A 144,179-nucleotide genomic window follows, 5' to 3' on the forward strand; every position below is an offset into this window, starting at 1 on the left:
CACCACCTATGCTGCAGCCACTGGGGAAGCACCTCCTGAGCATATGGCTGAAGGGCCTCCTGACTCCCTGCAGGTACAGGATGTTTCTCCTTCTTTCCATGTCTTGCCAAAGGCACATGGAAGACAGGCACTAAGGGAATGCAGGAAACTTTTTTTTATTTGGCACGGTCGGGACCGACGTGGTGCCGGTTCATCAAAAATTCCGGATAACCGAAAGCTATAGTAAAAGATACGGAGAGCTGACAGCTCTGTATAAAGCAACAAACCCTGTCTGCAGAACAATGGCCACAAGTTCCAAGCATCTCTGTAGCTTAGCAACAGCTGCAGCCACACCCTTGCACAGCAACAGATGGAGGAACGTAAGTAGAATATGAAGTAAAACCTACTTCTGAATTTTGCCGGTTAACCGAGATTTCTGGTTATTAGGTGCCAGTAAATCGAAAGTTTCCTGTAGTTTATTTTTGTATGCATTACGTAATGATTGAATTTATAAAATTGGATTAGAATGTGCATTTTCTGGTGGGTTTTATTTTTGTGTTGTCAGAAAGAGGACGGTGTGATGGTCACTGATAGAGGAAAGGTAAGAAGCGTGGGACTGTCGGGGAATACGGAGGTGTGGTTGAGGTTACTGGTATCGCACATGAATTATTTGATCACTTAGAGCCCGGGAAGGGGCTGTCTACATTGTAACCTCCCTTCTTCTTCTTCCACTTCTTGTTGCACTTCCTCTTCCACTTCATTCTTTTCCTCGTGCTCCTGCTCCTCAGCTTCTCGCCTGATAGGTGGTGGCAAAGGCTGTTCCCTCATAATGGCGAAGTTGTGCAGCATGCAGCATACTACCACAAATCTAGACAGTCATGAGTGGATAACCCTCGTCGCCCAGTAGCCAGCCTTTGCTTTGTTGTGCTGGGTCAAATACAGGTGGCACAGAGGACTGCCGCGAAATGAAGGAATCGTTACTGTTGCCAGGATAACGGGCATTCACCTGCATGACGTGTTGCCTATGGTCATATACTAGCTGCACATTGAGGGAGTGGAATCACTTTCGATCGTGAAAATGGCCAAATTCACATGAGGCACACGTAAGGCACTGTGCGTGCAGTCAATGGCACCCTGCAACATGGGGAAGTCTGAAATCCATGCAAACTCTTGTGCTCGCTCCGCTTGCTTGTCTGTGGCAAGAGGGAATGAGATGAAACTGTCCCTCTGTGTAGAAAGAGCCTCAGTGACGTCCCTTATACAGCAGTGCACTGCAAACTGCAAGACGTTGCTTATATCTCCAGCAGCAGCCTGGAAAGAGCCAGACACATAAAAGTTAAGAGTCACGTCACCTTAACAGCCACAGGCAATGCTGTCTTTGCCCTGCTTTGAGGTTGCAGTTGTGTCTGCAGCTTTTGGCAGATTTCAGTCACAAGCTCATTTGTGAAACGACGACGTCTCATGCATTGGTCCTCGCTGAAGTTGAGGTAAGAGAATTGCTCCCTAAAGACAATTCTAAATGGGGTGCATGAACAGAGAGACCTGGAGGTATATGTGCACAAATCATTAAAGGTAGCAGGGCAGGTTGAGAAAGTGGTTAAAAAAGCATACGGAATCCTGGGCTTCATAGATAGAGGCATAGGGCTAGATTTTGCCAGCCAAGACGAGTTGGGGACGGGACTTCTACCTTCCGGGTTCTAGTCCCGCCCCCAGCGACGTCTGACGAACAGACGCTATTTTCCCTTGATTGGTCTTGTTAAGCCCAACCTGCAGGCTTGCCGGCCAATTAAGGGAAAGCCAATGTCAGATGACGTCAGTGCATGACGCTTCATCTGCCGGTTTCCTTAAAGGGACAGGCCCCATAATCTTTTGACAGATGAATTGTCAGTGTTTGACAGCATTGAGGTGCTGTCAAACACTGACAATCACTGTCCAAAGGTGAGCACTTGCCCCCAGGCTCACCAATGACTCTCTCCTTAGGAGAAAACAGATGGCAGCTGCATGTGAGATTGCAGAAGCCATCTGTCAATTCTCCTGATCAGATTAGGCTTCACAGAAACATCAAATCTTGTCACCTGCAGATACATATATACAGAATAAAAATATTTCTCACTACATTCTCTCACCTGTCATACTTACCCATGCACAATTACACCCATCACACTACCTCTACAGCTGTCATTTGCACACTTACACTGCAGCAGACCCACAGCTCACCTCGCTGACCCTGGTGGGGTTTCCCACCGTCGGGAAGCCTGCATCAGCAGGCTGAAAATGGGGAAAAGCCTGTTAACTACCTGGTAACAGGCAATTAATTGGCTCTAATCCCCTTCCCACCACTAGGAGACGGGTCCCTGCGCGAGTCGGGGAACCGCCTCCCAGGAAGATGGTTCGGAGGCAGGTTGGGACCCGCTCCCAATTTTTCCCATTTTCCCAGCAGTCCCACCTCCTCAGGGCTGGGAAAATCGAACCCAAAGAGTACAAAAGCAAGGAAGTCATGATGAACCGTTATAAGACATTGGTTCAGCCTCAACTGGAGTGTTGTGTCCAATTCTGGGCACCGCACTTTAGGAAGGATGTGAAGGCCTTAGAGAGGGAGCAGAAAAGATTTACAAGAATGATTCCAGGGATGAGGGACTTCAGTTACATGGATAGACTGGAGAAGCTGGGGTTGTTCTCCTTAGAGCAGAGAAGGTTGAGAGGAGATTTGATAGAGGTGCTCAAAATAATGAGGGGTCTGGACAGAGTAGATGGAGAGAAACTGTTCCCATTGGCGGAAGGGTGGAGAACCAGAGGACACAGATTTAAGGTGATTGGCAGAAGAACCAAAGGTGACATGAGGAAAAACTTTTTTACACAGCGAGTGGTTATGGTCTGGAATGCACTGCCTGAAAGGGTGGTGGAGGAGGATTCAATCGTTGCTTTCAAAAGGGAATTGGATAAGTACCTGAAGAAAAAACATTTGCAGGGCTACGGGGAAAGGGTGGAGTTTGGGACCAGCTGACGTGCTCTTGCAGAGAGTTGGTACAGGCTCGACGGGCCGAATGGCTTCCATCTGTGCTGTAACCATTCTATGATTCTATTATCCTCAGCGGATATGGCCTCCTGCTGAGAGCCCTTCTCCCCCTCCTCCTCCTTCCTCTTCTAGCAGCTTGTCCTGCTCTGTGTGGCCTCTCTTCATTCTCCCAATCATGATCAATTTCCAGAGGAAGCCCTACCAGGCCACCCACGTCTAGAAGCAACTTATTTCAGCACAAGCTTTTAAATGAACAGTAAGATACTTCAGTACCAGTCAGGCCACTCCCTGTAGACTATTCAAACTTTAGCCAAGTATAGGAAAGCTCCAAAAACATGTACAATTGCACCAGCAGCCAGAAGAAATAATCCAACAAGTAACCTGTAAATAGTTCCTGATTCCTTTAAATAGCACTGGTGGGACATCCTTCATACGGTTTAACATCATGTTCAGCTGTGAGTGTGGTGTTCAAAAATGGCAGCGCTGGTGCAAAATCAGCGTTGCACACTGGTTGACGTCATGATCTGCCTGCTGTGCAAGCTGGGGGTATCATTAGGTACGCGCATGCAAACCCCTTTACCAAGATGGCGTCCTGCGCACTTCTCGTCGGACGTGTACGCGTGCATCTCAGACCCTATTTTCTGAGTGTTATGTGGCCGCACAGCGCCTAAAATACTGGCACTACACAGCCGAACTTAGACTCCATGGTCTCTTGAGCCATATTGAAAATGAAGATTTACTGCTATGAAGGAGCTGTTGTATGGGTTATTGGCCTTGTGGGTTGTCGTAGCCTCTCTTCTGGTACAGAACAGGAAATGGTTTAATGGCCTGCTGACTCTGATGGAATTTTCACAGAGATTGTATCATTACCTAACAGAGATTAGGAAATTCCATAAGCAACATGGCAATAATCACACCAACGTTGGATCTGAATACAAGTTGCATTATATTACTCTGGTGTATAAATTGTTATTCTCTACTGTGAGTTTCAAAGAAACAGGGAATAAATGGGCATGTGCCATTGAAACATATATTTTATAGTATTACCAAATCTTTAAAAACAATTTAATATAATTCGAGCTAAAGCTACAGATATCTCAAGTACCATTCTTTTGTGGCAGCATAGGAGCACTGAGGGAGCGCTGCACTGTCGGAGGTAGATATATATACTCTCGGACTAGAGCCCCATAATTCAGGCTAACATTCCCGGTGCCAGGACTGAGGGAGCGCTGCACTATCGAAGGTGCTGTCTTTTGGGATGAGACGTTAAACCGAAGCCCCTTCCGCCCTCTCGGTTGGATGTAAAAGATCCCACGGCCACTACTGGAAGAAGTGCAGTCGTGAGTTCTTCCCGGTGTGCAGCGCTCCCTCAGTACTCCTATGCTGCCAAAAACACGCACATCCCCCAATGGGGCAGTTTGTATATGTACTGCCTGGTGCGGACCAGGAACGTCCCATGTTAGTTGATATCAGCTGTGTTGGCAGTCGGTGTGCTAAAACTGGCTTCAAGGCATGAGGCTGGGGGTGGGGGGGGGGGGGTGGGGATAAAATCAGCCAGTGTTTCGCTCTTGATCATTACTGATGGCAGGACTGCAGGAAAAAAAATTGAGGCCATGTGCCATTCATTGTAGGGAGAATACCTTCAAAAATAAGCTGTAATTCTTCCATATGCAGGACCTTGAATTAACTTACTTCATTTTTGCTTGTGATTAGAAGACAATGAGAAAGTATTTGTTTAATGCCTGCACTGAGATGGATTTGACAGCAGCTGCTAATAGTTTACTGCTAGCTGCAAGGCAAATCATGAACAAAGGCACACACATTTTACAGATTTGAGATATACTGAAAAACATCTCTGATGAAGCCAGCCTGACGGTGTGCCATAGGTCAGGCTATGCAACATTGATTTCTGTAAAGCACAAGCAAATCACATTTTGCTGCTTCTCAACTATTCTGATTTCTTCAAGGATCCTCTTAAAGTTTTGAAAAGCTCTGGCATTCAGCCATGAAAAAAAATTCACTGATGTACTTTTTAAAAACAGAACTGATCAGGGAACTGACAAATTCTCAAAGCTTTATAGCTTTGGTATCTCAGGAGACTTATGAAACCCTATGATGTGGCTAAACATAGAATAGTGAACTATATATCCTCAATGAAAGATGTCAGATTATACATTTTGTAACTTTTCATACATTTGTACCATTTTACATTTAAAAATGTGCCTGAAACCAATGGACATTAAAAATGATTTCAAAGTGATGATATAAGGTGCACCATTTTACACTATAGAGTAGATAGGCTACATAGTTTGGATTGGATTTTCCCTCCCATTGGCGGGTTAGCAGCTTGCCCATGTGACCACCACTGAACTGCTTAAGTTTCCTCCTAGGGTCCCAGTATATCTGTAGGAGGGATAGGAGGCGCAATACCATGGATGGAGGCTCCTCCTAGGGTCCCAGTTATATCTGTGGGTGGGATAGGAGGCGCAATACCATGGATGGAGGCTCCTCCTAGGGTCCCAGTTATATCTGTGGGAGGGATAGGAGGCGCAATACCATGGATGGAGGCTCCTCCTAGGGTCCCAGTTATATCTGTGGGTGGGATAGGAGGCGCAATACCATGGATGGAGGCTCCTTAACTCTCATGCTCTTGGGTTTTAGGGAAACGGGCTTATGCAAAGGGAAATCTCGACAAACACTCAAGCACCATCTTAACTCACAACCACTTTGTCAACTCCACAAGGTGTTGTGCTGGTCTTGAAGGACAGTTCATTTAAAAGGGACAATGCTGCTGCATTTCTCATCATGGGATGCAAGCATTCACATGGGGGAAAACAAGTGTTCATGTCACTTAGCTTTGTGTTTGCTCCCTGCATAGGAAAAGGTCATGCATAACCAACAATGGAGGGGAACTGGGGGAGGAACAACAGTATTGGAAACCCTGAGTTCCCAGGAAGAGGTAGCTCTGCAGATAACAGGCAGGCAAACAAGAGAAGTTGTGAAAGACAGAGAGATTTGAGGCGAGTTGGCAAGAAAGGGTTGGTAAAGCTGAGCAAGATTCATCATATGTAGTATCAGCTTTGTGTGCTTTCAGCGGCTATTGCTTCAAGGGAAAATGTCACTGTCTGTGAAGCTTAAACAAGCTTTTCTGTGTTTTACATCATAGGGGTTACATGGAGATAGAGATCAGCCACTCCTGCCCATGTCCATCCCAGCCCTGTCATGGTATTGATGTGCCATCAATAACTCAAAGACAAGAAGTTAAAGGATTCAACTGAAGGCTTTTAATCACTAAGAACATTGCACGTCATTCCACATCGGATTCGTCTGGCAGAATGACTCACACAGCTCTTGAGACCTTTATATGACAAAAGACAGGGGCGGAGCCAATACACACAATAGGGGAAAAGGGGGCGGTGCACACAATACAATGCAGGTAAAACACAGGGGCTGATGAAGACATATATTTCATCACAGGTATCTCACCTACACTGCAACCAGGCTAGAGAAACTCACTCGGGAGGAAGTATTTAGTGAGTCAAAAGGGTTTCAACTGGGTGAAGTACTGAGCACTAGTGAACATGAGGACCTGGGAATGCAAAAGCAGGAGAACGCTGTTTTACCACAAAGGGTGGAGAAACAATTGTCCTCGGTTGAGGAGTCTAGGGGTTCGATCTGAAGGGCCCAGTTTTCAAAAGAGCAATGATTAGGGAGCATAGATTTTGTATGCAGGCAGTAGTGACAGTTTCCATACATATGGTTGAGATGATAGAGAACTGGGATGACTCCAATAGGTGCATCTGCAACACGTTGCAAGGTTTCTCATGACATGCCAAATACCCCGGAGAGAGTGACAGACTAGGTTTCTGCAGCAATAAGGTCCCAGAAGGAGATGCTAAGAACATTGGTGGCTTCCAGAGTGGCAGGTATCACTGCTTCAATAGATGCCTTGAAGGTCAGCCTGAACACCACACATGCTCAGGGTTTCCAAGACCTGAATGAGACTATTCAGTCTGTAATGACACCGAGCATTAGCACTTCTGAGCATGTGCCAGTGGGATGCAAGGTGTGTTCACCGATGTTGCTGTCTTTCTGGAGAGTGGCACTGAGCCTGCTTCCTTAAGGTGCCCTCCAATGGCTGCACACCAGGGAGCTTCAGACTTGATCCTGGCACTCCTTGACACTGCAAGGTAAAGCTCCCTGGAGCTGGTACCTCTGGGACAGCAACTTCATGAGACAAGAGTCACCTCAGATACCAGGGGAACCATCCCCGCCACCCACTGCTGAACTTGGTCTCACTGAGGGAGCACCTCGTAGAAGTAACAGACTAGGATCTCAAACAAGTACACTAGCTGGCACAAAGGGTAGATACAGTGCTAAGAAGTGGTTGTAGGTAGGATGGGTAGATTTTTGGGCACATTTTGGTAAGTGTTATGGAAAGTAAACACAATTTGCCTCCAATCTATCCTCTGCCATATCCTTATCCTCTGCCATATCCTTATCCTCCTCCTCCTCTTCAAAACATGGGAATAGAGGGATTCCCACTGAGAAATCCATGTCCACAGTCCAAACCTGTACTTTCTGCAGGGTTGACTAAAATTACCAGCAAGAGTTCTGACAAAACCTGCAAAATACCAAACAGTTCAAAGTAATACCAACCTTCAGCCCCAGCAAACAGAATGGATTCCTTAATGTGATATCTGCCTCAGTTTACACTCAGCTACTCATATTGCAACTTACATAGTGTGGTAAACCACTTTTATCGTTCACTATCGTTACACTATAGTTATCACTGTTATATCGTTATCACTGTTCACACTGTTGTATCACTATACGAGGTCGCCTCTTGTCACGCTGTTATACCTGGGCTGACCACTGCTGACTCCGCCCATGGCTCCACCTACCTGCCCAGGTATAAAGGTGGTCGACTGGCTGGTATTCCTCCTTGTTGGATCCGATCACCCACGAGGGTGGGCTCTGTTATTTAGCCAATAAAAACCTATAGTTACTTTCTTGACTCGTCGCTTTTCATTGGATGAATTGATAGGTATATCAATTTTATTGGCTAAATTTTAAAATGTCGACACCTGGACAGTCAAACGACCAGCCAAGCGACCAACCAGACGCCCAGCTACAACAGCCACAGCAGCCTGCCTGGCTGCGAGCCCTCAGACCACCGTACCTGGATCTAAATCCACAGGCAGCAAACTCAGCCCTCGACTTTGAACACTGGCTGAGCTGCTTCGAAGCCTACCTGGGAGAATCCGGCGTGCCTCAGAAATCCATGCTAAGAGTTCTGAACGCCCAAGTGAGCCCTAAAGTATTCGCACTCATCCGGGACCTCAAAACATACGAGGACGCCATCAACCGGCTGAAAAGACAGTACCAAACCCCGGTAAATTCCATGTATGCCAGACACCTCCTAAGATCCCGCCCGCAACAGCCAGGAGAGCCCGTGGAGGAATTTTTACGGGTGCTACAAGTACTCGGCAGAGACTGTAACTTTAAAGCGGTAACGGCGGCAGAAAATACTGAAGACAATGTCCGCGATGCCTTCGTGAAAGGCCTGCGGTCCGACTACTCACGGCAAAGACTACTGGAAGCAAGGGACCTCGACCTGGACAAAGCTGCAGCCCTCGCTCTCTCTCTAGAAGTGGCCCATCGGGACCTCGAGGCCTACTCAAGGTACTGTAACTCGCGACCCTGGGACTTGGGACCGACCCCGACCGCGATACCCCCCGCAGCACCCCCCCTGGGACCTACCTCAGCGTCGGCGTCCCGGACCCGATCGAGACCGCCACCCCCGGTACCGGCTCCGACACCGGACCCCCGCGATCGGGCCGCCGGCTGCTTCTTCTGTGGCCAGGCGAAACACCCGAGGTCGCGCTGCCCAGCCAGGAACTCTACCTGCTCAAACTGTATGAAGAAAGGCCACTTCGCTAAGGCCTGCAGAGGTGGATCATCAGAGGCCAGCAGTGCCTCATGCGAGCTGTGGGGGCGGCCATCTTCCTTCAAGGCAACAGAGGCCAGCATCCCCACATGTGAGTCATGGGGGCGGCCATCTGTGATACAGGCAACCGACACCAGCAGTGCCTCATGTGAGTTACGGGAGCAGCCATCTTCTCCGCCATTTTGTCCAACCTCGTGGGAGACGCCATTTTACCCACCACGCTCGACCGCCACCGTGCCTCTAGACCCGACTACCGCCTCACCCGCAGACTACAACGACTCGCTCAGCTATACACTAGCCTCCGTCTCACTGGACCAAGCCCGCCCGCATCACCTGTCCAAGTCAATGATGGACATCAGAGTAAACGGCCACGCCACGACCTGCCTGTTCGACAGCGGAAGCACGGAGAGTTTCATCCACCCAGACATGGTGAGCCACTACTCCCTCCCTGTCCTGCCAACGCGCAACCGGATCTCGATGGCATCGAGATCCCACGCCACAGACATCAGCGGCTACTGTGTTGTGACCCTATCGGTTAAGGGTACGGAGTATAAAAATTTTAAACTCCTCGTCCTTCCCCAGCTATGCGCCGCCGTCCTACTAGGGCTAGACTTCCAATCCCACCTCCAAAGCGTCACGCTAGCATACGGCGGACCCCTCCCCCCACTCACAGTCGACAACCAACAGATTTTAAACCGCCCACCGTGTAACACCTGCGGCCTATCCACCCTCAAGGTCCCGCCACCTTCCCTGTTCGCTAACCTCACCCCCGACTGCAAACCCGTCGCGACCAAGAGCAGGCGGTACAGCGCCGGGGACAGAGCTTTCATTAGCTCTGAGGTGCAGTGTCTCCTGAAGGAGGGCATCATCGAGGGGAGCACCAGCCCCTGGCGTGCCCAGGTCGTGGTCGTTAAGACCGGCAATAAAAACCGCCTGGTCATCGACTACAGCCAGACCATAAACAGGTACACCCAGCTGGACGCATACCCCCTTCCCCGCATATCTGATATGGTCAATCAGATTGCGCAGTACCGGGTATTCTCCACCATCGACCTTAAGTCAGCCTATCACCAACTCCCTATCCGCCCTGAGGACCGCCAGTATACAGCCTTCGAGGCGAACGGCCGCCTCTACCACTTCCTTAGGGTTCCCTTCGGCGTCACCAATGGGGTTTCGGTCTTCCAAAGGGAGATGGACCGGATGGTTGACCAGAACGGGCTGCACGCCACGTTCCCCTACCTAGATAATGTCACCATCTGCGGCCGCGACCGGCAGGACCATGACGTTAATCTGGAGAGATTCCTCCGTACGGCCCAATGGCTGAACCTCACCTACAATAAGGAGAAATGTGTGTTTAACACCTCGCGCCTTGCCATCCTCGGCTGTGTAGTAGAGAACGGAGTCATCGGCCCCGACCCCGAAAGAATGCGTCCCCTCATGGAGCTACCCCTCCCCCACTGTCCAAAGGCTCTGAAGAGAACCCTGGGGCTCTTCGCCTACTATGCCCAATGGGTGCCCAATTATGCAGACAAAGCCAGACCCCTCATGAAGTCCACATCCTTCCCCCTTACGGAGGAAGCGTGCGCAGCCTTCTCCCTCATTAAGGGAGACATCGCCAAGGCCACAATGCACGCAGTGGACGAGTCCATCCCCTTCCAAGTGGAGAGCGATGCATCCGACTTCGCCCTAGCCGCTACCCTTAACCAGGAGGGGAGACCAGTGGCCTTCTTCTCAAGGACCCTACAGGGCCCTGAGATCCGACACTCGTCGGTCGAGAAGGAGGCCCAAGCGATTGTGGAGGCGGTACGATGCTGGAGGCATTACCTGGCAGGCAAACGATTTACCCTCCTCACCGACCAGCGTTCGGTCGCTTTTATGTTTAATAACAAGCTGAGGGGCAAAATCAAGAATGACAAGATATTGAGGTGGAGAATCGAACTATCCACCTATGATTATGATATCTTGTACCGGCCAGGTAAGCTGAACGATCCCCCTGATGCTCTGTCACGAATTACATGCGCCAGCGCGCAAAGTGATAGACTTCAGACCCTCCACAACGACCTCTGCCACCCCGGGGTCACCAGACTTTACCACTTCATTAAGGCCTGCAACCTGCCATACTCCATCGAGGAGGTCAGGACCATGACCAGGAACTGCCAGACCTGTGCCGAGTGCAAACCGCACTTCTTTAGGCCGGACAGAGCAAGCCTGATCAAGGCCACCCGCCCCTTCGAGCGCCTGAGCATCGACTTTAAGGGGCCCCTCCCGTCCTCTGACCGTAATGTGTACTTCCTCAACATCGTTGATGAGTACTCCCGTTTCCCCTTTGCCTTCCCCTGCCCAGACATGACCAGTACCACGGTCATCAAATGCCTGAACGACCTCTTCGCCTTGTTCGGGTTCCCAAACTATATACATAGTGACCGGGGCTCCTCCTTCATGAGCGAGGAACTCCGTCAGTTCCTACTAGCGAGAGGTATTGCTGCAAGCAGGACCACCAGCTACAACCCCCGAGGGAACGGCCAGGTAGAAAGAGAGAACGCGACGGTATGGAAGGCCGTCCTCTTAGCCTTAAAGTCTAAGGGCCTCCCAACCTCCCGCTGGCAGGAAGTCCTCCCGGCAGCCCTGCACTCCATCCGGTCACTACTTTGCACTGCCATTAACGCCACCCCCCATGAACGAATGTTTGTTTTCCCCAGGAAGTCGACTACGGGAACCACACTACCAACCTGGCTGACCTCCCCGGGGCCCGTCCTGCTGCGAAAGCACGTGAGGACCCATAAAACGGACCCCCTGGTCGAGAAGGTGAACCTCCTGCACGCCAACCCCCAGTACGCCTATGTGGCTTACCCGGACGGGCGGGAGGACACAGTCTCCTACCTCGCACCCTCGGGCATTCCGGAGACACCACCTTTACCCCCCCCCAATTCCAGCTCAGGTAGACGGCATGCCGGAACCCCACGAGCTTTCGCCGACCACGCAGACACCAGCATCAACACCGGAGAATGCAACACCGCCGCTGCGACGATCAGAAAGGCTTACGAGGCCTTCGGACAGACTGACTTACCAGAACTGGTAGTACACTTCACCCCGCCGGACTCAAATCTAAACAAGGGGTGAATGTGGTAAACCACTTTTATCGTTCACTATCGTTACACTATAGTTATCACTGTTATATCGTTATCACTGTTCACACTGTTGTATCACTATACGAGGTCGCCTCTTGTCACGCTGTTATACCTGGGCTGACCACTGCTGACTCCGCCCATGGCTCCACCTACCTGCCCAGGTATAAAGGTGGTCGATTTGGGACGTATATTGGGGAAATTGAGCAGTAAGGTTAGCCACGCTCACCTGGCTCCAGTTAAATGCAGGGAATCAAGTTCCAGGCAGGGGTCATTACAGGGGAATGGCCATATTAATGGAGAATTCAGGAGCTGTTTTTAAAATCGGTGCTGTTGAAGCGGTAGGCTTTAACGCCTCATTTTACTGAGATTAATGCCCCAAAACTGACTGAAAATCCAGCCCTTTGTACTGATGCAAAACTATTTTTGCCTTTGCACTGATGCAGCACAATTCAGGTAATTTTGAAGTCACCCAAATCAAATTTTAGGCAAATGGCACAGAGCCACCTTGAGGAGGTAGGCACACATTACTTGAGCTTTACACACATTACAATCCTACACTTAACACAAAGTTCAAAGAGTTGCTTTATGACTGATTCATGCTGTTATACTGGCGATAGTTTATTTCCTTCTGGCAAGAAGGAATACTTTATGAGACTCAAACAATCTGGTCACAAGACTTATCCACAATAAATCTTCTTTAATCAAAGAGAAATATCGCAGACTTCCATGTTGTATAATAAGAAGCATCCTAGGCTAATTAAAATGTGAGCAGATCCAGAGGAGAATGTAAATACAGTATGCACGCTCTCTTGGTTTCACAGTTTCTCAATCTTTATATTTGTCGGAATTGTTAGATAATGATAAAGAAAGAAAGACTTGCATTTTATGTAGCACCTGGCAAGACCATAGGATTTCCCAAAGCGCTTTACAGCCAATGAAGTGTTTTTCAAGTATAATCACTGTTGTACAGTAATGTAGGAAACACAGCAGTTAATTTGCACACATCCAGGTCCCACAAATAGAAATGTGATAATGATCAGATAATCTGTTTATGGGGTTAATATTGGCCAGGAAGAAAAAGTGAGGGGAGAACTACTCCGGTCTTCAAAATAATGCCATAGGATCTTTTACATCTACCTGAGAGAGCAGTCGGAGCCTTGGTTTAATGTCTCATCTGAAAGACGGCACCTCCAACACTCCCTCAGTAGTGCACTGAAATGTCAGCCTGCATTATGTGCTCAAGTCTCTGGAGTTGGACTTAAACACACAACCTTTTTTTAAATTCGTTCCTAGGATGTGGGCATTGCTGGCAAGGCCAGCATTTATTGCCCATTCCTAATTGCCCTCGAGAAGGTGGTGGTGAGCCGCCTTCTTGAACCAATACAGTCAATGTGGTGAAGGTACACCCACAGTGCTGTTGGGGAGGGAGTTCCAGGATTTTGACCCAGTGACGATGAAGGAACAGCAATATATTTCCAAATCAGGATGGTGTGTGACTTGGAGGGGAACTTGCAGGTGGTGTTCCCATGTGCCTGCTGCCCTTGTCCTTCTAGGTGGTAGAGGTGACGGATTTGGGAGGTGCTGCCGAAGAAGCCTTGGTGAGTTGCTGCAGTGCATCTTGTAGATGGTACACACTGCAGCCACAGTGCGCCGGTGGTGGAGGGAGTGAATGTTTAAGGTGGTGGATGGGGTGCCAGTCAAGTGGGCTGCTTTGTCCTGGATGGTGTCGAGCTTCTTGAGTGTTGTTGGAGCTACACTCATCCAGGCAAGTAGAGAGTATTCAATTGCACTTCTGACTTGTGCCTTGTAGATGGTGGAAAGGCTTTGGTGAGTCAGGAGGTGAGACACTTGCCACAGAATACCTAGCCTCTGACCTGCTCTTGTTGCCACAGTATATATGTGGCTGGTCCAGTGCTCTACAGAAGCCTGAAGGCCGAAGTCCAACAAAAAACTCGCGACCTAAAGAACAGATGGTGGGTGGAGAAAGTGCAGGAGATCCAGCAGCTAGCCGACAACCACGACATGCGTGGATTCTTTAGCGCAGTCAAGACCATCTACGGCCCAAGCATCCAAAGCCCTACCCCACTGCAGGCCAAGAACGGAGAGGTACTCATCAAGGACAAAGAGGCAGTCAATGCCCGCTGGAAGGAGCACTTCGAAGATCTCCTTAACCGCGACTCTGTCTTCGACATGAGTGTCCTCAACTCCATCCCACAGCATGCTACCCACCACCATCTCAGCACAACCCCAGCCCGGCATGAGGTTGAAAAGGCCATCCGACAACTGAAGAACTCAGGAGCAGATGGAATCCCCGCCGAGGCACTAAAGCATGGTGGAAAAGCACTACTGCCGCGAATTCATGAACTAATTTCTCTTATCTGGGAGGAGAGCATGCCAGGGGATCTCAGAGATGCCGTAATTGTGACCATCTTCAAGAAAGGTGCCAAGTCCGATTGCGGTAATTACAGAGGAGTTTCCCTGCTGTCTGCCACAGGAAAAGTCATCGCAAGAATCCTCCTCAATCGCCTTCTCCCAGTGGCCAAAGAGCTCCTCCCAGAGTCGCAATGCAGATTCTGCCCACTAAGGGGCACAATGGACATGATCTTCACCGCACGTCAATTACAAGAGAAATGCAGGAAACAGCACCAACCGCGATACATGGCCTTCTTTGATCTCACAAAGGCCTTCGACTCTGTCAACCGTGAGGGATTATGGAGTGTCCTCCTCAAATTCGGCTGCCCTCAAAGGTTTGTCACCATCCTCCGCCTGCTTCACGATGACATGCAAGCCGTGATCCTGACCACCGGTTCCACCACAGACCCAATTCACGTACGAACTGGGGTCAAGCAAGGCTGTGTCATCGCACCAACGCTCTTCTCGATCTTCCTTGCTGCAATGCTTCATCTCACCCTCAGTCAGCTCCCCACTGGAGTGGAGCTAATTTACAGAACAAACGGGAAACTGTTCAACCACCGTCACCTCCAGTCCACATCCAAGGTCGTCCCATCCTCTGTCGTCGAATTACAGTATGTAGACGACGCTTGCGTCTGCGCTCACTCGGAAGTCGGAATCCAAACCATCGTCAATACCTTCACCGAAGTGTACGAGAGCATGGGCCTGACACTAAACATCCGTAAGACAAAGGTCCTCTACCAACCTGCCCCCGCCACACAGTACTGCCCCCCGATTATCAAAATCCACGACAAGGCCTTGGACAACGTGGGCCACTTTCCATATCTCAGGAGCCTACTGTCAAACAAGGGCAGATGTCGACGATGAAGTCCAACACCGCCTTCAGTGAGCCAGTGCAGCCTTCGGTCGCCTGAGGAAGAGAGTGTTTGAAGACCGGGACCTCAAAGCCGGCACTAAGCTCATGGTCTACAGAGCAGCAGTGATACCCGCCCTGCTGTATGCCTCAGAGACATGGACCATGTACAGCAGGCACCTCAAAGCACTGGAGAGGTACCACCAATGCTGCATCCGCAAGATCCTGCAAATCCATTGGCAGGATAGGCGCAACAATGTCAGTGTTCTTGCTCAGGCCAACATCCCCAGCATCGAAGCTTTGACCACGCTCAATCAGCTCCGATGGACGGGTCACATTGTCCGCATGCCAGATACGAGACTCCCGAAACAAGCGCTCTACTCGGAGCTCCGGCACGGCAAGAGAGCCTCAGGTGGGCAGAGGAAATGCTTCAAGGACACCTTCAAAGCCTCCTTGAAAAAGTGCAACACCCCCACCGACACCTGGGAATCCCTGGCCCAAGACCGCACAAAGTGGAGGAGAAGCAGCCGGGAAGGCGCCGAACACCTCGAGTCTCTTCGCCGGGAGCAAGCAGAAGCCAAGCGCAGGCAGCGCACGTCAACCCAAGCACCCCACCCACCCGCCCCTTCAACCACCGTCTGCCCCACCTGTGACAGAGCCTGTAGGTCCCGCATTGGACTCATCAGTCACCTGCGAACTCATTTTTAATGTGGAAGCAAGTCATCCTCGTTTCCGAGGGACTGCCTAAGAAGAAGAAGGAGAAGGCTGGTCCAGTTAAGTTTCTGGTCAATGGTGACCCCCAGGATGTCGATGGTAGCGGATTCGGCAATGGTAATGCCATTGAATGTCAAGGGGTAGTGGTTACACTCTTGCTTGTTGGAGATAGTCATTACCTGGAACTTGTGTAGCGCGAATGTTACTTGCCACTTATCAGCCCAAGTCTGAATGTTGTCCAGGTCTTGCTGCATGCGGGCATGGACTGCTTCATTATCTGAGGAGTTGCGAATGGAATGGAACACTGTGCAGTCATCAGCGAACATTCCCATTTCTGGCCTTCTGAATCAGAGGTGAGAATCCTACAACTGAGTGATTAAATAAAAATGATCTGTCGTGTGGCGGGACTGTGTGGTGCACTCAGTTAGAATACTGTCCTGTCATGGTTGGAATCTGAATTGAAACACAGCCCAGACTAATAGTAAGACAGTCTCACTCTCTGCTGCCTCTGAAGTGCAATGAGCTTGGGCAATCTCAACCAAGGTCCAATGCACAAAACTACCTTCAAATTGACAAGCTGACAATGTCACTCAGAGAAGCAACAAGGAAGACTGGTATAAGAAATGAAAATGCTACATTCATACAATTGGGTGTGTTCTTCTGGGGTTGAAACTATGATATTCACACATGCCAATCTACAAACCTCAGAAAAGTTGACAACTCAAAAGACAAAGTACAAGTGACTATGAGCCCTGAAAAAGGCTTATGACCAAGGCCACTGCTGCAAGGCAACTGATTAAATTAAACTCCTGTTTACTCCATTGGATTTTAGGCTGTTTATGCTTTGGGATCAAGTTGTGCAATTAAGTTTGTTTTTCTGTGAAAACTGAAACCCAAAGGCCTTGGATATGACATACTGGAATATCTGGCCACCATATTTCCTGTTTTCAATGAGTGGTCTAGAAGCGGAGAGAATTGGTGGACTAATATAATGAGCCAAAGAGTTGCGGACACTAGTTTCTGCATATGAGTCCCTGAATTTGTCAATCAGTCATGGCGCGAGGTATTGTACTATTGAAGTAAGGAAATCAGAGGTGAGGTTCATCTATACTGCTCCCACACATGAATTTATATTAGTTTATTTTGAAGTCAGTTGAAACCAGTTGCAAAGCGGCATCAATAGGGGCGAAGGAACTTGGCAAAATCTCATTGAAACTGAAGGAAAAAACTGACAATTATGGCATGAGCTCAGACTGCAAACTCACCAATTCCACTGATGCCAGTGATGACCAGAGAAGCTTTGCAAACATTATCACAGTGCACAAAAGGTCAGCGACCTGAAACCTGAACTCTGTTTCTCTCTCCACAGATGCTGCCTGACCCACTGAGTATTTCCAGCATTTTCTCTTTTTATTTAAGGTTTCGTGCATATGCAGTGTTTTGCTTTTGAGAAACTTATGGTGCTTGAACAGCTGGTGGAAAGCAGTTTGCCTATGAACTCCTGTGAAGACTGTACAATCTGACAAGCACCGATAGTAGTCAGGAGCCAACCAAGTACAGACCAGGAAAAAAGATATTGGTAATTAGAAGTCATACTGCTGCTCTAGGTGTGTGGGCGGGAGGGGAATGGGGTCTGCACAGAATGACCCAAACTAGCAGAAATTACAATTTTCGGTCTCTGATTTTCTCACTTTTGACACACACATACGCACACAGATCTTGTAATTAGACAGAGAGATGATGAAGTCTGCTATTTTCCGGTTGGATCATACGAACATATGACAATGATGGTCAGGGAAAAACCCACTGATCCAGCCAACCTGTCTCACACAACTGCAATGCAGTGCATCACAATACATACACCCCATCCCAAAGCCATGTCCTGGGAGAGGCGAAAACCCACAATCACGTTGCGTTTGATACACACCAGGGATTAGGAATAAGTCTTTTTACATCACTTTTGGTGTTGGTGCCTGTAAAATTTGGCTATTCCCAAAATTAAAGCTGAAGATCTAATCCTGACCCTTGATGAATGCTTACTGCATGCAGGCATCTCTCTCCCACATGCACAGTCGCAATTTATTTCTCCAGTTCATACCCAGTGACCGCTTCCAGCCACCATATGCGCTGATTGCGCAGGGGCTACAAAGTGAGTTGATTTGTGGACCAGTTAACTTGCCCCATCATGCAACATGGATTGCCTCCTCAGCACGTGTGCAGAAGCAGCCATCTGTGACCGGCCAGGGGCCTTTAACGAATCCCCCGACGCCCTCTGACCGAGGTAGACAGGCTCCTGAAGGAGCGCATTATCGAACGCAGCAACAGCCCGTGGTGCGCCCAAGTGGTGGTGGTGAGGGGTAGCGAGAAGAAGCGGATGGTGATAGATTATAGCCAGACGGTTAATCTATACACCCAGCTAGACGCCTACCCGCTACCCCGCATATCCGAGATGGTGAACCAAATCGCCCAATACCGGGTGTTCTCCACCATCGACCTCAAGTCAGCGTACCACCAGCTCCCTATCAGACCAGAGGACCGCCCGTACACCGCCTTCGAGGCGAACGGACGCCTCTACCAATTCCTCAGAGTCCCCTTTGGGGTGACGAATGGGGTCTCGGTCTTCCAGAGGGAGATGGACCGCATGGTCGATGACCACCACTTGCAGGCAACCTTCCCCTACCTCGACAACGTCACCATCTGCGGTCACAACCAGCAGGATCACGACTCGAATCTCGAGAGGTTCCTGAAAACCGCACAAAAACTCAACCTCACTTACAACGAGGACAAGTGCATTTTCAACACCACGCGCCTCTGCATACTAGGCAGCGTGGTGGAGAATGGGGAAATCGGACCAGACCCCGACCGATTGCGCCCCCTACGGGAGCTCCCCCTGCCCAACACTCCCAAAGCCCTGAAAAGGTGCCTGGGGTTATTTTCTTATTATGCCCAATGGGTCCCCAACTACTCTGACAAAGCCCGCCCCCTCTTGAAAGCATCCTCTTTTCCGCTCTCTGCTGAGGCCCACGCCGCCTTCAAAAGCATTAAGCGGGATATTGAGCGGGCCACGCTACAGGCAGTTGTCGAGAACACTCCCTTTCAAGTGGAAAGTGATGCGTCTGACTTTGCCTTGGCGGCCACCCTCAACCAGGCGGGGCGGCCCGTAGCTTTCTTCTCGAGGACCCTCCAAGGGCCCGAGATCAGACACTCCTCCGTGGAAAAGGAGGCCCAAGCCATCGTGGAGGCAGTGCGCCACTGCCTAGCCGGCAAACGCTTCACCCTACTTACCGACCAGCGGTCGGTAGCGTTTATGTTCAATAATAAACAGAGGGGGAAGATTAAAAATGATAAGATTCTTAGGTGGCGGATCGAGCTCTCCACCTTCGAGTATGACATCATTTACCGGCCAGGGGCCCTTAACGAATCCCCCGACGCCCTCTCACGAGGGATGTGTGCCAGCGCCACCGGGGATCGGCTACAGACCCTCCACAACGACCTCTGCCACCCAGGGGTCACACGGCTGGTCCACTTCATAAAGTCCCGCAACTTACCCTACTTGATTGAGGAAGTTCGGTCTCTGACCAGGAACTGCCGCACTTGCGCTGAGTGCAAGCCTCGGTTCCACCGCCCAGATAGAGCCCACTTAATCAAAGCTACACGGCCCTTTGAGCGGCTCAGCTTAGATTTCAAGGGCCCCCTCCCGTCAGTCGACCGCAATGTTTACTTCCTGAACATTGTGGATGAATACTCCCGTTTCCCATTCGCCTTCCCCTGCCCAGACATGACCAGCGCCACGGTCATTAAATGCCTCAACAGCCTGTTCTGCCTGTTCGGTATGCCGAGCTACATCCATACGGATAGGGGGGCGTCCTTCATGAGTGAAGAGCTACGCCAGTACATGCTGTCCAGGGAGATCGCCACGAGCCGTACCACCAGCTACAACCCCCAGGGTAACGGCCAGGTGGAGCGAGAGAACGGGACAGTATGGAAAGCAGTCACTCTAGCTCTAAGGACCAAGGGCCTCCCTATCTCCCGCTGGCAGGAAGTCCTCCCAGATGTGCTCCATTCGATACGGTCGCTATTGTGTACTGCCACTAATGCCACGCCTCATGAACGAATGTTTGTCTTTCCCCGGAAATCCACCTCAGGCGTATCCATGCCGCCATGGCTCTCCACCCCAGGTCCGGTATTTGTACGAAGGCATGTGAGGGGCCACATGACGGACCCCCTCGTGGAGTCAGTGCACCTACTCCACGCCAACCCCCAATACGCGTATGTCCGGCACGCCAACGGAAGGGAGGACACCGTGTCCATAAAAGACGTCGCCCCAGCCGGTAACGACAACAACAGCAACAACGATCACAGCAATTCTTACCCACCCACTATCCTTTCACCACCCCCGGAAGAACATCGACCAACGGTGCCCCCACCAACTACCCCTTCAACAACCCTGGCGGTGCCCCCGGCAGAGACCCAGGAGGCCACCGGGGACACCCAGCCGACACCCGCGGCACCACAACAGCTACGTCAGTCACAGAGGACTATCAAACCCCCGAACAGACTAAATCTGTCGAAGGGGTGAATGTGATGAAATATGCCATTCATCAGGCACTGTATTCCCTGTGTTTAGTTTAGTTTCAGTTTCATTTCCTTACCTGTATTGTATTGTGTGTAGGGCTCCGCCCATACCTGGCCCCTACTTAAGCAAGCCCCAGCGTGTCTCACAGCAGTACAGCAGATCTCTGGATGAGAGACACTTCTCCAATGTGTATTACTTTCTGAGTTAATAAAAGCCTTGCTTTGTTCAGTTAACGTCGAGTCTCGGATTCATTGAGGCACATCACCATCCAAAATGTATTATGTCGTGAGTTCAACGGTCTCCAAGCCTGCTAATTTTCCAATCCTGGTATGAATAGTACAAACCAGGATAAGAAAGGCTGATATCCACTCCAAAAGCAGGCAAATCGGCAATCATGGATACATCATGGAAAGAATGAAATAATTCCTCCGTGCTATGAGTAAAAACATTTTTTTTATTTTTATTTTTTTTAAAAGGCCACTGTGCTTAAAGGCCCTGAAAGTTTGTGGCTGTTCTGGTGTACTCCCACCATGACTTCAGTGGGAGTCTGCTGTAACAGGTGGAAACTAAGCTGGGGCCCAGATACACTGGGTTCACACCTTGCTGTAAAGTTTTCTCACTGACTTGTTGAGGGCGGAGCCTCTGCCCACCCCAAACATGGCCATTGCCATTAAGGGAAGTGAGGCCAGGGAAAGGGACTCCCTACATTGGGGGTTCCATTGCTCCGGGCCTTCAATGGGACCTGGCACAGGGTTGGCAAAGGAATTGTAATGTATGTAATGTATATATACCTTAAGGGAGAGAACTACTTTTTACAGCTCCTGTATACTGTAGTACCGGCAGTGACCACACCTGTATATAATATATAAACCCCGAGTAGTGATCTGTACAGTTAGTTCTAGAATAACCCTCATTCAGTAAACACCTGTTGAATCGTTCCCTGCAGTCTGTTGTCTGTGATTATCGAAGGACACAACATTAAGATACACGGACATAACATTGGCGACGAGGCAGATTCGAACCTACCTGCAACTCTGCATCACCTCCCAGGGATTCGCTCCTGGAGAATGGGCGTCGACCACGGGCAACCGCCCAGTCATCCAGCGGAGATTTGAGCATCGCAGGGGAGGCTGTCGAGAGCCAGGCTTGGCTTTTCAGTCACGGTGATCCAGCGAAACGAGCTGGCAACAGGTACTGCGCAGACCCTTCCCGGACAGCAGCGGGCTAGAGCCCGACCGAGCGGCACAGAAAAAGGCCGAGCAACGTCGACGGGGGAGAGAGAGAGGGCAGAGCACACAGGGCGCAGCCAGTGTTCAGGACCGAGCGGCATCAATGGGAGAGAGAGATGAGAGAGAGCAGAGCGCAGCCGGTGTTCAAGGGCCGAGCAGCATCAACGGGGGAGAGAGGCGCGCAGGAAAACGCGAGGTACTGCCATTGCCACGAGGACCGCAGAGAGCGGCGTTGGCAGCAGTGCAGGAGCAGCGCGCGAAACCCACAGGGCGTCGCCATTTGCCACGAGGACCGCCGAGAGCGGCATTGGCAGCAGCGCGGGAGACGCCATTTTAAGCCGCAGCGAGGAAGAAAGGAAAGCGCGGGAGACGCCATTTTAAGCCAGTCTAACCACACCCAAAAATGCCGAAGAGTGGCAGTATCACAGCATTCGACAATGAAGTCGAAGATTGGACGACATATGTCGAACGCATAGAAGTATACTGCAAGGCGAATGAAGTGCCAGATGACAAGCGCTGGTATTGTTGAATTCAATGGGTGCAAAAACATATGGCTTACTGCGAAACCTAGTAACCCCAGAGAAGCCAGTGGATAAGGATTTTGAAAGCATAGTGGCAATCCTACAGGACCACTTAAACCCCACACCGCTGCTGATAGCAGAAAGATTTAAGTTTCACAAAAGGAACCAGCATAAAGATGAAAGTAATGCTGAGTATTTAACGGAACTGCGCAAGCTATCGAAACACTGCCAGTTTGGAACGGGACTAGCAGATACTTTAAGGGACAAGTTTGTGTTTGGGCTTCAAAGTGAAGGAACCCAGAAACGGCTTCTATCAGAAAAGGATCTTACGCTGGACAAGGCTTTCAGCATTGCAGTATCACACAAAGCAGCATGGGGCGCTGCAGAGATACAACGGAGACCGCAAGAATATGGCACAAATGAAATGTCATACGGAACAGTGAAGTGCTATCGCTGCAGCAGAACAACACACGACCATAATGATTGCTGGTTCAAGGACAAAGTGTGCAGACAATGTGGAAAAGTAGGACACATAGCAAGAGTCTGCAGGTCGGGAAAGAAAACCAGCAGCAAGAAATCTCCACAGGAGAAGTACAAGAAGGTACACAAGGTGACGGAGAGTAGTTCAGACGAACAGAAGAGTGATACAGACTCCGGAAGCAAGGAGCTGGGTTGTCTGAAACTACATAATGTGATCAAAACGGAGGATCACCAAACTATCTGGGTAACGCTCAAGATAGCAGGAGTCCAAGTGAAAATGGAATTGGACACAGGATCAGCCCTAACAGTCATAAACCGAAGGGACTACAAGCGGCTATTCTCACATATACCCTTGAGAGATACAAAGATTGTCTTGAAGATGTACAAGGGGCAAAAAAGTCTACCCGAAAGGAAAAATAAGGATGAACGTTATATATAACGGCAAGGAAACACCAAAAATTGACCTATATGTATTGCCAGATGGAGGACCACCACTAGCAGGACGTGAATGGATCCGGAAGATACAGCTAGATTGGCATTCCATACAAGCACTGACGTAGATGCCAAAAAGGATGATGACGTCACACCTGGACGACTGTCAAAAATGCTAACTGACGCACAAGAAGTGTTCCAGCAGGGACTCGAAACACTGAACGGCATAACAGCGATGATCAAAATAGAGGAAAATGCAAGCCCAATGTTTTTTAAGGCCAGACCGGTACCTTATGCGATCCGCTCAGCCGTCGAAGCAGAGCTGGAAGGTTTGGAACGTTCAGGAGTACTGTAGAGGTCGTTGAGTAATACACCTGGGGAACCAAAGAAGGTTCGCATCTGTGGGGACTTTAAGGTGACAGTGAACCCAGTCCTTCACACTGTACAATATCCGCTTCCGCGGATTGAAGATATTTTCGCCTCGCTATCTGGAGGGAAACGCTTCACTAAGATTGATCTGGCCCAGGCGTACCTGCAAATGGAGGTAGAAGAAGCCTCGAAACAGTACCTCACGGTCAACACTCATAAAGGTCTCTACCAATACAACTGGCTGGTGTTCGGGGTAGCATCAGCTCCGGCTATTTGGCAAAGGGCAATGGAACAAGTCCTGCAAGGGATTCCAGGGACCCAGTGTTATTTGGACGACATCCTGGTCACGGGCGAAAATGACAGTGATCACCTCGCCAACCTGGAGCAGGTGCTCACTAGATTGAAGGAGTATGGGCTCCGAGCTAATCGCCACAAATGCGAGTTTCTCCAGAAGCAGATCTCGTATTGTGGCCACGTTATTGATAAAGAGGGGTTACATAAGTCCCCTGAAAAGATTGAGGCAGTAGTCCAGGCTCCAGCACCGGAAAATGTGTCACAACTGAGGTCGTTCCTCGGGCTGGTGAACTACTACCATAAGTTCTTGCCGAATTTGTCTACCGTACTACACCCACTGAACACCCTACTGCAAATGGGAGTACCATGGAAGGGGAGTGATGAATATAAACGAGCTTTCCAGAAGAGCAAAGCATTGATCACATCAAAAGAGGTGTTGGCTCATTTCAACCCAGCACTACCAATTCGGTTGGCGTGTGATGCATCACCCTATGGCATTGGAGCGGTGCTGTCGCACAAATTCCCGGATGGCTCGGAGAGGCCAGTAGCCTTTGCGTCTCGGTCACTAACCTCAGCCGAGCGTAACTACACCCAGATTGACAAGGAGGCCCTCAGCCTAGTGTGGGGAGTGAAAAAGTTCAATCACTATCTGCAGGGGCAGAAGTTCACCTTGCTGACTGACCACCAACCACTTGTCTCCATCTTTAATCCAAAGAAGGGCGTTCCGGTGATGACTGCGCAACGGCTACAAAGATGGTCCCTTTTTCTAGGGGCGCACCAATATGAAATCGAGTATAAGGGCGCGAAACAGCATGGAAACGCTGATGGGCTATCACGCCTGCCACTGCCTACTGCGGAGGAAGCACCAGCAGTGGATCCTGTCGAAATATTTCATTCGACTATAATTGAATGCTTGCCAGTAACTAACGCTGGTATAGAGAAGGAGACCCGAAATGACCCGACACTGTCTCGGGTATATGATTTGACAGTGAAAGGATGGCCAGCACATGGCGACTCACTGTTACCAGCATTCTCATCCAGAAGAGAACAGCTGTCAGTATGCCAGGGGACCTTGATGTGTGGATCCCGAGTGGTAATTCCACCCAAGTTAAGGGAGAGAGTGCTCAATGAGCTTCACAAAGGTCATCTGGGAGGAGTGAAAATGAAAAGCCTTGCTAGGGCTTATGTGTGATGGCCGGGGATCGATCAGCAAATCGAGGACCTGACAAAGAGCTGCTCAGGATGCCAGAAGGTCCAAAATGCACCACCACATGCTCCTCTACACCCATGGGAGTGGTCCTCATCTCCATGGCAACGGGTGCATATTGATTTTGCTGGTTCATTCATGGACTCAATGCCGTGGATGCGCACTCGAAATGGCCTGAGGTGATCAAAATGTCCTCCACCACCACGGAGAAAACGATTGCAGTCCTACGGACCATTTTTGCCAGGAACGGCTTGCCAGAGCAGATTTGCTCTGATAACGGACCACAGTTTGTGTCCGAAGAGTTTCGAAGATTTATGAAAAGGAATGGGGTAAGGCATTACACATCCGCCCCGTATCATCCAGCCACAAATGGATTGGCTGAGAGGTTCATACAAACCTTTAAAAAAGCAGTAAAGGCCATGTGCGATGACGACATTCCACTGCAGCATAAGGTGGACAATTTCCTCTTAGCCTACAGAAATGCGACACATGAAGTCACCAACCAGACCCCGGCCATGATGTTCTTTAACCAAAGGTTGAGATCTCGTCTGGATTTGCTCAGACCAAATGTACGAAGAGATGTTGAGAGTAAGCAATTCCAGCACATCAATGAGAAGCCAACAAGGAGCTTCAATGTAGGGCAACCAGTCTTGGCCCGCGACTACCGAACAGAGAAATGGCAACCAGGAACGATATGCACACGGCAGGGGCCACTAATGTACACAGTGGATGTTGGGGAGAACATTGTGAGACGCCATGCTGACCAGATCCTAGAGTCGCAGGAACGAGTCAACCCCATGTCTCGGCCATATGTACCTGGTGAGGAACCCGACGTACAGGTCACATCTACCTCAGAAACAATAGCATTGGAAGCTGATGAATCAACTGACGACAGGGTGCTAGAATCGCCTCCGCACCAAGAGCGAGACACTCGGGAAAGGCGTTATCCAGAAAGAATCAGGAAGCCTCCCCAGAGACTGAATATATGAATGGACTATTTTCATATAACATTGTATATTAAAAATGTTAATTGTTAAATGAGTATTATGGTACTGTTAATCTAAAAGGGGAGGAATTGTAATGTATGTAATGTATATATACCTTAAGGGAGAGAACTACTTTTTACAGCTCCTGTATACTGTAGTACCGGCAGTGACCACACCTGTATATAAACCCTGAGTAGTGATCTGTACAGTTAGTTCTAGAGTAACCCTCATTCAGTAAACACCTGTTGAATCGTTCCCTGCAGTCTGTAGTCTGATCATTGAAGGACACAACATTAAGATACATGGACATAACAGGTATGTCTGGTCAAACCAGGCTTACATCCCCGACTACTGGCAGCTGTGGTTAACCACCTGGAAGTCCTGGCCTGGAGCGCCAAAGGGTGAAACGAATTATTTAAATGCGGGCATTTACAAAGAAGGGTGTTGGGGATCAGCTGTTACTTGTTTAAATTTGGGGGGGATGGGGGGGCCTATACCACTCCCTGGAATAGGCACCTTCCCAAATTGCACCCCCAGTGGTGCAGTCATCTGTTGTTGGCAGGCTAATTCAGGAAGGTTGTCCAGACTCTGGAAGTCCAGCAGGGTCAGTGGCAGACGATCCTGGCATGATTGCTGGTTCAAGGAGTTTTGGGGTCACAATAACTGTTATAACATCAATCAGCTTTTTTTGGACTCGAGGCAGGTAGTTTCAAAGCAACACAGTTGCTTTAGTTGCTTTAATAATATTCATAGCACTTGCATAAAATTTAGTGTTACAAAAAAATCTAATTTTACATAAATTCACGATGAATATGAATAATATGGATTATTGTTATCGCTGAAACAAAATGTTGACAAACTAGAATTGTTTTAGATGAAAAATTACAACAAATATGTCTCCGGATTTAGGGGGCAACTTCGGCAGACATTTGGTGGAAACACTGTTTATACGTGTAAATGGAAAGGAAGGAGTTTGACAATTGGGAAAACATGAATTGGAACAGGAGACGGTGTGATTAGTCTTTGTTTCAATGCATGGAGGATGCAGAAGGTGCAAGTCTGTAGGATTCACATATTTAGAAATTATAAGGCACAGGAAAGCTCAGAGGAGCAATGAACATCGCAATATCAATAAAACAAGGATGCTGGAGGTGCGAAAAAGTTTTGCCTATTTGACAGACATTTACAACAGTAAACTACATAAATCAACACAACTGTTTCGATCTCAGCACCAACTCTGCAGAACTCAACTGCCTAGAAATTGGATAAGGCCTGAAAATGGGCGGTGGCACCAGCCAGTGCGATTTGCCTGCGCCTCGTCTAAGTGGAGCAGGCAGCACGCAAAATTCGTGATTGGAGTGCTGATCTCACCGCTAAACACGCTACTGAATCAACGGAGGTGGGGGGCAATATCAGGTGCAGTCTAATGGACAATAAAGTTTGGCCAAGGCTGTCTCCACTACTTAAAAGGGGAGGTGCTTTGTTGCAGAAGCAAAGCAAGAAAGAAAGACTTGCATTTATATAGCACCTTTCATGACCACTGGACATCCCAAAGCGCTTTACAGCCAATGAAGTACTTTTGAAGTGAAGTAACTGTTGTAATGTAGGAAATGCAGCAGCCAATTTGCGCACAGCAAGCTCCCACAATATCACAGAATCACAGAAATCACAGAAACCCCACAGTGCAGATAGAGGCCATTTCGGCCCATCGAGCCTGCACCGACACATATCCCACCCGATCCCCGTAACCCCTACACCAACACATAGCCCACCTTATCCCTGTAACCCCACGTATTTAATCCCCCTAACACTAAGGGTCAATTTATCATAGCCAATTGACCTAACCCGCACATCTTTGGACTGTGGGAGGAAACCGGAGCACCCGGAGAAAACCCACGCAAACACGGGGAGAATGTGCAAACTCCACACAGACAGTCGCCCGAGGCCGGATTCGAACCCGGGTCTCTGGCGCTGTGAGGCAACAGCGCTAACCACTATGCCACAGTGCTAACCAATATGACCAGATAATGTTTTTGTTATGTTGATTGAGGGATAAATACTGGCTAGGACACCGGGGATAACTCCGCTGCTCTTTTTCAAAATAGTGCCATGGAATCTTTTACGTCCACCTGAGAGAGAGAGAGCAGATGTTTAACGTCTCATCCGAAAGACGGCACCTCCAACAGTGCAGCATTCCCTCAGTACTGTGTCAGCTTAGATTTTTGTGCTCAAGTCTCAAGTGGGACTTGAACCCACGACCTTCTGACTCAGAGGCAACAGTGCTACCCACTGAGCCACTGGCTGACACACAAAGCACCTCATTCTCACTCTGGAGAAAGTCATGGCACAACCTAGAAGATTTGGAGATGCTGCACTGGAGGCTTTGGTCTTGGGGGTCCAATGAAGGAGGGCTGTCCTTTACCCACAGGGAGCAGGAAGCCATCCAAGGTCATTTTCAGAAGGCTATGGGAAGAGATTGCTGAATCCGTCACAGCCACCAGGACCTGGATCCAGTGCAGCAAAAGGTTTAATGATCTCACATGGCTGGTCAAGGTGAGTGAAGCTTCAGCAAATGCCATATTCCACCATCTGCACCACAAGCCTCACACACTGCTCAGTACACCACACACCCATCACTCATCTACCAACAATCTCTAGCTATCACCACTCATCCCTCACTATCATAGCTTCACTTCACCCTCACACACTTATCACTGCTGCAACACTCACACCTTGCACACACTGTCAGCAGGAACATCACCCAACCACATTGCTCCACACTCACTGAAACACTTCCCTTTCTCTTGCAGGCCAAGGTGGCATATAACAGGAGGGAGCAACAACAGACGAGTGGCGGCCAAGCCACAACCGAGAACCTGATGGACCTGGAGGAATCCATCCTTGAAATCATTGGAGGGGCAGTGTCAGAGTCTGTGGCCAGTGGAGAAGTTGAAACTATTGCTGACGATGACTGTATGGTCATACTTAATCCTTCTTCTTACATCCCACCTCCCTTTGTCCCACAATCTCTTCTCACTTACAAGCTGCTGATGGTGTATGCATGGATTTCGTGCTTTCCCCCGCCCCCCTCACCACAATCCAACCCTTGTGCCTTTCTGCTTTCAGATACCCAAGAACTGCCAGCAGCCCAGCCTATCCCTCAATCATCAGCAAACTGATGGAGGAGGCAAAGAAGAAGAGGCACCGGTACTGCATTTGACACTCGCAGACACCAGCTTAGAAAATGGCACTGCATGGACTTTAGAGGGTATAGAGGCAGGATCTGAACGTGGTGTGTCACCAGGCATGAATAGGCTGCAGTCAGGCCAGGGGGAAAGAGTAGCTCATGTGCCAGCTCCCTGGAGGGCGAGTTCGCGCACGAGTTCTGCTCCATAGGACTCAGATGATGACATCGATGGGGTAGCCTTCAGAAGAAGGACGATAGGCATGCACACGGAATTGCTTGGTGCAATGGTAAGCCTGCCAGAGAGCCTTTTGTCAGTGTCAAGGAACATGGAAGAGTCCAGCTCCAACATTGCACGGGGCATTGTGCAGAGCTTCGAGCCCATGATTTCCAGGATGGAAAAGGTGGACAACTCCAGGAGAGACCTTGTGGACTCACAGATGTTGCTGGGTGTGATGGGCAATCTTGCAGCTTCCATTACAGCACAGGCGGAAGTGACCCAACATCTCAGTGCTGCCGTGGAAGCGCAGACTGCTCTCCTGCAGTCTCAGCTTGAAGCCACCCAAGCTCAGACTGCTGCCATCATTGCTGGGTTTACGAGTGTCAAAAGGGGCTTTCACGGTGTCACAGTAGGCTAGCAATCTGTCCAACAGATTGCTAGGAATGCTGAGGCGCCGCCCCAGGGGAGTGGCGGTGGGTCTGCTGAGCAAGAACCTGCTGCCCTCTCTCAGGATGACTGCATTCCTATGCCCACCTCTGCCACTCCACCATTGCCCTTGCCGCTGCCTATCAGCCAGCCAACCCAGACTGCTGCTGCCCATGCCGAGGTGGTGCAGTCTAGGTCCACAGCTGGTCGAGGTCGTCCTGCAAGGCTATCTGAAGTCTCCCCCACTGAAAGTCAGCAACCTTCCACCAGCCATGCAGCAGCCACTGCATAGGAGCACTAGAATAGACAAAAGCACATGAAAGACAAACACAAAGGGAATGCACACGGGTGAATAGTTGAATGTTATTTTGATTGGATTTGGATAAATTTATGATTTTTGTTTTGTTTTGTGGTGGCTCTCATTTCAGCTTTGTGCCCAGGAGGACGCGGTGATGTTCCGCGACAGAGGGAAGGTATGATGGGGAAGTGGTGAACAACGGAGATCTGGGGTTTCATTCACTCGAACTGAAGTCTGATGAGGTGTTCACGGACAGCCCATCGAGAACGGGGATGTGCTGCCTGCCTCCTCCTCCTCCCCTCCTCCTCCTCCTCCTCCTCCTGAGGTGGTCTGCAATCCCTGGCGGTAAGGGCTGCATCTTCATGATGGTCAAGTTGTGGAGCATGCAGTAGACCACCACGAAATGGGACACCTGCTCCAGCAAGTACTGGACGGCTCCTCCTGATCGTTAAGGCAGCGGAAGCACCCCGATGGTCTGCTTGATGATGTTCCTAGGAGAGGAAAGGGAAGCAAGGATAGAAGCAAAAGACAAGAAGGAGAAAAGCAAAAGTAGAAGGCAGAGAAATGAAGGGTGTAAATCAAACAGGGCCACAGTAAATAATAATTCTAAAAGGACTAAGAGTGTTAAAAAAAAGAAGCTTGAAGGCTTTGTGTCTTAATGCGAGGAGCATTCGTAATAAGGTGGATGAATTAGCTGCGCAAATAGATGTAAACGGATATGATATAATTGGGATTACGGAGACATGGCTCCAGGGTGACCAAGGCTGGGAATTCAACATCCAGGGATATTCAATATTCAGGATGGACAGGCAAAAAGGAAAAGGAGGTGGGGTAGCATTGCTGGTTAAAGAGGAGATTAACACAATAGTAAGGAAGGATATAAGCTCTGATGATGTGGAATATGTATGGGTAGAGCTGAGAAATACCAAGGGGCAGAAAACGTTAGTGGGAGTTGTATACAGACCCTCAAACAGTAATGCTGAGGTTGGGGATGGCATTAAACGGGAAATTAGAGATGTGTGCAATAAGGGCACAGCAGTCATCATGGGTGACTTTAATCTACATATAGATTGGGCTAACCAAATTAGTGACAATACTGTGGAGGAGGAATTCCTAGAGTGTATACGGGATGGTTTCCTGGACCAATATGTCGAGGAACCAATGAGAGATCAGGCCATCTTAGACTGGGTATTATGGAATGAGAAAGGATTGATTAGCAATCTTGTTGTGCGAGGCCCCTTGGGGAAGAGCGATCATAATATAATAGAATTCTTCATTAAGATGGAAAGATGGAGAGTGAAGTAGTTGACTCAGAGACTAGGGTCCTGAATTTAAATAAAGGAAGCTACAATGGTATGAGGTGTGAGTTGGCTAGGAGGGATTGGGGAACGTTACTTAAAGGGTTGACGGTGGATAGGCAATGGCAAACATTTAAAGATCACATGGATGAACTACAGAATTTGTGCATCCCTGTCTGGCATAAAAATAAAACAAGAAAGGTGGCTCAACCGTGGCTAACAAGGGAAATTAGGGATAGCATAAGACCCAAGGGGAGGACATATAAATTGGCCAGAAAAAGCAGCAAACTTGAGGATTGGGAGCAGCTTAGGATTCAGCAAAGGAGGACAAAGGAATTAATTAAGAGGGGGAAAATAGAGTATGAGAGTAAGCTTGCAGGGAACATAAAAACTGACTGTAAAAGCTTCTATAGATATGTGAAGAGAAAAAGATGGGTGAAGTCAAGCGTAGGTCCCTTGCCGTCAGAATCAGGGGAATTTATAATGGGGAACAAAGAAATGGTAGGCCAATTAAATACATATTTTGGTTCCGTCTTCACAAAGGAGGACACAAATAATCTCCCAGAGATGTCGGGGAACATAGGGTCTAATGAGAGGGAGGAACTGAATGAAATCAGTATTTGTAGGGAAATGGTGTTAGGGAAATTGATGCGATTGAAGGCCGATAAATCCCCAAGGCCTGATAATCTACATCCCAGGGTACTTAAGGAAGTGGCCCTAGAAATAGTAGATGCATTGCTGGTCATCTTCCAAAATTCTATAGACTCTGGAACAGTTCCCATGGATTGGAGAGTAGCTAATGTAACCCCACTATTTTAAAAAGGTGGTAGAGAGAAAACGGGTAATTATAGACCGGTAAGCCTGACATTGGTAGTGGGGAAAATGCTAGAGTCCATTATAAAAGATGTAATAGCAGAGCACTTGGTAAACAGTGACAGGATCGGACAAAGTCAATATGGATTTACAAAAGGTAAATCATGCTTGACTAATCTACTGGAATTTTTTGAGGATGTAACTGGTAGAATAGATAAAGGAGAACCAGTGGATGTGGTGTATTTGGACTTTTAGAAGGCTTTCGATAAGGTCCCGCATAAGAGATTAGCGTGCAAAGTTAAAGCACATGGGATTGGGGGTAAGGTACTGACTTGGATAGAGAACTGGTTGGCAGACAGGAAGCAAAGAGTTGAGATAAACGGGTCTTTTTCCGAGTGGCAGGCAGTGACTAGTGGGGTACCGCAGGGATCGGTGCTTGGACCCCAGCTATTCACAATATATATTAATGATCTAGACGAGGGAACTAGATGTAATATCTCCAAGTTTGCAGACGACACAAAGCTGGGTGGGCGTGTGTGCTGTGAGGAGGATGCCAAGAAACTCCAGTATGATTTGGACAGGTTGGGTGATTATACTGCATCTGCCATGCATCTGCCTAATGTGGATAAATGCAAGGTTATCCACTTTGGTGGCAAAAAGAGGAAGGCAGATTATTATCTGAACGGCAATAGATTGGGAAAAGGGGAAGTGCAACGAGACCTGGGTGTCCTTGTGCACCAGTCACTGAAGGTAAGCATGCAGGTGCAGCAGGCGGTTAAGAAAGCAAATGGTATGTTGGCCTTCATAGCGAGAGGATTCGAGTACAGGAACAAGGATGTCTTGCTGCAGTTGTACAGGGCATTGGTGAGACAACACCTTGAGTATTGTGTGCAGTTTTGGTCGCCTTATCGGAGGAAGGATGTTCTTGCCATGGAGGGAGTGCAGCGAAGATTCACCAGACTGATACCTGGGATGGCAGGAATTACGTATGAAGAGAGATTGGATCGATTAGGCTTATATTCGCTAGAGTTTAGAAGAATGAGAGGGGATCTCATTGAAACTTATAAAATTCTAACAGGGCTAGACAGACTAGATGCAGGAAGGATGTTCCAGATGGCGGGGGAGTCCAGGACCAGGGGTCACAGTCTAAGGATATGGGGTAAGCCATTTAGGACTGAGCTGAGGAATTTCTTCACCCAGAGAGTGGTGAACCTGTGGAATTCTCTACCACAGAAGGCAGTTGAGGCCAATTCATTAAATATATTCAAGGAGTTAGATATATTTCTCAAGGCTAAAGGGATCAAGGGATATGGGGAGAAAGCAGGGTGATCAGATGAATTTGGATGATCAGCCATGATCTCATTAAATGGCAGAGCAGGCTCGAGGGGACGAATGTCCTACTCCCGCTCCTATCTTCTATGTTTCCTGGTGGCAGCATGGCTGTCATTATATGAGTGCTGGCCATGAGTGGTGGGGTTGCGGAGGGGCGTCATAAGCCAGGTGTATGAGCTGATAACTCTTGTCTCCAAGCAGCCACCCTTGGCTTTGACAATGTGGCTGGAAGATTGCTGGCACACCAGACTAGTGCAGGATGAAGGCATCATGACTGCTGCCAGGGTACCGGGCATTCACCATCTTGATGCACTGGGTGTGGTTGTACAAGAACTGCACATTAAGTGAGTGGTAGCTTTTGTGGTTACAGAACATCTCAGGATTGGTATATGGTGCCAACAAAGCCACATGTGTGCAGTCGATGGTGCCCTGCACCATGGGGAAGCCCGCTATCCTGGCCAAGCCACATGCATGCTTGTCCTGCTTCTCTCTGGTCGGAGAGAAGACAATGAAGTCCCTGCTCCTCCTGGATGCAGCGATGGACAGCGAACTGGGAAATATTAGCAGACTGGAAGGATCCGCTGGCGAAGAAATTGAGGGCTATGGTGACCTTAAGGGCCACTGGGAGAGCCGTGGTCACAGTGCTCTGAAGCTGCAGGTCCGGTTGCAGGAGGTTGCAGAGTTCTGTGACCACCTCCATGGTGAAGCAGAGCCTCCTAATACACTGTTCCTTGCTTAAGTGGAGGTAGGAGAAGTGCTCTCAGAAGACCTTAGGTGGGTAAGGCCTCCTTCTGAGAGCCCTCCTCCTCCTCCCTCTGCGAGCATCTTTTCCTCTTCTTCACTGCCTCTGCTCCCTCTCCCGAAGATACTTGATTGCAAGGGGACTACCAGTACAACTCCCATGACGGTGAGCAAGTGGTGTGAGCAGAAGCATCTAAATGAGAATCAAGGCATTCTCCACTTGCCGCAACACTCCCTGTCACCTCAGCAACTTTAACTTTAGAGAACTGCAGGAGTTGCAGAAACTTAGACAGAGCCAGTAAAACTCAAAAATCATTTCAGCTGCAAGTTGTTGCTGATGACCCCTTTAAATAGAATTGCTGGGGGATCCTTCCTGCTGCTGAACACTTGGTCAGTTGGTCAGTAAGAGGGCGGTAAGTGGAGCGGCAAAATCCAAAATGGCAGCTCGTGTATTAAATCAGCGTTGCTCACTCATTGCCATCATGATCTGCCTCATTTCCATCACGATCTGCCTTATTTCCATTTCTGCAGTGAGTGCTGGCAACAGCAGCACTGCTGACCTACCCAAAATGGCGGCCACCGCGGGAAACAGGTGGAAGCGAGGCAGCTGGCATTTTTTCTTCAAAACGGGCCTTAACGGCCGGCGCTAAACCCTCAAATTTCTAGGCCAGAGCTTCCATATAATAGTCAAATTTCCCACTGGCTGTAGGTGAGTGTTAATATTTCTTCCTATATGATGCAGTTAGCAAATAAATAATTCTTGTAAATGCACCTGTATACCCATAGGTCAATAGTTTATTTTTCCAGCACTCGTATTTTAAATATTACCATTTACATAAAATTAATTAAGTTTCCATTGTTCTGTGTTTTATAAAATGAAAGGCTTATTCTCAATGCCACTACTCTGCCAGTGTCGCAACAACTACTCTATTTGCAAAATGAACCTCAACATTTCAAGACTTCTCAACAACAAATCAGCTATTGTGAGAGGTTATTCAAAAAATGGGTTAGTAGGCTGTTGAAAATAGTTTTAAATGCGAGGCATGCTGGCCGAGGAGCATCACAGCTCTCTTTTCAAAGAAAACTGCAGAAGTCGCCTTTGTTGACCTGTGTGGTTGTTTGGTATTTAATACTTTAACTCGTTGGGGACTGTAGTATTAAATCTGAAGACTGTGATGTTTTAGCTTACTCCAATGACAGAGTGAATTAGGAAATGGTCTTTGTATGAGGTTATCTGGTGCACTGGAAATGCTGTAGCATGTATCCTGGGCGTGGCCTTGTGTCCATAATCCTGTCCATACTGCCACGGGATGGTGCGAAGCACTGGCCAAGTGCGGACAAAAGGGACGATTTGAAAAAGAGAAAGAACCATCCAGGGCTAATCTCATGCCCCTCCAAACGGCCTGTTACACACCTAAATGCCCTCTTGGCTGGTGACATTGCATGCCATGGGTTCGATGCAAGAATGGGGAAATGGGAGAAAACACCTTATAAAGAAAAAGTTTCACTTTTAAGAAAAACTAGAAAAAGTAGTCTTTTTTTTTTACATTCCTCCCACATATATTTCACATCTGTTTGGGAGGCAACGGATGCAGCTGAGGAGTTAGATGAAGGCTCTAATTCTCCAAGTGATAAAAAAATACAGTTCTAAAGCTAAATAATCTTTCCAAATGCCACCCACCATTCTGGGAACACTGTATTTTGAAATGATTTCAAAGTTGACCAAAAATTGTCAGCAGCAACTCCCGATTAACAAAATGACACTAAAGATGAGCTGATGCTCGAATCTGGTAACTTTTCAAAGTTAAATTTCACAGATAACAACCTCCCACAGGCAACCAATGTTATCTGGTGCCATATTATCCAGACTGAAAAAGCGAGAGAGAAGTCAAATGTTAAGCAGCTTATACAGGACTGATTCAGAAGAAAAGCTGGTGACAGCATAGGCAGGAAATGGATGATATGAGAAATTTACCCAGAAACAATGATGATCTGCAAAACTACTATAAAACATCTGGATCCCCCCTTAAGGATTGAAGGAACTGAAGAAGTTTCTACTGAGTTAGAAACTACTGGTTTAGATCTAAATGTGAAGATGTCACCAGTTGAAATTCAGGCAGTGCTGCAGTCCCTAAATCTTCTCACCAGGTCTAAACAACAACCCCAAATCAGAACCAGACCAAAATTTGGATATTTTCAAGGGGTGTGGGGGGGGGGGGGGGGGAGGGGTAGGAGGCAATACATTTGGAACTCAGTGCAGAGCATTCTAATTCAGATGCAACCTAAATTTGATGAAATAAGAGAACTAAAGTAAATGAATTGTGAGAGGTTGTTCAACACATCTCAGTAGAAAAGACAATTGGAACACCTTTAAAGGTAGAATGCTGAGCATGCAGGATAAATCCATTCCTAAAACCAACAAGATCAGATAAAGAAACATGACCTTAAATGGATTCAAAGTGATATAAAGAGAGGAAAAAGCCTGCGTAAATCTTTCAGGGAGACAGGAGAAGTGACTCACTGCAATGAATATAAGAACATTCAGAAACATGTTAAAAGGATGATCAGAGCAGCAAAGAGAGATCTGGAAATAAGCGTAACAACCAAAGATTCTTTCAGTGTCAGCATAGACAGAGTATGGCCAGAGAAGAAATGGAAATAATAAAAGATCCAAATGGTCTCAAAATGGAGGCTGAGCACAAAATATCAGATGATGATAACAAACTAGGAGGGGCAGTGGAACTGGAAGAGCCAGCTCAGAAATTATAGATTGAGTTGAACAAGATATGTAAATGGACAGAACAATGGCAGTAGAAATTTAATACAACCAAGTGTAAAGTGCTACAGATAGGAAGGGAAAATAGACAACACCCATACTCCATTAATGGTGTTGAAATAGCTACGGAGGAAGCTGAAAGAGACATAGGAGTCATGTAGACTCGATGCTACACATTTCCAACAAATGCAGAGTAGCAGTCAACAAAGGCAATAGGTCACAGGGCATAATGATCAAATTTTATTGTGCTCTAGTCAGCCCACACCTTAAATACTGCATCCAAGTTTTGTTGCTAAAAAACAATACAGCCATTCAAGCACTGGAGAAGTGCCACAAGGCTGATCTCTACTGTCAGGGGTCTGAGTTATGAGGAAAGACTGGGGAAATTTGATTTTTTTCAGCCTTGAAAGGAGACCAATGAGAGGTGATCTTAGAGGTTTATAAGATTGTTAAGGATATAGTAGAATTTAACTTGGAATATGAGTTTAACTTGGAATATGAGTTTAATGAGTATAGAAGTAGGGGACACACATTTAAACTAACTTAAGGTAATATCAGTCTTCTTCACATAAAGATTGATCAACATGTAGCATAAATTTCTAGATTGAGTAGTTGAGGCAGAGAAACAGGAATCGTTTAATAAACAAGTGTTAGCACTTCTCTGTATGGATGAATTAAAATGGTCTTTCTCATCATAATCATAATTATCTTGTCATTCACTAAGAAAATGAATGCAACATGCCACTTTACATCTATTCTGCTCATGTCTGATGCCATTTTGTAAGTCACACCAAAAACCTCAGCTTCATAGGTGCTGGATGTTGACAGCCAAAAGGGAGTGATTCAAAGAGCTTTAAAAAGTATTTTTTGCTTTTGTCTTGCTCTGTTTGATGGAATGGTGATGGTATCTAGTAACATCCTGGGCATGCCTACTTGTGCATGTAGAGAGCATGTCCAGTGAGGGTATGTACCCGATATTTACTTGGAGCCAGGAAGAGCAGCAGGGGAGAGGATTTTCGGATGGGAAACCCGGAAGTAAGGGTTTCCCGCATGCCCGGCCAAATGTAATATCAGGATGTCATTAAAATTTTTTCAACAGGTTTGAAAGCCATGGGAAAGCAGCCGGGGATCGGATGTCAGGTAAGTCTGACATCGTGGGGGTGGATACGGACATTGCGGGAGTGGGGGGCGGGGGGGGGGCGTGGGGATGGTTAAAGGGGGGGATGATTTGGGGGGGAATGGGGTGTATCAGACATCGCTAGGGGTTGGCCGGCTGCAAGGGTACAATTGGGTGGGGGTAAGCTTGTTGGGCCTGGGGGACACATTCCTGCTCCTTCTGCCCCACAAGCAATGCAATTAAGGCACTTACCTCATGGAACCGGCCCTTTTTGCCTTCTTTTATTCTGCCGGGATATTTATTCTTTCACCTGCTTTTTAACACAATACCAGTTAGTTGGGCCCAGAATGCCTGCTGCTGCACCATTGTAACTTTGCTGGAAACCAAACGTACAACAACAACTTGTATTTATATAGTGCCTTAACGTAGTAAAACGTCCCAAGGCACTGCACAGGAACATTTTAAGACAAAAAATTTGACACCGATCTACATGAGGATAAATTAGGGCAAGTGACCCAAAGCTGGGTCCAAGAGGTAGGTTTTAAGGAGCACCTTAAAGGAGGAAAGAGGTAGCGAGGCGGAGAGGTTTAGGCAGGGAATTCCAGAGCTTAGGGTTTAGGCAACAGAAGGCACGGCCACCAAAGGTTGAGCGATTATAATCAGGGATCCTCAAGAGGGCAGAATTAGAGGAGCGCAGATATCTCGGGGGTTGTGGGGCTAGAGGAGATTACAGAGATAGGGAGGGGCAAGGCCATGAAGGGATTTGAAAACAAGGATGAGAATTTTGAAATCGAGGTGCTACTTAACCAGGAGCCAATGTAGGTCAGCGAGCACAGGGGTGATAGGCGAACGGGACTTGGTGCGAGTTAGGGCACAGGCAGCCGAGTTTTGGATGACCTCAAGTTTACTTAGGGTGGAATGTGGGAGGCCAGCCAGGAGTGCATTGGAATAGTCCAGTCTAGAAGTAACAAAGGCATGGATGAGGGTTTCAGCAGCGGATGAGCTGAGGCAAGGGCGGAGACGGGCGATGTTACGGAGGTGGAAGTAGGCGGTCTTTGTTATGCTGCGGATATGTGGCCGGAAGCTCATTTCAGGGTCAAATATGACACCAAGGTTGCGAACGCGTGTAAATGGGCCTTCCGCCGCACTTGCAATATAGGTATGGCAGCACAGTGGCAGAAAGTCTGAGTAAATTTGGGGCACGGATCTCAACCAGAGCAGGTGTAGGGCCTCAGTGCTCTGGGGCTCCCGGAGGGGGTAAAAAAATTCAGCTGGGTTTGTGTTCCCAATTATTATTCAGTGTCCTCTGCCTGGAAAAAGCTTGTGTGTGAATATCGAGTGAGGACAGTATCAGGCTTGGCTGTGATGTCCCCAACCATGCTGCGGAGTTTTTCTGGCTGGATTCGCACTGGAAGGATTAGACTGCCAGTATCTGTGGGACTGCAGCCAGCACGAGTCAGCAATTTCAGGAAACAAAGAGAAGAAAGTAATGAAAAAAAATAAATAGATCCTGGACTCAAAAGGCAACACCTTTCTTTTGACAAAAAATAAATAAATTTCCGGAAGGTCGAAGAGACAGTTGGGAGAGAAGTGAGCAGCCTCCAGATTCAGCCACATAGTCAAACCAAAATACCATTAACCTTTTTGCCTGCAGCACTAGTTGTGAGAAAACCCATGGGATGATTCTGAAAAGCGTTTAGCAATAATGGGAGGAAACCATCACAGTTCTTTTGGCATGGAAACCAATTCCAAGTGTTACTTCTTAAATTTTTAATAGTCCACAGTCCCATAGGCTGCAATATCCCATTGCAGTCGTTCATCGGGTGGAATTAAGTTATTGTTCCAGTACCAAGCTAGAGAAGAGGTAGCACACAACCAAGAATCAGCACACAATTTACCAGAAATACAGCATTTTAACAATACTGTAAGAGCAGCACTGGGATCAGACTAAGTTTGGTTTACCTGTCAAGAAGGAACATATTAATCACCGGATGTTAATATCACAGTTGTTCTTGTCTGGCACTGTTTTCAGTTACTAAATCCAGTTACTGGGGCAACCGTACCCTGGGGATCCCGTGGCTTACACTTAACACAGCAGCAACTCTGCAATAATGAAGCGAAGTTGGATTTCTGTCAGAACTTGTTTCTTTAATAAAATTGGTATCCTGGCAGGAGACATAACAGGACTTTTTTTTATTAGTTTGGAGCTTGGCTTATGTAGCTGACTGAATTTTCCAATACTCGCCTGACATTTGATTGTCTTCATATAGCTATTAAACATTCTGATTATTATATTCAAATATGTTAATATGTAAGTGAGGAAAAAGAACTGACAATGAGAAAGTCTTACACACTGCTTCAAAAATCAGTTACAAAGAATTCAAGATTAAAATTCTTTTGTTTTGTTGTGTCTATTTGTGTCATATGGAGAGCGCTGATGTGCAAATCTACTGCTTTATATCGTTAATGGGAAGTCTAATGTAAAAACACGTGGCTTCAAAAACGCATTCTAAACTCATTGGCCTCAAAAATCCACGGCTGTTCCAGCAAAGCCTACAAGGAGATAAATGTCTCTCTAATCCCTAAAGAGAATTAAAATATCTACTCCAAGATATCAAGCTAACATTACAATCTACATCATACAAATTTGGCTTTCCACAGATTACATCTCCATGGCTTCAATAGGACAGAACTGATTATTCTGTACCTGATTATACTGTATCTAATTATTTGTGTTTATTCTTTTAATCTTATCCAGCTCTTCTTAAAGCATCAATCAACACAGCATTAACTGTTTTGCTGGCAATTGTTTGCACCTACTATTCTGTGAAATAATAGAGAACTCCACTCTCACTTGAGGTTTGTTAACTTTGTACTTTTACTACTGAGATCATTTAAATAACCAATTTACATACTTTGAATTTCTTTGATCAGGGATTATAGGTCAGAGTGAAGCCCTGCTGTTAAATTTCCAAGAACCATAATCATAGCTCAATCTCTTTTAATAATGAACTGTAGAAGACATTTTATAGCTCAAAATATAATCTCATTGATGAAAAATCCAATCCCTTTTTAAATAAAATTAGCCTGATTAAAACTACCAACTGCTCACTGTGGGATACTAAACCCATTGTATGGCCTGAGGAGATTAAGACGGGCTTTTGAACCAACTCTTGTTTTTAAAAAAAAAAGTCTTTGTTTATATTCAAACTTACTGAAGGTTTTCTCTTGAAAAATAATTTCAAAGTTTATTTAGGGCGGGGTCAGAACCGGGACATCATTGTGGCCCCTGGTCTGTACCAGGAAGCAAACTGTTTTTAAAATTCTCTTTAAACTCTGATGTACGCTACACGAAGCACAGTATCCAGTGCCATTCCTGATCCCCATTGTTTGGGGTGAAGATTCTGATGAATTTTTTTTCAAAAACTAATTCTTTCCATGGCTTGATAGGCAATTGTACTTATCGGTGTGGTGGTGAGCCTAATAGACCAGAATATCCCAGGTTCGATCCCAAGTTCAATCCCTGACCTGTGTTGGTTTATCAAATCTCAGCTAAGGCAGTGGTACAGGGTCTATAATTGGTCTCAGAGCCTCTAGACTAAGGAGGGGGAAAATTCAGACTTTGCATTCCTGTATATTATCCAATGATCCTTGCTGGAAAGTGCTCCTGTGGGAATGTGGATGATGACTCTATCAGACTCAGCTCTCATGCCCTCTACAGGCAAACAGCCTGCTGTTACTCACTGTCTATGATCACACATATAGAAGAGCCACTTGGGTGAGATACCAGAGGACTGTGTGTCTGTACTACAGCAAGAATCATGCTATCAGCAGAGGGGAATAGAAAACAGACAGGAAAAAAATATTCAAAATTTGTAATCAAAATGCAAATGGATCAGCATAATATTTTCCTGCAACTGGGTATGCAACATGTGGGTAAATACAGCTTCATATTTTGTTGCACTTCTTCTGCAAATGTGCGCAATTACACAATTTTATGAGTTAAGTACATCCAACAGCCCAAAGCACTTATTTACACTGCCTCAATAGATCCATTTATCTGTCAAATAGAAAAGCTACACATTTCTCTCAGTGTGCAGTGCCAATCACTATGATCCTACATGTTGTGTCTCCTTGTGTTCTTATACTATATATATTACAGACACTATTAGTTCATTTTTAGTTAGTGCTTTTACTCAGCTGTATTCTTGCTTTGTTACAGTGCTGCCGCATGGTGCGGAGTGATACAAGATGTCCGACGCTGCACTGTGCACTGCCCGTGCACAGTGTGCCACATAGCAATATAACTACACCATACCAAAGTAGTTCCATACCAAAGTAGTTCCATTTAACGATGTGATACTATAACAATGTAACATCCCTCTTTCTCAAAAAACTAAAACATGAAATTTAACAATTTAAATGAACAAATATTATATCTAAACTATTATCAACTACAAAGAATTGTGAGTTTTTTTTTATTCGTGATATCGCTCAGGTGGTTGGATGTTGTCCCTCCATCTTGTTGATTTGGTGGTGACCATTCCTCTCTGCAGTGTTTTGGTGTGTTCCGCTCTCATCATTGTTGTTGTTGCTGTTGCCTTTGGAGTTCGAGTGTGCATGCTCGTGGTTGTTTGATTTGTAGCGCTTGTTTCTGGTGTTGTACTGCTTGTGGTAGCTGGTGTTGTCAATGTTGCTGATGTTGTCTGCTGCTTATCCAGTTCAGGTGAAAGTCTGATGTGGAGTCTGTTCCGTCTGTATTGGTTACCAGGCCCAGTCTCTACGAAGTAGGATCTTGGAGTATCAGCTTTTCCAATAACCTTGGCTGGATTCCAGGTTTTCAACACGGGTCTTGCACATGCACTGATTGTCCATTCAGCAATTCTGGTAGCGTCTTTGCATGTTTATCGTAATATTTGCTTCCTACGATTTGTGCTTCTGCCAGCTTTTGTCTGAAGTCCTCCTGGTCCTGGGGAGGATGTATTTTTGCTGGTAGTGTAGTCTTAAACTTCCTCGCATTCAGCAATTCTGCAGGTGATTTCATGTCTGCTTTCAGTGGTGTTGATCTGAGTGATAGGAGGGCAAGGTCTTGGTCTTCCCCCATCTCACTACTTTTGATGAGAGTTCTCTTGACAGTCTGGATCTGTCTTTTGACGAACCCGTGTCCCTTTGGGAAATGTGGGGATGAGGTTACTATTTTGAACCCATACATTTCTGCCAGAGCTCTGAATTCACTCGATGTGAACTGGGTTCCATTGTCACAGATTACCTTTTCCGGGATTCCTTGTTCAGCAAACAAGCTCTTTGCAATCCTGGTGGTAGTTGTGGCTCTCAAGTCTTTCATCCTTCTCACAAAAGGAAACTTGGAATAGTAATCTGCCACTATGAGATACCATTCTTGATTACTCATGAAGAGATCTGCCCCAACAGTGTGCCATGGTCTTGATGGTATTTCACTAGGTATCATCTCCTCTTTCTGTTGTGCATTTCTGGCATATACCACATGCAGAGACCATCTGTTCGATATTTTTGTACATGCCTATCCAGTATACAGCTGATCTGGCTCTCAGCTTGCATTTCTCCATTCCCATGTGGCCTTCATGTATGAGATGGAGAAGTTGTGTCTGCATCGTCTTTGGTACGATGATCCTCGATCCAGCAAGGAGAATACCATCTTCTACTGCAATATCGTCTTTAATCGTCCAGTATTGACAAATTGTCGCCTGTACTTGCTGGATTCTCTCCGGCCACCCCTGTATTACTTGTTGTGTGAGTAGTTGCAACTCCTCATCTTTGCTAGTCTCATCTCTGATTTGACTGAGCTTTGTAGGGGTAACATTCACTAGGTGGTGGATTTTTACCGTTAGGCCCTCCACCTCGTGTTTCTCATATGGTGACAATCGAGACAACGCATCTGCTAGCACCATTTCCTTTCCTGGCTTATATTTAAGCGTGAAGTCATAGCTTTGGATCCTTAGAAGTAGTCTTTGCAGTCTTGCAGGCGCTTTGCACAGATTCTTCTTATAGATCTGTTCTAGTGGACGATGGTCACTCTCTATTGTAAATCGCCTGCCATATAGGTATGTATGGAATTTCTCGCATCTGTACACTACTGCTAATAGTTCTCTTTCTATGTTGGCGTATCTCGTCTCGGCTGACGTCAAGGCCTTTGATGCGAAAGCTATCGGCTTTCCTTCCTGCACCAGAGCTGCCGCTAGTCCTCTGGTAGAGGCGTCTACTTGCAGAGTGACTGGTTTTCTTCTGTCATAATATGACAGACTTGTTTCTTTGCACAACAGTTCTTTAAATTGTTTGAAATTCCTTTCGTGTGATTCAGACCACTGGTATTCGGCGTCTTCTTTCAATAGCTCTCTGAGATTTGTTGTATGTTCCGACATGTGTGGGATGAAAGAACTCATGTATTGGACCAAGCCGAGGTAACTCCTCAGCTCTTTCTTGTCTTTGAGTGGTTTCATTTCAGCAATCGCCGCAATCTTCTCTGGACTTGGCTTGACTCCCTCTGGTGTATAAATCATACCGAAGAATTGGCATTCCTTGACTTTAACTATGCACTTATCTGCATTTAACTTGATGCCAGCCTTCCTGGTACTCTCCATGGCCTCATGTAGGTGCATGTCATGGTCTCTTTCATCTGCTCCATAGATCTGAATATCACCAGCTATTCCTATAGCTCCTTCACAGCCTCTGTATGTCTCGTCTATTTTCTGTTGAAAGATATCTTGACTGACCTTTAGTCCGAATGGTAGCCTCAGAAATTTGTAATGCCCAAATGGTGTGTTGAATGTTGTCAGTGTTGTTGATTCCTCATCCAACTTCACGTTCCAATATCCATTTCTGGCATCTAGTTTTGAGAAAACCTTGGCTCCTGCCAGTGATGGCGTAATCTCCTCTAGCGTTGGGGTGGGATAGTGGTCCCTCTTTATCGCCTGGTTTAGATCTTTGGGGTCCAAACATATTCTGAGACGCCCGTTTGGCTTTTCTTGTACCACAATTGAGTTTACCCAGTCTGTGGGTTCAGTGACCTTAACGATCATTCCCTTTTCTTCCATCTCCTTTAGCTCTCTTTCAAGCTTTGTCTTCAGCTCGATGGGTACTTTTCGTGGAGCATGGATAATGGGCTTTACCTCTGGATCGATGGTGATGTGGTGTTGGAAATCTCCGAAACATCCCACTGTATCATCGAAACATTCCGGATACATGTCTATCAAGTCTTTTTTACTCTTGATTTGTGGGCGGTTCTCCAGTGGGGTGTTGCTGTCTATCTTCAGTGGCGTTTCTGTCAGCTAGTGATGCACTGAGATCAATCTCAGCTTCTCGCAGCTGTTTAATCCCAGGATCGCTGGTCCCTCAGTGTCGGTGACATAGAACATGCAGTTGATGTTCTTTCTTTTATGTGTCCCTTTGATAAAGGTTATTCCGAGTTGTTTAATCTCACTCCCCCCGTATGCTGTCAGCGTGACATTACTTGCCTTTAAACAACCATTTTTCGGGTAGCCATCTTCTCTCAGGTTTTCGGGAAAGATCTGCTGGTACAGTCTCAATGGGAGAATGTTGCTCTGAGCCCGTGTCCAGCTTCAACTTTAAGTTGATGGTTGTGGGCCAACCTTTGACCTTTTTTTAAATTTGGATGATGGTGTGCAATTCTCTCCTCGGAGTATTTTCCGCTCTGGACATCTCGTGAAGCTGTATCTTTATGGTTTCGATGTTTAGTGCATTGTCGTGATCATCATCATTATCCTGCTCATCCATGGCATGGAAATTGTGTTTCTTTCTCTGGTTCTGCTGTCCGCCTTTGTATGTTCCTTCTTTCTTTGTTCTGCACCTCTTTTCCCAGTGGTTTAGTTTGCCACATGCATTGCAGCTTGTTCCATATGCTGGACATTTCCTCTTGTCTGTGTAATTGTGCGGTCTTCCACAATTTCTGCACATGTTTCCCCCATTGTCATGTGCATGTCTTTGTGTGTTGTACTTTTCTCTCACTGCATCCACTCTGTTGTCCATCTCAGAAGCCGTCCGCATGTCAGCTGTTTGAGAAATCAGCGTTTTCATTTGCTGCTTCATGGCTTCATGAGCTCTCGCAGTATCTATAGCCTCTGTTATTTCGAGCTTTTCTTTTCCTATCAGGGCTTTTTGTACCTCTACATGCGCTGACCCCCATATTAGCTGGTCCACAAGCCTTTCCTCCATTTCCTTAAATTTACACTTGCTGGCTTCATTTCTCAGCCTTGTCAGGAAATTGTCAGCTGTTTCACCGGGTTCCTGTCTTAGACTCTGGAATTTGTATCTGTGTATACGGTGATTGGATTTAGGCTCAAGATGGTTTCTGAATTTATCAAAAATTGTCGCAGGGTTTTCCTTTTCCTCTTCAGTCAAACTCCAGCTATTATACAAATTTAGACCTTTTTCTCCTGTCCACAACAGAATGTAACTAACCTTTTCCTCATTGGCAGTACCCTTCAGGAAGCTTTTGAATGCAAGCTCACATTTCTGTTTGAACTTGCGGAATGCTTCTACTATATCGTCGGCTTCCCAGTTCATGAGGGGTTGCATTTGCACAGTCTGTGCAGCGGCAGCCGTCATTTTAGTTTCCCGTACGATTCACTCTCAATCACCGCAGACACCGGCACTCACAATCAGCTCATAAGATCACTTTTCGTCTTATTCGTAGTTCGTATAGCACAATTTTGTACTCACTTATACCGCTGCCACCATGTTGTGTCTCCTTGTGTTCTTATACTATATATATATATTACAGACACTTTTAGTTCATTTTTAGTTAGTGCTTTTACTTAGTTGTATTCTTGCTTTGTTACAGTGCTGCCGCATGGTGCGGAGTGATACAAGATGTCCGACACTGCACTGTGCACTGCCCGTGCACAGTGGGCCACAGAGCTATATAACTACACCATACCAAAGTAGTTCCATACCAAAGTAGTTCCATTTAACGATGTGATACTATAACAATGTAACAATACATATATTCCCTCCTTGGATATGGGGGTGGTAGCAGAGGACTGGAGAATTACAAATGTTACACCCCTGTTTAAAAATGGGGAGCGAGATACACCCGGCAACTACAGGTCAGTCAGTCTAACATCGGTGGTGAGGAAACCTTTAGAAACAAAGGGCTAGAAATTCCCCTCGAGCCCCATTTGGAGCATTAAATTAGAAAAGCTGGAAAAGTTAGCGCCAGGCGCTAACCTCTTCCAGCCTTTCTAAAATTCCCACTTTTTGCTCCAAGAGGGAAGTGGAGTGCTAAATCAAGCACTCCACCTCCTTCTTGGAGCGCAAGGGGGTGGGGAGGAGGTTCGTGAGCCGGGGCGCATGGCTCAGCAGCGCCATGCACTGGGCCACATGGCGCTGACACGTTGCAGGGACTCTTCCCTGAATTAAAGGGAAGGGCCCCAGGCTGCAAACTCTGCAGTTTTTAAAAAAAACTCACCTGCAGCACCGGGGAGCGAGGGTGCTGTGCGATCAGCCCAGCATTCAAGCAGAATGCCGGGCTGACCGATCACGGCATGGGCCCCGCATCCGGAGCAAAAAAAACATTTTTCAAGGCGGCTGGCACCTCACCTTTAACTTCCAGCCGCTAGTGGCCGGCCGTCCTGCTCGCGTCCCTGCAGCAGTCGTTGCCATCGCCCGCCGCTGCTGCAGGGGGCGAAGGGGAATTTTTCTGCTGGGGCGCTACCGGGGCGACGCACCCAGAGATGATGTCATGATCTCTGGGCGCATGAGATCGGGTTGCAACCCGGTAGCGTCGCCGCTAACCTCCTGCGGAATTTGGCAGGAGGCGCAGTCAGCGCCGTGGCCAGGTGTAAAGGCCTCTGCGCCCTGTTAGCACCCCCCATGGTAGGTGCAAAGGAGGGGAATTTCTCCCCCAATAATCCAGGACAAAATGAATTGGCATTTGGAAAAGTATGGGCTAATAAATGAAAGCCAGCACAAATTTGTTAAAGGCAAATTGAGTTTGACTGACTGGTTCGAATTCTTTGATGAAGTAGTGTTGATGAGGGTAGTGCAGTTGATGTTGTGTATATGGACTTTCAAAAGGCATTTGGCAAAGTACCACAAAATAGACTTGTTAGAAAAAATAAAGCCCATGGAATTAAACGGACAGTGGCAGCATGGATACAAAATTGACTAAGTGATAGAAAGCAGAGTGTAGTGGTGAATGGTTATTTTTCAGACTGGAGGGAAGTATACAGTGGTGCTCCCATGGATTGGTATTAGGACCACTGCTCTTTTTGATATATATTAATGACCTGGACTTGGGTATACGGGGCATAATTTCAAAGTTTGCAGATGATATAAAACTTGGAAATGTAGTAAACAATGAGGAGGATAGTAACAGACTTCAAGAGGACATAGACTGGTAAAATGGGCAGCCACATGGCAGATGAAATTTAACGCAGAGAAATGTGAAGTGATACATTTAGGTACGAAGAATGAACTAAATGGTACAATTTTAAACAGGGTGCAGGAACATAGAGACCTGGTGGTGTATGTACACAAATCTTTGAAGGTGGCAGGAAAAGCAGAGAAGGGTGGTGGAAGCAGATTCAATAGTAACATTCTAAAGAGAATTGGATAAATACTTGAAGGGCAAAAAATTCACAGGGCTCTGGGGAAAGAGCAGGGGAGTGGGATTAATTGGCTAGCTCTACCAAAGAGCCGGGTCGAATGGCCTCCTTCTGTATGATTCGCACCCTACCAACCTCCTGAATTTAATATTAACCAATCCTAACTCATTATTTTTAAGGTGCTGGGTGAAAATAGTTGCAACTTGAAATATTATTAGTTGCTGTCACCTTTCCCCAATACTAGATACAACCCATGCATGGGATCATTGAAAGGGTTATTTAAATGAGGAATGCACATTTTCGGTGCCTGAACCATGCAGGAGGCTTAGTTTTAAACATCCCTCCAAAAGTTCACAACGCAGGTGTAGGGGACAGGTGGGGGACATTGCCACAGGTACTGGCGTTTCCTTACTCCTGCAGTGGCAATGACCATGTTAAATAAAAGTTCATGGCCTAGAAATTGAGTTTGCCTCCGCCAGGGCTGTAGCGCCCGAAATTTAGGGCCAGCGTTAATTGCAACTGGACCCGCCAAAAATTCAGCTGCGCCGCGCCCAGACGGCTGCGGGCGCTAATGGAGGGTGTCAGCGCCTCGCAATGGGCGCTGAATGCAGGATTGCGGCGCTAATCCCCCGCTGCGGCACCCGATGCGGTGCGGCAGGCTGGGGTACTGCAGGCCTCCTCCTTCTGTTAAGGAGGAGTTGCCTGCAGCCGACCGCTGGCCGGTGGAATCGCACGAAAAATGAGCCCAGCAGCTCGGAGAAGTGCCGGGCTCAAGGCCCACACACATCTGTGCCGCGGGGGGGTGGTGGAGGAGTCCGGGGAGGGAGGTGCGGGCAGGCGGCTGCCGGGAAAGCGGCCGGCCGCCGCGCCACCTTAATGCGCCGGCGCTAAGTCCAGCAAGAAACTTTTGAAAAATCGTTGGTTGCGGCTGCCACGGGCGAGGCGGCCGCAACTGAATTTCGGCATCCGGCCGCGTTACCACGGCAACCGGGACGCTGCGCACACCGATGACATCATCGGTGCCGGCGCAGCGCTACTGGCTAACGCCGATGGTAGGGCCCAAATCAATTTCCGAAGCGGCTATAATTCTGGCGCAAGGCCCTCTAGCGCCTCTAATTGGGCGCTAACCCCACTCAATTTCTAGGCCCATGTGTGAAGGTTATCCAAAAATACTTGGCCAGATTGTTGTCTGTGGAATATTGTCCTGCTGGTGACAGACAGGTGAACTATTGGCCATAGCATATTTAAATTGTTCCTGCGCAGTACCTACAATATGACAGTATCCAGTGCCAATTATGATCACCTGTGTTTAGGGGAGGGAATGTGGAAGATGCTGGTCCAAAAAAAAAACATTTACTACTTATTTCCAAGGCTTCATAGTCAAATCTATTGCTCGGTGTGGGACTGAGCCATATAGGCTAGAATGTCCCAGATTTGATTCCAAGTTCACTCCCTAGCCATCACTAAGACCGCCTATTGCCACCTCCAGAACATCGTCCGATTCCGTCCCTGCCTCAGTTCATCTGCTGCTAAAACCATGCAGTAGTTACCTCTAAACTTGACTATTCCAACACACTCCTGGCCGGCCTCCCACGTTCTACCCTCCGTAAAGTGAGGTCATCCAAAACTCTGCTGCTCGTGTCCTAACTCGCACCAAGTTCCGTTCACCCATCACCCCTGTGCTTACTGACCTACATTGCCTCAATTTTAAAATTCTCATCCTCGTTTTCAAATCCCTGCATGGTCTTGCCCCTCCCTATCTCTGATCTCCTACACAACCCTTCGAGATATCAGTGCTCCTCTAATTCTGGCCTCTTGAGCATCTGCGATTTCAAATTGCTCCACCATTGGTGGCTGTCCCTTCAGCTGCCAAGGCCCTAAAGCTCTGGAATTCCCTCCCTAAACCTTTCCACCTTTCTTTTCTCCTTTAAGACGCTCCTTAAAACCTACCTCTTTGACCAAGCTTTTGGTCATTTGCCCTAATATCCCATGTGGCTCGGTGTTAAATTTTGTTTTAAATTTTGAAGCACCTTGGGATGTTTTACTACATTAAAGGCACTATGGGGGGAAAATTCAGTTGGTAGCGCCACCCGTTAGTGCCTTAAGAGGGCGCTAAGTGGGGCGCAAAGCAACTAGCGCTCGGGTGCGGTGATATCTGCGCCTCTCGCGAAATTGACCGGACATTTTGCGGCGGCGCTAAACAATACCGCCCGATCTCCTGTGCACGCAGATCTTGACGTCATTCAAGAGTGCAACGCCCTTGGGGTGCCCCGGACCGGAAATTCAGTGGCGCCCTCCTCCTTTCCGCCTGGCGCTAACAACGACAGTTTGATTGGAACGTTTCCCAGTCGCTGTGGGGCTGGGGGGGGGCGCTATTTAAAGGGGGCCACTTCCTGGCTTTTGTGTGGTAGCCATTTTTGCACCACTCATTCTGAGAGAGAGAGGGAGATTTGGAGAGAGAGAAAGAGACACTTCTGCATTGAGTCAACGCTGTCTGAGGTAGTTTTGGCTTCTGACCATAACTTTGCAGGTACTTTGCTTTTTGACCTTCATAACTTTGATTGCCCAGATACTATGGGGGCTGCAATGGATGGGAACGTCGTCCTTCTCCATCACATTCAGAGGGTACAGAGACGCAGAGAGAGAGTGGCAATCATGGACGGACAGAGGAGGGCCAACAGTCCTCGGTACAGGAGACCTTACCCTCCCAAGGTTTTCGCCAACAGTTCTCCTACTTTAATATGCCTGAGGAGCACTGTTTGCGAAGGCTGCGATTCAGCAAGGAGGTGGTCACTGAGCTCTGCCACCTGCTTCAGCCAGATCTGAAACCTCAACTGAGGAGCAGGACGTCTCAGTCAGTGGCAGTGAAGATAACAGTGGCTCTCAACTTTTATGCCACCAGCTCATTTCAATCAGCTACTGGGGACATCGCCAATATCTCCCAGTTCGCGGTGCATTGCTGCATCCGTCTGGTAACAAATGCCCTCTTTAAAAAGAGACGAGAGTACATCTCTTTCCCCATGACCCCGGACAAGCAGCAAGAATGCGCAACGGGCTTTGCGATGATAGCGGGTGTGATAAATCCATGTAGTGGAACAAGAACTCAAAGAGGCGATATCTTGGAACTAGTACGAATATTTTATTAAACAAACAGAGTAACAAACATCATGCCTGCATCCTGGCATTCCACCTTTGCTGACCTTGACAGGAAGCAAACCTCTGACCTTAGCAGCAGCATTGGCTACAGCACCACCTGGTGGATAACCTTAATCATAACATCCCAGATTACTATATCCCTCCCCCCTTAAGATTTCAGTATGAATTTCTTAACAACCAACCATTCCTGAGGGTCACATAAGGAGTCTCCATTCATCATGTTCCATACTTGACGAATCTAACAGTTCAGTATCAATCTCTCTGGTGACTTGCGAGTCCTTTGTGAACGTCTAACAGTAAAGTCCCTGCTTGTTTGTGGTGAAGCCACCAGCTGCTCCTGAGCAGTCCTCAGAGTATCTGACTCTGCAACAATGGTTTCCTCTTGACGAATAGGTTCCTGTGGAATTGGCTCTGTCCCTGGTGGTGGCACCACAGATGCACTTGGATAACTGGGGGCAACCCTGTCTTCAGTCATTGCATCTGGAACCTTCATTTCGATTTCCCCTTGTCTGGGAAGTATCTGATCTACATGTCTGCGTACTACCCTACCATCTCCCAACATGACCTTGTATGATAATGGACCTGTCATTGAGTCGATGAAGTCAGGAATCCACTTTGGTCCATAACTGAAATTCCTGGTAAGGACCGCATCGCCTTCTCCAAAACTTCGGCTCTTTGTTCTTTTGTCATGGTTCTCTTTTTGTTTGTTTTGTCTGTTTTCCATTTTCCTTTTTAGGTCTGGGTGGACAAGGTCAAGAGTGGAGCGTAGTCTACGACCTAATAACATCTCAGCAGGAGAGAGTCCTGTGGTGGATTGAGGTGTTATTCTGTAGCTGAACAGAACCCGTGACACTTTGGCTGCTAAACTCCCTTCTGCACTTTTTTTCATTATTTCCTTAAATGTTTGTACGGCTCTCTCCGCAAGTCCATTCGAGGACGGATGATATGGAGCCGAGGTCACCTGCACTACGCCATTTTTTCTCAAGAACTCTTTTGTCTCTGTACTCACAAAACAAGTGGCATTGTCACTCACCACGATCTCCGGTAGCCCTTGATTACTGAAGCTCCGATGCAGGCAGTCTATAGTAGTAGTGGCGGAAGCAGGATTTACAGGATAAACATCCGTCCATTTGGAATGTGCATCAATGATTATGAGGAACATCTTCCCTATGAATGGACCCGCATAATCTAAGTGCAATCTTCTCCATGGTTTATCCGGCCACTCCCAGGGGTGGCGAGGAGCCGCTGCTGGTGCCTTCCAGTGTTCCTGACAAGTGCTGCGTGACTTGACTAGATTTTCTATCTCCTCATCTAGCTTTGGCCACCACAAGTAACTCCTAGCCAAGGCTTTCATACGCGAGACCGCAGGATGACACTGATGTAGTTGCTCTAGGATAGACTGTTATGCTGGCTGTGGAATAATCACTCGTGCTCCCCACAACATGCAACCATCCTGCACACTCAGCTCTGTTTTCCTGACACTGTAGGGTGTGAAGTCATCCCCTTCCGGATGCTGTGGCCATCCCCTCACCACATATTCTCGAACTCTAGACAGTACTGGATCTTTACCTGTCCATGTTTTTACTTGCTCTGCAGTCACAAGTGCCGTGTCAGTGTCCTCCAACATCAAAACTCTGTCCTCTGGAGCTGCACGGATAGGTGTGCCCGGCAGTGGAAGACGGCTCAAGGCATCTGCGTTCCCATGGTACTTGCCCGCCTTGTAGACGATGACATACTCATATGCCCTCAACGTCACTGCCCACCTCTGGATCCGGGGTGACACCACCTGTGGAACTGCTTTCATTTCATTGAAAAGAGAGAGGTTTATGATCGGTGCATATGGTGAGTTTCCTGCCATATATGTACTTGTGGAACCTCTGTAACCCAAACATTACTGCTAACCCCTCTTTGTCTAACTGGGAATAGTTTTTTTCCGCTGGTGTTAGAGTTCGAGACATAAACCCTATTGGTCTTTCAGTTCCATCTTCCATGCAGTGTGAAAGAACTGCCCCCACCCCGTAAGGTGAAGCGTCACAAGAGAGAATGATGTCTTTCTCTGCATTGTAGTGAACCAGCACATCCGACGACAGCATCAGTTTCTTGGACTGTTCAAATGAAACCCCCTGCTCCTCTCCCCACTGCGTCTCCTTGCGCAGTAGTTTGTGAAGAGGTGCTAACACAGTTGACAAGTTTGGTAAAAACTTGTTATAATAGTTCAGCAGTCCCAGGTAAGCTTTTAACTCAGCCACATTTGTAGGAGCAGGGGCGTCCTGCAGTGCTTGTACCTTCTCCTTGAGTGGATGGAGCCCGGTGGCATCCACTCTGTGTCCCAGGAACACTGCCTCATTCCCCAGGAAAGTGCACTTACTCCTCTTGAGCCGGAACCCTGCCCTCTCCAATCTCTGTAGTATCTCTCTGAGTGCTCAGATTCTCCTGGTCGGTTCTTCCCGTCACCAGAATGTCATCCAGATAGATGGAAACATGTGGAATCCCTTGCAGTACACCTTCGATTGTCCTCTGGAAGATAGCTGGACTAGATGAGACACCAAACGGTAAGCGGTTATATGTAAACAAGCCCTTGTGTGTATTTATGGTGACATACCTCTTTGATTCATCATCCAGTGTAATCTGCAAGTAGGCATGACTCATATCCAACTTTGTGAATTTCTTTCCTCCAGCCAGGTTTGCAAAGAGATCCTCTGTTTTGGGAGTCGGATACTGCTCTAGTTTGGACACCCGATTGAATGTCAATTTATAGTCTCCACAGAGTCTTACCGAATTGTCCGGTTTTAAAACAGGTACTATGGGAGCTGCCCATTCCCAACATTCCAGTATGTTCTCTCTCAATAGACGGTCAAGCTCAGCCTCTACCTTTGGCTTCATGGCATAAGGCACAGGTCGTTGTTTAAAAAACCTTGGCGGTGCCTCCTTGTCTACATAAATCTTAGCTGGGGGGTCATTAAATGTGCCAAGTTCCTCCTTGAACACATTCTCATGTTCACTCAACACTTCTTGCAAAGTCAACTGTTTGCCCGCATCTATTTGATTTACTGCTCCCCAGTCTAATTTAAGTTCTTTTATCCAGCCCCGACCTAACAGGTTTGGTCCGGTACCCGATACTATAACTACAGGTAGCTGTTCCACTGTGTCCCTGTGTTGCACAGTTACATTAGCTGTACCTAATGTCGCTACTCGTTCACCTGTATATGTTTTAAGATGCAGGGAGGAAGGCTTTAACTCTGGAACTTTTGCACGGTTCCACAATTTTGAGTACTCTGCCTGGTTCATTATGGTCACGCCGCACCCTGTATCCACTTCAAAGTTCACCTTAGAGTCATTTACTGTCAGTTGCAATGTGATAGGAGCCACTTTTGGAATGTTCTCTAACATGCTATACATTATGAACATGTCCTCTTCTTCCTCACTGATGTGGTGTGCTCCATGTTTTTTCACTTCTCTCCCTTGGTTTTGCTGTCCTCCCCTTTTGGTTTGGATTCCTCCACAGGTGATTTCACCCTGCAAGCTCGTTTTATGTGTCCTTGTTTCCCACACTTGTAGCACTTTTCCTCCAGAAACCGGCATTCACTTGCCAGGTGATCGCCCTTGCATCTATAACATGCCTTCACATGCTCACGTTGTGGTTTCTGATGCATGTTCAACTTGTGCACAACAACCTGACCTGCAACTTGCATAGCATTAGCCCTGTCTGAACCCTGTATTTCTTTTACATCTCGGTTCGCTGTCTCTATGGCTTGAGCAAGTTCCAATGCTTTTTCGTAAGTAAGTCCAGTCTCGGATAATAATCTACGCTGCATTCGGTCGTCCATAATTCTGCAAACTAACCTATCTCGCAGCATTTCCTTCAGGTTGTTCCCATAATTGCAATCTTGTGCTAATTTACGCAACACCACTACATAGTCCATTACGCTCTCTTCCTCATTCCTGTTCCTTGAATTAAACTTGAACCGTTGTACAATCTCACTAGGCTTAGGGTTGAAATGTTCTTTTAGCAAAGCCACTAATTCAACAAATGATTTGTCTCCAGGCTTTTCAGGACTGAGCAGATTCCTCATCAAACTGTAGGTCTGGCTTCCCACTGAACTAAGCAGAATGGCTTTCCTTTTTCCGGCATCATTTATTTCATTTGCTTCGAAAAAATAACCCAACACTTCACAGTATTCCTCCCAGGTTTATGCTTGACTATCAAAAGCGGAAACCGTTCCTACCGTGGCAGCCATGCTCTCTTCCAACTGGTAGCTAACTGCAGCTCGTGATTTTGTTGTTTAAAAGTCCTGGCAGACTTCTCTTCTTTATCCAGGGTCCTTTTTACCTCATCGCCAAATGTGATAAATCCATGTAGTGGAACAAGAACTCGAAGAGGCGATATCTTGAAACTAGTACAAGTATTTTATTAAATAAACAGAGTAACAAACATCATGACTGCATCCTGGCATTCCACCTTTGCTGACCTTGACAGGAAGCAAACCTCTGACCTTAACTTGAAGCAAACCTCTGACCTTAGCAGCAGCATTGGCTACAGCACCACCTGGTGGATAACCTTAATCATAACATCCCAGATTACTATAGCGGGCTTCCCCATGGTGCAGGGCGCCATTGACTGTACGCATGTGGCTTTGCGGGCGCTGCAAGAGAATGCCGAGAATTTCCGCAACTGAAAGGGCTTCCATTCCGTAAACGTCCAGTTGGTCTGTGACCACAGACAGCTGATACTAGCTGTCAATGCCCACTTTCCAGGCAGCAGCCACGATGCCTTCATCCTGCGCCAAACTTCTGTGGCAGACCTTTTCCAGGCACCGCATCACCCAGGAGGTTGGCTTCTCGGGGACAAGGGATATCGTCTGTGCACCTGGCTGATGACACCGCTCCATTCGCCCAGCACCCCTGCTGAGCTATGAGACAACGAGAGCCATCAAGCTACCAGGAACATCGTTGAGCACACAATCAGCGTGCTCAAGCAACGGTTCCGCTGTCTGGACCATTCTGGAGGAGCCCTGCAGTACTCGCCTGAGCGAATCTCTCACTTCGTTGTTGTGTGCTGCATGCTGCATAACCTTGCAATCCTCAGGACCCAGTCAATGCCACCAGGAGGAGCACCAGCAGAGGAGGAGGAGGAGGAAGATGAAGATGAGGAGGATGATCATCAGCAGCACCAAGGCGGGAGGGAGGCACAAAGTGGAAGGGCCATCCGTCAAAGGCTCATGGCAAGTCACTTCTAGGCCCCCTCTGAGGGAATGTCTTCTGCCATTCAAACAACCTGAATGAAACCATCCCGCAACCCCTAAGCCGGTCAAGGCAACAATGAGTGCAAAGACCAAACATGTACATTTTGAATACAGACACTTCTTTATTTCACAAACTCTGTGTGTCTCATTTCCGCATGACAAAGTAATAGAAAGAAACACAAAAAAAAGCAGTCATTCACATAACTGGCTCTCACAACCTGGAGACAATGTCCAAAACAGTAACAAAAATTTGACCATGAACCTCGGCCTTCAATAAAACAATGAAATACATTTTGCCACACCTCCTACTTTTTGCCCTTCGAGGGTGATCTGCTTCCCTTGCAAAATTCCTCCCTTCCCACCCTGCAGTTCCTCCGTAATGGGACCCCAGTGGCTGGAGCAAGGCTGGGGGAAGGCTGCTGAGTGTCAGAAACTGAGACTGCAGATGCCCTTGAGGGACAGCCTGGACCAGCTCTGGGCCTGGAGGGCCCGGCTGCTGACTGCACCAACTCTGCACGGGCGGCAGCAGTCTGTCCTACAGGTGGTGGCAACTGCAGTGCCAGTCATCTTGAGAGAAGAAAGCAACTCCCTGCTCGACCGACACACTGGCACTCCCACGGGGCAGCACTTCAGCATCCAGAGCAATCTGATGGAGCACAGATTGACGGCCTGCTGTGGCACGGTGAGAGCCCCGAGGAAATCTGCCCGATCCAGCGAGGGTGGCAGCAGTCAGTGCTCGCGAGGCCTCAATCTGCGTCTGCATGAGACCAGCCACTGACTGCATTGCATCACTTAGCATTTGCGTGGCAGCCGCCTGTGCTACAGCGAAGTGCTCCACACTCCTTGCCAGTGATTCAATGGATTCGGGCAACCTTGCCACTGCAGCCATGAGCTCAGTGTGCCTTTGCTCCGCCTGGGCGCTCATTTCAGCGAGGACCCACTCCTCGTCTGCGTCCAGTGCAGCAGGACTCGAAGCCATACTCTCCCTCTGAGGAGAAGGCCCCCGAGCTTCCCTACCCCCCTCGCGTTGCTGCAGCCCGCTGCGTCCTGGAGCTTCACCCTCGTCAGACCATTCCCCCCTGCTCCCCTCCAGGGCAGGTGTGTCCCCAGTGTGGGCATGAGCTGCCTCGGTAGAGGGTGGCGCTGATGGTCCGGCTTCCTCTTCCTCCTCGCCTTCAGCTTCACTCTCACTGGCAGCTTGAGGGCCCGTCTCCTCACCTGGTGAATCACCATCTGAAAGCAGGGGGGTACAAGAGTGGCTTTAACGTGAGGACAGGGTGGCAGCAAGGGAGGAATGAGTGCAGCGATTTAGTGATTTGGATTGAAAATGTCAAAGACTGCTGTTGTGAGGAACAAGTGGAAGGAGAGAGGACAAAAAGGTGATGACCTTACCATTTGCTGTCCAGAACGGGGTCGGCGTCTCCAGTGGCGACGGGACCAATCACCCGGCTTGCCACAATCCTGTGGATGCGCTCAAGATCGCTGAGGGGTTGCAGCTGAGGCCGCCCTCCACCGGTCCATTGCTGCTGTCTCCTATTATGAGACAGCTTGGCCTGCAAGAAAAAGGACGGTGTCTGAGTAAATATGCAGCCATGGTCTTGCCTGAAATGCCTCCCATGGTTGAATAGCCCTTACTGTATGCAGCCATGATCTTGCCTGAAATGCCTCCCATGGTTGAATAGCCCTTACTGTATGCAAAGTGTGGAATGTGCGTGTGTGTTTGATGAAAGGGCCATAGGTGTTGGATAAGTGTTGGGCATTGGGGCTTTCAAGACCCTCTGGCCATAAAGTGAGGTTGAGATGGAGGGATGAAGAGGTTTTGAAAAAAAAGGCACTCACCCCGACGACCCAAGTGAGGTCGTTGAACTTTTTCCTACATTGCAGATGGGTCCTGTTGAGTATATACCTTTAAGAGAAGAACTGATTCTATACTGCAGTATCGGCAGTGACCACCCCTGTATATAAAGCCATAGCAGGCTTCTGTATTTCAGTCTTGAGTTCCCCTCTGTTCAGTAAATACCTGTTCTATTGTTCTCCTGCAGTCCAAGTATTATTGATACCCGGACACTACACTGGTGACGGGCAGGTTCGAACTCACCTGCAGTACTGCATCACCTCACAGGGATCTTTTCCCTGAAGAGAAGCTTCTTGGAGGTCGAAGTCAGAATGGCGGGCGTCGACCGCGGGCAACCGCCCAGGGATCCATTGGAGAGTTGCAGGGGAGGCTGTGGAGAGCTGGGCCTGGCTCCCCAGTCAAGGTGTTCCAGCAAGTCGTGCTGGTAGCAGGTAGTGCGCTGACCCTTCCGGACTGCAGCGGGCTCAGGCTTGATCGAGCGGCTCTGCAAAGGGGCCGTGCAGCGTCGTCGGGAGGAAGAGAGAGAGAGAGGGTGGAGCGCACAGGGCGCGGTCGGTGTTCAAGAACCGGGCAGCATGGAGAGGATAGAACGGGGGGAAGGAAAAGTGATACGGGCCGAAGCCGCGGGTCACCGCCATTACCCTGTAGAATGCTAGGAGCAGCGTGGCAGCAAGGGGAAGAAGGAAAAGCGCGGGAGGCGCCATTTTATTCCATTGGGGAAGAAGGAAAAGCGCGGGAGGCGCCATTTTATTCCATTGGGGAAGAAGAAAAAGCGCGGGAGGCGCCATTTTAAATCAATCAAGATCCCGAAGATTGGCAGTATCACTGCTTTCGACAACGAGGTAGAAGACTGGACCACGTATGTGGAAAGAATTGAAGTCTACTGCAAGGCAAATGAGGTGGCCGATGGAAAGAAGGCGTCGGTATTATTAAATTTGATGGGCGCGAGAACGTACGGCCTATTGCGGAATTTGATTACCCCAGCTAAACCAATAGAGAAAAGTTTTGAAGAGATTGTTAATATCTTACAGGAACACCTAAACCCTACACCGCTGCTGATAGCAGAAAGATTCAAATTCCATAAAAGAAACCAGCACAAAGATGAGAGCAATGCTGACTATCTTACGGAACTACGCAAGTTATCGAAGCACTGCCAATTCGGAGCAGGACCGGCAGACACCTTACGGGATAAGTTTGTCTGCGGGCTCCAGAGTGAAGGAACTCAGAAACGACTACTTTCGGAAAAGGACCTGACGCTAGAACAGGCTTTCAGCGTGGCAGTATCCTACGAAGCAGCAGCACGGGGAGCTGCGGAAATACAACAGAAACCACAGGAATACAGCGCTAACGAAATGGCGTATGGAGCAGAAAAGTGCTATCACTGCGGCAGAACAACCCATGATCAGAAGGACTGCTGGCTTAAGGACAAAGTATGCAGGCAATGTGGGAAAATGGGACACATAGCAAGAGTCTGCAGGTCAGGAAGGAAAACCAACACTACAAGAACTACTAAGGAAAAGTACAAGAAAGTAAAGAAATTGACAGACAGTAGTTCGGAAGATCAGGAGAGTGATAAGGACTCCGGGAGCAGGAGACTAAGTTGTCTAAAGTTACACAACGTGATCACAAAGGAGGATCACCGAACCATTTAGGTCACCCTCATGATAGCAGGGTCCCCAGTAAAGATGGAATTGGACACAGGATCAGCCCTAACTGTCATGAATGGACAAGACTATGAGCGGCTATTCTCACACATACCCTTGAAGGACACGTCCATTGTATTGAAGACATACACGGGGCAAAAAGTCTACCCCAGAGGAAAAATAAGGGTGCCAGTTGAATACAACGGCAAGGAAACACAGAAACTGTATCTATATATACTACCAGATGGAGGACCACCATTATTGGGACGTGAATGGATCCGAAAAATACAATTGGATTGGCATTCCATTCAGGCGCTAACTGTGACTGATAAAAAGGATGATGACGTCACACCTGGACGACTGTCAAAAATTCTAACTGATGCGAAAGAGGTGTTCCAACAAGGACTTGGGACTCTAAAAGGTGTAACGGCAATGATAAAAATCGAAGATAACGCAAACCCACATTTTTTTAAGGCCAGACCGGTACCTTACGCGATCCGCCCAGCCGTTGAAGCAGAGCTGGAGAGTCTGGAGCGTTCGGGTGCGCTGTCCAAGGTGGACTGGAGCGAGTGGGCCACACCCATCGTTCCTGTAATGAAGAAATCATTGAGCAGCACGCCTGGGGAACCGAAGAAGGTTCGCATCTGTGGGGACTTCAAGGTAACTGTGAACCCAGTCCTGCACACAGTACAATATCCACTTCCACGGATAGAAGATATTTTCGCCTCACTATCTGGAGGGAAACGCTTTACAAAGATTGATCTGGCCCAAACGTATCTACAAATGGAGGTGGAAGAAGCATCTAGGAAATACCTCACGATAAACACTCACAAAGGCCTTTACCAGTACAATCGACTGGTATTCGGGGTAGCATCAGCCCCGGCTATTTGGCAGAGGGCGATGGAACAAGTCCTGCAAGGGATCCCGGGGACCCAGTGTTATTTGGACGACATCCTGGTTACGGGCGAAAATGACAGTGAACACCTTGCCAACCTGGAGCAGGTGCTCACAAGATTACAGGAATATGGGCTACGAGCCAACCGCCCCAACTGCGAGTTATTCAGGAGACAAATCTCGTATTGTGGCCACATGATTGATGAGGAAGGGTTGCATAAGTCGCCGGACAAGATTGAGGCTGTAGTCAAGGCTCCAGCACCGGAAAATGTGTCACAACTGAGGTCGTTCCTCGGGTTGGTGAACTACTACCATAAGTTCTTGCCGAATTTATCTACAATTCTGCACCCACTGAACACCCTACTGCAAACTGGAGTAACATGGAAATGGAGTGATGAGTGTAAGCGTGCCTTTCAGAAATGTAAATGCCTAATTACTTCAAAAGAAGTATTGGCCCACTACAATCCAACACTACCGATTCGGTTAGCATGTGATGTGTCTCCCTACGGCATCGGAGCGGTGCTGTCACACAAATTCCTTGACGGTTCAGAGAGGCCAATAGCCTTTGCGTCGCACTCGTTAACCTCAGCCGAGCGTAACTACGCCCAGATTGACAGGAAGGCCCTCAGCCTGGTGTGGGGGGTGAAGAAGTTCAACCACTATCTGCAAAAGGCAGAAATTCACCCTACTGACTGATCATCAGCCCCTGGTCTCCATTTTTAACCCAAAGAAGGGCGTTTCGGTGATGACGGCGCAACGGCTGCAAAGATGGTCACTTTCTCTAGGGGCACATCAGTACGACAGAGTACAAGGGTACGAAACAGCATGGAAACGCTGATGGGCTGTCGCGCCTACCATTGCCTATGGTAGAGGAAGCACCTGCAGTGGACCCTGTTGAGATATTCCATGCGACCATAGTCGAATGTCTACCTGTTACAAACTCAAGTATAGAGAAGGAAACCCGAAATGACCCGACACTCTCTCGGGTCTATGATTTGACGGTGAAGGGAGGCCAGCACATGGCGACTCACTGTTGCTAGCATTCTCGCCAAGGAGAGAACAGCTGTCAGTGTGCCGGGGGACCTTGATGTGTGGATCCCGAGTGGTAATTCCACCCAAGTTGAGAGATAGAGTGCTCAATGAGCTTCATGAGGGTCATCTGGGAGGGGTAAAAATGAAGAGCCTAGCCAGGGCGTTTGTGTGGTGGCCGGGAATCGATAAAGAAATCGAGGATATGACCAAGAGATGCACAGGATGCCAGAAGGTCCAAAACGCTCCACCACAGGCCCTGCTACATCCATGGGAGTGGCCCTCATCTCCATGGCAACGGGTACACATTGATTTTGCTGGTCCATTTATGGACTCAATGTTCCTAATCGCTGTGGACGCCCATTCGAAATGGCCAGAGGTCATCAAAATGTCCTCCACCACCACGGAGAAAACTATTGCAGTCCTACGGACCATCTTCGCCAGGAATGGCTTGCCAGAACAGGTTTGCTCCGACAATGGGCCACAGTTTGCGTCCGAGGATTTCCGGAGGTTTCTGAGGAATAATGGGGTGAAACATTACACATCTGCCCCATATCATCCAGCCACAAATGGATTGGCTGAGAGGTTTGTTAAGACCTTTAAAAAGGCAATAAAGGCAATGTATAATGACGACATACCACTACAACACAAGGTGGATAATTTCTTGTTGGCTTACCGGAATGCGACACATGCAGTGACCAACCAAGCTCCAGCCATAATGTTCTTCAACCGAAGGCTAAGATGTCACCTGGATTTGCTCAAACCAAACATAAGACGAGATGTTGAGGATAAGCAATTCCAGCACATAAATGAGAAGCCAACCAGGAGCTTCAAGATAGGACAACCAATCTTGGCCCGCGACTACCGAACAGAAAAATGGCAGCCAGGAACGATATGCACACAGCAGGGACCACTAATGTACACAGTGGACGTTGGAGAGAGCATCGTGAGACGCCATGCTGACCAGATTCTAGAGTCACAGGAACAAGCCAAACCCATACCACGAGCAGGTGCACCTGGTAATCAAACCGAAGTAGAGATTGCGTCTACCTCAGAAGCAGTGGTATTGGAAGCTGACGAACCAACCAATGACATTGAGCCAGAATCAACTCCGCCGCAAGAACAGGATACCCGAGAAAGGCGCTATCCAGTCAGGATCAGGAAGCCTCCTCAAAGACTGAACTTATAAATGATTATTTCAGTTGATGTATATAGTACAGAGAAAATTGTAATTGTAATTAGTTATTATTTAGTTGTTAAATGAATGTTATGTACTGTTTATCTAAAAGGGGAGGAATTGTTGTGTATGTACCTTTAAGAGAAGAACTGATTCTATACTGCAGTACCGGCAGTGACCACCCCTGGATATAAAGCCATAGCAGGCTTCTGTATTTCAGTCTTGAGTTCCCCTCTGTTCAGTAAATACCTGTTTTATTGTTCTCCTGCAGTCCGAGTATTATTGATACCCGGACACTACAGGTCCTTGGCACCATGCTGCTTGAGGACACTCTCTGAGCCACCTCCCTCCACACTCTTCTGTACTCGCGTGGCAAAGGCCTCCTGCCACTCTCTGGGTACAGAATGGATCTTCTGCGCTCCACCCCGCGAACCAGAGCCTCCAAAGCCCGCTCGCAGAAGCGCTGTGCTCGCTCCCTGGCCCTTTCCATAGTGTCTGGCTGCTAGATTTAGCCACAGGTCTGCTCAGACTGAGATTCAAGGCTCCAGTGAGCAGGGTGTGGCTGCAGAGCAAGATCGACCCTCCCCTTTAAGAACTGACCGGCGCCAGTGTGTCTGTGTTCAATCGCTAACTGACAGCACCTGCGCTGCGCCCGCCCTCTGAGGTAGCGCCTCGCTCCTCGGCCTTAGCGCCTTAAGAGAGGTGTGTGGCGCCTGATTTAGCGCTCCAATCACCTCCAGGGGTGATAAAAGCCAAGTTTGCTGTCGGAGGCGATAATTAGCGCCAGGCGCTAAACTTTGTGCACCGCCAGTAATGGCGCCCCATATGGGGTGATACCGAATTTCTCCCCCTATATAAATAAAAGTTGTTGTTTTTGTAGTCTGTGTGGATTACAACTCAATCACTGGGGCTCAAGGAATTGGCAGGGTGTACCATTAGGGACAACTAGCTGACTTCTATTTACCAATATCACCAATGGAGAGAACATAAGAATGTTTAGCACCAGGAAAAGATAATTGAAGCCAACGAGCTCGTGTCTTATGATACATTAAAACCTCACCTTCCAGTGCAGTCGGCCTCATTTCAGGCACAGATTAGGATGGGTGATCAAATGTTTGGTCAAAGAAATGGGTTTGAAAGGAGGAAAGGACGATGGAGAGGCAGAGGTCTTTAGGAAGGGAACTCCAGAGAGTGGCACCTAGCCAGCTGAAGGTCCGGGTACCAATAGTGGGGCAAAGGGGGATGCACAAGAGGCTGCAATCAGAGGAGTGGAGATTTCAAGGGAGGATGTAGTGCTGGAGCAGGCTACAGAGGTAGGGTGGGATTTAAAGTCAACGACAAGAATTTCAAATTTATGGCACTGAGCCAATGCAGGTCAGTGAAGTCAGGGGTGATGTGTGAGCGGGGCTTGATACGGAATAGGATACGAGCAGCAGAGTTTTGAATGAGTTGAAGATTATGGATGGTGGAGGACAGAAGCCCAGCAAGGAGGGCATTGGAGTAATCGATTCATAATGTTCAATCTCACATCCTCCAAGCTAGGAGTCCAGACTGTTTCTATAGCGATGCACCTTTGAAAACATTATACACAGCACTGGTTAAAAAACAGAACCAACACCCATACATACCCATAACATTTTGACAACTGCAATTACATTTTTGATTTTGTTGCAGAAATGTTATGAGATTCCAGTTTTGTTCTGCTTCCAACGATACTGTGAAATTAAGAAAGCTAGGAATTCTCCCCCAGTAAAGGCAAATTTAGCTAATAGTGTGGTATTGAGTTATACCAGATCATGAAAGCTCCAGATTCAATCCCTGGAATGGGCTAAATTGGCAGTGGGTTAGATTTAAGTTGCTCAGGCAACTTAATACTGCTGATAAATTAATATTAGTACCTAATTGCAGGAGGGTTACATTTTCACTAATGAGGAATGGTTTGGGTAAGCTACATTGGGATATAAGTAACACGAGCTGTGATATAGATGGAAAATTGATTATTTTTCAATCAATGCTGAAGGTCAAGGAATCCTTGTATATCCGTAGCAAAAAAGGAGAATTCAAGGTAAAGTGAAGCCTAAATGGCTAAATAGGGATGTCCATAGAGAAATTAATCACTAAATATAAAAAAGGTACAATTACCAAAATAAAGGAACAATTATAAAAACAGCTGAAGATAATTAAAGCTAGTATTAGGAATGCTAAAATGTCATTAGAGGAAAGAATAATGGACAATTGCAATAGAGAAGACAAGGCTTTTTCAATTATGTTAGAAGCCAAATTGGTCCTTTGTGGGATTTCTCCAGGAAGATTATGTACAAAGCTAAAGGGCTGGATTTTCTGGGGGGTCAGTGGGCACGATCGGTGGCAGGTCGGGTGGGAAAGTGTTTTTTTTCCCCCAGCAGTTTGGGACCCTGCTGTGAACCCGCCGCCACGCGCCTTTCCCTGATGTCGGGTCTGTCAGCGCTCAGCAGACCCGACACGCAACGACGGGTTCACAACGGGGGACCCAATTCAGGTAATTAGTGGCTTGTTTAGAGCCACTTAAGAATGAATTTTAACTCACCTTCTGCATTTGACAGCTTGCCCATGGGGTCCACGCTGGTCATGGACCATGTCTGTCAAGATGAGGTGGGAGTTCAGTGGCCATTGAATCAGCTGTTAAGTTGACAGCTTCAAATGTACAGTAAAAGCTCCAACCTTACAGAGGTATCTTCTCTCAACCACAAACTCTTTCTCACTGCATTTCTACAACAGATTCATCATGCTGCAAGTCTTTACACAAGTCTCCATCCAGTCTAACCTCATTACCTCTCTCACCATTGACAGATCGCTTCTGTCCTTTCTACTTCACCTGAGATCTATCCATCAGTATGGGTGCCCTTTATACTGTCTCACCTTGGTCCTCATAATCCCACCATGGTCAGCCCCAACAACAGCAGCACCAACATCAACACTACCAACGTTCTCCGCATTCACCTGATGCTGCACAGGACATCAGCACCTGAGCACATTGCTGCCTGGGAGGCCAGGGATAGCCTCACATTGGCCAGATTTACTTCACTTGATGCTGTACACCCTGGTTGCCACATGACGCGCCAGGTTGGTACCACCCCACACCAACACCATGAAGCATCCCTACAATACCCAAGCCATTCCTTTCACACTCGTGACCATTGCGGGGGTACTGTTATGTCTCACCATTCACTGCAACTCACTAAGCCACTTCCAAAGGTGCACACAAATCTGTCCAAGAACGCAAAGTGTTGAAAATAAAGGTTTCAATGTTTGATACCACATTAACAGAAACTTCACATGAACATTGCATAAAACACCCAAGTGCCTACCCTTGTGTGTTGTTAGTTGGTATGATTGCACTAGGATGAGGGCGAGTGTGAGGGATGGCTGGTGAGAGGGGGATGAGATACTGTAGATAGAGAGGGATGGGTGGAGGTGCAAGATAAGTTGGTGTGAGTAAGGATGTGCAGGAGTAGGGTAGGGAAGGCAGAGTGATGGGGATGTGATGAGAGGCACAGCAGGATGAGGTTGAGTGTGGCTTTGTACCAACATTTCGTGATCTACTGAGATGATTGAAACGTTTGTGGCACTGCACCCAGATCCTCCTTATGACATCCCTATTTGTGACCTCCTCTGCAATGTGCAACCAGGCTGTGTTGATCTCCTGGGGAGGTCTCTTCCGCCCATGGGAAGGGAAGCGGACCTCCCTGCATGCTGTGACAACCTCTATAAGCATATGGAGGGAGTCATGGGAGAGCCTGTCTGCATCCCTGCACCTCTGTGCAGTCATTGTCAGTGTTTGCAGCACCTCAATGCTGTAGAACACTGACAGCACAAGTGTCAAAATAAAGTTGGCCATGGTCTCTTTAAGGAAACTGGCTGATGACACATCATCAAATGACGTCACCAGACCCGCTTCCTCTAATTGGCCGGGAAACGCACTGGGCGTGCTTAACAAGCCCCATCAATGGAAAGTCATTTCAGACAGCGGAATGGAGCCAGCAGCGGGGTCGGAATCCGCCACGGTCCCGCCGAGGTCAGCATAATCGCGGCCAAAGACTTGGCTGATGAGCTAAATATAAATTTTGGAGCTCTTTTCACTTCTGAAGTTGAGACCACAGTTCCAATATTATAGGATAGGTGTGTAACTAAAATTGTTTTATTAGAAGTAACTGCAGAAATGTTTTTCTTCAGCTAAGATTAATACGCTTAAGACCAAAAGTGCTGCAGGACCTGATGCAATTTCCTCAGAGAGCTCAGGGAAATGGGATATATGTTATATGTAAGCCAGTGGCTCATATGTTCAATAGCTTATTGAGGTCCAGGTTGGTTCCCATGAATTGGAGAGTGGCTCACTTTGTCCCATTATTTAAGAAAGGAAAAAAAACAGACCTGGATATTACTGGCCCATAACCTTGACTTCAGTAGTAGGGAAGCTGTTGGAAACCATTGTATGTGATGCAACATATGATCACTTGGAGAGTTTGACAGTTATTTGGGATGCCCAGGATGGTTTTAAGAAATATAGATCCTGCTTCCATTGTTGTTTGGATCGTTACAATCTTCACGAAGAGTCGAGTAATATATTACAAGTTGGTGGGGGTGAGCGGGTCACGTCTGATACCCCGATCTCAAGTGGGTTTAAATGGAGAGGTTTTGAGTTAACAGCAGTGGCACTTAAAAAAAACTGTTGAGTATTATTTGGTAGAGGGATCCAAGCAAAGATTCTTCTTCTTAGGCAGTCCCTCAGAACCGAGGATGACTTGCTTCCACATTAAAAATGAGTTCTCAGGTGACTGATGAGTCCAATGCGGGACCTACAGTCTCTGTCACAGGTGGGGCAGATGGTGGTTGAAGGGGCGGGTGGGTGGAGTGCTTGGGTTGACGTGCGCTCCTTGTGCTGCCTGCGCTTGGCTTCCGCTTGCTCCCGGCGAAGAAACTCAAGGTATTCGGCGCCTTCCCGGATGTTTCTCCTCCACTTTGTGCGGTCTTGGGCCAGGGATTCCCAGGTGCCAATGGATTTGTTACACTTTTCAAGGAGGCTTTGAGGGTGCCCTTAAAGCGTTTCCTCTGCCCACCTGGGGCTCTCTTGCCGTGCCAGAGCTCAGAGTAGAGCGCTTGTTTTGGGAGTCTCATATCGGGCATGTAGACAATGTGACCCGTCCATCGGAGCTGATTGAGCATGGTCAAAGCTTCGATGCTGGGGATGTTGGCCTGAGCAAGCAAAGATAATTGCAGCATATAGCGCAAATGAATTTAAATGAATACATACTGTATTGGTGCATATCATCACTTATTACTGAATTGTATATCAGAGGGTATTTGCATCATACCTCTGTCAGGTAGCAAGCATAGGAAGAGGAGGAAGATACAGAAACACACAACAAATAATGACAGACAACAGCACACAATGATACACAACGGTAGAATCATTCATAATACCTTGAGACTCTCTGCCTCTATTAAGATCAGGCAAATGTTATGAATAACATTTTACGAGTGGGAAATCACAGTCTGCAAATCCAGTTTAACATATGGAGCAGTGTTTCATTTTCAGTATGCCCCATATCAAAATAAGTTGCATTTGCAAACCAAAATGAATGATAGTAATTTTTAATGAGTGGCACTTGGCAAAAATGCATTAGTGTTTGGACTATGTTAATTGGAAGGGGACATAACATTTTGTGTGTATTATGTTCAACAGTAACACCATCACTGCGCTGCTTCTTGGGTCAGTGTGTTGGTATGGCTGAGCTGAGGCGCATGTTTCACTGTCACAACATTGAAATTATAGGTTTTCCTCTTTGCCTACCCATTGGGTACCTGAGTTGCAGATAAGGAGGCAGGAGCGTGGTGATTTTCCTTCCCAGGCCATTTGGATGGCCCGAATGCACTCAGGCATAGGCCTGCCCCCTGGTTGGACCACGCACCTGAAACGCAGAGAGGAAATCAGAGCTGTTCTAGCCACTGCCATAGGAGCCTTCAGCCTGCTGGACAGCAACAAGCTGAAGGTCCCATGGCCCAAAGATCATCCTGGGCAAGAGCGGGGGTGAAAATCCTATCTTCTACCTCCAGCCTTTGGCCCACATAGTAAATCAGGAATATATAATAAACTAAATTGTTAGAATAGGACAAGGGGACACAGATTCAAGCTAGCAAATGTAAATTTAGGACTGATATCAGGAAGTTCTTCTTCACATAAAGACCAAATGGACTACCAGACAGAGCAGTGGAGGTGAAAACCCTGGGATCATTTAAGAAACAATTGGATGCTGCAGTGTAGGGCTCTAGGATCTCTCTGGATGATAAATTAAGGTGGGTCGAATGGCCTTTCTCATCTGTAATCATCTCGTGATCTTGGTCCTTTCCAGAGTCAAATAACCTGCCAATAACCTCTATCCAGCTCATGTATGTGAAATGACCACTTGGGTGAGAAAGTGGAATGGGCCTGTGACAATGGAACCATCTCCCAGCAAAAGTCAGCAGAGCCAAATTCCCTCACTGGGACCCTGGTGAGCCGTGGCGTGTTGCATTTTTGGAGTGACGACTGCATGTATTTTTCCTCCCTGGATGGCCCTGGGAAACTCTATCCCTAGTTGGGTCTTGTGCTTGCAAAATGGGAACTGATTTGCGAGCAGCTACTGGCTCCCTACACTTAAAATAGAGAAGACAAGGACCATCGCAGGCTTCCAGTCCGCAGGGCATAACACCAGGTTTCACCGTGCGCCCCTGCAGGAAATTGAGGCAACTGTGGTGGGGTGGATCTTTTGTCAAATGTTATAGACTGGAAATTCCCCCTCCTGCCTTATTACAATAATTATTACAGGCACAAGCTAGTTACGTTAGTGGATTGAGCTCTAGGAAATTCAAGAACAGCGTAATGGGGGCTGGAGCCTGCCCTTTTTCCCCCTTGGTCCTTCTGCTGCGGAATTCAGATTCCCCAGGCGCAGGGGAAAATCAACTCAGCGTCTTCAGGATGAGAAAGAAGGGGAAATTTGGATGAAAAATTAAAAATCACTCAGTGGTCCCATCATGCCATCTACTGGTTGATGATGAAAACACCAGAGAACACTTGTGGGAACACTTGCACAATGGTGTAATTCACTCGGTATTGGTGGAAGCACAATATCAAAAACTGTATAAACACAACAAAACATCGTTATTGAATAAAATATAACCAAAGAAAGTAAACTCCTTGGCTCCAAAGTCTGTAGCAGGATAGTGTGGAGCTGAGGCATTCACATGAGGGCAAGGGGGTGGAATGCAGGATAGCGTGGTGCTGGGTTATGTATGTGAGGGCAAGGGTAGCATGGCACTGGCACTGGTAAGGGTAAGGGGTGGAATGCAGAATAGTGGAGCAGGTGAACATAGGCAAGGGCTCGAGGGTGGAATGCAGAATTATGTGGAGCTAGTGTATGTAGGCAAGAGGAGTGAGGCAATCATTGGCAACAGAAATCTATTTGTCTTGCTTCAATGAGCAGAGATATCCATGACGACCCAGCTGTGAAGGGCTCTTGCAGCCAGTAAAGGTTGATTTCCTACCTCCCCATCATGTTGCTGTTCCTTTGCTGGATCTTGCCCCAAACCAGGTTCTCCTTTTCCCTTGGGGATATTGATGAGTAGGCCATTCTGCAGGGCATAATTGTGCATGACTCAGTATGCCACCACAACACGAGGGGCTCTGTTGGATATATACAGGAGAGCCTCTCCGCAATGGTCCAGGCACCTGAATCAACCTTCCAACATTCCCATCGTGTGCTCTGAGAATGCTGGTGGCAACATGGGCATAGTTGTAACTTTGCTTGCCTACTGTGGAGGCTGGGTAATTAAATACATTTAAAGTGGGGATAGACAAATTCTTGCAAGATAAGGGAGTGAAGGGTTATGGGGAGCGGGCTGGGAAGTGGCTTTGAGCCCAAGATCAGCCATGAACTTATTGAATGGCGGAGCAGGCTCGAGGGGCCAAGTGGCCTATTCCTGCTCCTATTTCTTATGTTCTTATGTTATGTGTGGTGGATATTTGCTCCGGTGTCATGAGCCATGTAACAACATCACTTGCCTGTCTGGGTGAAAGAGAGCTGGTACAGTGGACTGGCATAAAATTAAGATGTCTTGGCTGCTGCCAGAAAACCGAGCATTGACATGTTTTATTTGGTGCTTTGGTCACATAACAGCTGCACATTCAATAAATGGAAGTTCTTAGTTTTAATAGTTAAGGGTTTTGATACATGGCGCCTAGATAGATACATGTGTAACATGTATAACCCCTTGCACCTTGAGCAAGCCTGCCACACAATAGAAATGGATACTCTTGTCATTCTGTGAACATTTACTCAAGTTCACTAATGTCCTTTATGGAAGGAAATCTGCTGTCCTTACCTGGTCTGGCCTATATGTGACTCCAGACCCACAGCAATGTGGTTGACTCTTAACTGCCCTCTGAAATGGCCTAGCAAGTCACACAGTTGTAACAAACCGCTATGAAAAACAATAAAAAGAATGAAACCAGACGGACCACCCGGCATCGACCTCGGCAACGGCAAACCCAGCCCAGTCAACCACGCAAAGTCCTCCTCACCAACATCTGGGGACTTGTACCAAAATTGGGAGAGCTGTCCCACAGACTAGTCAAGCAACAGCCTGACATAGTCATACTCACAGAATCATACCTTTCAGCCAATGTCCCAAACTGCTCCATCACCATCCCTGGGTATGTCCTGTCCCACCGGCAGAGTGGCACAGTGGTATACAGTTAGGAAGGAGTGGCCCTGGGAGTCCTCAACATTGACTCTGGACCCCATGAAGTCTCTTGGCTTCAGGTCAAGCATGGGCAAGGAAATCTCCTGTTGATTACCACCTACCGCCCTCCCTCAGCTGATGAATCAGTACTCCATGTTGAACACCACTTGGAAGAAGCACTGAGAGTAGCAAGGGCACAGAATGTACTCTGGGCGGGGGACTTCAATGTCCATCGCCAAGAGTGGCTCGGTAGCACCACTACTGACTGAGCTGGCCGAGTCCTGAAGGACATAGCTGCCAGTCTGGGCCTGCAACAGGTGCTGAGAGAACCAACACGAGGGAAAAACCTACTTGACCTCGTCCTCACCAATCTACCTGTCGCAGATGCATCTGTCCATGACAGTATTGGTAGCAGTGACTGTACTGTATGTACCCGTCTACCTTTAAGAGAACTACTGTATGTAACCGTTCACCTTTAAGAGAACTATTTTAGGTGTGGCACTACTTTGTTTGGCTTCTGTATACTGTAATACTGACGGTGACCACACCAGTATATAAGTGCTGTGTCAGGATTTATTGGGCAGATTCGCCCTGACCTTCGAATAGTAAAGTCCTGTTCTAAGTTACTCTGGTAGTCTGTGTATTAATTAACTAAACAACCCACAGACTTTACAGTGGCGACGAGTCCGATCGTACCCTGCGGCAACAATACTTCTGAAGCAGTTAACGAGCGTCGAGAAGAGGCAACCGCCCTCGTCGTTCTGCTGGAAGAAAACTCGAGGCTGCAGAAATAGAAAGGAGGAAGAATTTAGAGACAAAGACTTCCATCAGCAACAGGCACTGACTGTCCCTTCTGCCACGGTGAGGAGTGAGCCGATCAGCATGAGAAGCAAGGCGGCCACGGGGACCGTGAGTAAGGGAAAGTAAAAAGAATAACCGGAGGATAAGGGCGGTGCACTCGACCACGGTCGAGGGCGAAAGGAGCCGGACAGAAGTCGGGTCCAGAGGCGCTGAGACTGGGCAGCGTGGAGCAAGGAAGCCGCGGTACAGACAGGCTAGGGGACGCAACGGCGTCGTGAGACAGCTAGACCGCAACCGGCGAAAAAGGCCGGGCAGCGACCGAAGCCACGAAGCGCTGCGGCCGGGAGCGTAGGCGCGGGAAGAGATAAACTCAGCCGCAGCCGGAGAGGGAAGCACCGGACTGCGAGAGGGCTGGGAGGCGATTGGGAGCCGAGTGAGCGGGAGAGGCAGAGCCGACCAAGGGAGACTGAGCGAGAGCCAGTCCAGCGGCTGAAACTGTTCTCCGTCAACGGGGTGTACCCAGCGCCGGTAGAGCCGAGCGAGCGGGAGAGAGACAGAGCCCGAGCAAGGGGAACTGAGCGAGAGCCAGTCCAGCGGCTGAAGCTGTTCTCCGTCAACGGGGTGTACCCAGCGCCGGTAGAGCCGAGCGAGCGGGAGAGAGACAGAGCCCGAGCAAGGGGAACTGAGCGAGAGCCAGCCCAGCGGCTGAAACTGTTCGCCGTCAACGGGGTGTACCCAGCGCCGGTTGCCCTGCCGAGAAAAGGGAAAGCACTGAAGCTGACGCGCAGGCTGTGAACCTGAAAGCCAGCGGCCGTCGCCCGTGGGGAAAGTGTACCCCTCCCGCCAGGGGAAGAAATGCGGGAAGCCGCCATTAGGCAGAGAAGACAGAAGCGGGAAACCGCCATTGAAGTGGGCGGGGAGAGAAGATAAGCGCGGGAAACCGCCATTTTCGCGGGAACCGTCATCTTGGAAAAAAAAAAAAAATTTAAAGAAATAATTCGTGGTGTTATCAGGAAGAGAGGAAGATGCCTAAGCGTGGTAACATCAACGATTTTAATTCCGAGGTAGAAGACTGGGCCACGTATGTGGAACGCATTGAGATCTATTGTGGGGCCAATAAAATAGAAGATGACGACAAAGCTATAACCTTGCTAAACTCGATGGGCGCGAAGACATACGGGCTCTTGAAGCATCTACTATCACCAGCTAAACCGGCGGATCAGACTTTCGATGATATTGTGGCTGTTCTGAAGGATCACTTGAACCCCACACCGTTGATGTTGGCAGAACGATTCAAATTCTATGCGAGAACGCAACGGAAAGACGAAAGCAACGCAGAATACTTGGTCGAACTGCGTAGACTGGCGAAATACTGCCAGTTTGGAGGGAATCTGACAGAGGCATTGCGAGACAAGTTCGTGTGCGGGTTGTCAAAGGAAGGAACACAAAAGCGACTACTCGAAGAGAACGACCTTACACTTGACAGGGCTGTCCTTATTGCAGCATCGCACGAAGCCGCAGCGAAGGGAACTGCGGAAATGCAGCTAAAGGCAGCGGTCCTCAGTGTGGATCAAATTACCTCGAGTACCACAAAATGCTATCGTTGTGGGAAGACAACACACGACCAGAACCAATGCTGGTTTAAGAACCAGGAATGTAGGAAATGTGGCAAACTGGGCCACATAGCTAAGGTATGCCGGTCAGGGAAGAAGACCAACAACCAAAGGAAGCCACCACAGGAAAAGTACAACAAGGTACACAAGGTGGCTGAGAAGAGTTCAGACGAACAGAATTCGGACTCAGACCCAAACGGCCAGGAGCTGGGTAGTCTGAGAATTCACAATGTGAATAAGGAAGCTGACCTACAAACTATCTGGGTCATGCTAAAAATAGCTGGAGTCCAAGTGAAAATGGAGTTGGACACTGGATCAGCCCTATCAGTCATAAATCGAAGGGATTACCACCGGCTATTCTCACATATACCCTTAAGAGATACCAAGTTCGTATTGCAGACATACACGGGGCATAAAGTATACCCCATGGGAAAGATAAGAGTCAAGGTGAGAGATGGGGGTAAAGAACACCCAAGAATGAACTTATACGTACTACCTGAGGGAGGACCACCACTTTTAGGATGGGAGTGGATCAAGAAAATAGACATGGAATGGCACTATCTAAAAGCCATAACGAGTGAGGACTCGGTGCAGACAATCAGCTCAGATTCTGAAACGGATGACGATAAGACCAACCCAAATATGAAAGACAAGGCTAAAATGGACTTGCCGACTAAGGGTGGAAAAACGAAGGCATGCATAAAGGCGTATGCTCCAGAGAAGAACAAAGCTTCAGAACAGAACTCCACCGGACAACGACAACATAGTTTGACAGAGAATTCTGAGTCTGTTCAGTTTACGGACATATCCATGACGGAAGAACACCGAGCTCGGACTCAACTTTATTTCAAATTACGACAACAATTAGAACAATTGAGTTACCGTCTCGTACAAGAGATGAAAACAATGAAAAAGTTCTATGACACCGAATGGGAGAATCTGGAAAGACAACAGAAGCAGCTAGCTCAAGCAGAGAGCGACCATAGAGCCATCGTGACCAATTACCGATCACATCTCCCTTATGCTGTTCAGGAGTTAGAATATTTGCAGAAAGAAGCAAATGAAGAGGAATCTTCAGGAAGCCAGGATTTTATTCCAGTTCTTCTCTACGACTCCTTACAAGCAGAGTTGGAGAAGTTGAAGGAACAGTATGAACAGGCCCAGGCTACAATCCTGGAGGGGGTTAACTCGGCAACCTCCGAAAAGCTAGTTTCAGTGGAAGCATATGAGCAACTAAAGGTTGAACATGAGCAAGAAGTCCAAAGACTGCAGGAAATTCTTGATGAGCTCAAGGCCAAGACAGACTCACCGGTAGAAGTTCCATCCATAGATGAGAAATTAGAGGTGAAAGACATGGCAGAACATGAAAGACAAGATGTCCAAGAACTCATAAAAATATTGAAGGAAACCCAAGACAAATATGAGGCGGCAATGACCGAGGTTCAACAACTTGAAGAACAGATTCAACTGGGAATCCTTTCAATGGAAGAAAAGGAAACTGTAAGAAACACAGAGACTGTAAGAATGGCCCCTGAACATGAGCTAGAGAGCATCAAGGCGCAACTTCTCCGAGCGCTGAAAGCCAAAGTACAAGAGGAAAAGAAGGTGAAAGCATTGGAGGAAAAGGTGGATGAAATGGAGAAGACTCTGATCCAGTGTTCCCGTGGAAGAGTTAACGGTCAGCCAACTCCTTCATATGCTGAGGGACAAGACTCTGCAATGGGAACAATCTGAACACGAGCTTCAATCTTCAAAGGGAAGGAGTTCGGGGCTCTCAAAAGTTATGGAAATAGCTGAGGTTGCAAAACAGATTTTACTGGGATGCCAAAAGTACGCTGAATCACGTCAATGTGAACAATAGAATGTTGAAACAGCTGCTCCAGTAGAAGGATTGAATAGCCCGATCAATCAATCCCCGATGGAAGGGGAAGTATTGAAATCACAAATGAGGTCATTAGTGAAGGATTTGCAGGAAACCCAGGAAGAGCGGGATGAATATGAACGCATGAAGAAGTCTCTTCAGGAAAGATGTCTAGGGAGGGAACAACAGTCGGCTAACGTCCAGTTGGGTAAGGAAGAAGTAGCAGGCCCTCTCGCTAGACTAGTTCAGGACCACGCCGAATATTACCATGACCTGTTGAGTGACACGGAATATTACGAGGACTTGGTCTGCCCAGCTTGTGATGAAAATGCCCAAAGTGCAGAAATCAGGATGAAGCACTTAAAGTCTAAGGAACATAGGGAGATGGTGGCGCTACAGCTGGCAGCTGATAAGGGAGCCCCGAAAGTCTCCAAGAAGCAGAAAAGAAAAAGACGAAGCAGAAGGTGATAACCATCTAAATCATTATCACTTCTACCAGATCATGTACGTGGGCCCTACGAAGGGAGCCAAATCAGTTGGGAAGTAGGAAAAATTACCAAGGCAGTCCAGCTGTTTGTAAAAGTCAGCACTGCTGCTTCAGCAGGACGGAAGTTCAAGCTGTTAAGTCAAGGGAAAGACTATTGGATGAGTCACGCTAGCAATGTGAACCGGCTACACCACAGAGATGGTGTTCGTACCGAGTCAAGACCAGAGACTGAATCTGTGAACTGTTCCCGCAGAGACTGAATCTGTGAACTGTTTCCCGCAGAGACTATATCTGTGAAATGTTTTACATGAAGTTGAATATATGTTATGTTAATGGGGAATAAGTATGTTGTAAGCTAAAAAGGGAGGATTGTAGTGTATGTACCCATCTACCTTTAAGAGAACTACTGTATGTAACCGTTCACCTTTAAGAGAACTATTTTAGGTGTGGCACTACTTTGTTTGGCTTCTGTATACTGTAATACTGACGGTGACCACACCAGTATATAAGTGCTGTGTCAGGATTTATTGGGCAGATTCGCCCTGACCTTCGAATAGTAAAGTCCTGTTTTAAGTTACTCTGGTAGTCTGTGTATTAATTAACTAAACAACCCACAGACTTTACAGTGACCACCGCACAATCATTGTGGAGACGAAGTCCCGTCTTCACACTGAGGACACCCTCCATCGTATTGTGTGGCACTGCCACTGTGCTATATGGGATGGATTCAGAACAGATCTAGCAGCTCGAAACTGGGCATCCATGAGGCGTTGTGGGCCATCAGCAGCAGCAGAATTGTATTCCACCACAATCTGTAACCTCATGGCCCGGCATATCCCTCACTCTACCATTACCGCCAAACCAGGCGACCAACCCTGGTTCAATGAAGAATGTAGAAAAGCATGCCAGGAGCAGCACCAGGCATACCTTAAAAATGAGGTACCGACATGGGGAAGCTGCAACAGAGGACTACATGCATGCTAAAAAGCAGAAGCAGCATGCTATAGGCAGGGCTAAGCAATCCCACAATCAACAGATCAGATCAAAGCTCTGCAGTCCTGCCACATCCAGTCGTGAATGGTGGTGGACCATTGAACAACAAACGGGAGGAGGAGGCTCCATGAATATCCCCATCCTCAGTGATGGTGGAGCCCAGCGTTTGCAACCATCTTCAGCCAGAAGTGCCGAGTGGATGATCCATATTGGCCTCCTCCTGAGGTCCCCACCATCACAGAGGCCAGTCTTCAGCCAATTCGATTCACTCCACACGATATCAAGAAACGGCTGAGCGCACTGGATACAGCAAAGGCTATGGGCCCTGACAACATCCCGGCTATCGTGCTGAGGACTTATAAGAACATAAGAAGTAGGAGCAGGAGTAGGCCATATGGCCCCTCGGACCTACTCCGCCATTCAATAGGATCATGGCTGATCCGAACCTAGACTCACGTCCACTTCCCTGCCCGCTCCCCGTAACCCCTAATTCCCTTATCAGCTAGGAAACTGTCCATCTCCGTTTTAAATTTATTTAATGTCGCAGCTTCCACAGCTCTCTGAGGTAGCAAATTCCATAGATTTACTACCTTCTGAGTGAAGAAGTTTCTCCTCATCTCAGTTTTGAAACGGCAGCCCCTTATTCTAAGATTATGCCCCCTAGTTCTAGTCTCACCCATCAGTGGAAACATCCTCACTGCATCCACCCGATCAAGCCCCCTCACAATCTTATATGTTTCGATAAGATCGCCTCTCATTCTTCTGAATTCCAATGAATAGAGGCCTGTGCTCCAGAACTAGCCACGCCTCTAGCCAAGTTGTTCCAGTACAGCTACAACACTGGCATCTATCCGACAATGTGGAAAACTGCCCAGGTATGTCCTGTGCACAAAAAGGACAAATCCAATCTGGCCAATTACAGCCCCATCAGTCTACTCTCAATCACCAGCAAAGTGATGGAACGTGTCATCAACAGTGTTATCAAGCAACACTTACTCACCAATAACCTGCTCACTGATGCCCAGTTTGGGTTCCGCCAAGACCACTCTGCTCCCGGACTCATTTCAGTCTTGGTCCAAACATGGACAAAGGAGCTGAATTCCAGAGGTGAGGCGAGAGTGACTGCCCTTGACATCAAGGCAGCATTTGACTGAGTGTAGCATGAAGGAGCCCTAATAAAATTGAAGTCAATGGGAATCGGGGGGAAAACTCTCCACTGGCTGGAGTCATACCTAGCACAAAGGAAGATGGTTGTGGTGATTGAAGGTCAATCATCACAGTCCCAGGACATCGCTGCAGGAGTTTCTCAGGGTAATGTCCTAGGCCCAACCATCTTCAGCTGCTTCATCAATGACATTCCCTCCAACATAAGGTCAGAAATGGAGATGTTCGCTGATGACTGCACAGAGTTCAGTGCCATTCACAACTCCTCAGATAATGAAGCAGTCCATGCCCGCATGCAACAAGACCTGCATGACGTTCAGACTTGGACTGATAAGTGGCAGGTAACATTCGCGCCACAGAATCACAGAAACCCCACAGTGCAGATAGAGGCCATTTTGGGTCATCGAGCCTGCACCGACACATATCCCACCCGATCCCCGTAACCCCTACACCAACACATATCCCACCCTATCCCCGTAACCCCACGTATTTAATCCCCCTAACACTAAGGGTCAATTTATCATAGCCAATCAACCTAACTCGCACATCTTTGGACTGTGGGAGGAAACCGGAGCACCCGGAGGAAACCCACGCAAACACGGGGAGAATGTGCAAACTCCACACAGTCGCCCGAGGCCGGATTCGAACCCGGGTCCCTGGCGCTGTGAGGCAACAGTGCCAGGCAATGACTATCTCCAATAAGCGAGAGTCTAACCACCGCCCCTTGACATTCAATGGTATTACCATCGCCAAATCCCCCACCATCAACATCTGGGGGGTCACCATTGACCAGAAACTTAACTGGACCAGCCACATAAATACTGTGGCAACAAGAGCAGGTCAGAGGCTAGGTATTCTGTGGCGAGTGTCTCACCTCCTCACTCCCCAACGCCTTTCCACCATCTACAAGGCACAAGTAAGGAGTGTGATGGAATACTCTCCACTTGCCTGGATGAATGCAGCTTTAACAACACTCAAGAAGCTCGACACCATACAGGAGAAAGCAACCCGCTTGATTGGCACCCCATTTACCACCTTAAACATTCACTCCCTCCACCACCGGCATACCGGTGCTAGCGGTTTTAGCAGGCCAAAAAGTGGATAAATCCCCAGGCCCAGACGAGATGTATCCCAGGCTGCTGTGGGAGGCAAAGGAGGAGATTGCAGGGGCTCTGACACAAATTTTCAGAACCTCTCTGGCCACAGGGGATGTACCAGAGGACTGGAGAACAGCTAACGTAGTACCATTATTCAAGAAGGGTAGCAGGGATAAACCAGGGAATTACAGGCCAGTGAGCCTAACATCTGTGGTAGGGAAATTATTGGAAAAAATTCTGAGGGACAAAATTAGTCTCCACTTGGAGAGGCAAGGATTAATCGGGGATAGTCAGCATGGCTTTGTCAAGGGTAAATCATGTCTGACAAATCTGATTGAATTTTTCGAGGGGGTGACTAGGGGGGTGGATGAGGGAAATGCTGTGGATGTGGTTTACATGGACTTCAGTAAAGCTTTTGACAAAGTCCCGCATAGGAGACTGGTCAAGAAGGTAAGAGCCCATGGGATCCAGGGTGCCTTGGAGCGTTGGATCCTAAACTGGCTGAGTGGCAGGAGGCAGAGGGTGATGGTCGAAGGTTGCTTTTGTGACTGGAAGCCTGTGTCCAGTGGGGTACCTCAGGGATCGGTGCTGGGTCCCTTGTTGTTTGTGATCTACATAAATGATTTGGATGAGAATGTAAAAGGTATGATCAGTAAGTTCGCAGATGACACGAAAATTGGTGGGGTGGTAAATTGTGAGAAGGAAAGCCTCAGGCTACAGGACGATATAAACGGGTTGGTCAGATGGGCGGAAAAGTGGCAAATGGAATTTAACCCTGAAAAGTGCGAGGTGATGCATTTTGGACGGACAAATAAGGCAAGGGAATACACAATGAGTGGTAGGACCCTAGGAAGTACAGAGGGTCAGAGGGACCTTGGTGTACATGTACATAGATCCCTGAAGGCAGCGGAACAGGTAGATAAGGTGGTTAAAAAGGCATATGGGATACTTGCCTTCATTAGCCGAGGCATAGAATATAAGAGCAGGGAGGTTATGATGGAACTGTACAAAATGCTGGTGAGGCCACAGCTGGAGTACTGTGTGCAGTTCTGGTCGCCTCACTATAGGAAGGATGTGATTGCTTTGGAGAGGGTGCAGAGAAGATTCACCAGGATGTTACCTGGGATGGAGCGCCTCAGCTATGAAGAGAGGCTGGACAGGCTGGGGTTGTTTTCCTTGGAGCAAAGAAGGCTGAGGGGGGACCTGATTGAGGTGTACAAAATGATGAGGGGCATAGATAGGGTAGACAAAGAGGAACTTTTCCCCTTAGTAGGGGGGTCAATAACAAGGGGGCATAGATTCAGGGTAAGGGGCAGGAGATTTAGAGGGGATTTGAGGAGGAACTTTTTCACCCAGAGGGTGGTTGGAATGTGGAACTCAATGCCTGAAAGGGTGGTAGAGGCAGGAACCCTCACAACATTCAAGAAGCATTTGGATGAGCACTTGAAATGCCATTGCATACAAGGCTATGGACCAAATGCTGGAAAATGGGATTAGACTGGACAGGGATGGATGGGCGGCGCAGACACGATGGGCCGAAGGGCCTCTTTCTGTGCTGTAAAACTCTATGACTCTATGACCATGGCTGCAGTGTGTATCATCTACAAGATGCACTGCAGCAATTCGCCAAGGCTTCTTCGGCAGCACCTCCCAAACCTGCGACCTCTTCCACCTGGAAGGACAAGGGCAGCAGGCGCATGGGAACACCATCACCTCCAAGTTCCCCTCCAAGTCACATACCATCCTGTCTTAGAAGTATATCGCTGATCCTTCATTGTCGCTGGGTCAAAATCCTGGAACTCCCTCCCTAACAGCACTGTGGGAGTACCTTCACCACACGGACTGCAGTGGTTCAAGAAGGAGGCTCACCACCGCCTTCTCAAGGGCAATTAGGGATGGACAATAAATGCTGGCCTTGCCAGCGATGCCCACATCCCATAAAAACTAATAATAATAAAAAAAATTTGCTCAGGTGTCATGAGCCATGGTAACAGCAGGTAGCCCTCGTCACCCAGTAGCCATCCAGACATTTGCCTGCCTGGTTGAAAGAGAGCTCGTGCAAATGACCTGAAGTATGCAGGTATGAATTGCAAACTGCTGCAGCCTGGAAAGAATCAGTCAAAGAAAATTGAGGGCTGCAGTAATGTTAATGGGCATCCAGACTGTAGTCTGAATGGTGGAGCTGGGTTCCAGGCCTGGCTGCAGCTCACCCAGGACTTTGATAAAGTGCAACCTCCTCATACAGATGTCCTGGAAGTAAAAGAAAGACTTACATTTATATAGCACCTTTCATGACCTCAGACCATCTCAAAACGCTTTACAGCCAATGAAGTACTTTTTGAAATGTAGTCACTGTTGTAATGCAGGAAACGCGACTGCCAAATTTCGCACAGCAAGCTCCCACAAATAGCAATGTGATAATGACCAGTTAATTTGTTTTAGTGATGTTGATTGAGGGATAAATATTAGCCAGGACACCAGGGATAAATCTTTTGATTAGGCACTTTACAGCCTTCTGGACTCAACATAGAGTTCAACAATTTCAGACCATAACCTCTGCACCTATCTTTTTTTCCAGTTATTTATTTATTATTATTTTTTCTCTCTCTCACATGGCAGCCAACTTTCATTCTGCCATTGCCATTCAAACTTCATCGAGAGTAATCTTTTGTTTCTTTACTTGTCCCATTACCATCTCCTTTTGCCTTGCACCACCATTCCTTTTGTCTCTTAATCTCTCCTGCCTTCCATCCTACCACAGACCTTCCCTTTTGTTCTTTCCTCCCCTCCCCCCTTTCCCTGCCCCTGCTCTTGTTTAAAAACCAGTTACATCTCCAGCTTTTTCCAGTTCTGACGAAGGATCGTCAACCTGAAACGTTAACTCTGTTTCTCTCTCCAGAGATGCTGCCTGGCCTGCTGAGTGTTTCCAGCATTTTCTGTTTTTATTTCAGATTTCCAGCATCCGCAGTATTTTACATAGAAACATAGAAGATAGGAGCAGGAGTACGTCATTCGGCCCCTCGAGCCTGCTCCGCCATTCAATGAGATCATGGCTGATCATCCAAATTCAGTACAGGAAACTTTTGATTAACCGGCCACTAAATAACCGGAAATGTCGGTTAACCGGCAAAATTCAGGAGTCGGTTCAGTTAATTTTTTTACTTTTAGTTACTTTTTTTTAAACTCATTTCTGGCTGTGCAAGCGTCTAACTGAAGCTGTTGCTAAGCTACAGAGACGCTTGCAAGCTGTGCTGATTGTTTTGAAGCTGTTGCTAAGCAACAGGGTTTGTTGCTAGATACGGAGCTCAGAAGCTCCGTATGTTTTAACTATAGCGCTCGATTCTCCGGCATTGTTGATAGACCGGCACCAGCTCGGTCCCGTCCATGCCGGATACCAGAAAGTTTCCTGTACCCAGTTCCTGCCTTCTCTCCATATCCCTTGATCCCTTTAGCCTTAAGAAATATATCTAACTCCTTCTTGAATATATTTAATGAATTGGCCTCAACTGCCTACTTTGGTAGAGAATTCTACAGGTTCACCACTCTCTGGGTGAAGAAATTCCTCCTCATCTCTGTCCTAAATGGCTTACCCCTTATCCTTAGACTATGACCCCTGGTTCTGGACTCCCCGACCATCGGGAACATCCTTCCAGCATCTAGTCTGTCTAGTCCTGTTAGAATTTTATAAGTTTCGATGAGCTCCCCTCTCATTCTTCTGAACTCCAGTGAGTGCAAGCCCAATCGACCCAATCTCTCCTCATACGTCATTCCTGCCATCCCAGGTATCAGCCTGGTGAATCTTCGCTGAACTCCTTCCATGGCAAGAACATCCTTCCTCAGATAAGGCGACCAAAACTACACACAATACTCAAGATGTGGTCTCACCAAGGCCCTGTACAACTGCAGCAAGACATCCTTGTTCCTGTAGTCAAACCCTCTCGCTACAAATGCCAACATACCATTTGCCTTCTTAACCGCCTGCTGCACCTGTACGCTTACTTTCAGCGACTGGTGCACAAGGACGCCCAAGTCTCGTTGCACTTCCCCTTCTCCCAATCTATTGCCATTCAGATAATAATCTGCCTTCCTGTTTTTGACACCAAAGTGGATAACCTCGCATTTATCCACGTTATATTGCATCTGCCATGCTTCTGCCCAATCACCCAACCTGACCAAATCATACTGGAGTTTCTCGGCATCCTCCTCACAGCACACACGCCCACCCAGCTTTGTGTCATCTGCAAACTTGGAGATATTACATCTAGTTCCCTCGTCTAGATCATTAATATATATTGTGAATAGCTGGGGTCCAAGGACCGATCCCTGCGGTACCCCACTAGTCACTGCCTGCCACTCGGAAAAAGACCCGTTTATTCCAACTCTTTGCTTTCTGTCTGCCAACCAGTTCTCTATCCAAGTCAATACCTTGCCCCCAATCCCATGTGCCTTAATTTTACTCGCTAAACTCTTATGTGGGACCTTATCGAAAGCCTTTTGAAAATCCAAATGCACCACATCCACTGGTTCTCCCTTATCTATTTTACCAGTTACACCCTCAAAAAATTCCAGTAGATTAGTCAAGCACGATTTACCTTTTGTAAATCCATGTTGACTTTGTCCAATCCGGCACTTTTTTCCAAGTGCTCTGCTATTACATCCTTTATAATGGACTCTAGCATATTCCCCACTACCGATGTCAGGCTTACTCATCTGTAATTCCCCGTTTTCTCTCTACCACCCTTTTTGTACAATGGGGTAACATTACCTAACCGCCAATCCATGGGTACTGTTCCACAGTCTATCGAATTTTGGAAGATGACCAGCAATGCATCTATTATTTCTAGGGCCACTTCCTTAATTACCCTAGGATGTAGATTATCAGGCCCTGGGGATTTATCGGCCCTCAATCCCATCAATTTCCTTAGCACCGTTTTCCTACAAATACTGATTTCTATCAGTTCATCCCTTTCATTAGACCCTATGTTCCCCGACATCTTTGGGAGGTTATTTGTGTCCTCCTTTGTGAAGACAGAACCAAAGTATGTAATTAATTGGTCTGCCATTTCTTTGTTCCCCATTATAAATTCCCCTGATTCTGACTGCAAGGGACCGACGCTTGACTTCACCAATCTTTTTCTCTTCACATATCTATAAAAGCTTTTACAGTCAGTTTTTATGTTCCCTGCAAGCTTACTCTCATACTCTATTTTCCCCCTCTTAATTAATCCCTTTGTCCTCCTTTTGTTCAATCCTAAACTGCTCCCAATCCTCAGGTTTGCTGCTTTTTCTGGCCAATTTATATGTCCTCTCCTTGGATCTTATGCTATCCCTAATTTTCCTTGTTAGCTACGGTTGAGTCACCTTTTTTGTTTTATTTTTATGCCAAACTGGGATGAACAAATTCTGTAGTTCATCCATGCGATCTTTGAATGTTTGCCATTGCCCATCCACCATCAACCCTTTGAGTGACATTCCCCAATCAATCCTACCCAACTCGCACCTCATACCATCATAGTCTCCTTTATTTAAATTCAGGACCTAGTCTCTGAGTCAACTATTTCACTCTCCATCTTAAATGAAGAATTCTATCATATTATGATCGCTCTGACCCAAGGGGCCTCGCGCAAGATTGCTAATTAATCCTTTCTCATTACATAATACCCAGTCTAAGATGGCCTGATCTCTAGTTGGTTCCTCGACATATTGGTCCAGGAAACCATCCCGTATACACTCCAGGAATTCCTCCTCCACAGTATTGTTACTAATTTGGTTGGCCCAATCTATATGTAGATTAAAGTCACCCATGATAACTGCTGTGCCCTTATTGCACGCTTCTCTAATTTCCCGTTTAATGCCGTCCCCGACCTCCGCATTACTGTTTGGAGGTCTATATACCACTCCCACTAACGTTTTGTGCCCCTTGGTATTTCACAGTTCTACCCATACAGATTCCACATCCTCAGAGCTAATATCCTTCCTTTCAATTGTGTTAATCCCCTCTTTAACCAGCAATGCTACCCCACCTCCTTTTCCTTTTTGCCTATCTTTCCTGAATATTGAATACCCCTGGATGTTGAGTTCCCAGCCTTGGCCATCCTGGAGCCATGTTTCCATAATCCCAATCATATCATATTCGTTTACATCTATTTGCGCAGCGAATTCATCCAGCTTATTACAAATGCTCCTCGCATTAAGACACAAAGCCTTCAGGCTTGTTTTTTTTAACGCTTAGATCTTTTAGAATTATTATTTACTGTGGCCATGTTTGATTTAAACCCTTGATTTCTCTGCCTGCCACTTTTGTTTTTCTCCTTCCTGTCTTTTGCTTTTATCCTTGTTTCCCTTTCCTCTGTCTCCCCACTCAGGTTCCCAATCCCCTGCCATTTTAGTTTAAACCCTCCTCCAGAGCATTAGCAAACACTCCCCCTAGGACATCGGTCCTGGCCCTGCCCAGGTGCAAACTGTCCATTTTGTACTGGTCCCACCTCCCCCAGAACCGGTTCCAATGTCCCAGGAATTTAAATCCCTCCCCCTTGCACCATTCCTCTAGCCACGTATTCATCTGAAATATCTTTCTATTTCTACTCTGACTAGCACGTGGCATGGTAGCAATCCTGAGATTACTACCTTTGAGGTCCTATTTTTTAATTTACCTCCTAACTCCCTATATTCAGATTTTAGGGCCTCATCCTGGTTTTTACCTATATCGTTGGTACCTATATGCACCACGACAACTGGCTGTTCACCCTCCCCTTCCAAAATGTTCTGCAGCTGCTCTGAGACATCCTTGACCCTTGCACCAGGGAGGCAACACACCATCCTGGAGACTCGTTTGCGGCCGCAGAAATGCCTATCTATTCCCCTTACAATAGAATCCTCTATTACTATAGCTCTCCCCCTCTTTTTCCTCCCGTCCTGTGCAGCAGAACCACCCCTGGTGCCAGGAAGTTGGCTGCTGCTGCCTTCCCCTGGTAAGCCATCCCCCCATCAGTATCCAAAGCGGTATATCTGTTTGAGAGGGGGATGGCCACAGGGGACCCCTGCACTACCTGCCTGCACCTACTACTCTGCCTGTTGGTCACCCGTTCCCTTTCTGCCTGTGCCACCTTTACCTGCGGTGTGACCAACTGATTAAACGTGCTATTCACGACGTCCTCAGCATCGTGAATGGTCCAGTATGTATCCACTCGCAGCTCCAGCGCCGCAATGCGGTCTGTCAGTAGCTGCAGCTGGACACACTTCCTGCACACATGGTTGTCAGGGACAGAGGAAGTGTCCCTGAGTTCCCACATAGCGCAGGAGGAGCATACTACAGCACCGGGCTGTCCTGCCATGACTTACCCTTTAATTAATTCAAATTAAATTAAACAAATCAATCCCACCAATTTCACTACAGTTAAATGATATATTTAAGGGCCCTGGTTTACAAACAGTCCCCGCTACACCACAGAGACCCTAGAAAGTATAAACCACAGAGTTAATGTTTAAAAAAGGGAGAAATACTCACCAACCAATCACTTACCTGCTTTCTGGTGACATTACACTTCGATTACTTTTTACTTCTCTCCCTCTGAGATTGGTAAACCTACCCGCGCCTCGGGCTCACCTTTTATAGCTCGCCGCCGCCGCCGAGATTCCCGCCGCTGCCGCTCTGAGGCCTACCCGCGCCTCGGGCTCACCTTTTATAGCTCACCGCCGAGATTCCTGCTGCTGCCACTCTGAGGCCTACCCGCGCCTCGGGCTCAACTTTTATACTGCCGCCGCCGCAGATTCCCGCCGCTGCCGCCTACCCGCGCCTCGGGCTCACCTTTTATAGCTCACCGCCGCCGCCAAGATTCCCACTGCTGCCGCTCTGAGGCCTACCTGCGCCTTGGGCTCACCTTTTATAGCTCGCCGCCGCCGAGATTCCCGCCGCTGCCGCTTTTGTACCAGGGATAACTCCCCTGCTCTTCTTCAAAATAGTGCCATGGGATTTTTACATTCACCTGAGAGGGCAGACAGGGCCTCGGTTTAATGTCCCATCCAAAACAAGGGCAGTGCAAATTTCGATGTTGGGAGTGGTCCTTCATCCAGCCTCTGAAGCAGCAAAGGATAGAAGGGGTGGGCTCTTCTCTGCAGATCTGCTGAAGGTGCTGCTGTGGTTGGAGGCTGCTAATGCACAGCAAATGTGTAAACTGACAACTCAGCTGTAGGAAGCATTGCTGAGCATGCCAGTCGCAGAGCGGGAGCTCGTCTCTGCATCTGCTCTTATTTAGTTTTAAGGTCTTCAATTTTAAAAACTTGAATGTCTTGCATTTATATAGCGCCCTTCACGACCTCAGGATGTCCCAAAGCACTTTACAGCCAAACAATTCAAAAGTACTTTTGAAGTGTAGTCACTGTTGTAATTTAGGAAACACAGCAGCCAATTTGCACACAGCAAGCTCCCACAAACAGCAATGAAATAAATGACCAGATCATCTGTTTTAGTGATGTTGGTTGAGAGATAAATGTTTGGCCAGGACACCAGAACTCCCTGCTCTTCTTCGAATAGCACCTTGGGATCTTTTAAGTCTACTCAAGAGGGCAGACAGGGCCTCAGTTTATCGTCTCACCCGAAAGATGGCATCTCTGATAGTGCAGCACTTCACTGTCGTGTCAGCCTACATTTTGTGCACAAGCCTCTGGAGCGGGGCTTGAACCCACAACCCTTTGACTCAGAGGCGAGAGTGAGCCACAGCTGATTGTAACTGGTGCCAGGGCTGTTGTCGCATTGAGCTGATGGACTCCTGAGGCAGGTGTTGCTGCCAGTAGCTCAAATGTTATTTCAAATGAATTTCAGCACTACGGGCCAAGAAATCAGCTGTTTTAAATTGTAACTTCTGGTCCAGGGACTTCGGGGCAGTATTATTAGGCAATGCTGCAGTTTGCTTTCTTTGCTGGTTTTCTGGGTTGTCGAAGGAATGTTCGCAAGAAATTGACATCTGGGTCCAAAGTTCCACCTAGTTCAGTTTCAATGGGGCATGCAAACGTCAGGCAGCTGAACACTATTTCGGGCCCTCAACAAAAGCTTAGGCCTCCCCTGCCCTAAACTCTGACTGTGAGGTTCTTCCAAATCCCCTCTCAACCACTTACCCGAGCGCCAGGGACCATTCCCCGATGGCAACCTCCTGCTGCCCGACATCCCACTCCTGCCCAATGGCCAGTTGCCACTTCACGCCAGGTTCAAGCAGGAGACTGATGGGCATGACCTATGCAACTCAGGCCCGGGAGTTCAAATCTCCCGCTACACAGATCTAGACTGTTTGTCACCCGCAGGACTACCACCCCGAGTTAAAATTGACCCTTCTGTGTGGAAGACTGATTCAGGTGACAAACTGTGACCCAAACACAGGTAGAATTTAGAACAAATTATTGGACTCCACGCTATTGAATGTCTCCTCCACAGTTTCTAGTTTCTTGCCATTAAGAAAATATTCTGATTTGTCTTTCTTGGAGCCAAAGTACTTGACCTTACACTTCCCCACACTGAATTCCATCTGCTACAGTTTGAACCACTCACTTAATCTGTCCACGTCCCTTGGTAACCTTCTGCTCCCATCTACACAACTTACTTAGTGTCATCTGCAAACTTGGATATGCAACTCTCTAATCCTTCATCCAAGCCATTGATATATATGGTGAAAGGCTGAGGCCCCAGTACATATCCCTGAAGAACACCACTTTTCACATCCCATCAATCAAACTACATTTCCTTTATCCTTACTGTCTCCTACCTCTCAACCAATTACCAACCTATGTCATAGGGTTCTAAAAGAGGTGGCTAAAGAGATAGTGGATGCATTGGTTTTGATCTTCCAAAATTCCCTAGATTCTGAAATGATTCCAGCGGATTGGAAGGTCGCAAATGTAACACCGCTATTCAAGAAAGGAGGGAGAGAAAAAACAGGGAACTACAGGCCAGTTAGCCTGATATCAGTCATCGGGAAAATGTTGGAATCCATTGTTAAGGAAGTGGCATCAAGTCACTTAGAAAATTATAACATGATTAAGCAGAGGCAACATGGTTTTATGAAAGGGAAATCGTGTTTGACAAATTTATTAGAGTTTTTGAGGATGTAACTAGCAGGGTAGATAAAGGTGAACCAGTGGATGTAATATATTTGGATTTCCAAAAGGCATTCGATAAGGTGCCACATAAAAGATTATTACACAAGATTAGGGCTCATGGGGTTGGGGGTAATATAGTAGCATGGATAGAGGATTGGTTAATGGACAGAAAACAGAGAGTTGGGATAAATGGATCTTTTTCAGGTTGGCAGGCTGTAACTAGTGGGGTGTCGCAAGGATCAGTGTTGGGGCCTCAGCTATTTACAATCTATATTAATGACCTAGATAAAGGGATCGAGTGTAATGTATCCAAGTTTGCTGATGATACAAAACTAGGTGCTAACTTAAGGCAACTGAACACTTATCCAATTTTGCTCCTTGTACCGTTCCAATGACCCCTCACATCCAGCCCAACGACCTATCAGAAGGACAAGATGTTTTCAACCTTTAATTTCGAAAGACATCATTAATGTCAAACCATCAGGAAACTCTCTCGAGGTTTAGTGATAGATTATTTCCAGATATTTTTGTTTCCTCCCTTCCTGGCTAAGGGGAAGCCCAAGTATAAATGCCACTTGAGGTTTGGATTCAAATTGGGGCGTTATATTAGAATCCGATATTGTATTTAGTTTGAGATTGTGCTCATTAATAACTCGGAGTAAGATTTTGGCTTTCCTCTCAGGAAAAGCTGAACACAATAACATTGAAAGAAAATAATCTATGAAAGTGTATAGTCTTATCTGTCCTTTGGCAAGATGCCAATACTTTGGCTAGGTTTTTGCATAGGATGTTCTGAGAGAGTTTATGTATTTCTGTTATGTAAGCCAGTTGAATGATCAGCCTTTACTGGCTGGAATGTATTGCACATCAGAATGTTTTGTAATGTTGGCAACTTTCTATATGGCTGAAATGCTCTTAGAATGCACAATTTTATCAAGCTATGGGTTATGCAAAATAAAAAATATTGACCCAAGGCATTAAGTGGCCACTGATTCTGCAAAGCTTAACCAGCTAAGTTACAGGAGGATTTGAATATACTTGGAAATTGGGCAAACAGATGATAGATGAAATTCAGTTTAGAGAGATGAAATTCAGTGTAGAGAAATCCAAAGTGCTTCACACAGGGCAAGAAATCCAGGAAGACCCTATTACTTAAATGTGTTACAAAAATGAAAGAGATCTGGGGGTCCAGACTGACAATAAATTGAAGCGATCACAACAATTCTCAGTGGCAGTGAGTAAAGCCAAGGTCCTAAGCTCTGGAATTCCCTCCCTAAACCGCTCCGTGTCTCTACTTCTCTCTCCTCCTTTAAGATGCCCCTAAAAACCGACTTCTTTGACCAAGCTTTGGGTCACCTGCCCCAATATCTATAGATGTGGCTCGATGTCAAACTTTGCTCGATAATGCTCCTGTGAAGTGCCTTGGAACGTTTTACTACATTAAAATGTGCTATATAAATGCAAGTTGTTGTTGTTATTTTAAACGGTCAATATGAAGCCAAAATAGTGGGGTAATCCTACCACTTCATAAATCATTGTCGTGACTGCACTTAGAATACTGTGTACAGTTCTGGCCGCCGCAGTACAGAAAGCAGATTGCAGCTATTGAAAGGATACAGAAGAGCGCAACCAGAATGACTGAGGGATGGAGGCATTGGATTGAGGAGCAATTATGTATATTGGACACGTTTTCACTGAAAAAGAGGTGATTGACAGGTGATAGGACTGTTATTTCTAGGATTCTAAAGGAACCAGATAATGAAGACCATGATGAGCTGTTTCATTTTCCCCAGAACTGTTAAACTAGAAGGCATGGCAGGCACTTGAAGGTGGTTCAATTCAAAACTAACTGTGGAACATTACTTCAGAGAGTGAGTGGTAAATCTATGGAATAGGCTCCCTACGGAGACTGTGGAAGCAGGAAGTGCTGATTTATTGAAATGCTTCTCGCTGACTTGTTTGGTCTTGGTTACCAGGCCATTCTCAGTTAGGACAGTAATATATCTCAGTCCCACGTATTTAGCTTCAAGGAGAAGTTGTTTCTCAATCTATAAACTAGACCAGCTAGAATTAGACTTTGATGTTTTCTTTCTTCCTTCCTCTTACAGCTGCAATCCTTCTTTTGTCAAACATGCTGGATATCTGCCCGATGTACTGACCTAGCCTTCGCTCCGTTTTGAATACTTGTATATAATCACCGAGACTGGAAGTTCCATTGGGGGTTTAGGAATACACTATGCATTACAGCAAGCAATTGCACAGTAGTCCCCCTTATCCCACATTTCGTGTGAAATTTCTATACATCTTTCCTTATCATAAGGTGGCTCTCCCTCCATTTGAATGTAGCAGCCAAGGAAGTCCATTACCACAGAAATTATCGAGAACATTTCTTTTGGGTGGGGATACAGCCTGCCAACCCATTTTCCTTGATTCCTGCCCTGAGATCATCCTTTTTTGGACAGTCAAACCGAAGAAAATCTCACTCCAGGATATTCTGTTCATTATCCTGAGAACATTACCAAATGTTTACCTAGATAGTAAGCCTAGTGAAGACATAGGGAGCTCACTTATAAGGGCGAGCTAACAGCTGAAAAACTTAGAGAAAAGGGTAGAAATGGCCCAAAACTGGAATAGGGTGATAGGCTGAAATATTACATCATGTGCATTTGTGGAAGCGTTTAGCCACTGAAAAAGAAAATCCTTATGTTAAACAGAATAAAAGTTATGGGGGTAGAAATTCGCCTTGGGCTGGAGTGTAAATCAGGTGTCAACATATCAGCCACCCGTTATATGCCCCGCTCGATATTCAGTTTCATTCACTTCATTGGAACCGAATATCGGGCAGGGCGTTTAATGGGCGGCAGATGCGATAATGCCCATTTACTTCTATCGCCCAAGACAAATTTCTACCCCATGGTATTTTGCATTCCAGGCATATAATGAATGCATTAATATGCAATTAGAAAACCATTTGATGTCATTAAATATTAAAATGAAGGACTGAGTAGCACAGTGGGTTAGAATACTGTCTGAACCCACCTCACACAGAAGGGATGAAAGCCTAGTTCCTCTATCAAGTCTCAGGTGCTAGATGAAATTAGTTTGGACAATCTAAACCCAATCTCTAGCTGTATGGCTTAGTGAAACATTTACTTAGCATTGACCAATCCTTTCCTGAGACATGTCACATTTTTGGTTTGTAGTATTAAGAGCCAAACAATATAGCGCACTGAACTTAATTAGGATCAGTTTACACTGAATTTTGATTAAACATTGGGATTGATAGAAGATAACAAGAAATAGGGCTTGGAACTTTTAATTTCCGTTTTTTGCATTTTATGTTGCTGCTCATTTCTTGGAAGGTTCACGAGATGAAAGATGAACACTTAGGCGTTTTCATTTCCAGATATTGGAATAAGAACTGGGAAAACTGTGATTGACAGCATACTTACGGAAGAGATTGCTTCAGAGACTGCTGTCGAGAGACATCCATCTATACTTACCAAAGATACACAAACACTTCTAAAAATAATTGAATGGCACAGTTGGAGAATTATAGCACAAATTTCCTTTTAACAGTACCACGATTCCAATTTTACCTAACTACATTTAAATCTGAATACTGTACATTAGCTATCAGAGTTATGTATTTCATGACTAATTTCATTAATAAATGTTGCTCTGTGTCAATGAATGTTAAGTGAATTCAGAATTTCCTAACAGCATTCTCACCAGATAATTGTATGTTAATGGGAAATTAGAGACTATATTAGGTCAGTCATAATCAGGCGGGCGATTGACACCATAAGGCCATGTGATCATATTTTACCTGTCAGTTTCTGTACTTGCCGGCACTTTAACTTGGGAGATACCTCTGTTGAAGTCCAAGTTTTTCCCCTTACTGACACTTGTATTTTGAAACATACTGTTACTGAGCCAGGTTTCAGTCAGGCTCAGGATGTCAATGGACCCTTCCAAGATCAGGTGGATGTAAAAAATCAAGTTGGTTACCAAAATAATTTTTTGTTGAATGGGCAGTCCATTCTAGGTATTTCCACTTAAAAATAAAACCAGTGATTTTATTTGCATAGGTAGGGAAAAGCCCTGGAAACAATATCTTCCTCTGGGGACTACTGTACTGAAGCTTAAAGATGATGTGAATGGCACCTGGTCAGTGGTATCAGCATGCTAGTATCCTGTAGAAAGTTTGTGGCCACTTTAGGCTCTTGAAGGGGTAAATGGGGTGGGGTGGCCCCAGTTTATATTTTTTGGTCTGACTGGACTCAGTATTTTGGTGAAACCATCACCGGGGACTGTTCCTGGTGCCAGGGCTGTAATTTTGGAGAGCAGGGGCAGGTGCTGCTACTAGTAGCGTCAGGTCTTTGGCAGCCCGAATACTGCTATATGAAATGGATGCAATTCAGCACAACAAGCCAAAAATCAGCTGTTTTAAAGGAGAAGCAGTTGGGCAGTATCATTAGACAATGCTACAGCTTGCTTTGTTTGCTGGTTTTCTGGGTTATGTGGAGGAATGTTTGTATAAAAATCGACATCTGGGTCCAAAGTTCCACCTTATTCAATTGCAATAGGACATGCTAACTTAAGGCAGCTGAACACTTTTCCAGTTTTGCTTCTTGTGCCGTTCCAATAACTCCTCACATCCAGCCCAACGACCTATCAGAAGGACAACATGTTTTCAATGTTGTGTATGTACCTTTAAGAGAAGAACTGATTCTATACTGCAGTACCGGCAGTGACCACCCCTGTATATAAAGCCATAGCAGGCTTCTGTACTTCAGTCTTAAGTTACCCTCTGTTCAGCTGCAAGCACGAGCAGAGGGAGCAGCCAGACTTTGGAGAGTGGATTAAAGTGGTGGTCCCCTGACCAGGAAGAGGAGGAGAACGTTGGACCACCACCACCAACTCCACCATCATTACATCAACTGAGGTGCCTGGAGAGAGAGGACAGAGGAGGAGAAGGAGAAAGGAGGCCTACATCAACATCAACCAGGGGAGAGGCCTTTCTATCACTGCCTCCCCAATTTGGCCTCCACTTCAGGAGAGGGAGAGAGGGGAGAGAAACCAACTGCTTGAAAGGAGGGAAGAAAACTTCATCCGGAACATCTACAGGTGGGTGTTATTTGGGGCACTCTCCCAAGACTTTGTATTTTAGGTGGGGGGAGAAAAGAAGAAGCAAGGCCGGATCATCAAGGGGTGTAGTGTGTGTGTGTGTGTGTGCTCTTGTTAAAAGCTAGGCCACACACACCACTAATTAGCATCCCTTCTATTGCCTGCCCTGGGAGAGCTTGGAGCTGCCCAAGGTGAAGTCTTTAATTTAATTTAATTACATCGTTAAGACCTGTTGCAGGACTAAGCCTGGGCTTCTCCAGCTTTTCCAGGTGAAGACGTCTTCTCCCCCTGCCAGAAGACCACCATCACCAAAGACTTTTTCCATCGGAGAGTGCAACCCTGCCTACACCCACCCACCATCCTGAGTGGCAACACTGCCCTTTGCGGCCTCCCTCCTTCCCACCCCCCCCCCACCTCTCTCTCTCTCTTTGTCTCTCTCTGCCTGTCTTTCTAAGGCACCTTAGTTTCATCTATTTTATTAATTGCCAATTGAGCAGAGGGGAGAGGCCACTCTCCCAATTTAAATCAATAAGGAGAGAGGTGTGTCCTCATTTTAATCAGCTCCCTCTGCTCAATAGAGGACAAAAAAATATATATATATATACACCGAGGCCATTAACACCTTCAGGCCTGTGACTTGGGGTGAGTGTAGCCCTTAAAAAAAAAAAAGCACCCCAGAATGGCGACTGCATCTTCGCCGGTGGCGGGGCCAGCCGGGACCTATGCGAGAGTGGTAGCCACAGCCACAGCTGCTCCCGCTGTTCCTGCTGCCCCGTCACCTTTTCGATTAATAACGAAAAAGCTTGGGGTGAAGAGCTACACTCACCCCACTATGACCATCGAGGCCTGCGTCAAGGCCATGGCTGGGGTTGTCGGCCCCTCAGCCATCGTCGCGGCCTCGAAAATGTATGGGAAGGCTGTGTTCTTCCTGGGGTCGGAGCGGGCGGTGTCCCTGGCTGTCGCCAAGGGGCTCACCGTGGGCGGGACCTTCCTGCCGGTGGATCCTCTCGAGGCCACCGCGCAGAGGATCATTATTTCCAACGTCCCGCCCTATGTTCCTGGTGAGCTCCTCCTTCCCCATTTGCGACAACTTGGGGAGGTGAGGTCGGGGATCACGCCCATCCCGCTCGGCTTCCGGGAGGCCAGCCTTCGCCACGTCTTCTCCTTCCGGCGCCAGCTGTTTATCCAGCTGGCGCGGGAGGAGGACACTGAAGGGGCGTTCGTCGTCCTCCACGAGGGGACCGCCTACCGCGCCTTTTGGACGTCGGACGGTGTGAGGTGCCATGCCTGCAGGGAGGTGGGGCACATCAGGAGGAACTGCCCTGCCTCCAAGGCCACCGGATCATCTCGTGCGGCCGAGGCTGGCGCCGCTGCCGCCGCCCTTCCCCCCAGATCTGCCCGCGCGTCAAGTACGTCTGATGCGCGGTTGACGTCGGGGGCCGATGCCACCAAGGCCTCCGGCGGGGGGGAGGGAGCGTGTCCGGCCGGAAAGAAGGCGCGGGGAAAAAAGAAGCACCTTGGGGCAGGCCCCCCCGTGGATGGTGAGCCCTTGCCCCTTGAGCCCCTTACACCCGCGCTCCTCGCGGAGTTGATCAGGGCAGATGTGAGCGGGAGGGGCCCCGTGCCCGAGCCTGTGGCCGCAACCGCCGCAGCGGTAATGCCAATACCTGCGGCCGGGCTCGGGCCCGAGGAACCCGACAAACCTGCTCCGCCGGAGGGAGTCGAGGAGGAGGCCTTTGCAGACATGGAGGTCTCCCTCGCTCCCTCCGTGCTAAAAAGAAGGCGCGACCCCCTGGATGAGGAGGAGGACCGGGAGGAGGAAGGTCCCTCCGAGCAGGGGGAGTCGTCGCCCGCCGCGGGTACTGCGCCCCCCCGCCCCCCCAGCGCTGTCGTCATCACCAGCGATCGGCAGGGGTCGCCTGTCCCTCGGGAGGCTGAGGCAGATGTGTCTGTCCAGCACGTGCCTCCCGGGGATGGGGATGAGACCCTGCCCGTGGGGGGGGTTGCAGAACAACCCGCGGCAGTAATTGAAGTTGACCTTTTATCGGTGTCGTTACCACTCGCCGGGTCGGGCAGCCTGGGGGCTGGGTCGGGCGAGCTCGAGGACAATGAGCTCGCCCAATGCGACCCGGACGTCTCCCAGGGGATGCTCGTCCTGGTAGAGCTTTTAATTCAAAACCCCCCGTCCGCTGGGTCGGAGGTTGGTGGCGGGGAGGAGGATGGCCCCCTGGCTGCGTCTCTGGTGCCGGACGTACTGGAGGAGCTGGAAATTGTTCTCTCCCCGGTTTCTCCGGTCGTTCCGGCGTCTGAGGCGGAGGGGAGCTCTGAACCGCCGCCGTCTTCTGGCCCGGCACCCCTAGAGGAGCCCAGGGAGAAATCCTCTGCCGCCGATCCTGGGGGTGGGATCCGGGCGGAGGCGGGGCTGGCTGGCGCGGCCGAGTCGTTCGCTTCGCACTGCGCGGCGGACGGGTCGGCCGCTGGTGACGACCCCCTGGAGGAGGATGGGGACTCGGTGATGGGCACGGAGGACGATTCGGACTCCAGCGCCGATGTGGCGATGGATGACCTCGTGCCCCTTGCCGAGTCTCCCCTCATTTCCGTAAGGGAACTCCGGGATTTTATGGCCACGTGCCTGGGTCAGCGCAATAAGGTCCGGCTGGCCCTCGACAGGTGGTCGGAGCTGGCGCTGCTCATCGATTCCGTCCGCGCCGCCGTTAAGATCTTGGGCGCGGACGAGGGTGTGAACCCGCTCGAGCTGCGTCGGCTCACAACGTTTCTCACTGGGCTGCTGAGGAAGTGGCGGCGGACCAGCGGCTGCGCTTCCTCGCCCCGTTAGGTGTAGGTAGAGGTTGCACTATGCTTCTGACATGAAGATAACCATAGCCAGCCTCAACATCAACGGCAGCAGGGAGGCGCGCCGCAGATTCAATAACTTCTCGGTCCTTCGGGACGGGAAGTATGCGGTGTGCTTCCTGCAAGAAACCCACACCGTTCCGGGAGACGAAGCCACGTGGCTCCTGGAGTGGCAAGGAGGGGTCAGCATGAGTCACCTCTCCAACAATTCCAGCGGGGTGGCTATCTTGCTGGCCCCGCATTTTCAGCCGGAGATCTTGGGGGTCAAGGAGCACGTGCCGGGCCGCTTGCTCCATGTCACTGTTCGCCTGGGGGGCGTGCCGCTCCATCTAGTGAACGTGTACGCCCCTCAGACCAGTGCGCAGCAAGTGCGCTTCTTCGAAGAAGTGTCCGCTCTCTTGGGCTCCATCGACGTGGGCGAGTGCGTCATCCTCGGGGGGGATTTTAACTGCACCCTCGAGGCGAGGGACCGTTCGGGTCCCCCGCGAAGCCCGGCGGCGATGGAGAAGTTGAGGGACCTGGTTGGGTCCTTCGACTTGGTGGACGTCTGGCGAAATCTCCACCCCGACTCCAGCGCCTTCACTAGCGTGAGGTCTGGGGGAGGAAGGTCCAGAATCGACCGCCTCTACATTTCCCGGGCGTTCGTCTCCTGCGTTCCGGCAGCTTCCATGCGGCCGGTGCCGTGCACGGACCACCACCTGGTGTGGGCGGAGCTCGCTCCGCTGCGCGCGCGGGGGGGGTCCGTGTACTGGCATTTTAACAACCTGCTGCTGGAGGACGCACGGTTCCGGGATTCGTTTCGTCGATTCTGGGCCGACTGGAGAAGGAAGCAGGGGGGCTTCCCCTCCTTGAGGCTATGGTGGGATGTGGGCAAGGCTCACATCCGTCTCTTCTGTCAGGAGTACGCGAAGGGGTCGACCAAGAGGCGGGAGGCCCGGGTCGGGCGGTTGGAGAAGGAGGTGCTCGACCTGGAGTCCCGTCTCGGTCAGGTCGTCGAGGACCCGGCCCTGCGGAAGGTGTACGAAGAGAAGAAGGGCGCGCTGAAGGACCTGCAGCTCGTCGGGTCCCGAGGCGCGTACGTGAGGTCGCGGATCCAGCTCCTGCGGGACCTGGACCGCGGCTCCCCCTTCTTCTACTCGCTGGAAAAAAGACGGGGGGTCCGTAAGCAGCTCTTGGGGCTGCTGGCCGACGACGGATCTCTGGTCTCGGATCCGGAGGGAATCAGCGCGGAGACCCGCGCCTATTACGGGGCTCTGTTCTCTCCGGATCCGTCCAGCGAGGATGCGCGCAGAGTTTTGTGGGAGGACCTGACTAAGGTTGGCCCGGAGGGCGCCGAAAAATTGGACGCTCCGCTAAGTCTGGCGGAGCTGACCGGCGCCCTCCGCCAGCTCTCTAGGGGAAAGTCCCCGGGGCTGGACGGGCTGACCGTGGAGTTCCACAGGGCGTTCTGGGACGTCTTGGGGGGCGACTACGCGCGGGTCCTGGGGGAAAGTCTGGCGACCGGGGAGATGCCCCTCTCTTGGCGCAGGGCGGTCATTGTCCTGCTGCCTAAGAAGGGCGATCTCCGCCTCCTTAAGAACTGGCGCCCGGTCTCCCTCCTCAGCACGGACTATAAAATCTTTGCCAGGGCCATGTCTGCTCGCCTTGGCACCGTGCTGGCCCACATGATCCACCCCGACCAGTCCTACACGGTCCCGGGCCGGAGCATCCACGATAACATCCATCTGGTCCGGGACCTGGTCCACCACTCCCAGAGGGCTGGTCTGTCGGTCGCCTTCCTTTCCCTGGATCAGGAGAAGGCGTTCGACAGGGTGGATCACGAGTATCTCTTCGGGACTCTGCGCGCATTCGGGTTCGGGACGCATTTCGTCGCCCGGATCCGACTTCTGTACGCCGCCGCGGAGTGTCTGATTAAAGTTAACGGGTCCTTGACGGCGCCCCTTCACTTCGGGAGGGGGGTGCGTCAGGGATGCCCCATGTCCGGTCAGTTATATGCCATTTGCGTGGAGCCTTTCCTGCGCCTCTTGCGGAAGAGGTTGACGGGACTGGCTCTGCAAGGGCCGGGCGTGGAGGTGGTCCTCTCGGCTTACGCCGATGACGTGCTCCTCACGGTCACGGATCCCGCTGACTTGCGGAGGATGCGGGAATGCCAGCAGATTTACTCGGACGCATCCTCCGCCAAGATCAACTGGGAGAAATGTTCCGGACTCCTGGTGGGTCAGTGGCGGGTGGACTCCCTGCCGGAGGAGTTCAGGCCTTTCGCCTGGAGCACCACGCACCTCCTCTATTTGGGAGTCTACCTTAGCCCTGCCGAGGACGCTTGGCCGGCGAACTGGCAAGAGCTGGAGGCCAAAGTCACCGCTCGCCTAGGATGCTGGACAGGACTGCTCCGAGTGTTGTCCTACAGGGGTCGAGCGCTGGTCATAAACCAGCTGGTGGCCGCCATGTTGTGGTACCGGTTGGTCACTTTAATCCCTCCCCCTGCTTTTGTCGCCAAGATTCAGAAGAAGCTCATCGACTTCTTCTGGGACAAAAGGAAGCACTGGGTCTCTGCCGCGGTTCTGTGTCTCCCGCTTAGGGAGGGCGGTCAGGCGCTGGTGTGCCTTCGCACCCAGGCTGCGACTTTCCGTCTTCAGACGCTGCAGAGATACCTGTACGTCGAGAATCCTCCGAGATGGTGTGCGCTGGCGACGTTTTTCTTCCGCCAGCTGCATGGCCTCAATTACGACACGCAGCTCCTGTTTGCGAAAGTGGGCAGCAGGCGTGCCGGCCTGCGGGAGCTGCCTGTCTTCTACCAGGAACTACTATGGGTTTGGAACTACGTCGCTTCCAGGCGGAGCTCTCCCCCGTCAGGAGCGGCGGCTCTCCTTCGGGAGCCGCTGCTCAGGAATCCGCACCTCCACGAACACGGGTTCGGGCGGCTGGCGGAGGGTAGGGCTGTGGCTGGCAAGGTGACTAGAGTCGGGGACCTGCTCGATGGCGGAGGAGCGGGCTGGATGGCGCCGGAGGAGCTGGCGCGGCGCCTGTCCTGGGCCAACGTCCAGCTCGCGGTCGAAACCATCGAATCGGTAAAAGCGGCACTGGGCCCCGACTCCACTAGGTGTATCGAGGCGGCTCAAGCACGTGGGGCGATCCCGTCCGAGCTTACCCCCGTTCGGACGGAATTCCTCATCGGCGCCCGGCCCCGAAACTCCCCTCGGGAACCGGCGCCTCACAACTTGAGCCGTCTCGAGGAAATACCCTCCGTGCCTTTTCATTCCGCGCGGAGGGGTTTCCTGTACGGGCTGCTCCTGCACACTCTCCACTTTGCCATCTTCGTCTACCGTCCGGACACGCCTTGGCGTGGCGTTTTGCCGACCGGCGGTAGCGGAGGTCCCCAATGGAGGGCTCTCTATGCGGGAGTCCTCCCTTGTTCCATCGGGGACTTGGCCTGGAGGGTGTTGCATGGAGCGGTCCCGTGCAATAAGGTTTTAAGTAGGTTCACGGACTCCCAGGCCGCCTGCATTTTTTGCGGCCTGGAGGAGTCCGTGTTTCACGTTTATATGGATTGTGAGAGGTTGCAGCCCCTCTTTCACTACTTGAAGGGGCTGCTCCTCGATTTTTGGTTGCACTTCAGTCCCACGCTCTTGATCTACGGTCACCCGGTGCGGAGGGGAGCGGACAGGTTGGAGGACCTCCTTGTGGGCCTGCTCCTGGGCCTGGCTAAAAGAGCCATCAATTGGTCCAGGCAGCGGGCGGTCGAGGGGGTCGTCCAGCCGGATTGCCTGCATCTCTTCCGCGGCCATGTTCGCGCCCGGGTGGCCCTGGAGATGGAGCACGCGGTGTCCGCCGGTGCGCTTGAGTATTTCCGCGACCGGTGGGCGCCGCGGGGACTGGAGTGCATCATCAACACGGAAAACCAAATTTTAATTTGATTTGTTAAGCTTTAGTTGAACTTTTGTTTATTTACAGTCGAATTGGTTTTTTTTGGGTCCAAATAAAAGAGTACCCTCTGTTCAGCTGCAAGCACGAGCAGAGGGAGCAGCCAGACTTTGGAGAGTGGATTAAAGTGGTGGTCCCCTGACCAGGAAGAGGAGGAGAACGTTGGACCACCACCACCAACTCCACCATCATTACATCAACTGAGGTGCCTGGAGAGAGAGGACAGAGGAGGAGAAGGAGAAAGGAGGCCTACATCAACATCAACCAGGGGAGAGGCCTTTCTATCACTGCCTCCCCAAATTGGCCTCCACTTCAGGAGAGGGAGAGAGGGGAGAGAAACCAACTGCTTGAAAGGAGGGAAGAAAACTTCATCCGGAACATCTACAGGTGGGTGTTATTTGGGGCACTCTCCCAAGACTTTGTATTTTAGGTGGGGGGAGAAAAGAAGAAGCAAGGCCGGATCATCAAGGGGTGTAGTGTGTGTGTGCTCTTGTTAAAAGCTAGGCCACACACACCACTAATTAGCATCCCTTCTATTGCCTGCCCTGGGAGAGCTTGGAGCTGCCCAAGGTGAAGTCCTTAATTTAATTTAATTACATCGTTAAGACCTGTTGCAGGACTAAGCCTGGGCTTCTCCAGCTTTTCCAGGTGAAGACGTCTTCTCCCCCTGCCAGAAGACCACCATCACCAAAGACTTTTTCCATCGGAGAGTGCAACCCTGCCTACACCCACCCACCATCCTGAGTGGCAACACTGCCCTTTGCGGCCTCCCTCCTTCCCACCCCCCCACCTCTCTCTCTCTCTCACCTTAGTTTCATCTATTTTATTAATTGCCAATTGAGCAGAGGGGCGAGGGCTCCTCTCCCAATTTAAATCAATAAGGAGAGAGGTGTGTCCTCATTTTAATCAGCTCCCTCTGCTCAATAGAGGACAAAAAATATATATATATACACCGAGGCCATTAACACCTTCAGGCCTGTGACTTGGGGTGAGTGTAGCCCTTAAAAAAAGCACCCCAGAATGGCGACTGCATCTTCGCCGGTGGCGGGGCCAGCCGGGACCTATGCGAGAGTGGTAGCCACAGCCACAGCTGCTCCCGCTGTTCCTGCTGCCCTGTCACCTTTTCGATTAATAACAAAAAAGCTTGGGGTGAAGAGCTACACTCACCCCACTATGACCATCGAGGCCTGCGTCAAGGCCATGGCTGGGGTTGTCGGCCCCTCAGCCATCGTCGCGGCCTCGAAAATGTATGGGAAGGCTGTGTTCTTCCTGGGGTCGGAGCGGGCGGTGTCCCTGGCTGTTGCCAAGGGGCTCACCGTGGGCGGGACCTTCCTGCCGGTGGATCCTCTCGAGGCCACCGCGCAGAGGATCATTATTTCCAACGTCCCGCCCTATGTTCCTGGTGAGCTCCTCCTTCCCCATTTGCGACAACTTGGGGAGGTGAGGTCGGGGATCACGCCCATCCCGCTCGGCTTCCGGGAGGCCAGCCTTCGCCACGTCTTCTCCTTCCGGCGCCAGCTGTTTATCCAGCTGGCGCGGGAGGAGGACACTGAAGGGGCGTTCGTCGTCCTCCACGAGGGGACCGCCTACCGCGCCTTTTGGACGTCGGACGGTGTGAGGTGCCATGCCTGCAGGGAGGTGGGGCACATCAGGAGGAACTGCCCTGCCTCCAAGGCCGCCGGATCATCTCGTGCGGCCGAGGCTGGCGCCGCCGCCGCCGCCCTTCCCCCCGGATCTGCCCGCGCGTCAAGTACGTCTGATGCGCGGTTGACGTCGGGGGCCGATGCCACCAAGGCCTCCGGCGGGGGGGAGGGAGCGTGTCCGGCCGGAAAGAAGGCGCGGGGAAAAAAGAAGCACCTTAGGGCAGGTCCCCCCGTGGATGGTGAGCCCTTGCCCCTTGAGCCCCTTACACCCGCGCTCCTCGCGGAGTTGATCAGGGCAGATGTGAGCGGGAGGGGCCCCGTGCCCGAGCCTGTGGCCGCAACCGCCGCAGCGGTAATGCCAATACCTGCGGCCGGGCTCGGGCCCGAGGAACCCGACAAACCTGCTCCGCCGGAGGGAGTCGAGGAGGAGGCCTTTGCAGACATGGAGGTCTCCCTCGCTCCCTCCGTGCTAAAAAGGCGCGACCCCCTGGATGAGGAGGAGGACCGGGAGGAGGAAGGTCCCTCCGAGCAGGGGGAGTCGTCGCCCGCCGCGGGTACTGCGCCCCCCCGCCTCCCCAGCGCTGTCGTCATCACCAGCGATCGGCAGGGGTCGCCTGTCCCTCGGGAGGCTGAGGCAGATGTGTCTGTCCAGCACGTGCCTCCCGGGGATGGGGATGAGACCCTGCCCGTGGGGGGGGTTGCGGAACAACCCGCGGCAGTAATTGAAGTTGACCTTTTATCGGTGTCGTTACCCCTCGCCGGGTCGGGCAGCCTGGGGGCTGGGTCGGGCGAGCTCGAGGATAATGAGCTCGCCCAATGCGACCCGGACGTCTCCCAGGGGATGCTCGTCCTGGTCGAGCTTTTAATTCAAAACCCCCCGTCCGCTGGGTCGGAGGTTGGTGGCGGGGAGGAGGATGGCCCCCTGGCTGCGTCTCCGGTGCCGGACGTACTGGAGGAGCTGGAAATTGTTCTCTCCCCGGTTTCTCCGGTCGTTCCAGCGTCTGAGGCGGAGGGGAGCTCTGAACCGCCACCGTCTTCTGGCCCGGCACCCCTAGAGGAGCCCAGGGAGAAATCCTCTGCCGCCGATCCTGGGGGTGGGATCCGGGCGGAGGCGGGGCTGGCTGGCGCGGCCGAGTCGTTCGCTTCGCACTGCGCGGCGGACGGGTCGGCCGTTGGTGACGACCCCCTGGAGGAGGATGGGGACTCGGTGATGGGCACGGAGGACGATTCGGACTCCAGCGCCGACGTGGCGATGGATGACCTCGTGCCCCTTGCCGAGTCTCCCCTCATTTCCGTAAGGGAACTCCGGGATTTTATGGCCACGTGCCTGGGTCAGCGCAATAAGGTCCGGCTGGCCCTCGACAGGTGGTCGGAGCTGGCGCTGCTCATCGATTCCGTCCGCGCCGCCGTTAAGATCTTGGGCGCGGACGAGGGTGTGAACCCGCTCGAGCTGCGTCGGCTCACAACATTTCTCACTGGGCTGCTGAGGAAGTGGCGGCGGACCAGTGGCTGCGCTTCCTCGCCCCGTTAGGTGTAGGTAGAGGTTGCACTATGCTTCTGACATGAAGATAACCATAGCCAGCCTCAACATCAACGGCAGCAGGGAGGCGCGCCGCAGATTCAATAACTTCTCGGTCCTTCGGGACGGGAAGTATGCGGTGTGCTTCCTGCAAGAAACCCACACCGTTCCGGGAGACGAAGCCACGTGGCTCCTGGAGTGGCAAGGAGGGGTCAGCATGAGTCACCTCTCCAACAATTCCAGCGGGGTGGCTATCTTGCTGGCCCCGCATTTTCAGCCGGAGATCTTGGGGGTCAAGGAGCACGTACCGGGCCGCTTGCTCCATGTCACTGATCGCCTGGGGGGCGTGCCGCTCCATCTAGTGAACGTGTACGCCCCTCAGACCAGTGCGCAGCAAGTGCGCTTCTTCGAAGAAGTGTCCGCTCTCTTGGGCTCCATCGACGTGGGCGAGTGCGTCATCCTCGGGGGGATTTTAACTGCACCCTCGAGGCGAGGGACTGTTCGGGTCCCCCGCGAAGCCCGGCGGCGATGGAGAAGTTGAGGGACCTGGTTGGGTCCTTTGACTTGGTGGACGTCTGGCGAAATCTCCACCCCGACTCCAGCGCCTTCACTAGCGTGAGGTCTGGGGGAGGAAGGTCCAGAATCGACCGCCTCTACATTTCCCGGGCGTTCGTCTCCTGCGTTCCGGCAGCTTCCATGCGGCCGGTGCCGTGCACGGACCACCACCTGGTGTGGGCGGAGCTCGCTCCGCTGCGCGCGCGGGGGGGGTCCGTGTACTGGCATTTTAACAACCTGCTGCTGGAGGACGCACGGTTCCGGGATTCGTTTCGTCGATTCTGGGCCGACTGGAGAAGGAAGCAGGGGGGCTTCCCCTCCTTGAGGCTATGGTGGGATGTGGGCAAGGCTCACATCCGTCTCTTCTGTCAGGAGTACGCGAAGGGGTCGACCAAGAGGAGGGAGGCCCGGGTCGGGCGGTTGGAGAAGGAGGTGCTCGTCCTGGAGTCCCGTCTCGGTCAGGTCGTCGAGGACCCGGCCCTGCGGAAGGTGTACGAAGAGAAGAAGGGCGCGCTGAAGGACCTGCAGCTCGTCGGGTCCCGAGGCGCGTACGTGAGGTCGCGGATCCAGCTCCTGCGGGACCTGGACCGCGGCTCCCCCTTCTTCTACTCGCTGGAAAAAAGACGGGGGGTCCGTAAGCAGCTCTTGGGGCTGCTGGCCGACGACGGATCTCTGGTCTCGGATCCGGAGGGAATCAGCGCGGAGACCCGCGCCTATTACGGGGCTCTGTTCTCTCCGGATCCGTCCAGCGAGGATGCACGCAGAGTTTTGTGGGAGGACCTGAGGAGGGTTGGCCCGGATGGCGCCGAAAAATTGGACGCTCCGCTAAGTCTGGCGGAGCTGACCGGCGCCCTCCGCCAGCTCTCTAGGGGAAAGTCCCCGGGGCTGGACGGGCTGACCGTGGAGTTCCACAGGGCGTTCTGGGACGTCTTGGGGGGCGACTACGCGCGGGTCCTGGGGGAAAGTTTGGCGACCGGGGAGATGCCCCTCTCTTGGCGCAGGGCGGTCATTGTCCTGCTGCCTAAGAAGGGCGATCTCCGCCTCCTTAAGAACTGGCGCCCGGTCTCCCTCCTCAGCACGGACTATAAAATCTTTGCCAGGGCCATGTCTGCTCGCCTTGGCACCGTGCTGGCCCACATGATCCACCCCGACCAGTCCTACACGGTCCCGGGCCGGACCATCCACGATAACATCCATCTGGTCCGGGACCTGGTCCACCACTCCCAGAGGGCTGGTCTGTCGGTCGCCTTCCTTTCCCTGGATCAGGAGAAGGCGTTCGACAGGGTGGATCACGAGTATCTCTTCGGGACTCTGCGCGCATTCGGGTTCGGGACGCATTTCGTCGCCCGGATCCGACTTCTGTACGCCGCCGCGGAGTGTCTGATTAAAGTTAACGGGTCCTTGACGGCGCCCCTTCGCTTCGGGAGGGGGGTGCGTCAGGGATGCCCCATGTCCGGTCAGTTATATGCCATTTGCGTGGAGCCTTTCCTGCGCCTCTTGCGGAAGAGGTTGACGGGACTGGCTCTGCAAGGGCCGGGCGTGGAGGTGGTCCTCTCGGCTTACGCCGATGACGTGCTCCTCACGGTCACGGATCCCGCTGACTTGCGGAGGATGCGGGAATGCCAGCAGATTTACTCGGACGCATCCTCCGCCAAGATCAACTGGGAGAAATGTTCCGGACTCCTGGTGGGTCAGTGGCGGGTGGACTCCCTGCCGGAGGAGTTCAGGCCTTTCGCCTGGAGCACCACGCACCTCCTCTATTTGGGAGTCTACCTTAGCCCTGCCGAGGACGCTTGGCCGGCGAACTGGCAAGAGCTGGAGGCCAAAGTCACCGCTCGCCTAGGACGCTGGACAGGACTGCTCCGAGTGTTGTCCTACAGGGGTCGAGCGCTGGTCATAAACCAGCTGGTGGCCGCCATGTTGTGGTACCGGTTGGTCACTTTGATCCCTCCCCCTGCGTTTGTCGCCAAGATTCAGAAGAAGCTCATCGACTTCTTCTGGGACAAAAGGAAGCACTGGGTCTCTGCCGCGGTTCTGTGTCTCCCGCTTAGGGAGGGCGGTCAGGCGCTGGTGTGCCTTCGCACCCAGGCTGCGACTTTCCGTCTTCAGACGCTGCAGAGATACCTGTACGTCGAGAATCCTCCGAGATGGTGTGCGCTGGCGACGTTTTTCTTCCGCCAGCTGCATGGCCTCAATTACGACACGCAGCTCCTGTTTGCGAAAGTGGGCAGCAGGCGTGCCGGCCTGCGGGAGCTGCCTGTCTTCTACCAGGAACTACTATGGGTTTGGAACTACGTCGCTTCCAGGCGGAGCTCTCCCCCGTCAGGAGCGGCGGCTCTCCTTCGGGAGCCGCTGCTCAGGAATCCGCACCTCCACGAACACGGGTTCGGGCGGCTGGCGGAGGGTAGGGCTGTGGCTGGCAAGGTGACCAGAGTCAGGGACCTGCTCGATGGCGGAGGAGCGGGCTGGATGGCGCCGGAGGAGCTGGCGCGGCGCCTGTCCTGGGCCAACGTCCGGCTCGCGGTCAAAACCATCGAATCGGTAAAAGCGGCACTGGGCCCCGACTCCACTAGGTGTATCGAGGCGGCTCAAGCACGTGGGGCGATCCCGTCCGAGCTTACCCCCGTTCGGACGGAATTCCTCATCGGCGCCTGGCCCCGAAACTCCCCTCGGGAACCGGCGCCTCACAACTTGAGCCGTCTCGAGGAAATACCCTCCGTGCCTTTTCATTCCGCGCGGAGGGGTTTCCTGTACGGGCTGCTCCTGCACACTCTCCACTTTGCCATCTTCGTCTACCGTCCGGACACGCCTTGGCGTGGCGTTTTGCCGACCGGCGGTAGCGGAGGTCCCCAATGGAGGGCTCTCTATGCGGGAGTCCTCCCTTGTTCCATCGGGGACTTGGCCTGGAGGGTGTTGCACGGAGCGGTCCCGTGCAATAAGGTTTTAAGTAGGTTCACGGACTCCCAGGCCGCCTGCATTTTTTGCGGCCTGGAGGAGTCCGTGTTTCACGTTTATATGGATTGTGAGAGGTTGCAGCCCCTCTTTCACTACTTGAAGGGGCTGCTCCTCGATTTTTGGTTGCACTTCAGTCCCACGCTCTTGATCTACGGTCACCCGGTGCGGAGGGGAGCGGACAGGTTGGAGGACCTCCTTGTGGGCCTGCTCCTGGGCCTGGCTAAAAGAGCCATCAATTGGTCCAGGCAGCGGGCGGTCGAGGGGGTCGTCCAGCCGGATTGCCTGCATCTCTTCCGCGGCCATGTTCGCGCCCGGGTGGCCCTGGAGATGGAGCACGCGGTGTCCGCCGGTGCGCTTGAGTATTTCCGTGACCGGTGGGCGCCGCGGGGACTGGAGTGAATCATCAACACGGAAAACCAAATTTTAATTTGATTTGTTAAGCTTTAGTTGAACTTTTGTTTATTTACAGTCGAATTGGTTTTTTTGGGTCCAAATAAAAGAGTACCCTCTGTTCAGCTGCAAGCACGAGCAGAGGGAGCAGCCAGACTTTGGAGAGTGGATTAAAGTGGTGGTCCCCTGACCAGGAAGAGGAGGAGAACGTTGGACCACCACCACCACCAACTCCACCATCATTACATCAACTGAGGTGCCTGGAGAGAGAGGACAGAGGAGGAGAAGGAGAAAGGAGGCCTACATCAACATCAACCAGGGGAGAGGCCTTTCTATCACTGCCTCCCCAATTTGGCCTCCACTTCAGGAGAGGGAGAGAGGGGAGAGAAACCAACTGCTTGAAAGGAGGGAAGAAAACTTCATCCGGAACATCTACAGGTGGGTGTTATTTGGGGCACTCTCCCAAGACTTTGTATTTTAGGTGGGGGGAGAAAAGAAGAAGCAAGGCCGGATCATCAAGGGGTGTAGTGTGTGTGTGCTCTTGTTAAAAGCTAGGCCACACACACCACTAATTAGCATCCCTTCTATTGCCTGCCCTGGGAGAGCTTGGAGCTGCCCAAGGTGAAGTCCTTAATTTAATTTAATTACATCGTTAAGACCTGTTGCAGGACTAAGCCTGGGCTTCTCCAGCTTTTCCAGGTGAAGACGTCTTCTCCCCCTGCCAGAAGACCACCATCACCAAAGACTTTTTCCATCGGCGAGTGCAACCCTGCCTACACCCACCCACCATCCTGAGTGGCAACACTGCCCTTTGCGGCCTCCCTCCTTCCCACCCCCCCACCTCTCTCTCTCTCTTTGTCTCTCTCTGCCTGTCTTTCTAAGGCACCTTAGTTTCATCTATTTTATTAATTGCCAATTGAGCAGAGGGGCGAGGGCTCCTCTCCCAATTTAAATCAATAAGGAGAGAGGTGTGTCCTCATTTTAATCAGCTCCCTCTGCTCAATAGAGGACAAAAAAACATATATATACACCGAGGCCATTAACACCTTCAGGCCTGTGACTTGGGGTGAGTGTAGCCCTTAAAAAAAAAAGCACCCCAGAATGGCGACTGCATCTTCGCCGGTGGCGGGGCCAGCCGGGACCTATGCGAGAGTGGTAGCCACAGCCACAGCTGCTCCCGCTGTTCCTGCTGCCCCGTCACCTTTTCGATTAATAACAAAAAAGCTTGGGGTGAAGAGCTACACTCACCCCACTATGACCATCGAGGCCTGCGTCAAGGCCATGGCTGGGGTTGTCGGCCCCTCAGCCATCGTCGCGGCCTCGAAAATGTATGGGAAGGCTGTGTTCTTCCTGGGGTCGGAGCGGGCGGTGTCCCTGGCTGTCGCCAAGGGGCTCACCGTGGGCGGGACCTTCCTGCCGGTGGATCCTCTCGAGGCCACCGCGCAGAGGATCATTATTTCCAACGTCCCGCCCTATGTTCCTGGTGAGCTCCTCCTTCCCCATTTGCGACAACTTGGGGAGGTGAGGTCGGGGATCACGCCCATCCCGCTCGCCTTCCGGGAGGCCAGCCTTCGCCACGTCTTCTCCTTCCGGCGCCAGCTGTTTATCCAGCTGGCGCAGGAGGAGGACACTGAAGGGGCGTTCGTCGTCCTCCACGAGGGGACCGCCTACCGCGCCTTTTGGACGTCGGACGGTGTGAGGTGCCATGCCTGCAGGGAGGTGGGGCACATCAGGAGGAACTGCCCTGCCTCCAAGGCCGCCGGATCATCTCGTGCGGCCGAGGCTGGCGCCGCCGCCGCCCTTCCCCCCGGATCTGCCCGCGCGTCAAGTACGTCTGATGCGCGGTTGACGTCGGGGGCCGATGCCACCAAGGCCTCCGGCGGGGGGGGAGGGAGCGTGTCCGGCCGGAAAGAAGGCGCGGGGAAAAAAGAAGCACCTTAGGGCAGGTCCCCCCGTGGATGGTGAGCCCTTGCCCCTTGAGCCCCTTACACCCGCGCTCCTCGCGGAGTTGATCAGGGCAGATGTGAGCGGGAGGGGCCCCGTGCCCGAGCCTGTGGCCGCAACCGCCGCAGCGGTAATGCCAATACCTGCGGCCGGGCTCGGGCCCGAGGAACCCGACCAACCTGCTCCGCCGGAGGGAGTCGAGGAGGAGGCCTTTGCAGACATGGAGGTCTCCCTCGCTCCCTCCGTGCTAAAAAGGCGGCGCGACCCCCTGGATGAGGAGGAGGACCGGGAGGAGGAAGGTCCCTCCGAGCAGGGGGAGTCGTCGCCCGCCGCGGGTACTGCGCCCCCCCGCCCCCCCAGCGCTGTCGTCATCACCAGCGATCGGCAGGGGTCGCCTGTCCCTCGGGAGGCTGAGGCAGATGTGTCTGTCCAGCACGTGCCTCCCGGGGATGGGGATGAGACCCTGCCCGTGGGGGGGGTTGCGGAACAACCCGCGGCAGTAATTGAAGTTGACCTTTTATCGTTGTCGTTACCCCTCGCCGGGTCGGGCAGCCTGGGGGCTGGGTCGGGCGAGCTCGGGGATAATGAGCTCGCCCAATGCGACCCGGACGTCTCCCAGGGGATGCTCGTCCTGGTCGAGCTTTTAATTCAAAACCCCCCGTCCGCTGGGTCGGAGGTTGGTGGCGGGGAGGAGGATGGCCCTCTGGCTGCGTCTCTGGTGCCGGACGTACTGGAGGAGCTGGAAATTGTTCTCTCCCCGGTTTCTCCGGTCGTTCCGGCGTCTGAGGCGGAGGGGAGCTCTGAACCGCCGCCGTCTTCTGGCCCGGCACCCCTAGAGGAGCCCAGGGAGAAATCCTCTGCCGCCGATCCTGGGGGTGGGATCCGGGCGGAGGCGGGGCTGGCTGGCGTGGCCGAGTCGTTCGCTTCGCACTGCGCGGCAGACGGGTCGGCCGCTGGTGACGACCCCCTGGAGGAGGATGGGGACTCGGTGATGAGCACGGAGGACGATTCGGACTCCAGCGCCGACGTGGCGATGGATGACCTCGTGCCCCTTGCCGAGTCTCCCCTCATTTCCGTAAGGGAACTCCGGGATTTTATGGCCACGTGCCTGGGTCAGCGCAATAAGGTCCGGCTGGCCTTCGACAGGTGGTCGGAGCTGGCGCTGCTCATCGATTCCGTCCGCGCCGCCGTTAAGATCTTGGGCGCGGACGAGGGTGTGAACCCGCTCGAGCTGCGTCGGCTCACAACGTTTCTCACTGGGCTGCTGAGGAAGTGGCGGCGGACCAGCGGCTGCGCTTCCTCGCCCCGTTAGGTGTAGGTAGAGGTTGCACTATGCTTCTGACATGAAGATAACCATAGCCAGCCTCAACATCAACGGCAGCAGGGAGGCGCGCCGCAGATTCAATAACTTCTCGGTCCTTCGGGACGGGAAGTATGCGGTGTGCTTCCTGCAAGAAACCCACACCGTTCCGGGAGACGAAGCCACGTGGCTCCTGGAGTGGCAAGGAGGGGTCAGCATGAGTCACCTCTCCAACAATTCCAGTGGGGTGGCTATCTTGCTGGCCCCGCATTTTCAGCCGGAGATCTTGGGGGTCAAGGAGCACGTGCCGGGCCGCTTGCTCCATGTCACTGTTCGCCTGGGGGGCGTGCCGCTCCATCTAGTGAACGTGTACGCCCCTCAGACCAGTGCGCAGCAAGTGCGCTTCTTCGAAGAAGTGTCCGCTCTCTTGGGCTCCATCGACGTGGGCGAGTGCGTCATCCTCGGGGGGGATTTTAACTGCACCCTCGAGGCGAGGGACCGTTCGGGTCCCCCGCGAAGCCCGGCGGCGATGGAGAAGTTGAGGGACCTGGTTGGGTCCTTCGACTTGGTGGACGTCTGGCGAAATCTCCACCCCGACTCCAGCGCCTTCACTAGCGTGAGGTCTGGGGGAGGAAGGTCCAGAATCGACCGCCTCTACATTTCCCGGGCGTTCGTCTCCTGCGTTCCGGCAGCTTCCATGCGGCCGGTGCCGTGCACGGACCACCACCTGGTGTGGGCGGAGCTCGCTCCGCTGCACGCGCGGGGGGGGGTCCGTGTACTGGCATTTTAACAACCTGCTGCTGGAGGACGCACGGTTCTGGGATTCGTTTCGTCGATTCTGGGCCGACTGGAGAAGGAAGCAGGGGGGCTTCCCCTCCTTGAGGCTATGGTGGGATGTGGGCAAGGCTCACATCCGTCTCTTCTGTCAGGAGTACGCGAAGGGGTCGACCAAGAGGCGGGAGGCCCGGGTCGGGCGGTTGGAGAAGGAGGTGCTCGACCTGGAGTCCCGTCTCGGTCAGGTCGTCGAGGACCCGGCCCTGCGGAAGGTGTACGAAGAGAAGAAGGGCGCGCTGAAGGACCTGCAGCTCGTCGGGTCCCGAGGCGCGTACGTGAGGTCGCGGATCCAGCTCCTGCGGGACCTGGACCGCGGCTCCCCCTTCTTCTACTCGCTGGAAAAAAGACGGGGGGTCCGTAAGCAGCTCTTGGGGCTGCTGGCCAACGACGGATCTCTGGTCTCGGATCCGGAGGGAATCAGCGCGGAGACCCGCGCCTATTATGGGGCTCTGTTCTCTCCGGATCCGTCCAGCAAGGATGCGCGCAGAGTTTTGTGGGAGGACCTGACGAAGGTCGGCCCGGAGGGCGCCGAAAAATTGGACGCTCCGCTAAGTCTGGCGGAGCTGACCGGCGCCCTCCGCCAGCTCTCTAGGGGAAAGTCCCCGGGGCTGGACGGGCTGACCGTGGAGTTCCACAGGGCGTTCTGGGACGTCTTGGGGGGCGACTACGCGCGGGTCCTGGGGGAAAGTTTGGCGACCGGGGAGATGCCCCTCTCTTGGTGCAGGGCGGTCATTGTCCTGCTGCCTAAGAAGGGCGATCTCCGCCTCCTTAAGAACTGGCGCCCGGTCTCCCTCCTCAGCACGGACTATAAAATCTTTGCCAGGGCCATGTCTGCTCGCCTTGGCACCGTGCTGGCCCACATGATCCACCCCGACCAGTCCTACACGGTCCCGGGCCGGACCATCCACGATAACATCCATCTGGTCCGGGACCTGGTCCACCACTCCCAGAGGGCTGGTCTGTCGGTCGCCTTCCTTTCCCTGGATCAGGAGAAGGCGTTCGACAGGGTGGATCACGAGTATCTCTTCGGGACTCTGCGCGCATTCGGGTTCGGGATGCATTTCGTCGCCCGGATCCGACTTCTGTACGCCGCCGCGGAGTGTCTGATTAAAGTTAACGGGTCCTTGACGGCGCCCCTTCGCTTCGGGAGGGGGGTGCGTCAGGGATGCCCCATGTCCGGTCAGTTATACGCCGTTTGCGTGGAGCCATTCCTGCGCCTCTTGCGGAAGAGGTTGACGGGACTGGCTCTGCAAGGGCCGGGCGTGGAGGTGGTCCTCTCGGCTTACGCCGATGACGTGCTCCTCACGGTCACGGATCCCGCTGACTTGCGGAGGATGCGGGAATGCCAGCAGATTTACTCGGACGCATCCTCCGCCAAGATCACCTGGGAGAAATGTTCCGGACTCCTGGTGGGTCAGTGGTGGGTGGACTCCCTGCCGGAGGAGTTCAGGCCTTTCGCCTGGAGCACCACGCACCTCCTCTATTTGGGAGTCTACCTTAGCCCTGCCGAGGACGCCTGGCCGGCGAACTGGCAAGAGCTGGAGGCCAAAGTCACCGCTCGCCGAGGACGCTGGGCAGGACTGCTCCGAGTGTTGTCCTACAGGGGTCGAGCGCTGGTCATAAACCAGCTGGTGGCCGCCATGTTGTGGTACCGGTTGGTCACTTTGATCCCTCCCCCTGCGTTTGTCGCCAAGATGCAGAAGAAACTCATCGACTTCTTCTGGGGCAAAAGGAAGCACTGGGTCTCTGCCGCAGTTCTGTGTCTCCTGCTTAGGGAGGGCGGTCAGGCGCTGGTGTGCCTTCGCACCCAGGCTGCGACTTTCCGTCTTCAGACGCTGCAGAGATACCTGTACGTCGAGAATCCTCCGAGATGGTGTGCGCTGGCGACGTTGTTCTTCCGCCAGCTGCACGGCCTCAATTACGACACGCAGCTCCTGTTCGCGAAAGTGGGCGGCAGGCGTGCCGGCCTGCAGGAGCTGCCTGTCTTCTACCAGGAACTACTATGGGTTTGGAACTACGTCGCTTCCAGGTGGAGCTCTCCCCCGTCAGGAGCGGCGGCTCTCCTTCGGGAGCCGCTGCTCAGGAATCCGCACCTCCACGAACGCGGTTTCGGGCGGCTGGCGGAGGGCAGGGCTGTGCCTGGCAAGGTGACCAGAGTCAGGGACCTGCTCGATGGCGGAGGAGTGGGCTGGATGGCGCCGGAGGAGCTGGCGCGGCGCCTGTCCTGGGCCAACGTCCGGCTCGCGGTCGAAGCCATCGAATCGGTGAAAGCGGCACTGGGCCCCGACTCCACTAGGTGTATCGAGGTGGCTCAAGCACGTGGGGCGATCCCGTCCGAGCTTACCCCCGTTCGGACGGAATTCCTCATCGGCGCCCAGCCCCGAAACTCCCCTCGGGAACCGGCGCCTCACAACTTGAGCCGTCTCGAGGAAATACCCTCCGTGCCTTTTCATTCCGTGCGGAGGGGTTTCCTGTACGGGCTGCTCCTGCACACTCTCCACTTTGCCATCTTCGCCTACCGTCCGGACACGCCTTGGCGTGGCGTCTTGCTGACTGGTGGTGGCGGAGGTCCCCAATGGAGGGCTCTCTACGCGGGAGTCCTCCCTTGTTCCATCGGGGACTTGGCCTGGAGGGTGTTGCACGGAGCGGTCCCGTGCAATAAGTTTTTAAGTAGGTTCACGGACTCCCAGGCCGCCTGCATTTTTTGCGGCCTGGAGGAGTCTGTTTTTCACGTTTATATGGAATGTGAGAGGTTGCAGCCCCTCTTTCACTACTTGAAGGGGCTGCGCCTCGATTTTTGGTTGCACTTCAGTCCCACGCTCTTGATCTACGGTCACCCGGTGCGGAGGGGAGCGGACAGGTTGGAGGACCTCCTTGTGGGCCTGCTCCTGGGCCTGGCTAAAAGAGCCATCAATTGGTCCAGGCAGCGGGCGGTCGAGGGGGTCGTCCAGCCGGATTGCCTGCCTCTCTTCCGCGGCCATGTTCGCGCCCGGGTGGCCCTGGAGATGGAGCACGCGGTGTCCGCCGGTGCGCTTGAGTATTTCCGCGACCGGTGGGCGCCGCGGGGACTGGAGTGCATCATCAACCCGGAAAACCAAATTTTAATTTGATTTGTTAAGTTTTAGTTGAACTTTTGTTTACAGTCCAATTTGTTTTTTTTTGGGTATAAACAAAAGAGTTACCCTCTGTTCAGAAACAAAACAAAAGAGTTACCCTCTGTTCAGTAAATACCTGTTATTATTGTTCTCCTGCAGTCCGTGTATTATTTATACTCGGACACTACATTCAACCTTAATTTCAAAAGCCATCGCTAATGTCAAACTGTCAAGAAACTTTCTCGAGTTTTAGTGATAGATTATTTCCAGATAGTTATGTTTCCTTCCTTCCTGGCTAAGGGGAAGGCCCAAGTATAAATGTCACTTGAGGTCTGGATTCAAACTAGGGCCTTATACTAGAATCCGATACTTGTATTTAGTTTGAGATGGTGCCCAGTAATAACTTGTGTGCCCATTAATAACTCGGAGTAAGATTTTGGCTTTCCTCTGAGGAAAAGCTGAACACAATAACATTGAAAGGAAATAATCTATGAAAGTGTATAGTCTTATCTGTCCTTGAGCAAGATGTCAATACTTTGGCTAGGTTTTTGAATAGGGTGTTCTGAGAGAGTTTATATATTTCTGTTATGTAAGCCAGTTGAACTATAGCCTTTACTGGCTGGAATGTATTGTGCATCAGAATGTTTTGTAATGTTGGCGACTTTCTATAATGGCTGAAATGCTCTTGGAATGCACAATCTTATCAAGCTATGGGTTATGCAAAATAAAAAATATTAACCTAAGGCATTAAGTGGCCACTAAATCTGCAAAGCTGAACAAGCTAAGTTACAGGAGGAGTTGAATACACTTGGAAATTGGGCAAACAGATGACAGATGAAATTCAGTGTAGAGAAATGCAAAGTGCTTCACGTGGGGGCAAGAAATCCAGGAAGACCCTATTACTTAAATGTGTAACAAAAATGAAAGAGATCTGGGGGTCCAGACTGACAATAAATTGAAGCGATCACAACAATTCTCAGTGGCAGTGAGTAAAGCCAAGGTCCTAAGCTCTGGAATTCCCTCCCTAAACCACTCCGTGTCTCTACTTCTCTCTCCTCCTTTAAGATGCTCCTTAAAAATGACTTCTTTGACCAAGCTTTTGGTCACCTGCCCTAATATCTATTTATGTGGCTCGATGTCAAACTTTGCTCGATAATGCTCCTGTGAAGTGCCTTGGAACATCTTACTATGTTAAAGGCACTATATAAATGTAAGTTGTTGTTGTCATTGGAATGTCTTAAATGGTCAATATGAAGCCGAAATAGTGGGGTAATCCTACCACTTCATAAATCATTGCCGTGACTGCACTTAGAATACTGTGTACAGTTCTGGCCGCCGCAGTACAGAAAGCAGATTGCAGCTATTGAAAGGATACAGAAGAGCGCAACCAGAATGACTGAGGGATGGAGGGATTGGATTGAGGAGTAATTACATATATTGGACACGTTCTCACTGGAAAGGAGGTGGTTGACAGGTGATAGGACTGCTATTTCTAGGATTCTAAAGGAACCAGATAATGTAGACCATGATAAGCTGTTTCATTTTCCCCCAGAACTGTTGAAGGAGAAGTTGTTTCTCAATCTCTACACTAGACCAGATAGAATTAGACTTTGATGTTTTCTTTCTTCCTTCCTTCCTCTTGCAGCTGCAATCCTTCTATTGTCATACATGCCGGATATCTGCCCGATGTACTGACCTAGTCTTCAGTTTTGAAAACTTGAGTATAATCACTGAGATGGGAGTTTCCATTGGGGGTTTAGGAATACACTTTGATACGTCTCTTGAAGTCCAGGAGCTGAATTTTCCAGGGTGGTAGCCGTCACGATTGGTGGTTGGTTGGGTGGGAAAGTTGTTTTTTTTGACAGCGGGTTGGGAGCGAATCCGACCTGCAGCAGCGGGGGACCCAATTGAAATCATTATGAGGTACTTTACTGACACTTAAGAGCCTTTTTCCCCCTACTCTTAAAATTTCCCTGCATGGCCACAGGATTCACACAGTTCGAGAACCACATCTGTCAGCCTGAGGTGTGAGTTCCCTGGCCATTGCTCCAGCTGATTACTTGACAGCATGGAAAACAAACCAAAATAAAACCACACATCAACTAACAGATTGATGGAGATTCTGTTCGACTTGAAAAGCTATTGGTAAATGTTAATTCAGAAATTCCTGAAGGGATGTAAATGGTGAGGGAAATACATTTTTCACTGGCCATTCTTGGTTGTTGCCTTCCAACTGAACAGTTATTGCAGTGAATTGATCTGCACTATAAAAAACTGACATACACCATTTAAATACATTTTTGTGTTGTTTCTGGTCAGGTTTTTCTCATAGCATTCTGTGATTGTCCAGTTACACATTAAATCAAGTCATCAACTGTAACAATTTCATTCTCATCACTCATTTCACTGGTTCAATTTGCTTTCAGTCCCTGAATACGACTAATTTAAGTTTTCAGTCTGAGACTTTAGGGTGAATTTCTGCTGAGGTTCTCTCACTTGTCCATTGTTAACTTCAACGGAAGAACATAAGAAATAGGAGCAGGAGTAGGCCATTCGGCTCTTCGAGCCTGCTTCACCATTCAATGAGATCATGGCTGATTTTCTGCCTCAACTCCATTCACCGGCCCTATCGCCATATCCCTTGATGCCCTTACTAGTCAGAAATCTATCGACTTCTGTTTTGAATATACCCAATGACCGAGCCTCCACAGCCCTCTGGGGTAGAGAATTCCAAAGATTCACCACCCTCTGAAGGCTGTGGCCCCTGCTTCTAGACTCCCCAGCCAATGGAAACATTCTCCCAGCATCCACCCTATCAAGCCCTGTAATAATTTTGTATGCTTCAATGAGATCCCCTCTCATTCTTCTGAATTCAAGAGCATACATGCCTAGTTTACTCAATCTCTTCTCATACGACAGTCCCGTCATCCCAGGAATCAATCTCGTGAACCTTCGTTGCACTCCCTCTATGGCAAGTATATCCTTCCTTAGGTAAGGAGACCAAAATTGTACACAGTACTCCAGGTGTGGTCTCACCAAGGCCCTATATAATTGGAGTAAGACTTCTTTAGTCCTGTACTCAAATCCTCTTGTAACGAAGGCCAGCATACCATTTGCCTTCCTAATGGCTTGCTGCACCTGCACATTCACTTTCAGTGACTCATGTACAAGGGCACCCAGGTCCCTTTGAGCATCTGCATTCCCCAATCTTTCACCATTTAGGAAATACTCTGCCTTTCTGTTTTTTCTACCAAAGTGGATAACTTCACATTTATCCACATTATATTCCATCTGCCATGTTGTCGCCCACTCACTGAGCCTGTCGAGATCCCCTTGAAGCCTCTTCACATCCTCTTCACAACTGACACTGCCACCTAGCTTTGTATCATAAGCAAATTTGGAAATGTTACATTTAGTCCCCTCATCCAAATCATTGATATAGATTGTGAATAGCTGGGGCCCAAGCACCGATCCTTGCGGTACCCCACTAGTCACAGCCTGCCATCCTAAAAAAGACCCGTTTATCCCTACTCGTTGTTTTCTGTCTGTTAACCAATTCTCAATCCATGCTAGTATATTATCCCCAATTCCATGTGCCCTAATTTTGTTCACTCTTGTGTGGGACCTCATCAAAGGCCTTCTGAAAATCCAAATACACCACATCTACCGGTTCCCCTTTGTCTACTCCACTAGTTACATCCTTAAAGAACTCCAATAGGTTTGTCAAACAGGATTTCCCTTTCATAAATCCATGTTGACACTGCCCAATCTTACTATTAGTTTCTAAGTGCCCAGTTATTGCATCCTTTATAATAGATTCCATCATTTTCCCAACTACTGATGTGAGGCTAACAGGTCTGTAGTTCCCCGTTTTCTCGCTCCCTCCTTTCTTAAATAGCGGGGTTACATTTGCTATCCTCCAATCTGCAGGAATCGTTCCAGAATCTACCGCTACCCACAGGGCCATGACCGATCCGAACCTAGACTCATGTCCAAATTCCTGCTCGCTCCCCGTAACCCTTAATTCCCTTTACTTCTAGGAAACTGTCTATTTCTGTTTTAAATTTATGTAATGATGTAGCTTCTACAGCTTTTTGGGGCAGCATATTCCATGGACCTACCACCCTCCGAGTGAAGTAGTTCCTCCTCATCTCAGTTTTGAAAGAGCAGCCCCTAGTTCTAGTTTCACCCATCATCGGGAACATCCTCCCCGCATCCACCCGATCCAACCCCTTCACAATCTTATATGTTTCAATACGATCGCCTCTCATTCTTCTGAACTCCAATGAGTAGTGTCCCAATCTACTCAACCTCTCCTCATATGTCCATCCCCGCATCCCCGGGATTAACCGAGTGAACCTTCTTTGTACTGACTCGAGAGCAAGTATGTCTTTTCTTAAGTATGGACACCAAAACTGCATGCCGTATTCCAGGTGCAGTCTCACCAATACCTTGTACAGCTGAAGCAATACCTCCCTATTCTTATATTCTATCCCCCTAGAAATGAAAGCCAACATTCCATTGGCCTTCTTAATCACTTGCTGTACCTGAATACTAACCTTTTGAGTTTCGTGCACCAGGACCCCCAGATCCCTTTGTACTTCAGTACTTTCCAGTTTCTTGCCATTAAGATAATAACTTGCTCTACGACTTTTCCTGCCAAAGTGCATAACCTCACACTTTCCAGTATTGTATTCCATCTACCAAATCTCTGCCCACTTACTTAGCCTGTCTATGTCCCCTTGCAGGTTTTTTATGTCCTCCTCACTCACTACTTTCCCTCCCATCTTAGTATCATCTGCAAACTTTGATATGTTACACTCGGTCCCCTCCTCCAAATCGTTAATATAGATTGTAAAGAGTTGGGGACCCAGCACTGACCCCTGCGGAACACCACTACTTACTGATTGCCAGTCCGAGAATGAACCATTTATCCCAACTCTCTGCCTTCTGTTAGATAGCAATCCTCTATCCATGCCAGAATATTACCCCCAATCCCGTGATTTTTTATCTTAAGCAATAATCTTTTGTGTGGCACCTTGTCAAATGCCTTTTGGAAGTCTAAATACACTACGTCCACTGGTTCCCCTTTATCCACCCTATATGTTACTTCCTCAAAGAACTCCAGCAAATTTGTCAAACATGACTTCCCCTTCATAAAACCATGCTGACTTTGTCCTATTAAATTATGATTATCCAAATGTCCTGTTACTGTCTCCTCAATAATGGACTCCAAAATTGTACCTACCACAGATGTTAGGCTAACCGGTCTATAGTTTCCAGCCTTCTGTCTACTGCCCTTTTTAAATAAGGGTGTTACATTAGCAGTTTTCCAGTCTGCTGGGACCTTTGCTGAGTCCAGGGAGTTTTGGAAAATTATTACCAATGCATCCACAATCCCTACCGCCACTTCCCTCAAGACCCTAGGATGTAAGCCATCAGGTCCAGGTGATTTATCCGCCTTGAGTCCCATTATTTTACCGAGTGCCACTTCCTTAGTGATTTTGATTGTGTTTAGCTCCTCCCCCCCCATAGCCCCCTGTTTGTCCAGTGTTGGGATATTCTTAAGTGTCCTCTGCTGTAAAGACTGATACAAAATATTCATTGTGTTTTTGCCATCTCCATATTTCCCACCATTAATTTCCCGGTCTCATCCTCTAAGGGACCAACATTTACTTTAGCCACCCGTTTTCTTTTTATATAACTATAAAAACTCTTACTATCTGTTTTTATATTTTTTGCTAATTTACTTTCATAATCTATCTTCCCTTTCTTAATCAATCTTTTTGTTATTTTTTGCTGTCTTTTAAAGTTTTCCCAATCCTCTATCCTCCCACTAGATTTGGCTACCTTATATGCCCTTGTTTTTAGTCGAATACTATCCTTAATTTCTTTACTTAGCCACAGATGGCTGTCTTTTCTTTTACACCCTTTTCTTCTCAGTGGAATATATATTTTTTGGAAGTTGTAAAATAACTCCTTAAATGTACACCACTGATCATGTATCGTCTTACCCTTTAACCTATTTTCCCAATCCACACTACTCAATTCCGCTCTCATACCTTCATAGTCTCCTTTATTCAAGCTTAGCACGCTTGTTTGAGATCCAACCTTCTCACCCTCTAATTGAATATGGAATTCAACCATGTTATGGTCACTCATTCCAAGGGGATCCTTTACTAGGACATTTTTAATTAATCCTGTCTCGTTACACAGGACCAGATCTAAGGTTGCTTGCCCCCTGGTCAGTTCAGTTACATATTACTCAAGAAACCCATCCCTAATACACTCAATGAACTCATCCTCAAGGCAGCCCTGCCCAATTTGATTTGTCCAATTAATATGATAGTTAAAATCCCCCATAATTATAGAAGTTCCCTTATTACAAGCCTCAACTATTTCCTGATTGATACTCCGTCCAACCGAGTTGCAACTGTTCGGAGGCCTATAGACTACACCCACTAGTGTTTTTTTCCCCTTATTATTCCTTATCTCCACCCAAACTGTTTCATTATCCTGATCTTTTGACCCAATATCATTTCTCTGTATTACAGTGATTCCTTCCTTTATTAACATAGCCACCCCACCTCCCCTTCCTTCCTGCCTGTCCTTCCTGATCATTAAATAACCTGGTATGTTTAATTCCCAGGCATTGTCACCCTGCAGCCATGTTTCTGTAATGGCCACAAGATCATACCCATATGTAGTTATTTGTGCCATTAACTCGTCTATTTTGTTACGAATGCTACGTGCATTCAGATAGAGAACTTTCAAATATGTTTTGTGACACTTAGTTTCTGCTTCTGCCCTTTTTATTACTTTACCTTTTACTCCATACCTTCTGCCCCTCCCTGACACGCTCTGGTTTTTAATTTCCCCACTGCTACCTAAGTCTATGACCTTCTCTGTTGTCATTTTTATTATTTGCTCTCGAGGAACCTTCCCCCCACTAGTTAGTTTAAAGCCCTCTCTACAGCCCTAGTTATATGATCCGCCAGGACTCTAGTCCCAGCACAGGCCAAGTGAAGTCCGTCCCAATGGAACAGCTCCCTCCTGCCCCAGTACTGGTGCCAGTGTCCCAGGAAGCAAAACCCATTTCTCCCACACCAGTCTTTGAGCCACGCATTTAACTCTCTAATTGTATTTGTCCTAGCCAAATTCGCTCGTGGCTCAGGTAATAATCCAGAGATTATTACCCTTGAGGTTCTGTTTTTTAATTTGACCCCTAGCTGCTCATACTCCTTTAACAGAACCGGCTTCCTAGTCCTATCTATGTCGTTTGTACCAACATGGACCACGACAACTGGATCCACCCCCTCCCACTGCAAGTTTCTTTCCAGCCCAGAGGAGATGTCCTTAACCCTGGCACCTGGTAGGCAACACAGCCTACGGGACTCTCGCTCTCGGCTGCAGAGAACTCTTATCTATCCCCCTAATAATACTATCCGCTACCACTACAACATTTCTATTTACTCCCCCCTCTTGAATGGCCCCCCGTTCCACGGTGCTGTGGCCAGGTTGCTCATCCTCCCTGCAGTCCCTACTCCTGTCCCCACAAGGAGTAAGAACCTCGAACTTGTTGGACAAGAGCAAGGGCTGCGGCTCCTCCAACACTACCTCCTGGATCCCCGTACCTGCCTCACTCGTAGTCACACCGTCCTGTCCCTGACCATGGGCTACATCTGAATTAATTAACTCCATAGGTGTGACCACCTCCTGAAACACAGAGTCCAGGTACTTCTCCCCCTCCCTGATGTGTCGCAGTGTCTGAAGCTCAGACTCCAGCTCATCAACACGGAGCTGGAGTTCCTGCAGCAGCAGACACTTGTCACAGATGTAATCACCGTGAGCCTCAATGGGGTCCACCGGCTCCCACATCTCGTAACAGTAACACATCACCTGCTCCATTCTATGTAATTAATTAAATTTTTTATTGTTAGTTATGGACACCCTCTGCCCGATTATAGATGCTAGTATCCCCTTTAATTAATTGGATTTAAATTAAATCAATCCCTCTAATTACACCAGTTAAATGGTTTACCAACAGTCACTCTGCACCAGAAAGGCCTTATTAACTACAACCCAGTTAAAGATATACTCTAGGGCGCTTTTTTGCCAACTGTCCCCCACTACACCACAGAGACCCTAGAAAATAAAAACCGCAGAATTTAAGCTTGTAATGAAAAGGAGAAAGAAAGAAATACTCACCAACCAATCACTTACCTGCTTCCTGGTGACGTCACACTTAGATTACTTTTTACCTTTCTCCTCTGCTGTTGAATTGGTATGCCTCGGTTTGCTGATTCAGCCGCCTCTCCCCAACTGCCGCTGGTTTTAAACTCCTCAGCTGCTCGCTCTGGGAGGTTTTTTGTGTCTTCCTCCTTGAAGACAGAAACAAAGTATTTATTTAATTTCTCTGCCATTTCCTCATTCCCCATTATAAATTCTCCCATCTCTGACTGTAAAGAACATACATTTACCTTCGCCAGTCTTTTCCTTTTCAAAGAGCTGCATAAATCCCAGAAATACATTGTAAACACCACTTACATTGTCAGGGATTCTGCAGCTCTTCCGCAGAACGTGCATAAGATTGTACATCCACCCTTTTACAATTACATTTAAAACCTGCTTCATTTTATGTCTTACCTATACACACACACACATCTTTTATTTGTACCAGTTACTGATACAAAAGTCTATCGATTTGTAACTAATGCACCAATAGCTTCCCAACTAATGTACTTTGTAAAATTATGTTCTTAATCGTATTTGTAGATGGAGTCATTACTTAATGATAATACTTAAATATTTCTTTGTCACTCATAACTTTTATTATATTATGTTAGATTAAACTTAAAATTTAACATGGCCAGGGTCCCTTTAAGGATCCCGGCCTAAAACGCGTCATGAATGACATCACTAGACCCGCTCCATCTAATTGGGCGGGTAATGCGCTGGGCGGGCTTAATAGGCCCCATTAAGGCAAGTTCATTTTCTACAGTGGAATGGAGCCAGCAGCGGGGTCAAGACCCGCCATGGACACCGGCCGCACCTGACCCGCCAAAGGTAAGGAAAATTCCAGCCCTTGTTTTTCCCCTTACTGACACTTGTATTTTGAAACATACTGTTGATTAAAATTATTGGCCCAAAAATTGCGGTCGGCAGCGTAGCTACGGAGTATACCTTTGAAAAGAAGACAAACTTACCTTGTGCAAGGCCCCAGACGTAGACTTGCTGTTTGGTGCTGTAGAGTTGTACAGTGTATTACATCACTGAGCCCAGGAGCGCAGTGTACAGCCTATGCGTAAAAGACACGTCCACAAAAATCGGTCAACACTAAGCCGCGCCCACAGAAACTTCTTTCAGTCTCTTCCATTGTGATGGGCCTTCAATAACCACAAAACTAGAAGTTATAGACTTAAACAAGTTGGCTTTTAATCACTAAGAGCAGAGCTAACATCTCAACACGCCGACTGGTTCACAGGAATGAGTCATACAGATCCTGGGATCTTTATGCAAGAGAAGTCAGGGGCGGAGCCAAGAGCCAAGACCTGGAACCTCCCAGGTTAGTCGGGAAAGAGGAAGTGAAACTATACACAGTGGGGGAGGGTAATATACATGAGTGCAAAACGAATACAGGATCAAGACAAACAGATTTCATTACATTCACCCCTTCTATAGATTTAGTCCATCGGGGTGACATTTCTTAAAAGTTGGTATAAGTGAGTCTGTCAGGAGGTTTTGCAGTTCTCAGTGATCGGCGCAAAGCCGGTTGGGGTGCCTCTAGGGGAGTGGATTCTGGTTCCTCCGCTGTCCGGGCCTCCGCAGTGTCCTCCAGGTTAAAGTTGGGTATTGATACCTCTGGGCGTCCTGTCTCTTTGTAGTGTAGGTCTTCATCGGGTAGTCTCTCATCGTTCTCTCCGCTCCCCGAGGGAGTGAGGTCTTTTATGGAAACAGTGTCCTCTCGCCCGTCAGAGTATTCGATATAGGCGTACTGAGGGTTTGCATGGAGGAGCTGTACCTTTTCCACAAGGGGGTCCGTTTTATGGCCTCTCACGTGCTTCCGCAATAGTACTGTCCCCGGAGACGTCAGCCACGCGGGTAGAGATATGCCCGAGGTGGATTTCCGGGGGAAAACGAACATCTTTTCATGAGGGGTAGCGTTAGTGGCAGTACATAACAGAGACCTTATGGAGTGGAGCACGTCTGGGAGGACTTCCTGCCAGCGGGAGGTCGGAAGGCCTTTTGACTTTAAGGCTAACATGACAGCCTTCCAAACAGTAGCATTCTCCCTTTCCACTTGCCCATTACGCCGGGGGTTGTAGCTAGTGGTTCTGTTGGTGGCTATCCCCTTCGAGAGCAAGACCTGGCGCAGCTCGTCACTCATGAATGACGTCCCCCCTATCGCTGTGTATGTAGTTCAGCATGCCAAACATGCAGAATAGATTACAGAGACACTTGATGACCGTGGCACTGGTCATGTCTGGGCAGGGAATGGCGAAGGGGAAGCGGGAATATTCATCAATGATATTGAGGAAGTATACGTTACGGTCGGCAAAGGGAAGGGGTCCCTTGAAGTCCAGACTTAGGCGCTCGAATGGCCGTGTGGCTTTGATAAGGTGTGCACGGTCAGGCCTGTAGAAGCGAGGCTTGCATTCCGCACAGATGCGGCAGGCTCTGGTCATTGCCCTGACCTCCTCGATGGAGTGGGGCAGATTGCGGGACTTTATAAAATGGTATAGTCGGGTGACACCTGGGTGACAGAGGTCGTTGTGGAGACCCTGTAATTTGTCCGTATGAATGCTGGCACACATTCCCCGCGATAGGGTGTCTGGGGGTTCATTAAGGGTTGCCGGCCTGTACATAATATCATAGTCGAACGTGGATAGTTCGATCCTCCACCTGTGTATTTTGTCATTCTTGATTTTCCCCCTTTGTTTGTTATTAAACATGAAAGCCACCGACCGCTGGTCGGTGAGCAGGGTGAAACGTTTGCCGGCTAGGTAGTGTCTCCAGTGCCGCACTGCCTCCACTATAGCCTGTGCCTCCTTCTCGACAGAAGAGTGCCTGATTTCAGGTCCCTGAAGGGTTCGGGAGAAGGCGGTCACAGGTCTCCCAGCCTAATTGAGGGTCGCAGCTAAGGCAAAGTCTGATGCATCGCTTTCGACTTGAAAGGGAATGCATTCGTCCACTGCACACACTGCAGCCCTTTCAATGTCCTGTTTAATACTGGTGAAAGCCTCCCGAGCTTCAGCTGATAGTGGGAAGGATGTCGATTTAATGAGGGGTCGGGCCTTATCAGAGTAATTGGGCACCCATTGGGCATAATACGAAAAAAATCCCAGGCACCTTTTTAAAGCTTTGGGATTGTGTGGCAGGGGCAGTTCCTTTAGGGGGCGTAATCGGTCAGGGTCTGGTCCAATTACCCCATCTTCCACCACACAGCCGAGGATACAGAGACGGGTTGTGTTGAAGACACATTTATCTTCGTTGTAGGTTAGATTCAGCTTTAGGGCAGTTTTTTAAAATCTCGCAAGATTTAGATCGTGGTCTTGCTGGTTGTGCCCACAGATAGTGACATTGTCCAGATAGGGGTAGGTAGCTTGTAGTTTATTCTCGTCAACCATGCGGTCCATCTCACGTTGGAAGACCGAGACCCCATTTGTTACCCCGAAGGGCACTCTGAGAAAATGGTAGAGGCGCCCGTTCGCCTCGAAGGTGGTGTATGGGCGGTCCTCCGTTCTAATGGGGAGCTGGTGATACGGGATTTGAGGTCGATAGTCGAGAAGACTCGGTATTGCGCAATCTGGTTGACCATTTCTGATATGCGGGGTAAAGGGTAGGCGTCCAGCTGGGTATAAATATTAACAGTCTGGCTGTAGTCAATTACCATCCGTTTCTTTTCGCTATTTTTAACTATGACTACTTGGGCATGCCACGGGCTGGTACTGCATTCAATAATGCCTTCCCGCAGGAGTCTGTCCACTTCCGCCTTGATAAAGTGTCTGTCTTCCAGACTGTACCGTCTACTTTTGGTCGCTATGGGCCTACAATTCGGAGCGAGATTAGCGAATAAAGAGGGCGGGCTGATTTTTAAGGTTGATAGGCCACAGACTGTGAGTGGCGGCTGGGACCCGCCATATGCTAGCGTGACACTTTCGTGGTGGCACTGGAAGTCCAGGTCCAAGATTACATTAACACAGAGTTCTGGCATCACGAGGAGTTTAAAATCCTTGTAGTCCGTGCCTTTTACAGTCAGTGTTACCACACAGTAGCCCAAAATGTCCGAAGTGTGGGGCTTAGCAGCCATAGCAATTCTGCTCCGTGTAGGGGTTACCGTTAATGACTGCCGCCGTACCAGGCTAGGGTGGATAAAACTCTCAGTACTCCCACAGTCAATTAAACATTTCGTTAAATTCCCGTTTACCTGTATGCCCATCATGGATTTTGTCAACGGGTGTGGCCTGGATTGATCCACCGTGATCAAAGCCACTGTTGGGCCCTGGGCGGCCGTTGAGTCGGGAAAAGATGGCGGATCCCAAGATGGCGGCCCGCACAGCACGCACGAGGCGGTGATGGAGTTGGAAATCGGATTCCCCCTGCAGACTTTGCTAAAATGCCCCTTTTTCTTACATTTGAAGCATGTAGCGTCCTTCGCTGGGCATCGTTGTCTGGGGTGCTTGGCCTGGCTGCAGAAGTAGCATTTTGGGCCTCGAGACATTGCCGCTGTAGTAGGACTCCTGGGTGAACTTCTGTGTGGGGACTCCGGCGGCGTAGAGCTGGTCTGAGACCTGGATGGCGAAGATGGCTGATTCCAAGATGGCAGCCCCCTCGGCGCGCACGAGGCGGTGAGGGCCGCATGGCCAGAAGAATAAGAGTCAGAGTTTCTCTGGGCCACGTCCAGCAATCGCGCAGTGGCCAGTGCCTTTTTTAAGTCCAGGACCTCCTTCTCCAGCAGTCTCTGCCGGATATAATTCGATTTGAGGCCCGTGATGAAGGAATCGCGGACCAATTCGTCAGAGTACGTGTTGGCCATCACGGCCTTGCAGTTACAGTCCCGGACCAGGTCCTTTAGGCCCTGTAAGAAATCGTCCATTGATTCCTCTGGTCGCTGCCTGCATGTAGTCAGCAGATGTCTGGCGTACACTTCGTTTACCGGCCTCTGGTATTGGGCCTTCAGGATAGTGATGGCCTCCGTGTAAGAGGTGGCGTCCCGGATGAACGAATAAATCCGATGACTTACGCGAGTAGTCAGTAGACTCAGTTTATCTACCTCGCTAGCGGATGAGGCCCCCGCGAAGAGTTCGAAGCATTTGAGCCAGTGTCCAAATTGATTTGATGCTTCAGCAGAATGTGGATCCAAGTCCAGATGCTCTGGTTTTAGGAGTCGATCCATCCTAGTATTCTTTAGTGATTAAAATTGATGGGCCTTCAATAACCACAAAACTAGAAGTTATAGACTTAAACAAGTTGGCTTTTAATCACTAAGATCAGAGCTAACATCTCAACACGCCGACTGGTTCACAGGAATGAGTCATACAGATCCTGGGATCTTTATGTAAGAGAAGTCAGGGGCGGAGCCAAGAGCCAAGACCTGGAACCTCCCAGGTTAGTCGGGAAAGAGGAAGTGAAACTATACACAGTGGGGGAGGGTAATATACATGAGTGCAAAACGAATACAGGATCAAGACAAACAGATTTCATTACACATTGAAATTACCTTTTAAAAACTTTTAATTAAGCGGCAAATTGTTCCTTAATATTACATTTAGATGCAAGTATTTTAGCGATCATTGACGCTACATATTTCATTGCGAGAGAGTTACTGAATGCGAGACAGTTACTGAATGCATTAAAAGAAAACAAATAAAGAAGATAGAATTGTTGGCAAAATATGTAGAACTGCAGAGTTACCAAAACTGATACAAAACCAATATACCGTGGATGCTGGAAATCTGAAATAAAAACAGAAAATGCTGGAAACACTCAGCAGGTCAGGCAGCATCTGTGGAGAGAGAAACAAACTTAACGATTCAGGTTGATGGTTCTGACGAAAGGTCATCGACCTGAAACGTTAACTCTGTTTCTCTCGCCACAGATGCTGCCTGATCTGCTGAGTATTTCCAGCATTTTCTGCTTTTATACCCAAACTGGTACTTGGGATTATTTCTTTTTTCAGCATTTTGTTAAAATGGTGTAACAAAATACCAACATGTTGATTTTTGAAATGCAGCATCTGTACAAGGTCATAGCCAAAAAACTCCCGCTAGGTTTTCGGAAACAAAACATCTGCTTCAGTGAGAGTGGGTGCAGAAAAGGGGACTCATGTTTATTACTGTAACATTTGCCAACCAAACCAAAAAATAGTTGTGTTTTCCCACCTACTCCATATGAAATTCACGTACAGCTATGTATAACGTACTTGTCACAATGTCTACTTTCTCGCACATATAAATATCTATGTAGTTCTATAAAATATGTGGATGTTTGGTATATGTGCAATAAACGTAATTAACCATTTCATGTGTACTTTTCTATAAGTTACTGAAATGGTTGAGCATCCGATCTGCCACGGCGCCAAATCATTTACAAACAGTACGTGAGATGCTGGAATACGATAAGGCTTGTTGGTGCAGAATACTAATAAAAGTGGTATATGTTCAGTACAAGTAGTTTATTTCTGTGGGTGGTTTTCTGGTAACATTTGAGTTTGCAATATATAATACTTGGTATTGTTTCAATTTTATTGAAACTTACTGAACAATTTGCAGATTTTGCACATTTTAGGGTAAAAGTTATATTGCTTACAACTATATCCGCTGCTTGCTCTCAATGTTCAATACAAATGACATTAATGTAAAATTTATCAGTGCAAACATTTTTGGCAACTTTCAAAGTACGCCCGCTCTCAGGAACCACAGCAGAAAATGCCTGCAAGGTCTTCCGGGTTGCTTTCACAGTGAAACAGGCTCCTGCACCTGCTTTCACTAACCATGGCCAGAGCTTTCCGGGGGGGGGGGGGGGCGGGGGTCAGCGGCGGGTTGGGATCGTTGTTTTTTTTTTTGACGGCAGTCAAACCGTCACAACGTGCCTTTCCCAATGTCGGGTCTGTCAGTGCTGAGCAGACCCGACAGGTAGTGGCGGATGACCCAATTAAACTCATTATAATCTACTTAATAAACCATTAACAGGCTTTTTTAACTTACTTTTTAACTTTAACTTCATGGCTACAGGAACCATGCTGTTCAGGGATCACGTCTGTCAATCTGAGGCAAGAGTTCAGTGGCCATTGCTCCAGCTGATTACTTGATAGTTTCAAATGTACAGTAAAAGCTCCCACCTGACAGATCATCACTTTCCTCAGCCACAAGCTGTTTCTCAGTCCATTTCCAGCACAGATTCTGCAGGCTTTCCACTTTCCATCCACGCTTACCTCATTGGAAGAACTCTCTCACCATTGACAGAATGCTTCTGTCATCTCTACTTGACCTGCCATCTATTCCATCGACATGGGTGCCCTTTATACTGTCTCACCTTGGTCTTCAGAATCCGACCATGATCAGCCCCAACACCAGCAACACCACCAGCCTTCTCCGTAATCACCTGATGCTGTATAGGACACAGCACCCGACCACATTGCTGCCCAGGAGGCCAGGGATGGCCTCGCCATGGCCAGATTTACTTCACTTGACACTGTACACCCTGGCTGCCACTTGATGTACCAAGCTGGCACCACCCCCCACCAACACCATAAAGCATCCCAACAATGTCCAAGCCATTCCTTTCACAGGGGCTGTTGTATAAATGCAAGTTATTATTGTTGTTGAACACCACTCCTTATTATTAGAGCTTTTGAACAATATAAGTATTTAACTCGCATTTGAATCTATTAATCTTTTGGCAAATTGATCTAGGGCTACAATTAAAAAAAAAGTCTACTTCCAGTAATTCAGAGCTAACAGTAAATTGTTTCCTGTTTTTTCAGCCTTGGCATCAGTGGCAGCGGAGACAATGGGATCTCTGGAACCAGAGTAACAGCCTAACTGCTTCGCACGTGTGAACTGACTAGATTCTGAGAATGGGACTTTTCAACTTCTACCACCCCAACCCAAGAGGCGCCAGTGCATTTAGAACTATGTTTTTCTGTTCCATGTAATGCTGGAAAGTCTCTTCCCATGAGACAATACCCAAGAACGACAATTTAGGTAGGCTGCAGGACATGCACATATACAGGAATTAGAAAACTGCTGTAATTAAGTCAATTTGATTTTCTAGATCCTAAGTAATGTCAGTCCAATCAGACACCACTCCGCAAAAAGTTGGAAGTGGTGTTGTTGTAAAATAACTTTGTATCTAGTTTTAAGTAAAATGCCAAATAGCATTTAAAATATCAACGTTAAATGATGACTTCAGTGTGCCAATACTAAACCACTTGCTTCTCCCCATATCAGACCTAAGTCACTTCAATCACAAGCTAATCTACCAAACACTGAATACAGCTGAGTCAGCACCAAGAGTTTTCTCTGCCATACTGCCAAAAGACTGGTGGTGTAGCGGCAGAGGAACAGGGAAAATGGGGCGGAAAGGCTTTCCACAAGATCCCCACCGCTGGAAACAGCATTATCCATTTCCTCCCCCTCCCGAAACACGGATCTCTCCCAGCTGCCCTGCTACATTTAAATGATCACATGGGCGGGAATAGGGGAAACCAGATGATGTTTCTGCCGTCCTGCCACTGTGCACCGACTCCAGTTAAGAACTATATATGTGGTGGCAGTGCTTCCTGGAGCAGGGGTGGGAAGACTGCTGAAGGCCCTGGTTTAGGAGAGGACTGTATAGTGGCTCCGTCTCCCTCTCTTCTGTCCCCATGATGCCCGAAAAGAGAAATGGCAGCTCAGTGAAGGAATAGCTATTCAAATGCTTCTGCTCTCTTTAATAGTGGCTCCTCCTTCTCCTGGTACTGCAGTGGATGCATTTTCCAGTCTGGCAATGGCAGGCTCCCTCTGAATAGTAGAAGTAATGTCCAGACCCCACCAAACATGTTCAATCAACCTTGACCCAGGAAGTGTGTTGGGGCAGCAGGTGGAAGTCCTGGTCCCGAGTTGCCTTCACCCTGAAGGGAAATCCAGCCCTAAGTTTCCAAGGCTGACAAACCCTCGCTAATAGAAGGTATAATAGTAAACTCTACACCTTATATCCCTTGGGGGAGAAATTCGATATCGCCCCATTTGGAGCGCAATTATTGGCTGGGCGCAAAGTTTAGCACCTGGAGCTAATTATCGCCTCCGACTGCAAACTTGGCTTCTATCGCCCCTGGAGGTGATTGGAACACTGGCGCTACACACCTGTCTTAAGGCGCTAACGCCGAGGAGCGAGGTGCTACCTCAGAGCACTGGCGAAGCTCACGTGATATCAGTCAGCAATGGAACACAGACACACTGGCGCCGGCCAGTTCTTAAAGGGGAGGGTCGATCTTGCTCTGCATCCACACCCTGCTCATTGCAGCCTTGACTCTCGGCCTGAAGAGACCTGTACATCAATTCTGCTGGCAAGAACAATGGAGCGGCCCAGGGAAAGAGCTCAGAGTGCAGCCCCCATAGTCTCTTCTAAATCGATGCAAGGTCAAATCAAAATGAACCTGCAAAGTGCTGCTCAGTACCCAAAACTCCTTCACACAGTGTTGAATCTCTCCAGAAGTCTCTCTCTCTCTCTGAATATGTGGTACAAAAATGTCGCCGACAAAAAAAGGCAGGAAGCGGTCACCTTTAAATAGCGCTCCCCCAGTCCCTTCCCGACTGCAAAACGTTCCCCTCAACATATCATTGCTAGCGGCAGGCGGAAAAGCAGGTGGCGCCACTCAATATCTGGGGCACTACCGGGACGTTGCATGCTCAACTGACGTCACGATCTGCGGGTGCAGGAGATCGTGGCGGTAGCGTTTAGTGTCGCCGCAAAATGTCTGGTCAATTTCGCGAGCGGCGCAAACATCGCCGCACCCGGCCACTAGTTGCTTTGCGCCCCATTAGCGCCCTCTTAGGACACTAATGGGGGATGCAAAGCAACCGAATTTTTCCCCCCTCATGTCTTGTTTATATGAGAAAGAAGATCTGAATCACAGAAAATTAAAGCAATTCAATTTCCATTTGCCATCAGCATGACAACCTTAGAGGATGAAGGGACTAGTTACTGAGACTAAACAAAAAATATTGTACACTGTATGTTGACTTCTGCAGAACTTTCATAAATTCAGAGTTTTGTTGCCAGCCAAGATTTAAAAGTGTTTGGAAGAAAGAGTGAACTCCAGGTTAAGGGTTAATTCCAGGTTAAGGGTCATGGAAGTAAAGGTGCACTGCAATTTAAAGAAATGTGGCTCTAAACATAACTGAGGGACAAGACTGCTGGCTGTGTGTTGCACGTGTGGGGACGGTATGCAGTCCCTATTCTATTCAAGTATTGCACTCAGCTGTGTTACCAATGGATGGTCTACACAAATGGATAACTCTGTTTAACCCATTGTAGCAATTATTGCGAGAGGATAGACAGTAAAATATATTTAACAATGAAGTGTGTATTTATGCACTATCCTGCTAGGCAAGTGTCCTGTAGGCCTCGTATACCCGAATGGATAGTGTGTGAATGTTAACATAATGCATTTTCAATTGTCATGGGATAAGAAATTACAAATGCAACTCATCTTAAACTTGCCAATAATATAAATATTAAATGAGCTGTATGCATGGGACTGAGTGGCGTAGGTGTTAGAATACTCTATTCCGGCTTAATGAATGGAATAAGTCTCCATTTTGTACCCTGTAACAATTCTAAGTTAAGTAACATTGGGCAAGTTTATCCCAATGCGCCTGTCCACAGCACTAAACTATCAATATGGTAGTCTTTCACAGTGGAGTCTAGATTCAGTCACAACCACATTCAAATAGAGTGTTGATTATGTTGGAATAAAACTAAAGGCAGGTTATTAAGAAAAGGCAACAGATTAGCAAACATTATTTTTGAGTTTCGCTGTGCATAGCCAGAGCAAGGTTCAAATCTAACTACAATGGATGTCTTGTTTTGCACACTTTGTACAAAAATAATAAATTGCAGGACAACGGAGTATTACAGTTTAACTCTTTTATGAAGCATCAGGTCTGTGATCTCAATCATACAGCAGTGGGGACAAGATGGAGTCAGGACCCCTTACAGATGCCTGCAGGCCAATGATAACTCAGCATGTGATCACGTGAATCTAATAGGTATTCCTTACAGATGCCTGCGGGCCAATGATAATTCAGTATGCAAATGTTACAATGGACAAATACCAAGGCTTCGATTTTAACACCCCTGCCAGGCAGAAACCAGGCGGGGAGGCAGTTAAAATGGAGTGGGAGATTTACACACTCCTTTCCCGCTCCGATCTGGACGACTGCAATTTTAGGTTGCAGGCAGCAAGGGCACCCATACCAAAGCAGCGGGGTCCTCTTTAATTATGCAGATTGGGCTCCGATGTTGCCATCAGGACCTGATCTGTTATTTTAACCTGAGGTTGGGGGGTGGAGGAAGGGAGGCAGTGATGGCTTCTCCGTCAGGTCAAACCTGTTGGTACAGCAGCCAGGGCCAAAAGAAGCCCAGCAGGTAGATTTTTAAAATTTGACTTTTGGTTCCTTGTAGGCTGGGAGGAGCAGCAGTGCTCCTGCGGACCCTACAAGGAAGCCTTGGGCCTCCTCTGCCCCAGGCTTCCACCCCCATCCCCTGCCGAGCCCCACCACACACCCTGTGCCGGGGACCATTCCCTAGGTCCCTGGCGGTGGCCACCCAGTTTAACGACTGGGCAGCCGCTTCACACTGACTTCTCAGCCGTTGGCAAGTGACATGCTAATGAAGCCCATTCTTTTAAATTAGCCGAGCCTGCCTGCTGCCACTCCTGGATGGACATGTCGCTCGCTTTGCCATGTTCCTGCACGGGAGTTAAAATCAAGCCCCAAGTTTTGTCAGCAGAAATATTTCCAGCTACCAGTCAAACCAAGAAAAGCGGTGTTCTGTAGTACATTACTGCATCAGTTAACTTTTCTCCATAGTCTTTTATCTTCTACAGAGAATAGATAAACTACCTTGGGACACTGGAGCAAAGGTGTAGGAGATTTAATCAAGGTTTTTAAAAATGAATGGTTTGAAAGACTATTTCCTCCAGTTGAGCAGGCACTGATGAGGGGATATCAATTTAAAATTATCAGTAAGAGAGAGGGGTCAACAGAAATGTCTTAATTCAGCAGCCTGTTAAAGCATGAAATGTTTTACCACAGGGAGTGGTTGAGGCAGAGACTTTAAAACACCTTTTAAGGGAAAATTGGATGAACCAGTCAGTCTCCTGTGTATTGCACACAGTAAGTGAGACAATATGGTCACTTTCTTACCTGAAGCTGTTGTCTTTATGTTGCAGATTCATTCCATCTCTCCTCTTCTGCATCTCTTCTCTTCTCCGCCTTTAACTCTTTTTGCTTTCATCTCTGTTCTCAATCTTTTTCTTCTTTCTTTTCAGGTCAGGATTGGGAGGTGGTCGGGGAAGGAGCCAGCTGCAGTCTGCATTTGGGGTGAGGGTTAAAAGAAAAATGTGGCCCTCAGTAACTCCCATCCTCTCCCCTCCCAATCACGCCTACTTCCTTCACCCATTCTCTGGATTCCCTAGCTTCACCTTCCCACTACCCATTCCAATTCCTATCACTGCCCCCATCTCTTCCTACTTGAATGACCCGCTGTCCCCCTGGATTCTCCCCTCTATGCTAAAAAAGGAAATTAGGTAAGAATGAGGAGAAACAAATGCAGGTCTCGCTGTTTCTCACACAGTGTTAGATTTTAACAGTTTCACAGGTGTACACAATTAGCATTGCCCTCTTTTAACTGTCAGGTGGAGATATCAATTGGTTTCAAATTTCAACTCTTGTAACATTATATGAAGATAGCACTTTCTCTGACCTGTCTCTCCCTCAATTTAAAACACTTTATAAAGTTTATCGAATACAAAACAAAAGCTATAAGATTTGTAATCAGAACACTCATTTTTTTCTCTGTCTCAAATACATAGCCTTTTAACAGAAACACACTCAATATAAATTTTACTGCAGTAAAGCTTACCATAATGCCAACCCCACCGTCTAATAAATCAAGACAAACTCTTAAAAATCAAGAGATTTGGTATAAAAATTATGAGTTGCAATTTTTTTCCCGGCCTGACCTGTTGCCGACCTTTGCTCCCTGACAGGAAGCACATTCTGTGGCCTTTGCTCCCAGGCAGGAAGCGCATTTGGCCGTCATTAACTAATAACTGACATAAGAAAATAAGAATTAGGAGCAGGAGTCGGCTATACTGCCCCGCCATTCAATAATGCCATGGCTGATCTTTGACCTCAACTCCACTTTCCCGCCCGATCCTCATATCCCTTGATTCCCTTAAGAGTCCAAAAATCTATCGATCTCAGCCTTGACTATATTCAACGGCACTATTTTTTGCATTTCTATTTCCAACTATTGATAATGTAAGAGCAACTGAACACTTTGCTTTGTACTTGCCTAATACTGCGTTCATTTTTATAGTTCTTCGTGTGACACTGTTGGTGTGAAAAGCTTTGGATTTGCCTGAAATTATTGACATTTACATTATAATGCCGTTCATCAAAATGAGTGTTTTATAGATTTGACCTGGTGTTGACGGCCGAGTCCGGCCTCCTGGAGAGGATGTACTGGTTCAACTCGCCACCATTGCAGAACTCCATGACGACCCACAGGTAGCAGGGCTTGTCGGCCCCAAGGATCTGCTCGCCTTTCAGCGTGCCACCCTCTGAGGAAGCATTGCGGCCAATCAGAGCAGCCAGTCTGGGAGCGACAGCTGCCTCAAACAATCACAGCGCTGTTGTTGGGGATCCGCCCACCCAGAACGTGATGGACCAATAAAGCCGACGCTAAAAGCTCCGACCAGTCACATCGCAGTGTGCTCCACTCAGCCCCCAGGGCACTGAAACGAATGAGAAATGTGTTACTGCAAGTTTAGGGAAAAAAAATTGCGAGATTTCGGTGTTGAATTGCCAAGTCATGAGTGAGACTTCGTTACATTCAGAAATTGCGCCTCTCGTGATAGATTCGCGAGAGTTGACATTACTGAGCTTATTAGAAATTTGGCCTCATGTTTTTCACAATTGTTTGAAGAAAAGCTACTGGGAAGAAAGTGCTAGGAGGTAAATAAAAATATTACATTAATATCGAGCGGACTGAACATCCTTAGAAATTAGGCTAGAAAATCCAAATTCAGCTCAGCGCCAGAGTTTGGGCACGATATTAAATCCAAGCCCAGGCTTTTGGGAGAGGCTGAGGCCTTCAACTAAAATCTTTAACAAAGGCATTAAAAGACACAATTCTATTGATCTTATCTGAGGAAGGATGTTCTTGCCATGGAGGGAGTGCAGCGAAGATTCACCAGACTGATACCTGGGATGGCAGGAATGACGTATGAGGAGAGATTGGGTCGATTGGGCTTATATTCGCTAGAGTTTAGAAGAATGAGAGGGGATCTCATTGAAACTTATAAAATTCTAACAGGACTAGACAGACAAGATGCAGGAAGGATGTTCCCGATGGCCAGGGAGTCCAGAACCAGGGGTCACAGTCTAAGGATAAGGGGTAAGCCATTTAGGACAGAGATGAGGAGGAATTACTTCACCCAGAGAGTGGTGAATCTGTGGAATTCTCTACCACAGAAGGCATTGGAGGCCAATTCATTAAATATATTCAAGAAGGAGTTAGATATATTTCTTAAGGCTAAAGGGATCAAGGGATATGGGGAGAAGGCAGGGACAGGGTACTGAATTTGGATGATCAGCCATGATCTCATTGAATGGCAGAGCAGGCTCGAGGGGCCGAATGGCCTACTCCTGCTCCTATCTTCTATGTTTCTATGATTACATTTAGTCATGTTATTGTGAAATGTGTACCTTTAATTTTTTAACCCCTATTTTGAATATTAGCAATTTCAGTTACTGAGAAAAAAGTGACGGCTCAAAATTTGTTCATAAAGCAGTTGAATTATGAGAACCCAGTGGTCAGATCGCATAATCCCAGGATAATGCATTCTAACTATAAAATGGCAGCTATTGTATATCAGAGTGACATTTTTAACATTGAAAATACCTATCACGGCACCACCTACAGAAATAAAAGTTGCTGCTGGTATTGTTAGAGTTTTCAATTTAATGGACGTTTGAAGTAGAGGGATTTAGAGGGATTTACAGGGCTCTGGGGAGAGAGTGGGACAGTAGGACACACACTGGATTGCTTTAGCAACAAGTTGGCACAGACATTATTCTGGCCTGGTTCTGTGATGTGAAAGCAAAAAGAAAACAACCTAGGGTTTGTAGTGATCAATAGCATGTCATTCTATAGTGGACACTAGGTGGAGCCGTAGAGCTGTATGTATAAGACTACACTACCCAGCTATATATTATATTAAGACTACATTACCCATGAGGCTAGGCTACCCACAAGGCAGCAGTCAAGATGGAAGCCTCTACAGATACAGTACCTAGTCCACATGTGCTCAATAAAAAGTCTAGCAAAAGCTAGCTGTGTTCATAATAAGAATGTCTATTTATTAATGAACATAACAGGGTTGCATCTGCTGTGTTAATATGCTGCCAATTAATGAAAAAAAGTGCTCTATTCCTCCAAATCCACATCCCTCACCTTAATGGGCTTAATGACAACATTTATTTAGATGTAAATCTACTGAAATCCGATTAGAATCCTTTGTTTCCCCTTAAAATGTTCTAGAACATTTATAGCACTGACTATCCTAGTGGTCATACAGAGCTATCACTAGTACATTACTGACTATCCCAAGGACCATCACCAGTACAGCACTATCTTACTTGAGCAACATTTGCAACCATTGAACATGCTCCTTCATGATCAGGTTTCTTGATATCTTAAAAATTGGAAGAAATCCAATTCCTTGTCTGGTCACTTCCAAGTTCCCTGCTGTTTCCAAGTTTCAACATCATAATTTCAGTAATTATAAAAATTAAAAGGCTCTCAAAAAGGAAGCAAATTTGTTTTTATATTTGTTCATGGGATGTGGGCATTGCTGGCAAGGCCAGCATTTATTGCCCATCTCTAGTTGTCCTTGAGCCGCCTTTTTGAACTGCTGCAGTCCATGTGGTGAAGGTACTCCCACACTGGATTAAGTGAAAAGGATTTTCCCAAAAGCAGCGCTACAGAGGAAATATCTCTAACATCTTGCTTAGATTAAGTGAAGAGAAGACTCCATGAACAATTATCTGCAGGAAATACATTTTCACCACTTTCACAAGAAATAAGGCATGGTTCCAAAAGCAGGCCTTTAATAGGAAATACATTTTCATCACCTTGAACAAAGCTAAGTCAGGTTTCCTGTTTTTGTGATGTCCTGATGGGGATAGCAAGTGGGTGCCTGAGACCAAAGCGCCAAACAAATAAGCTTGGTTACATAATCAACTGATTGGAGATAGTAAAACTGTTGAAGTTGATATGAGCATTTCTTAGACATAAATGAGTCAACATATCAGAAAATCAAATAGCTCAAAGCTGTACTTGAAAACTCATGACTCAACTACGTCAAGAGTTCATATCTCAGGGATAGTCTGTCACTCAAAATCTCTTGCCTTGGTTGGGTATTCACGTCATCTCTCGAGCATATTCTTAGAAGAGCTACATGGGCCATCTGAGGGAATGCTACCAATCCAGTTTTCAACCAAATAGTTTTGTAGAGTAAGCAGCAAAAGTCTTTTTCAAGGATTAACCCATTTTTTTTTCTTCGCCAGTTTTCCAGACAACATAGATCAACATTTTTCCAATTAGTCCAACCAGGCCAGAGCCTGTTCAACCAATCGGGGCACATCAGAAGCCACATGACAGAAGCCACCTGAGAGCAGCTGTGGGGATTGAGGTGAGTCAGTTGTTAATGCAAAGTGCCTTCACCAGGAAAGCCTACATCTCCCATGATGTGCTCATGTGTAGTGTCGTCACATTATTCAGTCTGCAGGCATGCACCTGGGACAAGGTTATTATTAAAAAAAAGTCACACTACCAGTGATGTTCTGTTATATTTAATGGCCTAGAAATTCATGGCCGCCACAAAAGCTGCCGGTGCCACCGTGGTCGGGGGTTAACGGCTGCCGAAAATGGTGGCGCTGGCACTGGGGTCTAATTATCAATAGCCCAGCGCTTAACTCACCGTGGAACGCTATCCTGGTGGCATTGGTCCCGACAGGAGGCTCCAATGTAGCGTGGCCCAAGTGTCGTTGCTGCTAGAAGTCTTTCTGAAAGCGAGGCTGTTATTTCAGAAAGCATTGTGGGATTCCTAAAGGGGAACTACCTTCTGAAATGAAAAAAATAAAAATCATGTAAAAATAGGCAGTTTTTAGCCCTTCCAGCTCAACTGCCCTCTGAAAAAAAATTAACATTAAAAAGAATTCCCAAATGGGAGTCTTCAGCTCTTAAAGCTGAATTCTCTTCCGCATCTAAAAAAAAATGGGAAAAGTGCTTCAGCACAAACACAAATGGCTCAGCAAGCCAGGGAAGGGGCACCCAGGGTCTCACACACAGCACTCCAGCTTTGTGCAGGGGGTCAACACTGCAAGAGAGGTCCTCTACCCACAGGGGCCAGGAGGCCCTCCTTAAAGAAGGATGTGGGACCACATCACCAAGGCCGTCACTGCCAGCCAGCAGTGTCGCCCCATGATTTGGCTCCAGTGCCCAAAGAAGCTACATGACCTCAGACCACTGGTCAAGGTCAGTGAATGCATCTTCAAAAGCCATCTCCTACTAACTGCATTACAAGCCTCACACACTTCTCAATGCACGACTCCCCCATGCACCCCCCCCCCAATCACTCACCTACCAACAATCTGTACCAAACACGAGGCACACCTTCCATTCCTAGCTTCACCTCAGCCTTTTGGAGGAGACGGTCCTGGCCATTCTTGTCAGGGGCATGGCTCAGCCCTTGGCCAGCAGTGGAGCTGAAAGGATACAAGGTACTGGTATCCTTACACGTTATCCTCCTTCTCGCATGCAGCTCTTGCTTTCCTGCCCTCCCCTCACCACAACTCCACCCTTGTGCCTTCCTCATTTCACACACCCAAGAAATGCAGCCTGCCCAGCCCGTGGTTGACCAAGAGGGAGAGGAGAGTGAAGAAGAAGATGATTGATTTGACACTCCCAGCCACCTGCTCCTATAAGGTCGAACAGCAAGGCCATTTGCAGCGCCCCCACTGAAAGTCAGCATCTTTCCGCCAGCCATGCTGCAGCCACTGGGGTAGCACTGCGTGACATCAGTAGGATAGGCAAAGGCACACACAAGACAGTCACTAAGGGAATGCATAAGGGTGATGAGTTGATTTCTTGATGTCATACTGGATGGATATATGTATAAAGTTGGATTGGAAAGTTTGCTCTGTGGTGGCTTTTATTTTAGCATCATGGCCAAGAAGATGCCGTGATGGTCAGTAACAGAGGGAAGGTAAGGTGTGGGACTAATTTTGAAAGGAGAATTGGGGTTGTGGTCACTGTTACCACAGGTGGATGATTCTATCCTGGATATCCTGGCCAGAAAGGGGCTGTCTGGGTTGCATCCTTCCTTCTGCTTCCTCTTCCCTCTGCGAGCAGATGCTGTAAATCTGAAATAAAAGCATAAAATGCTGGAAATACTCAACAGGTCAGGCAGCATCTCGACCTGAGATGTGAACTCTGTTCCTCTCTCTACAGATGATGCCTGACCTGCTGAGTGTTTCCAGCATTTTCTGTCTTCTCAGAGGCCTTCCTTTACCATCCAAGGCCTTCCAAGCATCCAGCAGTACTCACGGCACTCTTTAAAAAAAACTTTTAACATGTATTGCACCGAGCCACTACTTCAATAAAATAAAAAAATTCTAGTCCAAAAGCTTAAATGCAAACTTACCTGAAAGATGTTGGTTTCCCTTTAAGAGGTGCTGACAGCGCGCCTCTGTCAGTCTGCTGAATGCTGGGTTTTCGTGGCGAGCTTAGGAACCAGCGCTAAGGTCCAAGTTCACTGAGGTGACGTTAAGTCGGCATTGCAAGCCAACTGATGTCACCCTCTCTTAATTTACATCTCCAGGGCCAGCTCTGCTATCGGCAGCGTTAAGGCCCTTCTCTTCTCTTAGGCAGTCCCTCGGAACTGAGGATGACT

At 48.9% G+C, this 144,179-nt stretch overlaps 1 pseudogene; it reads left to right on the forward strand.

Moving 5' to 3' along the window:
* Window positions 1-28,487: 28,487 nt before the first annotated feature.
* On the forward strand, window positions 28,488-30,268 carry LOC147121955 (uncharacterized; annotated as a pseudogene).
* Window positions 30,269-144,179: the final 113,911 nt, after the last annotated feature.

This window comes from Somniosus microcephalus, chromosome 3 (assembly GCF_052327205.1).
Source record: "Somniosus microcephalus isolate GS21.2 chromosome 3, FLI_Smic_1.0, whole genome shotgun sequence".
Classification (NCBI taxonomy): Eukaryota; Metazoa; Chordata; class Chondrichthyes; order Squaliformes; family Somniosidae; genus Somniosus; species Somniosus microcephalus.